Source organism: Delphinus delphis, chromosome X, assembly GCF_949987515.2.
Source record: "Delphinus delphis chromosome X, mDelDel1.2, whole genome shotgun sequence".
NCBI lineage: Eukaryota > Metazoa > Chordata > Mammalia > Artiodactyla > Delphinidae > Delphinus > Delphinus delphis.
In genome coordinates, this window is record NC_082704.1 from 77,379,491 (window position 1) to 77,523,669 (window position 144,179).

The following is a 144,179-nucleotide window of genomic DNA, read 5'->3' on the forward strand; positions in this document are numbered from 1 at the left end:
AAATGCACGTGTTACTTCATACCACATTATAATATTGATACTTCCATGTTAGCAAAGCCCCTTTCAAAGCCTTTTCATGTGTCCTTCATTAAGAAGCCAGTGTTACAGTGCTACATTGTTCAGAGCTGAAGGCCAACCCATAGACTTAGAGAAGGTACACTCTACACCCTGCCTCTTCCCGGCAACCTGAGGGAGGCAGTTGGGGCAAAAGGGGTGGGACCAGACGTTTCGGTCGTGTCACACTGAAGCAGACTGGGTAAGAAAGGCCAGTTGTTGTTTTTCAACTTCAAAGTGATGGAAAATTGAGGCAAAAACAATAACCATGACATAATATTCAAACAGAATTATATCAAAACCTAGTAGTTACTAATGGGTTACAGGATGATGGGTAAATTATTTTTACTTTTCTGTCTTTTCAAATTGTCCTCAAAGTGCTTTGTTTGTTGGTTTTTAATCAGAAAAATGCCTCTCACTTGCCAGTTGTTAGAAAGAGAAAAGCAAAAGAAGAGCAGAGTGAGTACATGGGCAGGCAGATCTGGGAGGTTGGAGACAAAATGGAATCAAGGCTTGTTATGCAAGATAAAGAAGGAAAACTAGGTCAGGTTTTAAGATCAGGCCTCCCTGCAGATAGCCCGGTGTGAAGGATGCTTCAGCGCCTCTGGTTCTTCCTTAGTGCACTAACTCGTAGGCCAGGTAAGGATAAGAATGCCCTGTTGTTTTTACTCAATCTTAATCCTCATGAGGTAGCTGTTGTGGCATTGATGCTTTTCACCACGACTTCTTCATACTGTTTTTGTGTCAGTAACCCTTCTGTTATGCTTTTACTTTCCTCAAACTTGGGCAACACAACTGCAGTGTAGCCTTCGGTGGATGGCTAGAAGGGAAATAGAATACTTAATACGGTCAAACGGTAAAAAAAACCAGATAAAAAGTATGTGGATGGGATCTTACTTCCCCAGACCCTTTTACCTTCTCTTGAAGAATAGATGGCTTATGGAGAATGCTTTCATTCACTTCCATCAACCATCCTCTAACACAGCTATTTAAAGAAAAAATTGCTTTGAAGAAAAATATTATCTTCTTTGTTTCCCCAAAATTGTGGTTAAAAAGTAACTCACCTAGACATGGTGTATTCTTCTCCATCAGAGCAGTAAATCTTACACAGAGGTGCAAGTTCTGTTAGAAACTGTGCCCCCTGATAATAAAAGGGAAGAAAAAGTTAATTGATGTACATTTTCACTTTCCTTTGTGAGGCAGCCCTCAGAGTCACAATAGGATATATTCCTGGAATTAGCATTTTAAATAAAAATGACTTAAGTACAGAAAAACCATTGATTTATTCAAATACTTATATACTAAATGCCTCTATGGGCTAGGCACCACCCTAGGCTCTAGAGGAAAAAGCAGGCTAAGACAAATGTGATAATAGGTAGTTTAGTACATATTAAGAATATATTTTATCTTAACTTATTATACTTTATATTTAACTGTACATGAGAAAGCTGCACATAGCCCAGTGTAAAGATTTCAAAAGGGTAGGAAAATCTTACCAATAAGCAGTAATATAAAATTCAACATTATAGAGAATGACAGCAATATTGTACAAAGTTAGTTTCATTAAGATTCCTACCTTATTTTTATATTAGAACTTAACAGAGAAAGGAACTTCTTTATTAGGTCAATCACTAAGACTTTCTGAAGAAGGGATATTTTTCTAATTTAAAAAAATGCAATTTGAGGAATATTTGGAAAACAGAAAAGTTTTAAGTAGCAGATAAGAGTAACTTACCCATTATCCTATAACCCGCTAGCAAATACTACATTTTGACATATGTCTGTTTAAATGTTGTGGCACGGTTATACTTTCATGTACTCCACTGTATGGATACATCTGGGGAGGTTCTGACAAATATCTATTGAGTCGGCCAAAAAGTTCATTCAGGTTTTTCCCTAATGTGAAAAACCCGAGCGAACTTTTTGGCCAACCCAATACAAGGAGGCTCATGGGAAATGGATGCAAGCATGTCTGATGTGTTGCCCTTTTTTTCCCAGGAATTTTTACTGCAGTGAACATCTGAGGTCAAGATGCTGTTCTTTATGGCCTCTTTCCCACTCACAACATTATTAGACAGCATTCAGGTGTTACCGCATGCACTTCACTCCTCTGCCTGTGGGTACTTCGTTTCAAAATACTAGTCAGTGTGACTCCCCACTTTTAGGAGGAGGGGCTGGGGACTTGTCCCAGATGTTTTGTCTACCACTGGCTCTGTGTCAGAAAGAAGTGTTTTAACCCCTTTTTGTCACCTCCCATGGGAGAATAAATGATGGGCAGTGCTGAGATGTAATCAAAGCTTATCTACAGTGGGTTCCATATGCAGGTCTCTCTCTGTTCCTCAGAAGTAACAACAGTGTTACTATTTTGGACAAAGATTTATCACAGGAACATCACAAGCACTAACTGTTTTACTTGCAATTTGTAGACTTTTAAGAATGGTCTATGCTTTTTAAAGTCCACTTGCTTCTTGAGTGAGGAAAAATCAATAATTATAAGGCAGGTTATTAGGGGCCTTCAGGACTACAAAGGGGAGTATAAACAAGGGTCTTCCAGAACACTGAGGGTAATTAGCAGAAACTCTTAGTATGTACTCAGTAAATGAGGGACCTAAATCACCAACTGAAACTTTCCTATCCAGGGGGGTTTGTCAGGATAGTTTAGTATGGTAATGAGTTGTCCTTGGTGTGATACCCTCCTTTAACAATAAAATGTCCATCCTGCCTAAAGGTGTAGAGGGCAGAGGTAACATTTTCTATAACTAAATACTACGTGGAGGAGGAGGGTGTAGCTAGATGTGTATTAAATTGGCAGTGATTTAGGAATGGGAAATGATACGAAGCAAATACTGTATATTTTCTCAGATTGATTTTTTTTTCACTACCTCAGGACTTTTTTTACTTTTAAGTTCACATGTGAAAATATACGATAAAGAAGTATTGATCACCTAAATTTTATAGAATTCGAAATACTGGCTTAACAAAGCTAGAAAGGACAAAATATCTTGTTATATTGGTATTAGAGTTGTTCTTTCAAAGGCCCAGCTTCTCCATCCTTCATCCTGGAGATGATAGGGATGGTGGCCCAGAAGCTAATATGACAGATAATATACCTTCTGAAATACTTCATTTTGGGGGCCTGAGAATTTCTTTAGAGTTTACATAGTCTTAAAGTCATCTCTAACTGCCAGGGAAGTATGCTGAGCATACATTACTGGGTTCTAAGACTGGCTGGCTCTATCATTATTATGATAATAGAGGATTTAAATAGAGAAATACAGGAACATACCCGCTTAAATTTCCCAGAGACTTTGTTCTGAAGTCTGCTACAGTTGGTACTGATTTGATAGAAAATGCTTTTAATTGCTTTTCCACTTTGAAGAACTAGATGGGATCCTGCCAGTGTGATGACACATATTCTAAGAGGAGCAAAAATTGATCCTGTATTATTGCTTGGTATGATTCTTCCTCCTATAACACCGTATTCCTACTGGCACAAGAATAGCTGAGCTGACATTTGTTTAGTCAGCCTATCATTTCCCCCCATTTTCCTCTGGCTACTATTGTAGCTTAACTGAAGAAAAGAATGCAGTAATAAAAATGGAGAAAATGGGACTGAATTTCCTTCCCCCAAAGGGAAGAGTACCAGAGGTGTTTAGACAGCACTGAGGAGGAAGAGAGAAAAGTAAGGCATGCTGGTATGTACAGGATACCATCTGTGCTTCTACCCTAGCCCTCTCCATGGGCTTAGGCAATTCAGTGGTTAGGCACAGGCTGCTTACTTGAGGTAGTAGCCGACTGAGGGTGTGGTCCTCCATTTGGATGTTTGGGTAACCAAGTTTATTTGTTTAGCGTAGGCACTGCAAGACTCATTCTTGTCAACCAAACTCCTAGTATAAATAATACCATCTCAGTACAGTGGAAGATAATCATTTAATGAATATTTATTCAATACAAGACCGTACCAGGCTACAATGCCAGAAAAAATTTTTTTTGATAATTTAAAATTCCCAATTTTCTTACCGGTTAGAGTGTTGTAGTATACAGTGGTCCTCACAGGGTTTTCCTTTGACATCTAGAAGAAATGAATGAGTCTGATGGCTGTTGAATCAATATTTACTACCACTGCCTAGTACTTTCTTTGGTTCATAGAGGTAGTTAATTATGAAGGTTTGACACATACAACACTGGTATCCCTTCATTACTCAAAACGATATACCTAAAGGCTTACCATAAAGTATTTAAAGATATCTGGTCCAGATGGAATCCTTCATTCGATGTTAAAATGATGATTAACTCTTTGCTCCACCTTTTTTTATCCTCACTTTAAAATGAGTACAATCATTATTTCTATTAGAAAAAAAGTGATTAGTAATGTATTCTTTATTTAAGTTAGTAGCATGTTTTGTTGGTCGATTTTAGAGAGACGAACTTATCCTGGTTCGCCCAGGACTGTCCTGATCTTAGCGCTGAAAGTAATGGATTCCGGAAAACACCTCAATCCAGGGTAAACCAGACGGTCGGTTACACTAAGTCTGGCTAATAAAACGTATGCTATTGTAAAATATTTCAATATTGTAAAAGATGAGTACACCTCATATTATTCCTAAATGAATGGGAGGAATTTGGGTTACAGGAGGGTCCCCAACGATGCTCTCATCACTGATATTTGCTGGGTTCACAAAGCTATACAACAGGATACCTACTTCTAAGTGGCAAATGTGTAATACCAGCGACTTCCTTTAAGTAAAACTGTTAGATTCTGCTTTCTAAATGACTCTACTCTAACCCACCCTCTTCTCTCCATCCCTATGCCTCTACCTTAGTTTAGACCGCTACCATTTAAATCAGTTTATGTATCGCCTCTTCTCGGAGGACTGAGCCCCTCAAATCCCTTTAGGCACTCATGGAGATTGCAACCCAGCTCCTGCCTCCCTCGGGGATCTCACCTTAGTCTACCATCTTCCCGCAAGCAACCCAACCTCATGAACTCGCACTGCGCTCGCCCTACCCAGCATGCACCCTGCTGTTTTCCACGTCTTTGCAAATGCCATTCCCTTGGCCTACAGGGGAACAGAGAGATCCAGTTCCTTCTGACGTAGGGAGGAAGCGCTGGGGAGGGCGCGTGTGGCTTATGATCTGTCATCATAGTCCCTATACTGTCAGACAAATTGGGCCCAGAGGAGACTATTATTCTCCACTTACCCGCTTTGTACCAGCGAGTGAAGTAACGATCCACAAGCGATGGCACCGCGGGCTCCGCAGCCAAGGCGGCCTCAGGGGTCTCGGGCTCGGTAGCCATGGCGACCTCAGGTGCTGCAAACCCCGCCCCCTGGGGGCCTTTACTCTTCCTCCCGCTTGCCACGGAGGAAGGTGTCTTTCCGGCGTGTAGCCCGGGACACGCGCTGTGCGCACGCCTGCTGCTCCCCTGGCTCTGCAGGCTCCACCTACCGGTGCCACTTACTGAGCTTTGGGGTCTGACGTCAAAGCGGGGTTCAAACACAATAGGCTAGTCAGTAGGACGTAGGGATAGGGGGCAGCGGCCAGCGCCGCTCCTCACAAATCTTTGCGGGGCGACGAAGAAGGCAGGCTACAGCCCCCCTGCCTCGCGGCGTCACTCCCGCGCCGCTCGGCGCGTGTCGGAGTATCTTCGCTTGCGAGTAAGTGTTTCGCCGGTCGCCCCTTCGCCCGGCTTCAGCCACTACCTGAGGGGGTCGAGCGGCCCGGCGGCTCGGAGACCCAGTGCGCGTCGCGAGAGCTCAGAAGCAGCGGACAGGGAGAGGCCCGTGCGCAGCCCTGGGCGGACGCACCGCTGTTTGGGGGTCCTCAGAGCGCGGCGTAGGTGAGCGTTCGAGCGACCTAGCTGGGGTGGGGGCACGGAAACGGGCCCTGTCCGCCAGAGGGTGTCCTGATGAAGGGGACCCTTTAGCGCCCAACCGCTGCCTGCTGCTGGTCTGGGAGTGAAGTGCGGCTTGACCACCTCTGCCCTCTTTGAGTCCTCTTTCTGCAGACTTGGCGCCTGCTGCACCCGCGGCCATCAGTGCGCTCTGCGCGGCGCGGCAGGAGGGGGAATGACATGCTGCTCCCCCAGCTGCACACTTACCCAGTCTCCGGATTCCTTGCAGTTGCAGACCATACCGCCGAACCAAGATATGCACCAATTAAAGCGCAACAATGCATGATAGAAGGTGACGGTAGTAGAGAGAAGTTTAGGTACTGTGCTGCGAGTCCCTTCTCGCATCTGCAACTTTTCCTTGGAGATGCTGTCCCCGTGCATTTCCATGTAACGTGGTATCTTATGTGGCCCTCTCCCCCGTTAAGCTGTGACCTCTGAGGAGGCAGTGACTGTCAGTCATCTCTTGTCCAGACTAGCACTTAGCAAGTGCTCAGTCGGTATTTGATGTAGGCCACAAACCGGATCGTAGGATTACGTACTATGTAAAGGATTCAAACTGTACACTGACAGGCAGGGCAGTAACCAGTGAATAGTTTACTGTGAAAGTGTGGGCAAAAGGGAAGCAGACACACAGTTTCAGCTTGGAGGACAGAGAAAGTAGGAATGCCATGTCCCCAGAGGGGAAATTAGTTTGGTGGAGAATAGCAGGTACTTCATTTAACAGGTTGCATTTGATGTGCTTTTGAGAAATCCCTGTGGTAACAGCAGGAGGTTGAGAATGTGAGCTTAGTGTTCAGTTTAGGGAGGGTCAGGGCTAGACATTTAGATCTACTAAGCATATTAGTGATCTGTTTGGTACTTGTGGTCATGGGCATGATAATTAGCCAAGAGGTGGATGGATGAAGGAGCAAGGGAAGAAAATAGAGGCGTTGTCAGAAATTTCAGAGAGGATCCAGAATTGATCTATGGAGTGGAGAGATCTTTAGCGCATTTAAGGGCTGAGAAAGGATGATTCATTTGAGGGCAGGGGAGTTTGGAGATTGCAGATGTAAAAGAAAGGGTACTGATAAGCCAAGGTCCTGGGGGAGTTTGGAGGGTTCTCCTTTGCTGGTCTTGAAAAAGAGTAGGACACTTCTGAGAAGGTAAGGGAATAAGGATGATAGGTGTGAAATTTTAGAGAAGTTCATTTTGAGGCTGGAAGGGTTGGGGAGGAAGGAGATGAATGATGAGTTGCCCTTGTGTCACCAAGTCTAAGCTTGTACTGCTCACCACACGAGAGGCCAATAATCGAGAGACGAGTTGCTGGGGCAAGGAATAACGACTTTATTCGGAAAACCAGCAAACCAAGACGGTGGGCTCGTGCCCCCAAAGAACCATCTTGCCTGAGTTAGGATTCAGGCTTCTTTTATACTAAAAGTGGAGTGAGTAAAGTCAAACATTTCCTGGTTCCCATCAGCCTCCAGAGGGTTATGTGTTAATTTCTTCCTCCCTGCAGTCATTCACAGGTGGGCCTGGTCAGGATGTTTCTTGTGAGCTAAACAAAAGTATTTTAGCTTAATGCTCATTACCTGGGAGTCAGGGTTCTGAGAGTTGGGTGATTATGTATAATTTAAGCTTATAGGCTGCATCCCTTTAGTGATTAACTTGTAATGGAATACAAAAGGTTCTTCCCTATTACACTTGGCCGGGGATTTTGAAAGCTCAGTGATTTGAAAACTCAGGTTGTTTGATATGTTTGTCAGTCAGGGTCCAGTCAGGAAAGCAGAAACCACACAATATTTCAACAGAATTTAAAACGAAGAATTGGTTAAATAGCTGCTGGAGGAACAAAGAGCAAAAGGGAGCAGTGAAGTAACTAAAAAAGTAAACTGATGGAAGAAGTTACAACACTTAGCTAGGTCTGAGGATCAAAACAAGGGAAGCCATTGGGGCTATCATGACCTAACCTTGGAGGAGAGGCATTATAAAGCTGATGTTGATAACTCTGGAATTCAGAGGAGTAGCTCCATGTTACTAGATTTCAGGCACCTGGAGGGGAGCACCTGCCTGGTTAGTGCTGGTACCTCTGGGGTGCTTGTTATCATGCTGGTCATGGGAGTGCTAGAGGCTGGGACCAAGGGCCCCTGGAAGGATGAAGGCCCATTGCTGGGGCGATATTGACTGAAACAGCAAGGTAACAGGAAAAAGGGAGTCCTCCTCAGCTCCTTCTGCCTTTGCCTTCCAAATTCTTATGCTGGGGTCCACGGACCCCAGAGCTCCACAGATTGTTGGTGAATAGAATCCAAGTTCACAGGGAGACATTTTGATGCTCTGATCATGGCAACAATAACAGCATAATTATTATTAGTTAAACCAGGATGAAATACACCTGGTCTTCTCTCGCCTGTTTTCATCTCTTGCTACTCTGTCCCGTGTTTACTCCCCTCTAGTCAGACATCCTCTCATCTCAAATCTACCCATCCTCTCAGATCTATGTCAGTGGTCATCTTTATGCTATTTCAAGATGAAAGATAATGTAATTTTTATATGCTTTCAAAAACCCAAGCTTTCTATATAGAATTAGATCTAAATAAAAAGTCTTCATGGTGTAATACAGGTTCGAATAATTTCTAGAAGTTCTTGAATATAAATGTCATGAAAGCTTACAAGACCATTGTTTGCCTTGATTCTCTTCCTCGCTTCCACCATGTGTGGGCTTGCCTTCCTCTTAACCCACATTTATGTTGTCTCACTCATACTACACTTAACATTTTATCTGCTATGTAGTATAAGGGTTAACTCATGTTTATACTTTCATTGTCATAAGTATGAAATGCAAGATGAGAGAATTCACCTTGGATTAAGGTGACAAGAAGGCCAGTGTGGACGGTGTAATTGTCACCCCTACCATAAGTTAGGGACTTCCAATTATAGTATAAACCTTAAAGGGGTCTGGATATAAATATACAGCACGTTAACTTTTCTCTTTCCCTCTTAGATAATTTATATGTTAAAACAAGTCTGATTTTGCCAGACCAAAGTAGATTTCCTATTGATCGTTCTTTTCTCAGCTTTTCTACTGCCCTGGTGAAAATCAGGCCGGGAAAGTGGAGTAATGTGAAGTAGTTATATCTGGTTATCAAGCTCCTCGACTTGTTGGTCATCATTTTGAAGTATACTGTTGTAATTTCATAGTGTCTTCTTTTCTCCCTGAGAGCAATAAAAGCTTTCCTTTTCTTTTTTTAAAAACAAATATTTATTTATTTATTTGGTTGTGCTGGGTCTTAGTTGTGGCACTCAGGCTACTTAGTTGCAGCAGGTGGGCTCCTTAGTTGCAGCATGCAAACTCTTACTTGCGGCATGCATGTGGGATCTAGTTCCCTGACCAGGGATCGAACCCGGGCTCCCTGCATTGGGAGTGCAGAGTCTTAACCACTACGCCACCGGGGAGGTCCCATAAATGCTTTTCTTTATTTCTATGTTTGATTTCAATTTTAATTTTTTAATGAAGATATAGAGCCAGATTATAAATAAATGTAGTTGGTGGTATTAAAGTAATTTTATTTTCTTCAACTGCCAGGATATATATGTGGATTTTTATATTATTTTGTAAATCTGTCAAGTTATGAAAACATCCTCATGTGCAAAAATAAAGTGTTTTCTCATTCATTGCATTCTTCTCAACTTTCCTGCAGAATAACTGATCTTAAATCTTTTTTGAAGAGAAAACTCTGAAGTTGAGAATCTTGCCTCTTTCAAAGAGTGAGACCGTAAAATAGATTTCACAGCCTCAATTTGTAGACCATAGATTTACACAATTGACTATGTTGCTACCACTCATCTCTGTGTGGGTTCAGATTAGATCATTTATTTTTCCTTTTTTTCTTGGTTATTCTAATTTCTCTGCTCCCTGAATCATTTTGCTTATATTGGAGTGTCATTTATTGCTACTAAGCTGTTTCTATTTCTCAGAGAAATAAAAGCTTCATCCAGAGATATTTGTATATATTTGCCACATATATACAATGGAATGTTACTCAGCCATAAAAAGAAACAAAATTGAGATATCTGTAGTGAGGTGGATGGACGTAGAGTCTGTCATACAGAGTGAAGTAAGTCAGAAAGAGAAAAACAAATACCATATGTTAACACATATATATGGAATCTAAGGGGAAAAAAAGGTCATGAAGAACCTAGGGGTAAGATGGGAATAAAGACACAGACCTACTAGAGAATGGACTTGAGGATATGGGGAGGGAGAAGGGTAAGCTGTGAAAAAGTGAGAGAGTGGCATGGACATATATACACTACCAAACGTAAAATAGCTAGTGGGAAGCAGCCACATAAGACAGGAAGATCAACTCGGTGTTTTGTGACCACCTAGAGGGGTGGGATAGGGAGGGTGGGAGGGAGGGAGATGCAAGAGGGAAGAGATATGGGAACATATGTATATTTATAACTGATTTACTTTGTTATAAAGCAGAAAATGACACACCATTGTAAAGCAATTATACTCCAATAAAGATGTTTAGAAAGAGAGATATTTGTACTTTTCTTTCAGGAGTCGCTTCATCATGAGAAATCTAAAGTTATTTCGGAGCTTGGAGTTCAGGGATATTCAGGCTCCAAGGAAACCTCAGTGCTTCTCTCTCCGAACTGAACAAGACACAGTGCTCCTTGGCTCAGAACATGGACTGATAGAAGTGGACACTGTCACAAGAGAGGTAAGTTACTGATGGAGGATGCTAGCACTTGGCATGACTCTTGACTTGTCTTTTTCCAAACTTGCTTCCCCAAATACTATGTCCTTTAAATCTTTCTGAATTTATGTCCCGCCAAATGAATACTCCCTTCGCTTTATACTGATGTCATATTAGGCATAACTTAACTAGTACCCTATCTTTTAGTCTGCTTCTGTTTTAATCTACGTTGACAAAACTCTGACATTGTATTTTGTGGGGGTGCCCTACTTTTTACCCTTTCTACCATGTAAATACTATCTATTAACAGTTCTTAAGTGGGAATGCAGATGAAAATTTCCTGTAGGGCTTTTTAAACTGTTTCAGTCACCATCTCATGCCAACTAAATCAGAATCTTCACTTCTGGAGCTTGAGCTTATGTATATTTAAAAGCTCTTTAGGTTGATTCTGATATCTTCCCTTAATTATAGTTTGCTACTAATGTATTTTAGGTGATTACATTATTAGTCCCCTTTCCCCATACCGTGTCCATTTTAGGAAATCATAGTTATCAGCTTCATGTTTTATTGGATATTTTCAAAGATACCAGGCTTTTATGTTTGCGTGCCACAAAGGTCATATTAACTGTGTTTTGTGTTAAAGGTGGTAGTGTTGTGATATTTCTCAAATGAAAGTTTGGGTTTTAATCTAGGAAAAAACATTTTAGAAAGCTTTTATATTATAAAAGAAACATTAAAAGTATTTCTGGAAGTGTTGTGAATTGTTTTTGAAAGTAGATTGACTTAATTTGCATATTTGTTTGTTTTGGTGAAAGGTGAAAAATGAAAAATGACACTCCTTTGGTGGCAGAAGTCTTTCTCCCAGAGGATGGAAGTGGCTGCACTGTTGGTATTCAGGAGTTGCTGGATCACGAGTCTGTGTGTGTGGCCACAGCCTCTGGAGATGTCCTACTTTGCAATCTCAACACACACCAGGTAAGTGGAAGAGACCAGTGAGGAGGAAATCTTAGGCATCCTCAAATGCCTTTTTTTGTTTCATGTCACTAGTTTTTCGTAGAAGTTTAAAATGTCAGGAGCCATAATATTTAAGCATTTTGCAAGTTAAAGTCTTTGCATTATATAAGTCTTTACAGAAAATTGTTGGCATGGCTTTAGCTATATTTCAGGATTCTTCTAAAAGTCAGTTTTGTCTAGTGCATTTATTAATTAGAACAATCAGAACATTCCAAATAAGAACTTAACAAAAACTCAAACCTGGCCATTCTTGTATGGTATAGCTCACCTCTTACTAGAATCTGATCCTGAGTTGTAACCTTTATTTCTCGATTTATGAAGTCTTTGAAGTGTTTATATGGCTTATGTTTTCTTTTATGAATGCCGAGTAAGCCTCTCCTTGATGGCTAACTTTTAAGAGTCCCTGAACTACAGGTGCTAAGGTGATAATGCTATCATTATGTGCACATCTTGTGACTACCAGAGAAGATAGATTTCAACCATTTGCCTCCTTCTCTACTTAGCATAAGGCTGAGTTTCTGGATTTCTATCCTCACCTTCTTGACAGCTTTTTAAACTTTGTTGATTACTCCCTTAGTTGTGATCTCTTTAACATGGATGTATCACAAGTCATATTACTAATCATAGGACAATAATAGCAGCTGACATTTATTAAATGTTTACAATGTGCCAGGCACTTTTTCAAGTGTTTTTCACGCAAAATTGTATTTAATCTTCACTACAACCTTATGAGGTAGATTGTTGTTTTTCCATTCTTCAGAAGAGGAAATTGAGGCACAGAGGGCTTAAATGACTAGGCCAAGGTCAAACAGTTATCAGGTGGGATTTAAACCCTGGCAGTCTAACTCTGGCACCTTTGCTTTTAACGGTTCCATTTAGTCAAACAATAAATCTTGTTCTCAGTTCATGGTGATAAATATCAAAGCCATCAAGTATAACTTAATTAGTATATCTCACATTTAAAAGGTATGCTTTTACTTTCAAAACATTTTGTAGAACTTTTTCCTAATTACTGAGCTCCTCCAATCCATTGGTCTCCACCAGATAGTGCTGATCCTCCATGCTTGTGGCATCACAGTGTCTGCAAGACAGAATCCATGTTCCTTATTGTGCCTTATAAGACCTTTCACTATCTGTTCCCCAAATTCCTTTTTAGCCTCACCTCCCACCCCCATCATTCCTGTGTGTATATATACCTTATGCTCTAGTTGCAGCTGATTTTTAACAGCTCTTTTTAACTGCACATTTCCCCCCCCCCCAGTCTCTTCCTCCTAGCCCTATTCCTACCCTTCAAAGCACCTCCTCAGAGAAGCTTTCCTGGACTCTCCGGGGCCGTTTGTCAGTCTCTGCTCTGGGCCCCCACTTAATTCCCAGAGACCTCGGTTACATCCCTAACCCTGCTGTAGAGGCATCTTTTATCTCTCTTTTATCTCCTTAACGGGAGGAATGGAGTGGCCGTAGTCACCTCCAGTCCCTATGGTCTGTATCATGCCTGGTCTTTTAATACCTGTTACTGAATAAGTGTTCACTGAATAATTTCACCTTTGTGTGTTTTGTTAATTGTTTTGATTAAGGTCATAGTAAATATTTACTGAGATGCTTATATTTTCATATCTCCCTTAACATTTTGAAATGTCTCTCTCAGCTGGAATGTGTCGGGAGTGTAGCCAGTGGTATCTCTGTCATGAGTTGGAGTCCTGACCAAGAACTGGTGCTTCTTGCCACAGGTAAGCATGTCACTGGTCCCTAATTGTTGACTTTTATAAAACATGACTCCTAATATCTCACAGGCTTAAGTTTTAGGGTGCTTAGGTTTCAAAAAAAAAACATTTCTTGGAACAAGGATACCAGCATGATAATCTATAGGGAATGTGGTGGTTTTGAGTTTAGTTTTACTTCTTAATATATTGTTTTTAAAAGTTGCTGCTAAGGTCCATAGTTATGGTTTAAAAGTCAGCAATATTTAATCTACTCTAAGAGGAAGAGTTGCTACATAAAATAAACTGATTCTAAGAACTGCTCTCCCAGTCCTATTTTTTTCCCTTAAGTCTTTTCATTCCAGATGAGTTTCTGCAAACTAGCACCCTGATGAGGTATACATTTGAAGAGATATCTTGCTGACTAAATCGTTGAAGTTAGTGGAGGAGGGCTATGTGGACTTTAATGTTAGCTTGACATACATAAATAGCTGAGAATAAGCACTAGGTGACGTACCCAGTCAAAACTTCTTTATAAAAATGAGAGTCAGAACATTTTGAATAAATTCTGTCTTCCCTGTTTTGACTATAAGCTCCTCCACTCCAGCTCAGTAGCTTCCAGTGCTATAGATACTTACGGAATGGCAGATTTGCTAAATGAGAACAAAATCATTCTTGTTTGTGCTCCTCCAAGGTCAACAGACCCTAATTATGGTGACAAAAGAGTTTGAACCAATCATGGAACAGCAAATCCACCAGGATGATTTTGGTGAAAGTAAGTGTAGCTTTGTTTGAAACATTTTGTGACTTGTCTTGCACACTAATAGGCACGTCATAAGCCCAAAGAACTTAAACCCTTACTTAATTCACTGTCTGATAGCCCAATTCCTTTAGTTCATTCCAGATTTTAAAAGGCATACCTCTGGTGCCTCTCCAAGTCTCAGAGTTGGCTTGGTCAATAACTTGGGGAATAGGGATCTGTGCTTAGAATCATCTGGGTAGTTGTTGCCCAAATCCCAGGACAGGCTTAGCCGGGGTGTTTAATGGAAAGGACTGTACTAGCTAGAATAAGGAGAGCATTTCTGAGGTACAGTTTTGGGGAGAAGACAAGAGAGGCAGGATAGAGAGCTGATTTTTGTTCCTGCTGATTAGACCTGAATTTTCATGGGAACCATCATATTGTTTTCTTGCTAAGATCTAGCTGAGGTGATATGGGCATTAGGCTGTGGAACTATTGAAGGGGAGATGCTTATTGAGTATAAGAAGCTCTGGCCAACTTGAGGGCACCAGGAAGCTGGCCTGATTGAGGAGAAGGATAGGGGAGATGGTATTTTAACTTTTGCTGAGGTCTAACCTCATGACTTCTCGTTCTACTAAGTAAGAAATCATTTAGAAAGGTGCTACTCATTTATTCATTCAAAAATAATTTGTTTGTTCAGAAATAATATTTGAGTAGGTAGTATGAACCCAGCAGTGTGTTTGGTGCTGTGGCTAATTCATCTTTTCCCTTAAGGAGTCAATAATAACAGGATGTGCAGGAATTAGGGTAGCATAAGGAGAGAAAGGGAGTAATGGGGACGGAAGACTTCCCAGAAGAGGCCGACTTGAGCTGAGTTTTGGCTGATTTGGTGTTGGGTAAATCAGGGTTGAGGGTGGGGGAGTGGTCCAAGCAAGTGAATTAGTTCATTCCAAGGCAGGGATGTTTCATAGAAGCCTTTGACACAGCATGGCCTATTCAGGCAACTATGAGTACTTCAGCATTACCTAGTGACAGGACATGGATGTGGAATGAAATAAAGGGGAGGGATTTTGATTAAGTTTGATAGGGAATTTGGACATTAAGTTATAGGAGATCAGTCATTAAAGGTTCTGATGATGCAAGATTGATTGATTGGTGGAGAGGGAAGAGACGAGACAGGGTTATCTGGTAGGAGGTTGCTACAGGAATCCAGGTGAGAGATAAAGAAGGTGGGTGTGGGACTAGAAAAGGGAAAAATGCAGGAAAATTTTGATTCTCAATGAGGATAGGAGTACATTTTTTGGAATTATGGGAAACTTTTTTTGAATATATGTGCATGGTTCCCCTCCTGCCCTAGCTAGTTTGAGAAGTACCAGTTTAGAAAGTGAAATAAATAGGTTTTGGGTATGTAAGGTGAAGAAGAAAGTTTAGTAGGACTCTAGCCAGAAGCTCAGGTGGTGGAAATAAAGATGTAAATATCTGAGAGGGAAGGTGGGGGAAGTGCTGGTCTGTAAAGGGTGGGTGATGAGTTCCTTTTTGGATTTGTTTAAGGGCCGTATGGGATCACCAAGTAAAGCAGGTGAGTAGAAGGGGCTGAAGCTCAGAAGAGGCCAGAGCTGTGGACTGGGTGTCATTGGCATGTGGGGAATCTTTATAGTCTTGGGATTAGATGTGCCTGCTCAGGGAGCAGGTATGGTGCTGGATCTAGGGCCCAGGGTGGGACTCTGGGGCATCCAGCTTTGAGGGTAGTCATAGAGGTAGTAACCAACACATCTTTGCATGGGAAAGTGCTCTGGACCTGGCTCATTCCACCGACTTTTCCATAAGAAGTCTAATAGAGTAAATCAAAGGAGAGGGAGTCCAAGTCAGGGTCTTAGGTCTCAGAAATGTATTTGTCAGTACAAAAAGTCACTCTGTGGAGTGGTGAATAGATATTTTTCTTCTAACCAGGGTGTCGACAAACTTGTTCTGTAAAGAACTGGATAGTAACTGTTTTCCGCTTTCAGGCCATATGGTCTGTGTTGCAGCTACTCAACTTTTTTTTTTTTTTTTTTTTTTTTTTTTTTTTTTTTTTGCCGCACGCGGGCCTCTCACTCCTGTGGCCTCTCCCGTTGCGGAGCATAGGCTCCGGATGCGCAGGCTCAGCGGCCATGGCTCATGGGCCTAGCCACTCCGCGGCATGTGGGATCTTCCCGGACCGGGGCACAAACTCGTGTCCCCTGCATCAGCAGGCGGACTCTCAACCACTGCGCCACCAGGGAAGCCGCAGCTACTCAACTTTGCTGATGTAGTATGAAAACACTCAAAAGACAGTACCTAAAGAAGTGTGTTCCAATACAAGTTTATTTGTAAAAGCAGATGCAGGCTGTAGTTTACTGATTCCTGCTGTAACTCCACCACTTATTATCTGATCCCACTGGAAAAGTTGTCTTGCTTTGCTCCTTGACCCTTTATCTCTCTGTGGAAACTTTCGGATAGAAGCCCAGGGGTCTGCACCAGGATAGGCACTACTGTTTGTATACAGCAGCAAGGTATGCTTTGGGGTACTACAATACTTGGATGTGCCCAAGCAGAGCAGACAGGAAATGGTCATGCTGACCCATAATTTATAGGAATTATAAACAGCCCTGCATCGTCAGAATCAGCATCAGTTATAGGAGGGAAATATTGGGTCCTGGATCTGGCCAATGCTTTCAGGGGCATCTCTGTAGTACGTCTTATAGGTGGATGTTAAGTTCTACCTTCAGCAACAGAAGGCTGCATTATTTCAAGCAACTCTGACTTTATATTTCAGGTAAGATCAGCATTATAATTTAGAAAGAAGCCCAGCCTGGAAGGCAGAAGCCCTGTGTTCTAATTTTGGCCTCTGTCACTAGGGGGTCTCGGTCTCTGTCTCTGTGAGTGGTTGAATTCCATAATCATGGTCTCTTCCAACACTAGCAGGGAGATTGGATACATTTAGTGGATTGAACACTTACAATCGGAATTTTGTTCCCAGCTCTTGTCTTCTTGAGTTTTATGTTTTGTTATCTGTGGACGTATTGCATAGATTCTTCATGTTTCATTCTCCTTGTAAAGTGGGGATGAATTGCTGACTGTCATCAAGGGAATTTATATACGATGGCAGTAGAGCTCTTTCCAAACTAAGGGCATTTCAACGTCTTCAAAATCACTTCAGCATATAATATGGAACATAGGTTTTTAAAATATTGACTGCTGGTCAATTTATTGAGAGGTCTCAGAGGACCCAACTTCATGAAGAATAGCTATGAAACTGCTTTTATTTTATTTAGCTTATTGGTTATCTTGCATATTCTCACTCAATTGTTCTCTAGGCAAGTTCATCACTGTTGGCTGGGGCAGGAAGGAGACGCAGTTCCATGGATCAGAAGGCAGGCAAGCCGCCTTTCAGCTGCAAATGGTAAGCTTGGTATGATGGATAAAGAACTTTCTTTGGAACAAATGGAAGTTCTGCTTACACACCAGGAGCTCTTAGGTGTCCAGGTGTTACCAAAAGTGGGGTCCAGCTGCTCGCCACTCTAAAGCCAATAAAGAGGCAAGGTTGGTGGAAAGGAAAGTTTGCTTTATTCCGCTGGATGCCAGCAACCGGGGGGTGGGAGTGTTGGGGGCGGATTTTTGTGCAAAGGCCGATTTCCCTCCCTGACAACCAGTGGGCAAGAGCTTTTATAGGCCGAGGGAGGGGGCTATATGCAGAAACAGTACAGGCAGCTCTGAGAGTCATCTTGAAATTGGTGATGTGGGGGGTCTGACCAGCATCATCTTGATTATTAAGTACAGTTAGTCTTTACTTCCAGGGTCGGCTTGTTCCCATTTCTTTGAGGCCAATTCTTGGATTTGTGGCAGCTTATGTCATGGCCACAGTCTGGTCATCATGTAGTTAACTTCTTCCACCCAGTGGGGGTTTCAGTATCTATAAGACAGTTCAAAGGATATGGCTCAGAATATTATCTATACCCCTTGAGGAGAAACTAAAAAAGTCCTTGACTGTGCTTAATGACTAAACTATTATTATGTAGTCATGTTGGACTGTTTTCCTTTGTTTCTGCATTTTCTCACTTCTCTGATTAAACTTATTGTTTGGCTAAAGGTTTTCTGCAGACAAAAGGCAGGCTGAGGGCTTCCCTGGTGGCGCAGTGGTTGGGAGTCCGCCTGCCGATGCAGGGGACACGGGTTCGTGCCCCAGTCCGGGAGGATCCCACATGCCGTGGAGCTGCTAGGTCCGTGGGCCATGGCCGCTGGTCCTGCGCGTCTGGAGCCTGTGCTCCGCAACGGGAGAGGCCACAACGGTGAGAGGCCCTCGTACAGCAAAAAAAAAAAAAAAAAAAAAAAAAGGCAGGCTGAGGACATGGGGTGGAGAGGGACCATAGGGTCCTGCTCTGTTTCACAGGTAAAGCGTGTTAATGGACAGATCTCTTCTGCTATAGTAAAACTGAAGTTGTTTAGAGACCTTAGGGAATGAGTCATCCTAGAAAGATCCTTTTTTCCTTTCTATTGCCAAGTTGTTTTGTTATTCTTTTTTTTCACATAGAGAATAATTATCACCAATATTCATTTTAAAAAATAAGTCATCACAGACAGAAATGAAACACTCTGTATCCCTTCCTGATACCCTTCCCCTTCCTCCCCAGAAGGAGCTGCTGCCCTGCATTCACTGTTGATCATTCACATGCATGTTTTTATACTTTTCCTACATATGTATATATTAGTCTTTCTTTTTCTGATTTCCCTTCCTGGATGAAACTATGTTTTCCTTCTTTCTGGATACATTTTGAAGATAGAGCTACAGGATTTATTGATAATAGATCAGATGTAGGGTAAGAGAGAGAGAGAGGAATTGAGGATAATCCCCAGATGCAGGCCAGAACAAATGGAAGCATTTTGTCTATATTATATGTGGAAATTTCCCTGAGCTGACCTTCTAGGATAGATGAAATCATATACTGCCTGCCGTTACATTTTCCATCCTTACTTTATTTCTGGCTACATTCCGTGTAACTCATATTGTCTCCTAACCCTTCACTGGAGGAAGCTTGTGTATACCACAGGGCGATTTCATTGAGAATAAATCTTGTTAGGCTGCTGTGTATTCCCTACTGTGCAGCTTGTGGCACTAGCACCATTCCGACTTAGCCTATCACTGTAATGTGATGATGGATGTTCAGGTGGTCATTTGTCCCCAACCCCACAGAATTGGCTTCTGTCTTCAAGGCTTTCGGGACAGAGGTGCAAGTGGCACTGGAAACCTTTCTTCTTTCTGTGCTGCAGAATGCGGAGCTTGTCCGTGTTTTCATCACTGCTGCTGGCTTTATCTCCTCTGGCTCTTCCCTGCCCACCTTCCTCTCATCTTCTTAACTCCTCTGTGCAGCGTTGCGAAGTTTACTCAGTGAATGAAACTCTACCCGCTTAAATTTAGACAAACATAAATTTCCTTGTATAGTTACCTGATAGATTCCTCAGCTCGTCATTTTATTTATTTATTTTTTGCGGTACGTGGACCTTTCACTGTTGTGGCTTCTCCCGTTTGCGGAGCACAGGCTCCGGACGCGCAGGCTCAGCGGCCATGGCTTACGGGCCTAGCTGCTCCGCAGCACGTGGGATCTTCCCTGACCGGGGCACGAACCCGTGTCCCCTGCATCGGCAGGCGGACTTGCAACTGCTGCGCCACCAGGGAAGCCCTCAGCTCGTTATTTTTAATATCTAGATCTGTAGCTCTTTTTCCCTGTTGCTATGCTTGGAGGCCACTTTTTAATGCCCAGAGAAAGATTTTGTTTTGCTTTGTTAAGTTCTTTTCTCTCGACTTCTGGGTCTAAGGGCCCTTCTGGAAGGGTACCTGAGGATTCTGTGAAACTCGATTTCTAGATAGCTTAAACCTTATATAAAAGGTTTAACTTTAATAGCCTGAGGCTTGTTTGGTTCTGGGCCATTTAAGGCCCCCAGTAACATTTGTGTTTTTTCCTCTCTTTAGCACGAGTCTGCTTTGCCCTGGGATGACCATAGACCACAAGTTACCTGGCGTGGTGATGGAGAGTTTTTTGCTATGAGTCGTTTGCCCAGAGACAGGTATGGAAATAAATTTTTCTTCCTTTTGCTTTGAGAGTTTTCTTTCATTACACCCATGAGGTAACGATGTGCTGGTTTAGGTGTTAAATGAATATAGAGCTAAGAATCAGAAGAGTTCTTTGAGGCTATTTGGCCCAGCCTCCTACCTGTTGGATACGAATTTTTAACAAGATTCATCTAATTGGCTTTGTGAAACCATGACAGTTTTTATTAATAAGGAAGGTGTTTGGAAGTTCGGACTTGACAACATTTATCACAATGCTTTAAGTTTTGCCATTGTTGTTTTTCTCCCTCTATCTACTACACAGGGGCTCGAAAGTTCAGAGTGTGAGGCCGGGAGTTTGCTTTACAGTCAGCCAGTGAGCCTGTGGCAGGAGTGGGACCTGCTCTGGCTCGGAAGTGAGTGGGAGAAGAAACCTTGTAACTTCTTCCCAGAGAATTTCTTGGTACTAGGGTGGGAGTGGTGGTACCTATTGAATGTAGGTGTTTATAAAACACAAAGAGATAATTACTTTTTCTCATTTGGCTGTAAGCCTGTATCTTTCTTTTTTAGTTCCATGAAGTCTGAATGTGGTTTGAATAGTAGATTCTGAGCTTCACAGACCTCATCATTCCAAGGCCCACACGTTTTGTAGGTTATCGGCAGGGCCTACATGAAGCCACTGTGTAAAACAGAAAGTGGTGCTTAGAAGGAAAGTTGCAGTCTGTGAATTTCTGTGGGGCAGCAGAGCTTTGGTGAAAATTAGGAAACGGCTTCCTTTCTCTGCACAAACTCCCACACTAAGGGGACCTGTTTGCTGAGGAACACGCGGGCTGGATTTGGGCCCGATTCACCTGTTGGCCTAGTACCATTGTGCAGGTCACAACCTGCTTGTGATATATGGCTGTCCTGATTATAGATAGAAGAAATATTTCCTGCCTCAGTAGCATCTGTTACAGGCAAAACCTAGGTCTCTAGGTTTTAGACATCTGTTTCCCACCAATATTTGAGTGGCAATTGGATGACAGAGCAAAGAGAGAAATGTATTTGAATTAAAACTAGAGACAAATGTAAACAATATGGGGCGATCAAGGTGTTTTCAGTAGATTGAGAAGTCTTTAAAAATACCTACCTGAGTTGCTGAAGTCATATAATTGAAGAAATAGTTCATGGTTTTATAGGACATTATACTGGGAATGGTTTAAATAATTTATTGGTTCTTTTAAAAAGTCACCCAAGTGCAGTCTAAATCTGTGAGTCTTTGTGGGCAGATAGAACCCTTGTGCAAATCAGGAAAAGGCACTACGTCCTCTGGGCAGATACAGTCCCACACTAGGGTGACTGCTTGCCAGGAAACATGGGATTTAAAACTTCCTTGGATGGAGGCTTTTTGTTTTTGCTGAAAGAATTGTTTCTCTGAATTTCATCTTGTGCTTAGCCAGCTGGATGAGCTTTTGGATGCTCTCACACTCTGGGTTTGCTTTAAGGCCCTCAGGCAGTTTGATTGCATCTATGCAAGATAAACCCAATCAGCAGGATGTTGTGTTTTTTGAGAAAAATGGACTTCTCCATGGACATTTTACACTTCCTTTCCTCAAAGATGAGGTTAAGGTAGGTGCCTGAGTTGTTTTACCATCACATTTAGAGGACTTTCCACAGCTATAGAGAAGATTTGTATTTGATATGGCTATGTAAATAGAAGCCCCAGAGTAGACAGTAATAAAAATAGTGGCTTCCTATGACTGAATTTTTTTTACACACCAAATTGTTTTTATTAAGGAGATTTTGCAGGGAAGAAATAGCATTCCTTCCTCACCCTAGATAAAACACAGAAAGGAAATAAAAATGTCAGTTTTTATTGTTCATTTTGAGAAAAGCATAATTCTTCCAGTGATAAAGATACTTGTCATTTTTAACATTTAAACCTTAAGGAGGTTGTGTACCATTTGGATCTTTGCTGGAGCAGAAACAAATCATGGTAATTTTTAATTGTGTGAAAATTTAAATATATTAAAAGTTGAGAGAAGAGCTTAATGAACTCCCATGTACCTATTACTTACTTTCAACAGATACATACCAGCATTTTGCAAAATTATTTTCATCTATTCTTCACTCTCTGGCGCACCCACACACGCACACACACACACACACACACACACACACACACACACACTCTTTGTAAAAATTTCCTAGGGTTTCAATTTTAAAAATCATATTTTCAATATTCATTTCTCTAACAGTTGAGAACATTTTTCTTTATATAAGCACAATTCCATTATCACACCTTATAAAATTAGTAATAATTCCTTAATATTACCTAATACCTCGTCCATATTCAAATTTCCCTGATTGTCTAAAAATGTCACCTTCATTTGGTTAAGTATTTAAGCATAATGCATTTTTTTTGAAGTCCTCTACATATGATGACAGAGATTTGTTTAATAACTCCATAGGTTAGTAATTTACAGCTAGGAATCAACTCAAGTGTGGGATTATTTGACTTATGAGAGCAGGGAATTTAGCTATCATAAAGATTTTGAGGTAAATACGTAAAGGCCAGTGACAGGTCTTTTTTCCCTACTAGGTTAATGACCTTCTCTGGAATGCAGATTCCACCGTGCTTGCAGTATGGCTGGAAGACCTTCAGAGGGAAGAAAATTCCACTCTAAAAACCTATGGTAAGACAGCTCTAGTATCTCAGCCTTCTGCCCCATAAAATGTAATTGAAAGTAGTAGGCCGTGGAGTTTCCTTTATCCCTTTCACTTAGTCCTATAATGGAATCAAAGATAACTGAGGGGGGTAGGTAGAGATGAGGGAGTGGTTAGCTTTTGATGGGAGGGATTTCAGTTATGTATCAGGCAGGGTATCTAGAGAAATAGAATCAGGGTAAGCTGGCTGGTTGGAAATTCAGTGAAGAGTTGATGTTGCAATCTTGAGTCCAAAATCTGTGGGACAGGCCCACAGTCTGGAAACTTGGACAAGATTCTGTGTTACAGTCTTGAGACAAAATTCCTTTTTCTCTGGGAAGCCTTAGTTTTTGCTCTTAAGACTCTATAAACTCTTTGGATGAGATCTATCCACATTATGGAGGATAGTCTGCTGTACTTAAAGTCACCTGATTATAAAGGTTAATCACATCTGCAGAATTCCTTCCCAGCAACATCTAGACTGGTGTTTGACCAAACAACTAGACACCATAGCCTAGCCAAGTTGACATGTAAATTAACCATCACAAGTCATCAGTGCTTTCTCTTCATGGATGGTACCAGTGTAGCAAATCAAAATGCTAGCCAAAGGAATACTGTGGAAGTGAAAGAGAAATGAGATTAGATATAAGTAAGAATCTTCTGTAGCTTTTAAATGGTAAATCAAATTGTAAATAAGTATTTTTCAGTGTATATGTAATATGTGAAAGCATTAGAAAATAAAGATGGGAAGAAAAAAAGTTCTTCCGTAATTCTGTCACTCAGTAATAATCACTATTTAAATTTTCTTGTCTTCCTGATTTTATGTATACATCTCAGTATAGCTGTGATCTCATTTTTGTTAAATATGTAGGTATGATACCTGCAGTTTTGTAACTTGTTTTTACAGTGTGTCACAAACTATTTCCATTTCAGATATCTATCTGTATCATTTTAACTTGCTGTATATTCATTTATGCTACAGTTTATTAAATCTTATGTTGTTAGACGTTTAAAGTTTTGTAATTTTTCACTGTCATCAATAGTGCACTGAACATTTTTTTCATAAATCTTTTCATTTACTTGATTATTTTCTGAGTGGCTTTCAAACGTTTTAATCAATAGAACTAACTGAAATGTTATTAAGAAGCTCATTCATTCATTTATTCATTCAACACAATAGTTCTCAACCCTGGCTGCAACTTTAGAAAAAAAAATGCTATCCATGTCTTATCTCAGAGTTGCTCTCAGTGCGTTATAATGGGGACTATACATCAGTATTAATTTAAAAAAAAAAGCTTCCAGGTGATTTTTTTTTTGTAAACACTGACATTTATTTATTTATTTATAATTTTATTTATTTATTTATTTATGGCTGCATTGGGTCTTCGTTGCTGTGTGCGGACTGTCTCTAGTTGCGGCGAGCGAGGGCTACTCTTCGTTGCGGTGCACGGGCTTCTCATTGGGTTGGCTTCTCTTGTGGAGCACGGGCTTTAACTGCACAGGCTTCAGTAGTTGTGGCTCGCAGGCTCTAGAGCACAGGCTCAGTAGTTGTGGCGTACAGGCTTAGTTGCTCCACGATGTGTGGGATCTTCCCAGACCAGGGCTCGAACCCATGTCCCCTGAATTGGCAGGCAGATTCTTAACCACTGCGCCACCAGGAAAGTCCCCAGGTGATTTTTTAAATGTGTAGCCAGAGTTGAGAACCACTGACTAACCAGGTGTTAATGGCTGGCCCTGTGATGTGCTCAGGATAAAAGTGTTGCTGCAAGAACAGCCACAACATCTGTCTTCACAGAGCATGAGCATGTAGTCTAACTTAACCCAAAGCTAGGTCAAAGTATTGTAGTAGCCTTGTTCTAGAACTAGGTTGGATTTGCTGTGACTGCTGAGTTAAGAATTAGTGATCAGGGAGATGTTTAAAGAAAAGAAATTCCTTAATATAATTAAAATCTTCATTTATGTGTGTCACCTGTTTAACAAAGGTTGGCTTTGACATGATTAGGTCTTTTTTTCCCAGGTTTATTGAGATATAATTGACATGCAACGTGTACATTCAGGAGGTACAATGTGATGATTTGATACATGCATATACTGTGAAATGTTTGCCACAGTAAGGTTGATTAACTCATCCTTCACTTCACATAATTACCATTTTTGTTGTTATGGTGAGAACTTTATTTTGGCTGCGTTGGGTCTTCGTTGTTGCGTGTGGGCTTTCTCTAGTTGCGGCGAGCGGGGGCTATTCTTCCTTGCCGTGCGCGGGCTTCTCATTGCAGTGGCTTCTCTTGTTGTGGAGCATGGGCTCTAGGCACGCGGGCTTTGGTAGTTGTGGCACACGGGCTCAGTAGTTGTGGCTTTTGGGCTCTAGAGCACAGGCTCAGTAGTTGTGGCACACGGGCTTAGTTGCTCCGTGGCATGTGGGATCTTCCCGGACCAGGGCTCGAACCCATGTCCCCTGCATTGGCAGGCGGATTCTTAACCATTGCACCACCAGGGAAGCCCGGTGAGAACATTTTAAATCTACTCTCGTAGCAACTTTCAAGTATACAATACAGTATTGTTAACTGTAGTCACCACGCTATACATTAGATCTCTGGAACTTGTAACTGAAGGTTTGTACTCTTTGACCAACTTCTTTCTGTTTCCTGCACTCTACAGGTCTTGGTCTTGTTCTTTTAAGGGTAATTGCATGCTGATCTCCCTTGGACATAACTGCATGCAAAACACCTGGAAGAAAATAATAAGTATCTTAAGCATAATACAACATAGTGATGCTAGTCTAGTGCTCTTGGATTGGGTGTTTTAATACTTTTAATCTAATTGCCAAGTTTTCTTCTTTCTAAGTCTTTATGGGAAAAAAAACAACTCACTAAAGCACTGTCCTATGGTAGGAGCCTTCCATCATCATGATCATGAAGGTTTGAAGGTAGAGGCAGAAATGAACACGTGTGCTTCTGACCTTGTTGATGCTTAATATTTTGTCCTCATGAAAAGCTATACTTTAACAATTATTGTTAATATTATTATCTTAATGAGGAGGCTGAGCAGAAAGGGTCATTTGAAAAAGAAAAAGGTGTCCTCATCCCTCTCTAGCAAGTGGTACGAAGTCTGGTCCTCTGGCCCCTGCCTCTGATGGCCTCCTTTTCATTTTCCCCTGCAGTTCAGCTCTGGACTGTTGGAAACTATCACTGGTATCTCAAGCAAAGCCTGCCCTTCGGCACCTGTGGGAAGAGCGAGATTGTGTCCCTGATGTGGGGCCCAGTGACCCCATACCGGCTGTATGTTCTCTGTCAAGGCTGGCATTACCTCTGCTATGACTGGCACTGGACGACTGACCGGAGCTCAGGAGATAATTTAAGTGACATGGCAAATGTGGCTGTTGTTGATGGAAGTAAGGAGCTGAAAAGTGTGTCCATGGGCCTGCAAGGGGCCTGAGCCAGGAGCCTGCAGATGTGGTAGTTTGACTTAAACAGTGCAGGATTTTTATTTGATTGATTATTCTGGTTGTTTGGTTTGTTTTTACTTGCTTTGGTTTCGATTGGATGGGAACACCCTTAGGTGAGGCGTGTACTCCCCTGAGGACCATAGTCTCTCCTCTCCCCCCCACCACATCCCTCAACTCCCTTTTCTACTACAACCATGGCCTTTACATATTTACTTGTCTGGGCTTTGAAGACATTGACATTTCTGACCCTGGGTGGAGAGGAAGACAACAGTAGGCTTGTGGCATTGGTGTGTCAGCCTTGTCTTTGTGCCCTGACAAAGCATTCCGTTGACTCTCACACCACTCCATTGTGTTGCTTTGTTTTTTGATATAATGCTTGCTAATTATGTACCTTTCCAGTATCTTCAGTTCAAGTCACAGACATCTGCCTAGTACTCGGATTGGATTGGTGTTTTTTAATTAGGTTGAGGGCTTTTGTTTAGTGAGGGGAAAGAAACTAGGGAAAGTCAGTCTTTCCTGAATAGACAGTTTATTTATTGCTGATGACATAAAGGAAAACTTGCTTCTAAGATTGTAATGTGAGTTGGTGTACTAATTTATGTTCTATGTAGTGACCATAATACTGATTTTACAATCATATGTTCTGTATAGAGGACTTAAGCACATATGCCTTATTACCAGATCCATGTACAGGGAAGTGCTTTAAGGATTTTGGTTTATTCTGGCTTGGTTGCAGGCCCAGGTTTAAAGCTAGAACTCTGAACTTTTGGCCTGCTTGCCGTAGTCCCTGGCACCTGAAACTCCAAGCCCCGTGATGGACTGCTATAGGCCTGGAGGTGACAGTAGCCAGATATAGACAGATCTCTGACACTAACTTTCCTCCTCTACACTGTATTTAAGCTTATTCATGATAAAAACACCAACAATTACTTTTAAGAATCGCTGTATATTTTCTCCCACCATTATTAGTTAGTGGTACTGTGCTGTTCAGTTGCCTTGTTTTACAAATTGAACATCCATGTGTCTAATCCTCTTTCTCTCTCGCATGCAGACAGGATATTGGTGACAGTCTTCTGGCAGAGTGTGGTTCCACCTCCCATGTGCACCTACCGACTGCTGCTCCCACACCCTGTAGCTCAAATCATGTTCTCCACACACCCTAAAAAGAGTAACGACCTCGCTGTCCTAAATGCCAGTAACCAGATTTTTGTTTATAAATGTGGTATGTTCAAAAACTGTTATCAGGATGTTCTGAATCAAATCTCTCCTACGCAAAAGCAAACTATAGTTTGGTGTTGCGTTGGCTCTAGGGCTTCGAAAAATTTTGAAGTTTATAATTAATATCATTATTACTGTGATGTTTAATTGACTTGTAGGGTTTTTTGTGTGTTTGTGTGGGGGGCTTCAATCCTACTCTGGCTAATAAGAACAATTCTTTTTGCTTTGTTGAACTTGAAGGGTTAGTTATTTAAGAATAATTCTCAATCCTAGAAAGAACGTAGTATCTCATTACATCCTTAACATGTTTTACAGTTTTCATTGCCATTGCACATATTTTCAGTTGATCTCACAGCTTTCCTAGGAGCTATGTCAGAGGTGGAGTTTTTCTGTTTTATAGATGAGGAAACAGAATGCCAGAGGGTTTGCAGTCTGCTTGAGCAAGAAAGGACAAGGACCTCTACTTAGGTGTTTTAGCGTCTAATCTAGTTGTCCTTCCACAGTCCTGTTGCTCGCAGTTTCTAGTTGCTTTCCTGATGTACTTGGAGAACCTGTAATTTGTGAATTCTATGGTTGTATCGTAAGTTATACTGGCACATGGCAGTGGTAGCCTTGTTTTCAAATAAGTTTTGAATTCTCAGCCTGAAAGGTAGGCAGAAATTTAAGAAAGAGGTTGAGATGTGGTTATTTTCTAGATTGCTTTATTTGTAAAGTGGATTACCTTCTAGAACCCATTAAATGCAGGACCCCATATCCGTGGTATCAGGAAAAATGTTTGTAGCTTACTATGATAGTATTTGCATTTTTTCCCCCTAGGTGATAGTCCAAGTGTAGACTCTACGGTGAAACTGGGAGCTGTGGGTGGAAATGGATTTAACATTTCTCTTAGAACACTTCATCAGGACAAGAGATACACGTAGGTTGTTCTTAGTTGCCTTGGAACTCTGGGCACAGAAGCAGCCAGCATTTAGTCCTAAATTCAGCCAACTGTTATTATCTTATCCTGTGCCTGTTGCTCAGTGGAACAAGAAGTAGATACAACACCTGGGCCCTGGTTTTTCAGCCTGGTTGGGGAAGTCAGTTACCTATATATCTGAATGTCATATATGCTGATGGGTGGCAATGGAGCATAAGTCTTAAGCTGACTTAGAACCCATTCCCCCACCATCCCTGGGGGGTTTTCAACAGGGAATATCCCGTGGGAAAGATGGAGATGCAGATGATAGAGCACAGTGCATTTGCCTACACAGATGAGGATACGTACATTGTTAATGTGCGGCTGACCTAATGCAGTCTCTAGTTTGTCTCATCCTACAGTGCAGAACTTTTGGCTGCTGTGTTTCGAGGCTCTCAGGATGGAAATCAGAATTCATTTTCCTATGGAAACGATAGTATGAACAGTTGGATATAATTGAATACCTCAGGTACATTATAGGCATTGTAAAATGACCCAGAAGCCAAATTATTAATTATAAGTCCATTTCTGTGAGAATCCAGAATTTGATTCTGTTCTGTTTAATGAGCCCATGTTCTTTTTTTTTTTTTACTTTCCACTTTATAACAAAGTGAACCAGCTATACATATACATATATCCCCATATCTCTTCCCTCTTGTGTCTCCGTCCCTCCCACCCTCCCTATCCCACCCATCTAGGTGGTCACAAAGCACCGAGCTGATCTCCCTGTTCTGTGCGACTGCTTCCCACTAGCTACTGATTTTACATTTGGTACTGTATATATGTACATGCAACTCTCTCACTTTGTCCCAGCTTATCATTCCGCCTCCCTGTGTCCTCAAGTCCATTTGCTAGTAGGTCTGCATCTTTATTCCCGTCCTGCCCCTAGGTTCTTCATGATCATTTTTTTTAGATTCCATATATATGTGTTAGCATTTGGTACTTGCTTTTCTCTTTATGACTTACTTCACTCTGTATGACAGACTCTAGGTCCATCCACCTCACTACGTATAACACAATTTCGTTCCTTTTTATGGCTGAGTAATATTCCATTGTATATATGTGCCACATCTTCTCTATCCATTCATCTGTCGATGGACACTTAGATTGCTTCCATTTCTGTCCTGGCTATTGTAAATACAGCTGCAATGAACATTATGGTACATGACTCTTCTTGAATTATGGTTTTCTCAGGGTATATGCCCAGTAGTGGCATTGCTGGGTCGTATGGCAGTTCTATTTTTAGTTTTTGAAAGGACCTCCATACTGTTGTCCATAGTGGCTGTATCAATTTATATTCCCACCAACAGTGCAAGAGGGTTCCATTTTCTCCACACCCTCTCCAGCATTTATTGTTCGTAGATTTTTTGATGATGGCCATTCTGACTGGTGTGAGGCGATACCTCATTGTGGTTTTGATTTGCATTTCTCTAATGATTAATGATGTTGAGCATTCTTTCATGTATTTGTTGGCAATCTGTGTATCTTCTTTGGAGAAATGTCTATGTAGGTCTTCTGCCCATTTTTGGATTGGGTTGTTTTTTTCTTGTTATTGAGCTGCATGAGCTGCTTGTAAATTTTGGAGATTAATCCTATGTCAGTTGCTTCATTTGCAAATACTTTCTCCCATTCTGAGGGTTGTCTTTTGCTCTTGTTTATGGTTTCCTTTGCTGTGCAAAAGTTTTTAAGTTCCATTAGGTCCCATTTATTTATTTTTGTTTTTATTTCCACTCCTCTACGAGGTGGGTCAAAAAGGATCTTGCTGTGATTTAGGTCATAGTGTGTTCTGCCTATGTTTTCCTCTAAGAGTTTGTTAGTGTCTGGCCTTCCATTTAGGTCTTTAATCCATTTTGAGTTTTTTTCTACGTATGGTGTTAGGGAGTGTTCTAATTTCATTCTTTTACATGTAGCTGTCCAGTTTTCCCAGCAGCACTTATTGAAGAGGCTGTCTTTTCTCCACTATATATTGTTGCCTCCTTTATCAAACATAAGGTGACCATATGTGCGTGGGTTTATCTCTGGACTTTCTATCCTGTTCCATTGTCTATATTTCTGTTTTTGTGCCAGTACCATACTCTCTTGATTACTGTAGCTTTGTAGTATAGTCTGAAAACTGGGAGCCTGATTCCTCCAGCTCCATTTATCGTTCTCAAGATTGCTTTCGCTGTTCGGGGTTTCTTGTGTTTCCATACAAATTGTGAAATTTTTTGTTCTAGTGCTGTGAAAAATGCCATTGGTAGTTTGATGGGGATTACATTGAATCTGTAGATTGCTTTGAGTAGTATAGTCATTTCACAATGTTGGTTCTTCCAATCCAAGAACATGGTATATCTCTCCATCTATTTGTACCATCTTTAATTTTTTTCATCAGTGTCTTATAATTTTCTACATACAGGTCTTTTGTCTCCTTAGGTAGGTTTATTCCTGGATATTTTATTGTTTTTGTTGCAATGGTAAATGGGAGTGTTTTCTTAATTTCACTTTCAGATTATTCATCCTCAGTGTATAGGAATGCAAGAGATATCTGTGCATTAATTTTGTATCTTTCTCATTTACCAAATTCATTGATTAGCTCTAGTAGTTTTCTGGTAGCATCTTTAGGATTCTCTCTGTATAGTATCATGTCATCTGCAAACAGAGACAGCTTTACTTCTTCTTTCCCAACTTGAATTCCTTTTATTTCTTTTTCTTCTCCAATTGCTGTGGCTAAAACTTCCAAAACTATTTTGAATAATCCTGGTGAGTGTGGGCAACATTATCTTGTTGTTGATCTTAGCGGAAAAGGTTTCAGTTTTTCACCATTGAGGACGATGTTGGCTGTGGGCTTGTCATATATGGCCTTTATTATCTTGAGGTGAGTTCCCTCTGTGCCTGATTTCTGGAGGTTTTGTATCATAAGTGGGTGTTGAATTTTGTCAAAAGCTTTCTCTGCATCTATGAGATGATCATATGGTGTTTCTCCTTCAGTTTGTTAATATGGTGTATCCCACTGATTCATTTGCGTATATTGAAGAATCCTTGCATTCCTGGAGTAAACCCCACTTGATCATATTGCATGATCATTTTAATGTGCTGTTGGATTCTGTTTGTTACTATTTTGTTGAGGATTTTTGAATCTATGTTCATCAGGGTTATTGGCCTGTAGTTTTCTTTCTTTGTGACATATTTGTCTGGTTTTGATATAAGAGTGATGGTGGCCGCGTAGAAAGAGTTTCAGAGTGTTCCTCCCTCTGCTATATTTTGGAAGAGTTTGAGAAGGATAGGTGTTAGCTCTTCTCTAAACGGTTGATAGGATTTGCCTGTGAAGCCATATGGTCCTGGACTTTTGTTTCTTGGAAGATTTTTAATCACAGTTTTAATTTGAGTGCTTATGATGGGACTGTTCATATAATCTATTTCTTCCTGGTTCAGTTTTGGAAGGTTGTGCATTTCTACGAATTTGTCCATTTCTTCCAGGTTGTCCATTTTATTGGCATAGAGTTGCTTGTAGTAATCTCTCATGATCCTTTGTATACCTGCAGTGTCAGTTGTTACTTCTCCTTTTCCATTTCTTTTTTTTTTAACATCTTTATTGGGGTATAATTGCTTTACAATGGTGTGTTAGTTTCTGCTTATTAACAAGGTGAATCAGTTATACATATACATATGTTCCCATAGGTCTTCCCTCTTGCTTCTCCCTCCCTCCCACCCTCCCTATCCCACCCCTCCAGGCTGTCACAAAGCACCGAGCCAATATCCCTGTGCCATGCGGCTGCTTCCCACTAACTATCTACCTTAATACGTTTGTTAGTGTGTATATGTCCATGACTCTCTCTCGCCCTGTTGCAGCTCACCCTTCGCCCTCCCCACATCCTCAAGTCCGTTCTCCAGTAGGTCTACGTCTTTATTCCTGTCTTACCGCTAGGTTCTTCATGACATTTTTCTTTCTTAAATTCCATATATATGTGTTAGCATACGGTATTTGTCTTTCTCTTTCTGACTTACTTCACTCTGTATCACAGACTCTAGGTCTATCCACCTCATTACAAATAGCTCAATTTCGTTTCTTATTATGGCTGAGTAATATTCCATTGTATATATGTGCCACATCTTCTTTATGCATCCATCCGATGATGGGCACTTTAGGTTGTTTCCATCTCCGGGCTATTGTAAATAGAGCTGCAATGAACATTTTGGTACATGACTCTCTTTGAATTTTGGTTTTCTCAGGGTATATGCCCAGTAGTGGGATTGCTCGGTCATATGGTAGTTCTATTTGTAGTTTTTTAAGGAACCTCCATACTGTTCTCCATAGTGGCTGAACCAATTCACATTCCCACCAGCAGTGCAAGAGGGTTCCCTTTTCTCCACACCCTCTCCAGCATTTATTGTTTCTAGATTTTTTGATGATGGCCATTCTGACTGGTGTGAGATGATATCTCATTGTAGTTTTGATTTGCATTTCTCTAATGATTAATGATGTTGAGCATTCTTTCATGTGTTTGTTGGCAGTCTGTATATCTTCTTTGGAGAAATGTCTATTTAGGTCTTCTGCCCATTTTTGGATTGGGTTGTTTGTTTTTTTGTTATTGAGCTGCATGAGCTGCTTGTAAATTTTGGAGATTAATCCTTGGTCAGTTGCTTCATTTGCAAATGTTTTCTCCCATTCTGAGGCTTGTCTTTTGGTCTTGTTTATGGTTTCCTTTGCTGTACAAAAGCTTTGAAGTTTCATTAGGTCCCATTTGTTTATTTTTGTTTTTATTTCCATTTCTCTAGGAGGTGGGTCAGAAAGGATCTTGCTGTGATTTATGTCATAGAGTGTTCTGCCTATGTTTTCCTCTAAGAGTTTGATAGTTTCTGGCCTTACATTTAGGTTTTAATCCATTTTGAGCTTATATTTGTGTATGGTGTTAGGGAGTGATCTAATCTCATAGTTTTACATGTACCTGTCCAGTTTTCCCAGCACCACTTATTGAAGAGGCTGTCCTTTCTCCACGGTACATTCCTGCCACCTCTATCAAAGATAAGGTGTCCATATGTGCGTGGGTTTATATCTGGGCTTTCTATCCTGTTCCATTGATCTATCTTTCTGTTTTTGTGCCAGTACCATACTGTCTTGATTACTGTAGCTTTGTAGTATAGTCTGTAGTCAGGGAGCCTGATTCCTCCAGCTCCTTTTTTCGTTCTCAAGATTGCTTTGGCTATTCGGGGTCTTTTGTGTTTCCATACAAATTGCGAAATTTTTTGTTCTGGTTCTGTGAAAAATGCCAGTGGTAGTTTGATAGGGATTGCATTGAATCTATAGATTGCTTTGGGTAGTAGAGTCATTTTAACAATGTTGATTCTTCCAATCCAAGAACAGGGTATATCTCTCCATCTATTTGTATCATCTTTAATTTCTTTCATCAGCGTCTTATAATTTTCTGCATACAGGTCTTTTGTCTCCTTAGGTAGGTTTATTTCTAGATATTTTTTCTTTTTGTTGCAATGGTAAATGGGAGTGTTTTCTTGATTTCACTTTCAGATTTTTCATCATTAGTATATAGGAATGCCAGAGATTTCTGTGCATTAATTTTGTATCCTGCCACTTTACCAAATTCATTGATTAGCTCTACTCGTGTTCTGGTAGCATCTTTAGGATTCTCTATGTATAGGATCATGTCATCTGCAAACAGTGACAGCTTTACTTCTTCTTTTCCGATTTGGATTCCTTTTATTTCCTTTTCTTCTCTGATTGCTGTGGCTAAAACTTCCAAAACTATGTTGAATAAGAGTGATGAGAGTGGGCAACCTTGTCTTGTTCCTGATTTTAGTGGAAATGCTTTCAGTTTTTCACCATTGAGGATGATGTTTGCTGTGGGCTTGTCATATATGGCCTTTATTATGTTGAGGAAAGTTCCCTCTATGCCTACTTTCTGCAGGGTTTTTTATCATAAATGGGTGTTGAATTTTGTCAAAAGCTTTCTCTGCATCTATTGAGATGATCATATGGTTTTTTTCCTTCAATTTGTTAATATGGTTTATCACATTGATAGATTTGCATATATTGAAGAATCCTTGCATTCCTTGAATAAACCCCACTTGATCATGGTGTATGAGCCTTTTAATGTGTTGTTGGATTCTGTTTGCTAGCATTTTGTTGAGGATTTTTGCATCTATGTTCATCAGTGATATTGGCATGTAGTTTTCTTTCTTTGTGACATCCTTGTCTGGTTTTGGTATCAAGGTGATGGTGGCCTCGTAGAAGGAATTTGGGAGTGTTCCTCCCTCTGCTATATTTTGGAAGAGTTTGAGAAGGATAGGTGTTACCTCTTCTCTAAATGTTTGATAGAATTTGCCTGCGAAGCCATCTGGTCCTGGGCTTTTGTTTGTTGGAAGATTTTAAATCACAGTTTCAATTTCAGTGCTTGTGATTGGTCTGTTCATATTTTCTAATTCTTCCTGATTCAGTCTTGGCCGGTTGTGCATTTCTAAGAATTTGTCCATTTCTTCCAGGTTGTCCATTTTATTGGCATAGAGTTGCTTGTAGTAATCTCTCATGATCTTTTGTGTTTCTGCAGTGTCAGTTGTTACTTCTCCTTTTTCATTTCTAATTCTATTGATTTGAGTCTTCTCCCTTTTTTTCGTGATGAGTCTGGCTAACGTTTTATCAATTTTGTTTATCTTCTCAAAGAATCAGCTTTTAGTTTCATTGATCTTTGCTATCGTTTTCTTCATTTTTTTCCATTTATTTCTGATCTGATCTTTATGATTTCTTTCCTTCTGCTAACTTTGGGATTTTTTATTCTTCTTTCTCTAATTGCTTTAGGTGTAAGGTTAGGTTGTTTGTTTGAGATGTTTCTTGTTTCTTAAGGTAGGATTGTAGTGCTATAATCTTCCCTCTTAGAACTGCTTTTGCTGCATCCCATAGGTTTTGGGTCGTTTTGCTTTCGTTGTCATTTGTTTCTAGGTAGTTTTTGATTTCCACTTTGATTTCTTCAGTGATCTCTTGGTTATTAAGTAGTGTGTTGTTTCGCCTCCCTGTGTTTGCATTTCTTACAGATTTTCTCCTGTAATTGATATCCAGTCTCATGGCATTGTGGTCGGATAAGATACTTGATACAATTTCAGTTTTCTTAAATTTACCAAGGCTTGTTTTGTGACACAACATATGATCTGTCTGGGAGAATGTTCCATGAGGAGTTGACAAGGAAGTGTAATCTGTTGTTTTTAGATGCAATGTCCAATAAATATCAATTAAGTCCATCTTGTTTAATGCGTCATTTAAAGCTTGTGTTTCCTTATTTATTTTCATTTTGGATGTTCTTTCCATTGGTGAAAGTGGGTTGTTAACGTCCCCTACTATGATCGTGTTACTGTCGATTTCCCCTTTTATGGCTGTTAGTATTTGCCTTATGTATTGAGGTTCTCCTATGTTGGGTGCATGAATATTTACAATTGTTATATCTTCTTCTTGGATCGATCCCTTGATCATTAGGTAGTGTCCTTCTTTGTCCCTTGTAATAGTCTTTGTTTTAAAGTCTATTTTGTCTGATATGAGAATTGCTACTCCAGCTTTCTTTTGGTTTCCATTTGCATGGAATATCTTTTTCCATCCCCTCGCTTTCAGTCTGTATATGTCCCTAGGTCTGAAGTGGTCTCTTGTAGACAGCATATATACTGGTCTTGTTTTTGTATCCATTCAGCCAGTCTATGTCTTTTGGTGAGAGCGTTTAGTCCATTTACATTTAAGGTAATTATCGATATGTATGTTCCTATTCCCATTTTCTTGATTGTTTTGGGTTTGTCATTGTAGGTCTTTTCCTTCTCTTGTGTTTCCTGCCCAGAGAAGTTCCTTTAGCATTTGTTGTAAAGCTGGTTTGGTGGTGCTGAACTCTCTCAGCTTTTGCTTGTCTGTACAGGTTTTAATTTCTCCATCAAATATGAATGAAATCCTTGCTGGGTAGAGTAATCTTGGTTGTAGGATTTTCCCTTTCATCACTTTAAATATGTCCTGCCACTCCCTTCTGGCTTGCCGAGTTTCTGCTGAAAGATCAGCTGTTAACCTTATAGGGATTCCTTTGTGTGCTATTTGTTGTTTTTCCCTTGCTGCCTTCAATATTTTTTCTTTCTATTTAATTGTTGATTGTTTGATTAATATGTGTTGTGGCGTGTTTCTCCTTGGATTTATCCTTTATGGGAATCTCTGTGCTTCCTGGACTTGATTTACTATTTCCTTTCCCATATTAGGGAAATTTTCAACTGTAATCTCTTCAAGTATTTTCTCAGTCCCTTTCTTTCTCTCTTCTTCTTCTGGGACCCCTATAATTCGAATGTTGGTGTGTTTAATGTTGTCCCAGAGGTCTCTGAGACTGTCCTCAATTCTTTTCATTCTTTTTTCTTTATTCTGTTCTGCAGTCTTATTTCCACCATTTTGTCTTCCATGTCACTTATCTGTTCTTCTGCCTCATTTATTCTGCTATTGATCCCTTATAGAGAATTTTTAATTTCATTTATTGTGTTTTCATCATTGCTTGTTTGCTCTTTAGTTCTTCTAGTTCCTTGTCAAACGTTTCTTCTGTTTTCTCCTTTCTATTTCCAAGATTTTTGATCATCTTTACTATCATTACTCTGAATTCTTTTTCAGGTAGACTTCCTATTTCCTCTTCATTTGTTTGGTCTGATGAGTTTTTATCTTGCTCCTTCATCTGCTGTGTGGTTCTTTGTCTTCTCATTTTGTTTAAATTACTGTGTTCGGGGTCTCCTTTTCACAGGCTACCGGTTCGTAGTTCCCATTGTCCGTGGTGTCTGCCCCCAGTGGTTAAGATTGGTTCAGTGGGTTGTGTAGGCATCCTGGTGGAGGGGACTAGTACCTGTGTTCTGGTGGATGAGGCTGGATCTTGTCTTTCTGGTGGGCAGTTCCGCCTCTGGTGGTGTTTTTTGGGGGGTCTGTGATCTGATTATGACTTTAGGCAGCCTCTCTGCTTTTGGGTGGTATTTTGTTCCTGTCTTGCTAGTTGTTTGTCATGGGGTGTCCAGCACTGTAGGTTGCTGGTCATTGAGTGGAGCTGGGTCTTGGCCTTGAGATGGAGATCTCTGGGAGATTTTCACCGTTTGATATTACGTGGATCTGGGAGGTCTCTGGTGGACCAATGTCCTGAACTCAGATTTCCCACATCAGAGCCACAGGCCTGCCACCTGGCCGGAGCACCTAGACCCTGTCATCCACACGGCTAAGAAGAAAAGGGAGAAGAAAAGAAAGAAAGAAAGAGAGAGGGGGGGAGGGAGGGAGGGAGAGAGAGAGAGAAGCAAAGACAGAAACAAAGAAAGAAAGAAAAGAAAGAAAGAAAGAAAAAATATAATAAAGTTGTTAAGATAAAAACAAAAAATAATTATTAAAAATTAATTTAAAAAAAGGAAAGAAAGAAAGAAGAGCGCAACCAAAGCATAAAACAAATCCACCAATGGTAACAAGTGCTAAAAACTATACTAAAAAAAATGGACAGACAGAACCCTAGGACAGATGGTAAAAGCAAAGCTATACAGACAAAATCACACACAGAAGCATACACATGCACACTCACAAAATGAGAATAAGGCAAAAAATATATATATATCCTTGCTCCGAAAGTCCACCACCGCAATTTGGGATGATTCATTGTCTATTCAGGTATTCCACAGATGCAGGGTACATCGATTTGAGTGTGGAGATTTAATCTGCTACTCCTGAGGCTGCTGGGAGAGGTTTCCCTTTCTCTTCTTTATTCGCACAGCCCATGGGGTTCAGCTTTGGATTTGGCCCCACCTCTGCATGTAGGTCGCCTGAGGTCATCTGTTCCCGCTCAGACCAGATGGGGTTAAAGGAGTAGCTTATTAGGGGGCTATGGCTCACTCAAGCTGGGGAGTGGGGGCTGGTGGGCAGGGAGGGAGGGCGGGGTGCGGAATGCAGTCCGAGCCTGTGGCGGCAGAGGCCGTCATGACATTGCACCAGCCTGAGACATGCTGTGTGTTCTTCCGGGAAGTTGTTCCTGGATCACGGGACCCTGACAGTGGTGGGCTACACAGGCTCCTGGGAGGGGAGGTGTGGATAGTGACCTGTGCTTGCACACAGGCTTCTTGGTGGCTGCAGGAGCAGCCTTAGCATTTCATGCGCATCTCTGGGTTCCTCGCTGATAGCTGTGGCTTGTGCCCATCTCTGGAGCTCCTTTAGGTGGCGCTCATAATCCCCTCTCCTCGTGCACCGTGAAATAAAGAGGCAAGAAAAAGTCTCTTGCCTCTTCGGCAGCTCCAGACCTTGTCCCCGGACACACTCCCGCCTAGCTGTGGTGCACTAGCCCCCTTCAGGCTGTGTTCATGCAGCCAACCCCAGTCCTCTCCCTGAGATCCGACCTCCGAAGCTGGAGCCTCAGCTCCCAGCTCCCACCTACCCTGGTGGGTGAGCAGACAAGCCTCGCAGGCTGGTGAGTGCTGGCCGGCACCCATCCTCCGTGAGGGAATCTCTCCACTTTGCCCTCCGCACCCCTGTTGCTGTGCTGTCCTCCGTGGCTCTGAAGCTTCCCCCCTCCAAGCCCATGTTCTTAATTACTGCACTACTTTGTCTCCTGGGAACATTTATTTCTAAATTAATGGGAATAATGAGCCAATAACTGAATATAACAAATAATATGTTTCTTAAATGTCATTATATGCAATATATTTAATAAATGAATATATTTCCTACCTGTGTATGATTTGGGAGCTGTCTGTATAATGCTTAGTAATTTTTCAAAGAGCATGTACATGGATTATTTCACTTCACAGACTTGAAAGTTTAGAGGACAGATTTAAGGCAAACTAGAAAGCGTGAGGCAACTGAGAATGTAGTTTCATGTTTTAAAAGATTGTGAGAAGGATAGCTCTAAGTCATTTAGAGAAGATTTCATGAAGGGCATAAATAAATTACCTTGAACTTTGAAAAAGAGAGAGGTTTAGGATTGCCAGAGAAGGATTGAGAATGTTGGGTGTGGTGGGCAGAAGAGTGTCAGTGAGAACCCGAGGCAGGAGTGCTCCTGTGTGGGGCTGAATGCAGTGGAGAGACTGAGTCCAGGGAGAGCTGGTTGAATAGGAAGATCAGACTAGTGCCTCAGCTTCTTCAGTGCCCGCTGAGGATCTGCTGCTTGAGCTGAAAGGCAGGAAGTAGCCATTGTGAGTTGCCGCGTGAAGTAGCCCTCCTCCAGTGTCTGAATGCTACAGGAGGAAGGCATTAGCAGCAAAGAAATCATCTTCCAAACTAATTACTCATTTTGATATGAGATGCTTAGGAAAGGATCCATTCAACTGAGGCCTAAATATCTGCTGGAGCCTGGTTTGAATGCTGGTAAGTGGTAACAATGAAACACTCCTGGGGTTTATTAGTGTAGGACCTGGGGCAGTCAGTTTTTCTTCTGTAGTCAGTTTCTTGAAATGTTCTCTTCAAATCTAAAGATCTCAGAGTATAAGGTACTTAATTTTAAATACTAGAAAAACATATTCTTAAGCAAGGCAAACATTATTTTTGGATTTTCTAGTATTGGGCATTACCTCAGGTTTTGTCCCTCCAAATAAGGAGTTGACTGTATATAAAGTGGTTCATTCTTCATTCAGGAAAATCTCGGTGATGTTGAAGTCTTAGTCATGTTTTGAAAATTCTTCAATATTTAAAACAGAATTCAGTTTGAGAAGAGTGAAGATGAAGAAGTAAACCAACTGAAGCTCAGCCTTCTCACCTGGGTTCAGGAAGACGTTTTCCTGGCTGTGAGCCACAGTCAGTCCACCCCAAGCTCTGTCATTCACCATCTGACTGTGGCCCCTTCTGAGATGGATAACAAGCAGGGACAGCTCAATATTAGGCATTCCAACAATTCCCTGTATTCCATGTGTTAATATATGGATAGAGTTAGGCTTCTGTCTTTTATGAGCCTAGGACTTTATTTATTTATTTTTTTTACTTCCACTGAGCAGAGTTGAGGGGCAGTGGCTTCCTTTTTAGACATACTTAGCAAGAGAGTTAAGTCTAGTTTTTAGTCATGTCAAAATATAGATTAAAATGCATCAAGAATTGGTGAAAAATAGCACAAATACCAATAGATGAGGCAAAACATTTTTAAGGTGTGTTAAGAATTTTAATTCAGCTTATACTTACATTCCAGCAGAGTAATTATTAGCCTATGAGAATTAGCCACTCTAATTACCCTTGTTAGTTATTAAAATCAATTATGAGATCTATATATATGCACTTCATTTTGATTTAGTGACTTCAAAATACTTCTTCTGGCCTCCTATACATTTTGTTTGGCACTTGATTGCATTTATTACTAGAAAGCCTCTTCTATTTTTCTTTGCTAAAATTTCATAGCTCCCTGGCCCTGAGTTTCATTTTGATTCCTGACTGCATCTTTGTCACGTAACAGGTTTCATTAATGGATGCTGTTTTCTGTATTGCAAGCCCTGTTGTGCAGCAGATAGCATTGTCTGGACAGCTCCGAGAAATCATCAGGTTTCTAGTGTCAAAACTCGGCACCTTAGGCATACATTGATAGTAATCCCCAGATTCACATGTAATTAAAGGTCTACTGGTTAGCTTGAAGTTTTGAAAACCGTTGTTGCAAAATTAGGAACCTGTCTTTATTGTATACATAAAGCATATTCCAAATGCAGTCATTAACTTCTAATCTTTGAATGATAATGCTTCATGTTTTTAAAAAGTATTTATTTATTTTTGATTTATTTTGGCTGCGCCAGGTCTTAGTTGCGGCACACAGGATCTTTTCTAGTTGTGGCATGCGGTATCTAGTTCCCCAACCAGGGATTGAACCCGGGCTCCCTGCATTGGGAGTGTGGAGTCTTAACCACTGGACCACGAGGGAAATCCCAATAATGCTTCATATTTTTAAGAAGGTTTTGTGAATATGTCTGGATGCAGAATATGTGCTAGCTGCATGCAGACTTAACAGGGCTTCCTTTGGAAAACAGAGCAATTTACATTAGAAATGCCTAAATTATGCATGTTTCTACTACTCCAAATTTGAAGTTTTTTTTATCATTATCTTGTAAAAGGTAGATGCCGTCATCTCATTTGCTGTAAAGGAAGTGAGAAGTCATTTAAAATATATTTCTGCTGCTTTGACTTTTGTTTCTCAAAGAAGACTGTTTTGTTCATGCAAAATGTTAATGTCTTTGATGAATATGTAGTCCCCCAATCAGCTTATAGCTTACATTTACTATAGCTTGTGCTTTGTAAAAGGTACTCTTTTAAGTGCATTTCCTATATTAACTCACTTATTTCTCACAATACCTCTCTGAAGTATGTACTGTTTGGCGCCCTCATTGTACAGCTGAGGCAGCTGAGGCACAGAGCAGTTTAAGTAACTTGCCTGAGATAACGCAGGTGGAGCCAGAATCCAACTCTAGCCATTGCACCTCCAGAGTCTATTCCCTTAACTTGTCAGATAATTTATCCTCCCCAAATTTGTGGCATTTTGGGGTTTTTTGTAGATTTGTTAAGAACTCTTTGAATAAATGTTAGCATTGGCACCATTTGCTTTTATCGTACCTCTTCCACTTCCTTTAAGACATGTCTACTCTTGGTTCGTTGACTCAGGAAAAACTAAAATGGCAATAACAGATTCCCCTCTTCCCATTAAGGGAGACCCACAGATTTCTATGAATGAATATAATAGCAATAGAGGTATTAAGTGTGCTCACTTTCCTACAGATTCACTGCTTTATTTAATGCAGTAAATTGAAATAAGTTGCAATAAGTTATATAAAGTTTCTGCCAGAATAGGAGTGATGACCTCACAATGTAGACACCTAGTTTATTGACATTGTGGAAAATAATGTCATGTGACAGGTAATTGCTTTACTTGGGCTTGCACGTGCAATAGTTTATCTATTAGTGTGTATATACTTATGGGTGTGCATTTATTATATTTATGTTATATTGAAATAGGCAGTGCAGCACCAAAGGAAAATTATATCTTTTTCTGTTTTGCAAAATCAATGAAATGTCAGTACTTTTGAGAAAAATGGTCTGTTCAAGCCTTCCTCATTTCCCTTTTTTTTTTTTTTTACTCTTGTCAGTTCATCTGTGACAGTGGATGGGGTCATAATCCGTCTGTGCTGCAACTCCAAGACCAAGTCAGTAGCACTGCAGGTGGCTGGTGGTCAGATAATTAAGTACCTTTGGGATGAGTATCAAAATGTTAGGAAAGCATGTTTATGGCTTACGTAGATATTTAATTCTTGAGCACATATACTTGTATCTTATCAGTGCTGCGGTGGTTATTAGGTCTTTTAACTACCCTGAAAAACTATCCCTAATCTATAGAGTGGAATTAGCAGGTGTGTTCTCCCTGTATTTTCTCTTGTAATGAACTGGAGTACTTTAATGAGTTTCTGAAACACATTTGGAAAATGATTTAAATTGCATGTTAAGCATTTTAGCAAGTATTAGTGTAACAGTTTTTGGGGTTTTTTTTGTTTTTTACAAAGAGAAGATCAGCTCTTGGTAAACCTCATCTGCCAATCCTGCAGAATCACCCTCTCTGGCTGTTGAACCATGGAAGAACCCTGGTGAATTTCTTGTTCGATTTCCTTATCTGTGCGCACAGACCGAATTGGCCATGATTGGAGGAGAGGTAAGTAAACACAAGGCAGAAAAACTTACCACTTAGAGCAGTGACCCAGAAAGTGATAGCATTAAGTAGAAAGAGTGTGTGCTTTGGAGGTGGACCTGAGTGTCCACTAAATCTCAAGGCAACAATGAGAAGTTACTCACTGTCAACAATGAGAAGTTTCCTGAGTCTCAGCCTCTCAATCTCTGAAATGGGATTAAGAGATTGCCTGGCATGTAGTAGTTAGTTGATTCCTTTCCTTGGAAGTATAAATTCAAAAATAGAAAAATGCAACTGGCAGACATTTATCTCCAGTTGTACACAACATTCAAAGTTAGTTTTATAAGTAACTTTTGGGGACAACAGAAATGTAATCTTGAAACTAGTATTCAGTAGGTTATCATTCATCAAATATTAGAATGCCTATAATTGTGGCAGGTGGTAGGACACAGTGGTTACAAAACCAAACAGCTGACTAATTCCTGCCCTTCTGGAATTTTTAATCTATCAATATGGGTATGGCTGTCCCTTCTGATAGGAGAATGAAGTAAATGAGCAGGGTGTAATGGTAGAGAATAGAGAAGTGTTTGAGGCTAGTTAGAGGATGGTAGCTGTGAGGATGGGGAGACCAACTTTTGGTGGTCTGGGAAAGCCTCTAGGAGGTGGTGGTGTATGTGCTGAGTGTGAAGAAAAAGAAAGCTCTATCTCTGAGAAAGGGAGAGTGTTCCAGGGAGGAGGAACTGTACCTACTGTGAGCTTAGAAAGAGCTCAGCTTATTCCAGGAACCTAATGGAAGCCATGGCTAGACCTTAGTGATAGGCCATGGGAAGGAGTGTGGCTTTGCTCATTTAACATAGATTGGGAAACTGATGATTTTAATCAGGGAGTAGTGTGATGTGCTTCATGGTTTGAAAGGTTATTCTGGCTGCCCAGTAGAGAGTAGGTTGAAAGGGACGAGAGTTGAAGTGGCTGTGAGTGGAGGCAGTGAGGGCCGAAAGGTGATATGTTTGAGACATGCGTAGGAGATAGAAATGGCAGGGCTTGCTGATGCACTGGATGCGCCATAGTCCACTTTGCACTAGACCAACCACATCTTAGGCATCTTAAGTCCCCATTGCAAGGACCTAGATGTGAAATCATAGGGCAATGGAGCCATGTAATAGAAGAGTTTGGTTTAACTAGTTTGGTTAGAATTGTTTGTAATTTCATATTTTATTTCTTTTGAAGGAATGTGTCCTTGGCCTGACTGACAGATGTCGCTTTTTCATCAGTGACACTGAGGTATCAAGGCTTGTTCTGACACTGGATCTTTCTCAGTCTTGGCTCCAGGTAATATAGCTAACTCTCCCCTTTGCCTCCCCGACCTTTTGTAGGTTGCTTCAAATATCACATCATTTGCAGTATATGGTGAGTTTTTATTGTTAACGACTCATTCCCATACTTAACACTGTTTTTGCCTGAGAGATGCTTCATTGAAAAGTAAGTTTTCAGTGTATGAAATAGAAAATAGTCCCTGCTGTAATATCATTTGTCCTTTGAAGTCTTGATGACTTAAGATTGTTGCATACAATTTGTTGCTGTTTATCATGGAGTCCTAGACTGGAGAAAACTTTTCAAGTTCATTTACTTAGCCCCTAATCTCAACATAATATCTCAGTTGAATCACTCCACACCAGTTAGCACAGAGAAGGAGGTCCTTCCTTAAGCAGCACATCCTAAGGTAAACAAAAATTTTCAGGAAATTTTTTAATATAACTAATATTTTACTTTGAATTACCATGTAGGCACCAAACTGGCAATATGCTCAATCTTCTTTGTAATCTTTCTTTTCTCACTGTGGCAACCCTCTATTGTATATCTGAAGGACTCCATCTCATGGTTTGTAGGAAATCGGCCGCACTTTTTTCTGTGTTCCATGCCCACCCCACCAAGTGTGTATGTGTGTGCATGCACACAATTTTCTTATGAAAATAAAAATAGCCCACTTATTTGCTTTGCTTCTATTGATAACTTGGAAACAGGGAATCTTTCACTGATACGATCATAGCTTTATCCGTACAAGAAGACAGAGAGAAGCTACCCAATCCTCCCTGTGTTTTCCATATCAGTGGAGAAGTTGTGTATGGGCATGTGCATGAGGGCTCTGTGAGAGAGCACAAGATTCTGGGATAAGGTTGTTTATCAGAGGGGCTAATGGTCTTGAGGCTGAGTGAGAGAGCAGTGTGGCTTAGTTGTTAATTGCTTCCTTCTACTTTGGATAATGTGCAGTTTCAGCTGCAGTTAATGGAGAGTGGCTTGTCCTGTGTCTAATGGGGAATCTCTGCGGAAGGTGGAGAGGGGTTCATGCATTGTCACTGTTGTGCCCCAGGACACAAAGCTTATATTACAGGTAAGCTGATTTTTCAGGCTATATTTCTGATAGTCATTTGGCAGTAAATACCAAACAGAATTCTTGTGGATTATATTTTAGGCTCTCTTACCATTTGTATTAATTTATTATAAGCCTTTCCTTGCTAAGTTCTCTGTTAGCTTTATACAAAGGAATGTTAATACAGGCTCTGCCCAGTAAGGCTAAGAGGGAAACTTCTCTTAAAAGTCAAAATAAATTTTGAACACAACTAAATTTTGCCAAAAGTATGCTCATTTGACAGTGTTGTATTAGTTCTCTAAGAAGAGTTAGGTAAAGTTGTATATCCTGGGTATTTAATTTTTTTCTATTTAATTAAAAATGTTATTGATTTGATTTATTTATTTTAAGATGCCAAGGGGAAACTTAGAAGTTATTCATCATCGAGCCCTGATTTTAGCTCAAATTCAGAAGTGGTTGGGCAAGTAAGTACCATGTATATGATTAGTTAGCTTATTGTTATGACTTATGTGTGAAGACAGCAAGTATTCCATTAAGATTTTTAAAACTTAAAAGTCTTTAAATCTTTTATTACATATGTCTTCAATCAGATTCTCAGAGGTTCACTTTTTGTCACACTTTGCTTCTTATATCGTATGGTGTAATAGACATTCCTAGCAGAAGGAATCATGAGGCTCATTGTATGAAACAGGGCTTCCTAGGCTAAGGGGAACCATATGGGCTTTAGATGGCCTGTGAACCCAGGGAAATTTTACACCATCCTGTGTCTCTGTGTATTTGTCCGGGCAGAAGACACAAGGCTTTCAGCAGACTTATAAAAAGGCCTGTGACTCAAAAATGCCTGAGCCACTGTTGTGAAGGAAATGATCCATTGTTTGAATCTCTGAATTTGGGGGAAACTTTATACTGGAAAGATGTTTACTAATATTTTGTTAAAAAAGAAACTAGACATCTACACATGGAACAACTCCTACAGAACACCTACTGAACGCTGGCAGAACACCTCAGACCTCCCAAAAGGCAAGAAACCCCCCACGTACCTGGGTAGGGCAAAAGAAAAAAGAATAAACAGAGACAAAAGGATAGGGATGGGACCTGCACCAGCGGTAGGGAGCTGTGAAGGAGGAAAGGTTTCCACACACTAGGAAGCCCCTTCGCGGGCAGAGACTGTGGGTGGCGGCGGGGGGAAGCTTCAGAGCCGTGGAGGAGAGCACAGCAAGGGGGGGGGGGGGCAAAGCGGAGAGATTCCCGCACAGAGGATCGGTGCCCACAGGCACTCACCAGCCTGAGAGGCTTGTCAGCTCCCCCGCCGGGGCGGGCGGGGCTGGGAGCTGAGGCTCGGGCTTCGGTCGGAGCACAGGGAGAGGACTGGGGTTGGTGGCATGAACACAGCCTGCAGGGGGTTAGTGCACCACGGCTGTTTGGGAGGGCGTCCGGGGAAAAGTCTGGACCTGCCAAAGAGGCAAGAGACTGTTTCTTCCCTCTTTGTTTCCTGGTGCGCGAGGAGAGGGGATTAAGAACGCTGCTTAAAGGAGCTCCAGAGACGGGCGCGAGCTGAAGCCAAAAGCGTGGACACCAGAGACAGGCATGAGACGCTAAGGCTGCTGCTGCCGCAACTAAGAAGCCTGTGTGCGAGCACAGGTCACTATCCACACCCTTCTTCCGGGGAGCCTGTGCAGCCGGCCACTGCCAGGGTCCCGGGATCCAGGGACAACTCCCCCGGGAAACTCACAGAGTGCCTCAGGCTGGTGCAATGTCACGTCAGCCTCTGCCGCCGCAGGCTCACCCTGCATCTGTACCCCTCCCTCCCCCAGGCCTGAGTGAGCCAGAGCCCCCGAATCAGCAGCTCCTTTAACCCCATCCTGTCTGAGTGAAGAACAGATGCCCTCCGGTGACCAACAAGCAGAGGCGGGGCCAAATCCAAAGCTGAGCCTCTGTGAGCTGTGAGAACAAAGAAGAGAAAGGGAAATCTCTCCCAGCAGCCTCACAAGTAGCGGATTAAAGCTCCACAATCAACTTGATGTACCCTGCATCTGTGGAATACATGAATAGAAAATGAATCATCCCAAATTGAGGAGGTGGACGTTGAGAGCAAGATTTATGATTTTTTCCCCTTTTCCTCTTTTTTGTGAGTGTGTATGTGTATGCTTCTGTGTGAGATTTTGTCTGCATAGCTTTGCTTCCACCATTTGTCCGAGGGTTCTTTCCATCCGGTTTTTTTTTTTTTGAATTTTTTTCTTAATAATTACTTTTTATTTTATTAACTTTATTTTATTTTACTTTATCTTCGTTCTTTCTTTCCTTCCTTCCCTCCTAGAATCATCCCACATTGACGAGGTGGACTTTGAGAGCAAGATTTATGATTTTTTCCCTTTTCCTCTTTTTGTGAGTGTGTATTTGTATGCTTCTGTGTGAGATTTTGTCTGTATAGCTTTGCTTCCACCATTTGTCCTAGGGTTCTATCCGTCCATTTTTTTTTCTCTTAGTCATTATTTTTTTATTTTAATAACTTTATTATATTTTATCTTTCTTTATTTTATTTTACTTTATCTTCTTTCTTTCTTTTTTCCCTTCCTTCCTCCCTCCCTCCCTCTCTCCTTTCTTTCTTTCTTTCTTCTTCTACTAATGCTTTCTTTCTACATTTTCTGCCTTTTATTACAAGCTGTGTGGATGAAAGGATCTTGGTGCTGAAACCAGGAGTCAGTGCTGTGCCTCTGAGGTGGGGGAGCCAACTTCAGGACACTGGTCCACAAGAGACCTCCCAGCTCCACATAATATCAAATGGCAAAAATCTCCCAGAGATCTACATCTAAACACCAGCACCCAGCTTCACTCAATGACCAGCAAGCTACAGTGCTGGACATCCTACGCCAAACAACTAGCAAGACAGGAACACAACCCCACCCATTACCAGAGAGGCTGCCTAAAATCATCATAATTCCACAGACACCCTAAAACACACCACCAGACGTGGAACTGCCCGCCAGAAAGACAAGATCCAGCCTCATCCGCCAGCACACAGTCACTAATCCCCTCCATCAGGAAGCCTACACAGCCCACTGAACCAACCTTACCCACTGGAGACAGACACCAAAAGCAAAGGGAACTACGAACCTGCAGCCTGCAAAAAGGAGACCCCAAACACAGTAAGATAAGAAAAATGAGAAGGCAGAAAAACACACAGCAGATGAAGGAGCAAGATAAAAGCCCATCAGACCTAACAAATGAAGAGGAAATAGGCAGTCTACCTGAAAAAGAATTCAGAATAATCATAGTAAAGATGACACAAAACCTTGGAATAGAATAGACAATGCAAGAAACATTTAACAAGGACGTAGAAGAACTAAAGATGAAGCAAACAACAATGAGCAACACAATAAATGAAATTAAAAGTACTCTAGATGGGATCAATAGCAGAATAACTGAGACAGAAGAATGGATAAGTGACCTGGAATATAAAATAGTGGAAATAACTACTGCACAGCAGAAAAAAAAAAAGAATGAAAAGAATGGAGGACAGTCTCAGAGACCTCTGGGACAACATTAAACGCACCAACATTCGAATTATAGGGGTTCAAGAAGAAGAAGAGGAAAAGAAAGGTACTGAGAAAATATTTTAAGAGATTATAGTTGAAAACTTCCCTAATATGGGAAAGGAAATAGTTAATCAAGTCCAGGAAGCACAGAGAGTCCCATACAGGATAAATCCAAGGAAAAATACGCCAAGACACATACTAATCAAACTGTCAAAAATTAAATACAAATAAAACATATTAAAAGCAGCAAGGGAAAAACAACGAATAACACACAAGGAAATCGCCGTAAGGTTAACAGCTGATCTTTCAGCAGAAACTCTGCAAGCCAGAAGGGACTGGCAGGACATATTTAACGCGATGAAGGAGAAAAACCTGCAACCAAGAATACTCTAGCCAGCAAGGATCTCATTCAGATTTGATAGAGAAATTAAAATCTTTACAGACAAGCAAATGCTGAGAGAGTTCAGCACCACAAAATCAGCTCTGCAACAACTGCTAAAGGAACTACTCTAGGCAAGAAACACAAGACAAGGAAAATACCTACAATAACGAACCCAAAACAATTAAGACAATAGGAATAGGAACATACATATCGATAATTACCTTAAATGTAAATGGACTAAATGCCCCCACCAAAAGACACAGATTGGCTGGATGGATACAAAAACAAGACCATGTATTTGCTGTCTACAAGAGACCCACTTCAGACCTAGAGACACATGCAGACTGAAATTAAGGGGATGGAAAAAGATATTTCATGCAAATGCAAACCAAAAGTAGTAGCAAATCTCATATCAGACAAAATAGACTTAAAAATAGAGACTATTAGAAGAGACAAAGAAGGACACTACATAATGATCAAGGGATCGATCCAAGAAGAAGATATAACAATTGTAAATATTTATGCACCAAACATAGGAGCACCTCCATACATAAGGCAGATACAAACAGCCATAAAAGGGTAAATTGACAGTAACACATTCATAGTAGGGGACTTTAACACCCCATTTTCACCCATGGACAGACCATCCAAAATGAAAATAAATAAGGAAACACAAACTTTAAATGATACATTAAACAAGATGGACTTAATTGATATTTATAGGACATTCCATCCAAAAACAACAGATACACATTTTTCTCAAGTGCTCATGGAACATTCTCCAGGATAGATCATATCTTGGGTCACAAATCAAGCCTTGGTAAATTTAAGAAAATTGAAATTATATCAAGTATCTATTCCGACAACAACACTATGAGACTAGATATCAATTACAGGAAAAGATCTGTAAAAAAAAAATACATGCACATGGAGGCTAAACAATACACTACTTAATAATGAAGTGATCACTGAAGAAATCAAAGAGGAAATCAAAAAATACATAGAAGCACATGACAATGGAGACATGACGACCCAAAATCTATGTGATGCAGCCAAAGCAGTTCTAAGAGGGAAGTTTATAGCAATACAATCCTACCTTAAGAAACAGGAAACATCTCGAATAAACAGCCTAACATTGCACCTAAAGCAATTAGAGAAAGAAGAACAAGAAAACCCCAAGTTAGCAGCAGGAAAGAAATCATAAAAATCAGATCAGAAATAAATGAAAAAGAAATGAAGCAAACGATAGCAAAGATCAATAAAACTAAAAGCTGGTTCTCTGAGAAGATAAACAAACTTGATAAACCATTAGCCAGACTCAACAAGAGAAAAAGGTAGAAGACTCAAATCAATAGAATTAGAAATGAAAAAGGAGAAGTAACAACAGACACTGCAGAAATACAAAGAATCATGAGAGATTACTACAAGCAAATCTATGCCAATAAAATGGACAACCTGGAAGAAATGGACAAATTCCTAGAAATGCACAACCTGCCAAGACTGAATCAGGAAGAAATAGAAAATATGAACAGACCAATCAAAAGCACTGAAATTGAAATTGTGATTAAAAATCTTCCAACAAACAAAAGCCCAGGACCAGATGTCTTCACAGGTGAATTCTATCAAACATTTAGAGGAGAGGTAACACCTATCCTTCTCAAACTCTTCCAAATATAGCAGAGGGAGGAACACTCTCAAACTCATTCTACGAGGCCAACATAACCCTGATACCAAAACCAGACAAGGATGTCACAAAGAAAGAAAGCTACAGAACAATATCACTGATGAACATAGATGCAAAAATTCTCAACAAAATACTAGCAAACAGAATCCAACAACACATTAAATGGATCATACACCATGATCAAGTGGGGTTTATTCCAGGAATGCAAGGATTCTTCAGTATATGCAAATCAATCAACGTGATACACCATATTAACAAATTGAAGGAGGAAAACCGTATGATCATCTCAATAGATGCAGAGAAAGCTTTCGACAACATTCAACACCCATTCTTGATAAAAACCCTCCAGAAAGTAGGCATAGAGGGAACTTTCCTCAACATAATAAAGCCCATATATGACAAACCCACAGCCAACATCATCCTCAATGGGGAAAAACTGAAACCATTTCCACTAAGACCAGGAACAAGACAAGGTTGCCCACTCTAACCACTATTATTCAACATAGTTTTGGAAGTTTTAGCCACAGCAATCAGAGAAGAAAAGGAAATAAAAGGAAATCAAATCGGAAAAGGAGAAGTAAAACTGTCACTGTTTGCAGGTGACATGATACTATACATAGAGAATCCTAAAGATGCTACCAGAAAACTACTAGAGCTAATCAATGAATTTGGTAAAGTAGCAGGATACAAAACTAATGCACAGAAATCTCTGGCATTCCTATACAGAAATGATGAAGAATCTGAAAGTGGAATCAAGAAAACACTCTCATTTATCATTGCAACAAAAAGAAAAAAATATCTAGGAATAAACCTACCTAAGAGACAAATGACCTGTATGCAGAAAATTATAAGACACTGATGATAGAAATTAAAGATGATACAAATAGATGGAGAGATATACCATGTTCTTGGATTGGAAGAATCAACATTGTGAAAATGACTCTACTACCCAAAGCAATCTACAGATTCAATGCAATCCCTATCAAAATACCACTGGCATTTTTCACAGAACTAGAACAAACAGTTTCACAATTTGTATGGAAACACAAAAGACCCCGAATAGCCAAAGCAATGTTGAGAACGATAAACGGAGCTGGAGGAATCAGGCTCCCTGACTTCAGACTATACTACAAAGCTACAGTAATCAAGACAGTATGGTACTAGCACAAAAACAGAAAGATAGATCAATGGAACAGGATAGAAAGCCCAGAGATAAACCCACGCAAATATGGTCACCTTATCTTTGATAAAGGAGGCAGGAATGTACAGTGGAGAAAGGACAGCCTCTTCAATAAATGGTGCTGGGAAAACTGGACAGGTACATGTGGAAGTTCGAGATTACATCACCCCCTAACACCATACACAAAAATAAGCTCAAAATGGATTAAAGACGTAAATTTAAGGCCAGAACCTATCAAACTCTTAGAGGAAAACATAGGCAGAACACTCTATGACATAAATCACAGCAAATCCTTTTTGACCCACCTCCTAGAGTAACGGAAATAAAAACAAAAATAAACAAATGGGACCTAATGAAACTTCAAAGCTTTTGCACAGCAAAAGAAACCATAAACAAGACCAAAAGACAACCCTCAGAATGGGAGAAAATATTTGCAAATGAAGCAACTGACAAAGGATTAATTTCCAAAATTTACAAGCAGCTTATGCAGCTCAATAAGAAAAAAACAAACAACCCTATCCAAAAATGGACAGGAGACCTAAATAGACATTTCTCCAAAGAAGATATACAGACTGCCAACGAACACATGAAAGAATGCTCAACGTCATTAATCATTAGAGAAATGCAAATAAAATCTACAATGGGATATCATCTCACACCAGTCAGAATGGCCATCATCAAAAAGTCTAGAAACAAGAAATGCTGGAGGTTGTGTGGAGAAAAGGGAACACTCTTGCACTGCTGCTGGGAATGTGAATTGCTACAGCCACTATGGAGAAGAGTATGGAGGTTACTTAAAAAATGACAAATAGAACTACCATATGACCCAGCAATCCCACTACTGGGCATATACCCTGAGAAAACCATATTTCAAAAATACTCATGTCCCAAAATGTTCATTGCAGCTCTATTTACAATAGCCCGGAGATGGAAACAACCAAAGTGCCCATCATCGGACGAATGGATAAAGAAGATGTGGCACATATATATGTGGCACATATATCCTCAGCCATAAAAAGAAATGAAATTGAGCTATTTTTAATGAGGTGGATAGACGTAGAGTCTGTCATACAGAGTGAAGTAAGTCATAAATAGAAAGACAAATACCGTATGCTAACACATATATATGGAATTTAAGAAAGAAAAATGTCATGAAGAACCTAGGGGTAAGACAGGAATAAAGACACAGACCTACTAGAGAACAGACTTGAGGATATGGGGAGGGGGAATGGTGAGCTGTGACAGGGCGAGAGAGAGGCATGGACATATATACACTACCAGACGTAAGGTAGATAGCTAGTGGGAAGCAGCTGCATAGCACAGGGAAATCAGCTCAGTGCTTTGTGACTGCCTGGAGTGGTGGGATAGGGAGGGTGGGAGGGAGGGAGATGCAAGAGGGAAGAGATATGGGAACATAAAAAAAAATGTAGCTCTAAGTTCCATAATGATTTTCTTGTGTGCGTGTGTGGGGATATAGCCTGCAGCCAGCCATGATGACTAAATCACACCTTTTAGGAAGGTAAATGAATCTGGTACCTGATTTTTTTCATTCTTTGATTTCAAAGTAGAAATCCAGTAGTAGTTGGGCTATAGTCTTAATTTTAACTGGTATATATTATTATTAAAATGTGCTGAGTGCGGGGAGCTTAGTTTTTATGTTTTTTTTAAACATCTTTATTGGAGTATAATTGCTTTACAATGGTGTGTTAGTTTCTGCTTTACAACAAAGTGAATCAGTTATACATATGTCCCCATATCTCTTCCCTCTTGCATCTCCCTCCATCCCACCATCACTACCCACACCACCCTACGTGGTCACAAAGCACCGAGCTGATCTCCCTGTGCTATGCGGCTGCTTCCCACTAACTGTTTTACGTTTGGTAGTGTATATATGTCTATGCCACTCTCTCTCTTTATCCCAGCTTACCCTTCACCCTCCTCGTATCCTCAAGTCCATTCTCTAGTACGGCTGTGTCTTTATTCCCGTCTTGCTCTTAGGTTCTTCATGACCTTTTTTTTTTTTTTTAGATTCCATATATATGTGTTAGCATACCATATTTGTTTTTCTCTTTCTGACCTACTTCACTCTGTATAACAGACTCTAGGTCCATCCACCTCACTACAAATAATTCAATTTCGTTTCTTTTTATGGCTGAGTAATATTCCATTGTATACATGTATATATATATATATATATATATATATATATATATATATATATATATATATATATGTATATCTTCTTTATCCATTCATCTGTTGATGGACGCATAGGTTGTTTCCATGTCCTGGCTATTGTAAATAGAGCTCCAATGAACATTTTGGTACATGACTCTTTTTGAATTATGGTTTGCACAAGGGAAATGACCAGTAGAGGGATTGCTGGGTCGTATGTTAGTTCTATTTGTAGATTTTTAAGGAACCTCCATACTGTTCTCTATAGTGGCTGTATCAGTTTACATTCCCTCCAAAACTGCAAGAGTGTACCCTTTTCTCCACACCCTCTCCAGCATTTATTGTTTGTAGATATTTTAATATCTTTATTGGAGTATAATTGCTTTACAATGGTGTGTTAGTTTCTGCTTTATAACAAAGGGAACGAGTTATACACATACATATGTTCCCATATCTCTTCCCTCTTGCATCTCCGTCCCTCCCACCCTCACTATCCCACCCCCTCCAGGTGGTCACAAAGCACTGAGCTGATCTCCCTGTGCTTTGTGGCTGCTTCCCACTAGCTATCTACCTTATGTTTGATAGTGTATATATGTCCACGCTTTGTCACAGTTTACCTTTCCCCCTCCCCATATCCTCAAGTCCGTTCTCTAGTAGGTCTGTGTCTTTATTCCTGTCTTACCCCTATGTTCTTCATGACATTATTTTTTCTTAAATTCCATATATATGTGTGAGCATACGGTATTTTTCTTTCTCTTTCTGACTTACTTCACTTTGTATGACAGACTCTAGGTCTATCCAGCTAGCTCAATTTCATTTCTTTTTATGGCTGAGTAATATTCCACTGTATATATGTGCCACATCTTCTTTATCCATTCATCCGATGATGGACAAATAGGTATATGCCCTGAGTAGTGGGATTGCTGGGTCATATGGCAATTCTATTTGTTGTTTTTTAAGGAACCTACATTCTGTTCTCCATAGTGGCTGTACCAATTCACATTCCCACCAGCAGTGCAAGAGTGTTCCCTTTTCTCCACACCCTCTCCAGCATTTACTGTTTCTAGGTTTTTTGATGATGGCCATTCTGACTGGTGTGAGATGATATCTCATTGTAGTTTTGATTTGCATTTCTCTAATGATTAATGATGTTGAGCATTCTTTCATGTGTTTGTTGGCAGTCTGTATATCTTCTTTGGAGAAATGTCTATGTAGGTCTTCTGCCCATTTTTAGATTGGGTTGTTTGTTTTTTTGTTATTGAGCTGAATGAGCTGCTTATAAATTTTGGAGATTAATCCTTGGTCAGTTGCTTCATTTGCAAGTATTTTCTCCCATTCTGAGGGTTGTCTTTTGGTCTTGTGTATGGTTTCCTTTGCTGTGCAAAAGCTTTGAAGTTTCATTAGGTCCCATTTGTTTATTTTCGTTTTTATTTCCATTTCTCTAGGTGATGGGTCAAAAAGGATTTGCTGTGATTTATGTGATAGAGTGTTCTGCCTGTGTTTTCCTCTAACAGTTTGGTAGTTTCTGGCCTTATATTTAGGTCTTTAATCCGTTTTGAGATTTTTTTTTGTATGGTGTTAGGGAATGATCTAATCTCACACTTTTACATGTACATTTCCAGTTTCCCAGCAACAATTATTGAAGAGGCTGTTCTTTCTGCATTGTACATTCCTGCTTCCTTTTTCAAAGATAAGGTGACCATATGTGCGTGGGTTTATTTCTGGGCTTTCTATCCTGTTCCATTGATCTATCTTTCTGTTTTTGTGCCAGTACCATACTGTCTTGATTACTGTAGCTTTGTATTATAGTCTGAAGTCAGGGAGCCTGATTCCTCCAACTCCGTTTTTCATTCTCAACATTGCTTTGACTATTCGGGGTCTTTTGTGTTTCCATACAAATTGTGAAATTGTTCGTTCTAGTTCTGTGAAAAATGCCAGTGGTATTTTGTTAGGGATTGCATTGAATCTTTAGATTGCTTTGGGTAGCACAATCATTTTCACAATGTTGATTCTTCCAATCCAAGAACATGGTATATCTCTCCATCTATTTGTATCATCTTTAATTTCTTTCATCAGTGTCTTATAATTTTCTGCATACAGGTCTTTTGTCTCCTTAGGTAGGTTTATTCCTAGATAATTTGTTCTTTTTTTTGCAATGGTAAATGTGAGTGTTTTCTTGATTTCACTTTCAGATTTTTTGTCATTTCTGTATAGGAATGCCAGAGATTTGTGTGCATTAATTTTTTAACCTACTACTTTACCAAGTTCATTGATTAGATCTAGTAGTTTTCTGGTAGCAACTTTAGGATTCTCTCTGTACAGTATTATGTCATCTGCAAACAGTTACAGCATTACTTCTTTTTTTCTGATTTGGATTCCTTTTATTTCCTTTTCTTCTCTGATTGCTGTGGCTAAAACTTCCAAAACTATGTTGAATAATAGTGGTTAGAGTGGGCAACCTTGTCTTGTTCCTGATTTTATTGGACATGCTTTCAGTTTTTCACCATTGAGGACAATGTTGGCTGTGGGTTTGTCATATATGGCCTTTATTATGTTGAGGAATGTTCCCTCTTTGCCTACTTTCTGCAGGGTTTTTATCATAAATGCGTGTTGAATTTTGTCAAAAGATTTCTCTGCATCTGTTGAGATGACCATATGGTTTTTCTCCTTCAGATTGTTAATATGGTGTATCATGTTGATAGATTTGCGTATATTGAAGAATCCTTGCATTCCTGGAATAAACCCCACTTGATCATGATGTATGATCCTTTTAATGTGCTGTTGCATTCTGTTTGCTAGTATTTTGTTGAGGATTTTTGCATCTGTGTTCATCAGTAATATTGGCCTGTTGTTTTGTTTTTTGGGGCATCCTTGTCTGGTTTTGGTATGAAGGTCATGGTGGCCTCAAAGAATGAGTTGGGAGTGTTCCTCCCTCTGCTATATTTGGAAGAATTTGAGAAGGATAGGTGTTAGCTCTTCTCTAAATGCTTGATAGAATTCGCCTGTGAAGACATCTGGTCCTGGCCTTTTTGGTTGTCGGAAGATTTGTAATCACAGTTTCAATTTCAGTGCTTGTGATTGCTCTGTTCATATTTTCTATTTCTTCCTGATTCAGTCTTGGCAGGTTGTGCATTTCTAGGAATTTGTCCATTTCTTCCAGGTTTTCCATTTCATTGGCATAGAGTTGCTTGTCGTAATCTCTCATGATCTTTTGTATTTCTGAAGTGTCAGTTGTTACTTCTCCTTTTTCATTTCTAATTCTATTGATTTGAGTCTTCTCCCTATTTTTCCTGATGAGTCTGGCTAATGGTTTATCAGGTTTGTTTATCTTCTTAAAGAACCAAGCTCTAGTTTTATTGATCTTTGCTGTTGTTTCCTTCACTTCTTTTTCATTTATTTCTGATCTTATTTTTATGATTTCTTTCCTTCTGCTAACTTTGGGGGTTTTTTGTTCTTCTTTCTGTAATTGCTTGTGGTGCAAGGTTAGGTTGTTTCTTCGAGATGTTTGTTGTTTCTTAAGGTAGGATTGTATTGCTATAAACTTCCCTCTTAGAACTTCTTTTGCTGGGTCCCATAGGTTTTGGGTCGTCGTGTCTCCATTGTCATTTGTTTCTAGGTATTTTTTGATTTCCTCTTTGATTTCTTCAGTGATCACTTCATTATTAAGTAGTGTATTGTTTAGCCTCCATGTGTTTGTATTTTTTACAGATCTTTTCCTGTAATTGATATCTAGTCTCATAGCGTTGTGTTCGGAAAAGATACTTGATACAATTTCAGTTTTCTTAAATTTACCGAGGTTTGATTTGTGACTCAAGATATGATCTATCCTGGAGAATGTTCCATGAGCACTTGAGAAAAATTTGTAATCTGTTGTTTTTTGATGGAATGTCCTATACATATTAAGTCCATCTTGTTTAATGTATCATTTAAAGCTTGTGTTTTCTTATTTATTCTTATTTTGGATGATCTGTCCATTGGTGAAAGTAGGGTGTTAAAGTCCCCTACTATGTATGTGTTACTGTCAATTTCCCCTTTTATGGCTATTAGTATCTGCCTTATGTATTGAGGTGCTCCTATGTTGGGTGCATAAATATTTACAATTGTTATATCTTCTTCTTGGATCGACCCCTTGATCATTATGTAGAGTCCTTCTTTGTCTCTTCTAATAGTCTTTATTTTAAAGTCTATTTTGTCTGATATGAGAATTGCTATTCCAGCTTTCTTTTGGTTTCCATTTGCATGAAATATCTTTTTGCATCCCCTTACTTTCAGTCTGTATGTGTCTCTAGGACTGAAGTGGGTGTCTTGTAGACAGCATATATATAGGCCTTGTTTTTCTATCCATTTAGCCAATGTGTGTCTTTTGTTGGTAGCATTTAGTCCATTTATATTTATGGTAATTATCAATATGTATGTTCCTATTCCCATTTTCTTAATTATTTTGGGCTCGTTATTGTAGGTCTTTTCCTTGTCTTGTGTTTCTTGCCTAGAGAAGTTCCTTTAGCATTTGTTGTAAAGCTGGTTTGGTGGTGCTGCACTGTCTCAGCTTTTGCTTGTCTGTAAAGGTTTTAATTTCTCCATCAAATCTGAATGAGATCCTTGCTGGGTAGAGTAATCTTGGTTGCAGGTTTTTCTCCTTCATCACGTTAAATATGTCCTGCCACTCCCTTCTGGCTTGCAGAATTTCTGCTAAAAGATCAGCTGTTAACCTTATGGGGATTCCCTTGTGTATTATTTGTTGTGTTTCCCTTGCTGCTTTTAATATGTTTTCTTTGTATTTAATTTTTGACAGTTTGATTAATATGTGTCTTGAGTGTTTCTCCTTGCATTTTTCCTTTATGGGACTCTCTGTGCTTCCTGGACTTGATTAACTATTTCCTTTAAGTTTTCAACTATAATCTCTTCAAATATTTTCTCAGTCCCTTTCTTTTTGTCTTCTACTTCTGGGACCCCTGTAATTCGAATGGCGGTGCTTTTAATGTTGTCCCAGAGGTCTCTCAGACTGTCCTCATTTCTTTTCATTCTTTTTTCTTTATTCTGCTCTGCAGTAGTTATTTCAACTATTTTATCTTCCGGATCACTTATCTGTTCTTCTCCCTCTGTTATTCTGCTATTGATCCCATCTAGAGTATTTTTCATTTCATTTATTGTGTTGTTCATCATTGCTTGTTTCATCTTTAGTTCTTCTAGGTCCTTGTTAAAAGTTTCTTGCATTTTGTCTATTTTATTTCCAAGATTTTGGATAATCTTGACTATCATTATTCTGAATTCTTTTTCAGTTAGACTGCCTATTTCCTCTTCATTTGTTAGGTCTCGTGGTTTTTTATCTTGCTCCTTCATCTGCTGTGTGTTTTTCTGTCCTCTCATTTTGCTTATCTTACTGTGTTAGGGGTCTCCTTTTTGCAGGATGCAGGTTCCTTGTTCCCGTTGTTTTTGGTGTCTGTCCCCAGTGGCTAACGTTCATTTAGTGAGTTGTGTAGGCTTCCTGGTGGAGGGTACTGTGCCTGTGTTCTGTTGGGTGAGGCTGGATCTTGTCTTTCTGGTGGGCAGGTCCACATCTGGTGGTGTGTTTTGGTGTGTCTGTGGACTTTTTATGATTTTAGGCAGCCTCTCTGGTAATGGTTGGTTTTGTGTTCCTGTCTTGCTAGTTTTCTGTCATAGGGTGTCCATCACTCTAGCTTGCTGGTCGTTGAGTGAAGCTGGGTGCTGCTGTTGAGATTGAGATCTCTGGGAGACTTTTGCCATTTGATATTATGTGGAGCTGGGAGGTCTCTTGTGGACTAGTGTCCTGAAGTTGGCTCTCCCACCTCAGAGGCACAGCAGTGACTCCTGGCTGCAGTGTCAAGAGGCTTTCATCCAAACAGCTCAGAATAAAAGGGAGAAAAAGTAGAAAGAATTAGTAGAAGTAGAAAGGAAGAAAGAAAGAAAGAAAGAAAGGAGAGAGGGAGGGAGGAAGGAAGGAAGGAAGGAAGGAAGGAAGGAAGGAAGGAAGGAAAAAAAAAGAAAGAAGATAAAGTAAAATAAAGTAAGGTAAAATACAATTATTTAAATAAAAAATAATTATTAAGAAAAAAAAATTTTTTTAATGTATGGATATAACCCTAGGATAAATGGTGGAAGCCAAGCTATAAAGACAAATTCTCACACAGCAGCATATGCATACACACTCACAAAAAGAGGAAAAGGGGGAAATATCATAAATCTTGCTCTCAAAGTCCACCTCCTCAATTTCGGATGATTCGTTGTCTAAAGGAGGGAAGGAAAGAAAGAAAGAAAGTAGGTAAAGTAAAATAAAATAATGTAAGATAAAATAATGTTGTTAAAATGAGAAGTAATTATTAAGAAAAAAATTTTAAAACACTAAAACAAACAGAAAAAACGGATGGATAGAACCCTAGGACAAATGGTGAAAGCAAAGCTATACAGACAAAATCTCGCACAGAAGCATACACATACACACTCACAAAAAGAGGAAAAGGGGAAAAATATTAAATCTTGCTCTCAAAGTCCACCACCTCAATTTGGGATGATTTCTTGTCTATTCATGTATTCCACAGATGCAGGGGTACATCAAGTTGATTGTGGAGCTTTAATCCACTGCATCTTAGACTGCTGGGAGAGATTTCCCTTTCTCTTTGTCTCTCAGTTCCCAGGTCTCAGCTTTGGAGTTGGCTCCGCCTCTGCGTGTAGGTCGCCAGAGGACGTCTGTTCTTCGCTCAGATAGGACGGGGTTAAAGGAGCAGCTGCTTCGGGGACTCTGGCTCACTCAGGCAGGGGGGAGGGAGGGCTATGGAGTGCTGGGCGAGTCTGCAGCGGCAGAGGCCGGCGTGACGCTGCACCAGCCTGAGGCACTCTGTGAGTTCTCCCGGGGAAATTGTCCCTGGATCCCGAGACCCTGGCAGTGGCAGGCTGAACAGGGTCCCTGGAAGGGGGCTGTGGATAGTGACCTGTGCTCGCACACAGGCTTCTTAGTTGCGGCAGCAGCAGCCTTAGCATCTTATGCCTGTCTCCGGGGTCCGCGCTTTTAGCCGCAGCTCACACCCGTCTCTAGAGCTCCTTTAAGCAGTGCTCTTAATCCCCTCTCCTCGCGCACCAGGAGCAAAGAGGGAAGAAAAAGTCTCTTGCCTCTTCGGCAGGTCCAGACTTTTCCCTGGACTCCACCCCGGCTAACCGTGGTGCACTAACCCCCTGCAGGCTGTGTTCACGCCGCCAACCCGAGTCCTCTCCCTGTGCTCTGACCGGAAGCCCAAGCCTCAGCTCCCAGCCCCGCCCGCCCCGGCGGGGGAGCAGACAAGCCTCTCCAGCTGGTGAGTGCCGGTCGGCACCGATCCTCTGTGCGGGAATCTCTCCACTTTGCCCTCCGCATCCCTGTTGATGTGCTCTCCTCCGCTGCTCCGAATCTTTCCCCCTCTGCCACCTGCAGTCTCCGCCCGTGAAGGGCTTCCTAGTGTGTGGAAACCTTTCCTCCTTCACAGCTCCCTCCCACTGGTGCAGGTCCCGTCCCTATCCTTTTGTCTCTGTTTATTCTTTTTTCTTTTGTCCTACCCTGGTACGTGGGGAGTTTCTTGCCTTTTGGGAGGTCTGAGGTGTTCTGCCAGCGTTCAGTAGGTGTTCTGTAGGAGTTGTTCCACGTGTAGATGTATTTCTGGTGTATCTGTGGGGAGGAAGGTGATCTCCACGTCTTACTCTTCTGCCATCTTCCCCTTGTCCCCTCACCTACTAATTTATTATCAATTGATTTCTTAATTCTATTTTCTTTCCTTCTTTCTCCTTTCCTTCCTTCCTTCTTTCCCTCCTTCATTCCCTCCTTCCTTCCTTCCTTCCTTTTTCTTTCTCTCTCTCCCTCTCTCTCTCTCTCTTTCTCACCTACCCCTTTTCTTTGCATATTATGGTTAAAAAGGCCTTTCTTTTCCTCCCCTTTTATTTATCTGTTCACTGGTTTATTTATGTCAGTATGGCCTCATACGTACTTTTATTATTCAATGCGATATGATATATTGTTTAGTTATAAACACTGACTGTAACTATAATATCTGAAGTTATTTTCACATTCAAATTGTTCCAGGTTTGTCTAGCCTGAGCCCCTTCATCATAACTCCTGTGTAATTTGGCCTGACCCAGTCACTCCCTGAGCACTTGCTTGCCTAGCTGATTGAATCAGATGTTCCAGGTTCCCCCTGTACTTTTCCTGTCCCAGCCCTGCAATCTTTCATTTCTCCAAGGGGTCTTAGTTCCTTTTAGTGGAAAACACATGTGTGCTTGTATATCTCTATTTCTATCTCTGTTAAAACATAGACACGGATATTTATTTTTGTCAGTGTTAAAAACCATGTTTTAAAACTGATACATGCACTTCCAGTCAAAAACTACAGGCTGTATGTAATGCATGCTTCTCACTTTCTGTATTTGTTGCTCCTTCTTCCCATTATTCTCAATGTATTTATTCTTTTCTTCAAGTCTTCAATACAAAAAATGGTTTTGGAACTGCTAACCTGTGCCACAATGAAAAGCAAACCAACAAACTAGAGTTAAATACTTATTTACAGTTCTTTTTTTTATTTTAGAAATAAAGTAGCGTGCACATCCTTGTGTGTTCCCAGTGTTGGGGGAAAGCAACAACTATGTCATCATTGAGTATGATGTTAACATTAGGATTTTTATAGATGCCTTTATCATGTTGAGGGGTTTTCCCTCTACTTCTGGTTTGCTGAGAGTTCATATATATATGGATGTTGAATTTTGTAAGATGTTCTTTCTGCACCTATTGAGATGATTCCTTTTCTCCTTTATTCTGTTGATATGACGTGTTACATTGATTGATAATTGAATGCTAAAAGTTACATTTCTGAGATAATCCTCATTTGGTCAAAATGCATTGTCCTTTTCATATATTGTTGGATTTGGATTACAGATATTTTGTGAAAAAACTTACATCTATGTTAATGAGGGTTATTGGTTACTGATTTTGTTTTGGGGGGTGGGATGGGTACGTCTCTGTCAGGTTTTGGTTTCAGGATTCTCCTGACCTCATAAAAACAAGATGGGAGTTGTCTGTTCATCTGTTTTCTTGAGGAGGTTTGGTAGGGTTGGTATTGTTTATTTAATAAACGTTTGATAGAATTCACCAGCTAATTATTTGTTTCTGGAGTTCTATTTGAGGAAAAGATTATGATATCAAACTCAATGTCTTCAAAAGATATAGAACTACTCTTATTTTTTATTTCATCTTATGCCAGTTTGGGTAAGTTTCGTTTTTCAAGAATTTGTTCTATTTCATTTAAGTTATTGGATATATTGTCATAAATTAGTTCATAATATTCTGTCATTATTCATGTAACATCCATAAGGTCATTTATTGTAGATACTGGCAATTTTCTTAGTCAGTCTTGCTAGGGATTTATCAATATTTTTAATTTTTTTCAGAAAACCAAATTTTTGCCTTGTTAATTTAAGCTATTGTCTGTTTTCTGTTTCATTTATATCTGTTCTTACCTTTATAATTACCTACCATCTATTTACTTTGGGTTTAATTTGCTCATCTTCTTCTAGATTCTTAAAGTAGAACCTTAGATTGATTGTAAACGTTTTTTCTTTTCTAATCTGAATATTTAAAACCATAAATTTCCCTCCAAGAACCTCCTTAGCTACATCCCACAAAATTTGATATATCATTATGAGCATAAGTCAATGTATCTTCTAATCGTCCTTGTGATTTCTTCTTTTATCCATGGTTTCTTTAGAACTGAGTAGTTAAATTTCTAAATATCTTAGAGTTACTGACTCCTAATTTAATAATTTTGTGATCAGAGAATGGACTCTGTAAGATGTCAATCCTTTTAAATTTATTGAAACATTTTTTATTTTCAAGCATATGGTTGGCCTGTTAGGCTTCCAGGTACACTTGGAAAGAATGTGTTTCTGCCATTCTTATGTGTGGTGTTCTTTATTTTTATCATTATTATTTTTTTCCCCAAGTACAAGTAATTTTATTTTATTTTTTATTTTTTTAACATCTTTATACAATGGTGTGTTAGTTTCTGCTTTATAACAAAGTGAATCAGCTATACATATACTGTGTGGTGTTCTTTAAATGTCAACTGGTTCAAGGTGGTTGATAATTCTATCAGGTCTTTTATACCCTTACTATCTTCTCTGGTTGTTCTATCACTTACTGAGAGATAGGTGTTAAAATCTCCAGCTATGATTATGGATTTGTCTGTTTTCACTGTAGTTCTGTCACTGTAGTTCACTGTCAGTTTTTGCTTCATGTTTTCGAAACCTTGTTATTAGGAGCATATACATTTATAATGTTTTAATTATTATATATTCCCAAATGAACTGGCCATTTTTTTGTTATGTGCTCTTCTTTTCTCTGGTTATAATCCTTGTCATGAAGTCAATTTTTTACAGTATGAATTTGCTGGCTCAGTTTTCTTATGTGTACCGTTTGCATGGTACATATTTTTCCATTACATATTTGACTTTCAACCCCTCTGAAACTTTACACAAAGGTAATTATTTTGTTTTAAATTTTCTTATCACCTTTATTAGAGTATAATTGCTTTACAATGGTGTGTTGGTTTCTGCTGTATCACAAAGTGAATCAGCTATATGTATACATATATCCCCATATCTCCTCCCTCTTGTATCTCCCTCCCACCCTCCCTATCCCACCCCTCTAGGTGGTCATAAAGCACCAAGCTGACCTCTCTGTGCTATGCAGCTGCTTCCCACTAGCTATCTGCTTTACATTTGATAGTGTATACATGTCAATCCTACTCTCTCACTTCGTCCCAGCTTACTCTTCCCCCTCCCTGTGTCCTCAAGTCCATTCTCTGCGTCTGTGTCTTTATTCCTGTCCTGCCCCTAGGTTCATCAGAACCATTTTTTTTAGATTCCATATATATGTGTTAGCATACGGTATTTGTTTTTCTCTTTCTGACTTACTTCACTCTGTATGTATGTACGTCCATCCACCTCACTACAAATAACTCAGTTTCATTTCTTTTTATGGCTGAGTAATATTCCATTGTATATATGTGCCACATCTTCCTTATCCACTCATCTGTCAATGGACACTTAGGTTGCTTCCATGTCCTGGCTATTGTAAATAGATCTCATTTGCTAAGGAATTTTTCCCACTTTCATTTAGTTATATAGCAGATGTTTTTTTCTGCTTCTATATACTTATTTCAAACAGACTGTCTTAGTCTGTTTGGGCTGCTATAACAAAAATGCCTTAGCCCGGGTGGCTTAAACAACAAACATTTATTTCATAGGCTGTGAAGTCCAAGATCAAGGTGCCAGCAGATTTGGTGTCTGGTGAGAACCTGTTTCCTGGTTCATAGATAGCCATCTTCTTGCTGTGTCTTCACATGACAGAAAAGAGAGACAGAAAGCAATCTTTCTAGGGACTCTTATGAGGGCCCTAATGCCATTCACAAGGGTGCCACCCTTATAACCTCATCTAATCCTAATCACCTCCTAAAGGTTCCACCTCCTAACACTATCACATTGTGGGCTAGAGTTTCAACACAGGAATTTTGGGGGAACACAAACATTCAGTCCATAACATAGTCTCTTTTGAGCTTCCTTCCTTTTCATATCTTTCTTGGTAGTCTACCTCACTACTGCCAACCAAACAAATCTGGTATTTTGGGTTCTACTAAATGACACAGTTACTTTTATATCTCTTCAGATATAGGTTTTTGTTTATATCTTCGGAGTTCTGTCCGAAAGTATTATCATATATTATTATTATTTCTACATTATGTAAAAGGATTTTTAAAAGGGTATCAAAATTGGGTGACAAGGTGGTCTAAGATTTCTAAGTTACTTTAAGCTCTTCAGATAGAATATACTAAATAGCTGTTATATTTTGAGTACTTATTATGGACCGGGCAATTCACATATGTTATCTAATTTAATCTGTAGGATATTTCTAGGAGATGGGTATTATTACTCTCATTTTCACCTGAAGAAATCAAGTCTCAACAAGTAGGAAATGCCCAAATTCAAACAGTAAATGGATTTAAACCATAGTCTCTTTCTACAAAGTTCCTATTCTTCCTTTCTCCTCACATTCCTTCTACATCTTGAGAGAATAAGTAAAAGCTAGTTATGAATCAAATGAAAGAGTTGGGAGTGAGACTTCTCTGAGTATAATTTACTTATTTTCAACTTTGACCCATGTAAATGTTTTACAGTTTTTGTAAAACAATACAGGGAAAATAAAGCTAATCCTAAAATTGAGAATGAATTCAAACAACCTTAAGTCTTTATAAAATGGGTTCTATAATGACACAGAGAAAAGAATTATTTCAAGTGATTTTGGAACATGCTCTTCTGATATATCTTCTTGGTGGGGTATATTCTAAGGAAAAAAGAATTGCAAACAACTTGAAACTTCACTCAGTAGTTTTATTATTAGGAATACTATTTGTATTATAATTTTAAGATTACATCATATATATATATGTGTGTGTGTGTGTGTGTGTGTGTGTGTGTGTGTGTGTGTGTGGATAGAATGGATAAGAGCAATAATGTTACTAAGATCCAAAATTTTCATTGCTAGATAAATGAGATATAAAGTAAAAACCCAGTGTTATATGGAATATTACTCGGCCATGAAAAGAAGTCTGGCATACAGAGTGAAGTAAGTCAGAAAGAGAAGAACAAATACTGTATGCTAACACATATAAATGGAATCTAAAAAAAGAAAAAAAAGGTTCTGAAGAACCTAGGGGCAGGACAGGAATAAAGACGCAGATGTAGAGAATGGACTTGAGGACACGGGGAGGGCAAAAGGTAAGCTGGGACGAAGTGAGAGAGTGGCATGGACATATATACACTACCAAATGTAAAATAGATAGCTAGTGGGAAGCAGCCACATAACACAGGGAGATCAGTTCAGTGTTTTGTGTCCACCTAGAGAGGTGGGATAGGGAGGGTGGGAGGGAAACGCAAGACGGAGGGGATATGGGGATATATGTAAACGTATAGCTGATTCACTTTGCTATACAGCAGCAACTAACACAACAATGTAAAGCAATTATACTCCAATAAACAGGTTTAAACAAAAACAACAAAAAAACTGGTGTTAAATTTGAATTGTACATACCAATATGAACTCATGGTTAATTTTTTTTAACTTTTTCTGTTCACTGAGAGAACCTAAAAGCAATGATATCCCAGTAGCAATGTTAACTGAGAATCTATCCCTCATTCTTGGAAGATACTTGTGCTGCCAGTTCCAGCAAAGCCTCATCATCTGGGTGGGAAAGGACTGAGTGCCCTGGCCTAGGACTGTTTCAGGGAAGGAAATAGTTCGGTGCTTAGTTCACAGAACTCATGTGATCCTCACAGCAATGCTCTGAGGTATGGAGGCCAGGTATTACCTCTGAGGAGGAACTTGAAACTTGGGGAAGTGAAATAGCTTGTCCAAAATCAGGATCCAGGAGTTCTGTCTCCAAAACCAACCAGTGGTTCCAATATATCTCACACCACCACCAGTGGCCAAGACCCATGGCCCAGCTCCATCATTCTTTCATTTGGGTGGGTGGGCAGAACAGGGAATATGAATCCTTCTTGTGAGCCTCCTCTCTGAGAGCTCTGTTTCCTAGTAGAGACGTGCTCTGAAGTGCAACTCAGGCTCAAACAACTGAGCACATCCTCAGAGATTGTGAACTGGGCCCTCATGGAAAGGTGAGATTAAGGTTAAACTTTGAGTAGCCCAGGGTTGACTAGACAAAGGCTTACCTTTTAATTCTATACCTTTGTTCCTCTTTTTGACTCTGCACTGATCTTGAAAGACTAGAGTGAGAGGCTAGGATTGAAGTTTCACTTTTTTCTCTCTGGGCAAGCCATAGACATTCATTTATTCATAGAATAATCTGATTTTCCATATTAAATTAATAGAGCTCTGTGATCCATCCCTGTTAGTCACTTTAAAGTGGATAAAAATATGTTCTATTTTTCCTTCTTTGAAAATTTCAAGAAGGATTTTCCGTATGTCATGCTCAATTGATTTTTTTCAGTCCTTATCCTCTGCAGATAAAGGGCACTAATTTCCAGAACTTCAGGCGCATGTGTATGCCTTCACATAGGACTTTCCCCTGCTAACAGAGCTCGGGCTCAGCATCTGATTCACGGCTTTCAAAGGCTCGGAGCATTGTTCCCCACATCAGCCCTAACACAAAGGGAAGCCATGGCCCAGAGATACCTGAGGTGGAACCATGACTGGTGAATAAGAGTTGAGGGACTCGGTCCTCCTATAAGAATCCTGAACGCTATTAATAATCCAATCCCTGGCCAGTGACTCACTGTGTTCAGGGTTTTACCATGGAGCCCTCTATCACACACAGATAGATGGTCTGTGAGCTTCAAGCCCTCCCCTGTTCCCCACATTCTAACCCTCCCTGAGAGTTTCCGTCTTAGGTGGCTCTCTAAGCCAACATAATTGATTTAGAAAAGTAGGAAGAGGAGGAGGAAAAGGTTATTCTCTACTGGTGGCTGACCTTAGGGTTCCTTTGCCAAATTGATGTGTCTATTTTTCCTAAATGTTAGTAAGTTTTTGTTTTCTCTGTAAATAGTACAGGAATGGAAAAATGAACCCCGTACTATACAGAAAGTATGAAATGCAACTAGTGCCCCAAGACACACTGAGATGCATCTGAAAGCAGAGTTTATCTGAAGTGTACCTCAGGCTCAAACAACTGAGCACTGAGAATATGACCCCTTCATGGAGCTATGGAACAGTGACAGTGTTCTTGAGGGTGGGAGAGGGCCCTTAAAGAGGAAGATGAACTCACAATTCCTCTTCACAGCATCCAGCCTGGTAGATCCCTCCAGTCTTTCCTGGGTCTTCTAGATCCCTCCATCCTTCTCTGAACCATAGTATTTTTCCAATTCCATCATTTTATCATATCATAGATACACTGTGGTGTTATTTTCTATTATTCCTCCTATAACACAGATAGTAGCTGGGTTGTCCATTACCCCCTTGGTCACCTGCGCTTCAATCCTACCAATTATATAGGCTTTGAAAATCTGGAGTTCTTCCAGAAATTTTTGCTAACTCCTAGATATTTGCATTCTCAGGGTTTCCTGTGCTCTCATCTCCAGCTTCCCACCTCACATCAACCTAGACACAGGACATGACTACACCTTCACGTTCACGCAGGAGAGTTCACTTTCACATAAAAGCGTTAGTGAGCAATGTAGTTTTATTTTTTTTTTTTTGACCCTGGGCTACACTCCTTCCCCCTTTATGTTTTTTTAAATACTTTATTTTTTTACATCTTTATTGGAGTATAATTACTTTATAATGGTGTGTTAATTTCTGCTTTATAACAAAGTGAATCAGTTATACATATACATATGTTCCCATATCTCTTCCCTCTTGCATCTCCCGCCCTCCCACCCTCCCCATCCCACCCCTCTAGGTGTCACAAAGTACCGAGCTGATCTCCCTATGCTATGCGGCTGCTATCCACTAGCGATCTATTTTACGATTGGTAGTGTATATATGTTCATGCCACTCTCTTGCTTTGTCACAGCTTACCCTTCACCCTCCCCATATCCTCAAGTCCATTCTCTTGTAGGTCTGTTCCTTTATTCCTGACTTACCCCTAGGTTCTTCATGACATTTTTTTTTATTTCTTAAATTCCATATATATGTGTTAGCATACGGTATTTGTTTTTCTCTTTCTGACTTACTTCACTCTGTATTAGAGACTCTAGGTCTATCCACCTCATTAAAAATAGCTCAATTTCGTTTATTTTTTGTTTGTTTGTTTGTTTGTTTTTGTTTTGTTTTGATTTTTTGTGGTACGCGGGCCTCTCACTGCTGTGCCCTCTCCCGTTGCGGAGCACAGGCTCCGGATGCGCAGGGGCGGCCATGGCTCACGGGCCCAGCCGCTCTGCGGTATGTGGGATCTTCCCAGACTGGGGCATGAACCCGTGTCCCCTGCATTGGCAGGTGGACCCTCAACCACTGCGCCACCAGGGAAGCCCTCGTTTATTTTTATGCCTGAGTAATATTCCATTGTATATATGTGCCACATCTTCTTTATCCATTCATCTGATGATGGACACTTAGGTTGTTTCCATCTCTGGGCTATTGTAAATAGAGCTGCAATGAACATTTTCGTACATGACTCTTTTTGAATTTTGATAATCTCAGGGTATATGCCCAGTAGTGGGACTGCTGGGTCATATGGTAGTTCTATTTGTAGTTTTTAAAGGAACCTCCATACTGTTCTCCATAGTGGCTGTGACAACTCACATTCCAACCAGCAATGCAAGAGTGTTCCCTTTTCTCCACACCCTCTCCAGCATTTATTCTTTCTAGACTTTTTGATGATGGCCATTCTGACTGGTGTGAGATGATTTCTCATTGTAGTTTTGATTTGCATTTCTCTAATGATTAATGATGTTGAGCATTCTTTCATGTGTTTGTTGGCAGTCTGTATATCTTCTTTGGAGAAATGTCTATTTAGGTCTTCTGCCCATTTTTGGATTGGGTTTTTTGCTTTTTTGTTCTTGAGCTGCATGAGCTGCTGAAAAATTTTGGAGATTAACCTTTTGTCAGTTGCTTCATTTACAAATATGTTCTCCCATTCTGAGGGTTGTCTTTTGGTCTTGTTTATGGTTTCCTTTGCTGTGCAAAAGCTTTGAAGTTTCATTAGGTCCCATTTGCTTATTTTTGTTTTTATTTCCATTTCTCTAGGAGGTGGGTCAAAAAGGATCTTGCTGTGATTTATGTCATAGAGTGTTCTGCCTATGTTTTACTCTAAGAGTTTGATAGTTTCTGGCCTTATATTTAGGTCTTTAATCGGTTTTGAGCTTATTTTTGTGTATGGTGTTAGGGAGTGATCTAATCTCATACTTTTACATGTACCTGTCCAGTTTCCCAGCACCACTTATTGAAGAGGCTGTCCTTTCTCCTCTGTACTTTCCAGCCTCCTTTATCAAAGATAAGATGACCGGGGGGACCTTGAAGATGGTGGAAGAGTAAGACGCGGAGATCACCTTCCTCCCCACAGATACACCAGAAATACATCTACACGTGGAACAACTCCTACAGAACATCTACTGAAGGCTGGCAGAAGACCTCAGACCTCGCAAAAGGAAAGAAAGTCCGCATGTACCTGGGTAGGGCAAAAGAAAAGAAAAAACAGAGACAAAAGAATAGGGACAGCACCTGCACCAGTGGGAGGGAGCTGTGAAGGAGGAAAAGTTTCCACACACTAGGAAGACCCTTCGCAGGCGGAGACTGCGGGAGGCGGAGGGGGGAGCTTCGAAGCCGTGGAGGAGTGCACAGCAACGGGTGCGGAGGACAAAGCGTGGAGATTCCCGCACAGAGGATCGGTGTCGACCGACACACACCAGCCCGAGAGGCTTGTCTGCTCACCCGCCGGGGCGGGCAGGGCTGGGAGCTGAGGCTCTGAGGCTCGGGTTTCGGTTTCGGACGGAGCTCAGGGAGAGGACTGGGGTTGGCAGCTTGAACATAGCCTGAAGGAGTTAGTGTACCACGGCTAGCCGGGAGGGAATCCGGGGAAAAGTCTGCACCTGCTGAAGAGGCAAGAGACTTTTTCTTCCCTCTTTGTTTCCTGGTGCGTGAGGAGAGGGGTTTAAGAACGCTGCTTAAAGAAATCCAGAGACAGGCGCGAGCCGCGGCTAAAAACACGGACCCGCAGAGCCTGTGCAGCCCGCCACTGCCAGGTTCCCGGGATCCAGGGACAACTTCCCCGGGAGAACGCACAGCGGGCCTCAGGCTGGTGCAAAGTCACGCAGGACTTTGCCGCCGCAGGCCCGCCCCGCACTCCATGCCCCTCCCTCCCAGCCGGCCTAGTGCGCCAGAGCCCCCGAATCAGCGGCTCCTTTAACCCCGTCCTGTCTGAGCAAAAAACAGACACCCTCCAGCGACCTACACACAGAGGCAGGGCCAAATCCAAAGCTGAGCCCCTGTGAGCTGTCAGAACAAAGAAGAGAAAGGGAAATCTCTCCCAGCAGCCTCAGAAGCAGCGGATTAAAGCTCCACAATCAACTTGATATACCCTGCATCTGTGGAATACCTGAATAGACAACCAATCATCCCAAATTAAGGAAGTGGACTTTAGGAGCAAGATCTATGATTTTTTTTCCCTATTCCTCTTTTTGTGAATGTGTATGTGTATGCTTCTGTGTGAGATCTTGTCTGTATAGTCTTGCTTCCACCATTTGTCCTAGGGTTCTATCCGTCCATGGTTTTTTTTAAAAATTTTTTTTCTTAATAATCAATTTTAATTTTAATAATGTTATTATACTTTACCTTCGTTCTTTCTTTCTTCCTTTGTTTCCTTCCTTCCTTCCCTCCTTTAGACAACAAATCATCCGAAATTGAGGAGGTGGTAACTGACAGCAAGATTTATGATGTTTCCCCCTTTACCTCTTTTAGTGAGGGTGTATGTGTATGCTTCTGTGTAAGATTTTGTCTGTATAGCTTTGCTTCCAACATTTGTCCTAAGGTTCTATCTGTCCCTTTTTTTTTCTAAATAAGAATTTTTTTAATTCAATAACTTTATTATACTTTATTTTCTTTTTACTGTATCTTCTTTCTTTCTGTCTTTTTTCCATCTTTCCCTCCTTCCTTCCTCCCTCCCTCCCTCCCTCCCTCCTTTCTTTCCTTCTTGCCTTCTTTCCTTCTTTGCTTCTTTCTTTCTACCTTCCTTCCTTCCTTCCTTCCCTCCTTTCCTTCTTTCTTTCCTCATACTTCTACTAATTCCCTCTACTTTTTCTCCCTTTTATTCTGAGCCGTGTGGATGAAAGGCTCTTGGTGCTCCAGCCAGGAGTCAGGGCTCTGCCTCTGAGGTAGGAGAGCCAACTTCAGGACACTGGTCAACAAGAGACCTCCCAGCTCCACATAATATCAAACGGCAAAAATCTCCCAGAGACCTCCATGTTAACACCAGAACCCAGCTTCACTCAACGACCAGCAAGCCACAGTGCTGGACAACCTATGCCAAACAACTATCAAAACAGGAACACAACCCCACCCATTAGCAGAGAGGCTGCCTAAAATCATAATAAGGCCACAGACACCGCAAAACACACCACCAGACGTGAACCTGCCCACTAGAGAGACAAGATCCAGCCTCTTCTACCACAACAAAGGCACTAGTCCCCTCCACCAGGAAACCTACACAACCCACTGAACCAACCTTAGCCACTGGAGACAGACATCAAAAACAGCAGGAACTACGAACCTGCAGTCTGCAAAAAGGAGACCCCAAGCACAGTAAGATAAGTAAAATGAGAAGACAGAAAAACACACAGCAGATAAAGGAGCAAGATAAAAATGCACCAGACCTAACAAATGAAGAGGAAATAGGCAGTCTACCTGAAAAAGAATTCAGAATAATGATAGTAAGGATGATCTGAAATCTTGGAAATAGAATGGACAAAATGCAAGAAACAGTTAACAAGGACCTCGAAGAAATAAAGATGAAACAGGCAACGATGAACAACACAGTAAAGGAAATTAAAAGTACTCTAGATGGGATCAATAGCAGAATAACTGAGGCAGAAGAACGGATAAGTGACCTGGAAGATAAAATAGTGGAAATAACTACTGCAGAGCAGAATAAAGAAAAAAGAATGAAAAGAACTGAGGACAGTCTGAGAGACCTCTGGGACAACATTAAACACACCAACATTCGAATTATAGGGGTTCCAGAAGAAGAAGAGAAAAAGAAAGGGACTGAGAAAATATTTGAAGAGTTTATAGTTGAAAACTTCCCTAATATGGGAAAGGAAATAGTTAATCAAGTCCAGGAAGCACAGAGAGTCCCATACAGGATAAATCCAAGGAGAAATACGCCAAGACACATATTAATCAAACTGTCAAAAATTAAATACAAAGAAAGCATATTAAAAGCAGCAAGGGAAAACCAACAAATAACACACAAGGGAATCCCCATAAGGTTAACAGCTGATCTCTCAGCAGAAACCCTACAAGCCAGAAGGGAGTGGCAGGACATACTGAAAGTGATGAAGGAGAAAAACCTGCAGCCAAGACTACTCTACCCAGCAAGGATCTCATTCAGATTTGATGGAGAAATTAAAACCTTTACAGACAAGCAAAAGCTGAGAGAGTTCAGCACCACCAAACGAGCTTTACAACAAATGCTAAAGGATCTTCTCTAGGCAAGAAACACAAGAGAAGGAAAAGACCTATAATAACGAACCCAAAACAATTTACAAAATGGGAATAGGAACATACATATCGATAATTACCTTAAATGTAAATGGACTAAATGCTCCCACCAAAAGACACAGATTAGCTGAATGGATACAAAAACAAGACCCTTACATATGCTGTCCACAAGAGACCCACTTCAGACCTAGAGACACATACAGACTGAAAGTAAGGGGATGGAAAAAGATATTCCATGCAAATGGAAACCAAAAGAAAGCTGGAGTAGCAATTCTCATATCAGACAAAATAGATTTTAAAATAAGGACTATTAAAAGAGACAAGGACGCTACATAATGATCAAGGGATCGATCCAAGAAGAAGATATAACAATTGTAAATATGCACCCCAAATAGGAGCACCTCAATACATAAGGAAAATACTAACAGCCATAAAAGGGGAAATCGACAGTAACACATTCATAGTAGGGGCTTAAACACCCCACTTTCACCCATGGACAGATCATCCAAAATGAAAATAAATAAGGAAACCCAAGCTTTATATGATACATTAAACAAGATGGACTTAATTGATATTTATAGGACACTCCATCCAAAAACAACAGAATAGACATTTTTCTCAAGTGCTCATGGAACATTCTCCAGGATAGATCATATCTTGGGTCACAAATCAACCCTTGGTAAATTTAAGAAAATTGAAATTGTATCAAGTATCTTTTCTGACCACAACGCCATGAGACTAGATATCAATTACAGGAAAAGATCTGTAAAAAATACAAACACATGGAGGCTAAACAATACACTACTTAATAATGAAGTGATCACTGAAGAAATCAAAGAGGAAATCAAAAAATACCTAGAAACAAATGACAATGGAGACACAACGACCCAAAACCTATGGGATGCGGCAAAAGCAGTTTTAAGGGGGAAGTTTATAGCAATACAAGCCCACCTTAAGAAGCAGGAAACATCTTGAATAAACAACCTAACCTTGCACCTCAAGCAATTAGAGAAAGAAGAATAAAAAAACCCCAAAGCTGGCAGAAGGAAAGAAATCATAAAAATCAGATCAGAAATAAATGAAATAGAAATGAAGGAAACAATAACAAAGATCAATAAAACTAAAAGTTGGTTCTTTGAGAAGATAAGCAAAATAGATAAACCACTAGCCAGACTCATCAAGAAAAAAAGGGAGAAGACTCAAATCAATAGAATTAGAAATGAAAAAGGAGAAGTAACAACTGACACTGCAGAAATAAAAGAGATCATGAGAGATTACTACAAGCAACTCTATGCCAATAAAATGGACAATCTGGAAGAAATGGACAAATTCTTAGAAATGCACAACCTGCCAAGACTGAATCAGGAAGAAATAGAAAATATGAACAGACCAATCACAAGCACTGAAATTGAAACTGTGATTAAAAATCTTCCAACAAACAAAAGCCCAGGACCAGATGGCTTCACAGGCGAATTCTATCAAACATTTAGAGAAGAGCTAACACCTATCCTTCTCAAACTCTTCCAAAATATAGTAGAGGGAGGAACACTCCCAAATTCCTTCTACGAGGCCACTATCACCTTGATACCAAAACCAGAGAAGGATGTCACAAAGAAAGAAAACTACAGGCCAATATCACTGATGAACATAGATGCAAAAATCCTCAACAAAATAGTAGCAAACAGAATCCAACAACACACTAAAAGGATCATACACCATGATCAAGTGGGGTTTATTCCAGGAATGCAAGGATTCTTCAATATACACAAATCTATCAATGTGATAAACCATATTAACAAATTGAAGGAGAAAAACCATATGATCATCTCAATAGATGCAGAGAAAGCTTTTGAAAAAATTCAACACCCATTTATGATAAAAACCCTGCAGAAAGTAGGCATAGAGGGAACTTTCCTCAACATAATAAAGGCCATATATGACAAGCCCACAGCAAACATCATCCTCAATGGTGAAAAACTGAAAGCATTTCCACTAAGATCAGGAACAAGACAAGGTTGCCCACTCTCACCACTCTTATTCAACATAGTTTTGGAAGTTTTAGCCACAGCAATCAGAGAAGAAAAGGAAATAAAAGAAATCCAAATCGGAAAAGAAGAAGTAAAGCTGTCACTGTTTGCAGATGACATGATCCTATACATAGAGAATTCTAAAGATGCTACCAGAAAACTAGTAGAGCTAATCAATGAATTTGGCAAAGTGGCAGGATACAAAATTAATGCACAGAAAACTCTGGCATTCCTATATACTAATGATGAAAAATCTGAAAGTGAAATCAAGAAAACACTCCCATTTACCATTGCAACAAAAAGAATAAAATATCTAGGAATAAACCTACCTAAGGAGACGAAAGGCCTGTTTCCAGAAAATTATAAGACACTGATGAAAGAAATTAAAGATGATACAAATAGATGGAGAGATATACCATGTTCTTGGATTGGAAGAATCAACATTGTGAAAATGACTCTACTACCCAAAGCAATCTATAGATTCAATGCAATCCCTATCAAACTACCACTGGCATTTTTCACAGAACTAGAACAAAAAATTTTGCAATTTGTATGGAAACACAAAAGACCCCGAACAGCCAAAGCAATCTTGAGAACGATAAAGGGAACTGGAGGAATCAGGCTCCCTGACTTCAGACTATACTACAAAGCTACAGTTATCAAGACAGTATGGTACTGGCACAAAAACGGAAAGATAGATCAATGGAACAGGATAGAAAGCCCAGAGATAAACTCACACACATATGGACACCTTATCTTTGATAAAGGTGGCAGGAATGTACAGTGGAGAAAGGACAACCTCTTCAGTAAGTGGTGCGGAGAAAACTGGACAGGTACATGTAAAAGTATGAGATTAGATCACTCCCTAACACCATACACAAATATAAGCTCAAAATGGATTAAAACCTAAATGTAAGGCCAGAAACTATCAAACTCTTAGAGGAAAACATAGGCAGAACACTCTATGACATAAATCACAGCAAGATCCTTTCTGACCCACCTCCTAGAGAAATGGAAATAAAAACAAAAATAAACAAATGGGACCTAATGAAACTTCAAAGCTTTTGTACAGCAAAGGAAACCATAAACAAGACCAAAAGACAACCCTCAGAATGGGAGAAAATATTTGCAAATGAAGCAACCGACAAAGGATTAATCTCCAAAATTTATAAGCAGCTCATGCAGCTCAATAACAAAAAAACAAACAACCCAATCCAAAAATGGGCAGAAGACCTACATAGACATTTCTCCAAAGAAGATATACAGACTGCCAACAAACACATGAAAGAATGCTCAACATCATTAATCATTAGAGAAATGCAAATCAAAACTACAATGAGATATCATCTCACACCAGTCAGAATGGCCATCATCAAAAAATCTAGAAACAATGAATGCTGGAGAGGGTGTGGAGAAAAGGGAACACTCTTGCACTGCTGGTGGGAATGTGAATTGGTTCAGCCACTATGGAGAACAGTATGGAGGTTCCTTAAAAAACTACAAATAGAACTACCATATGACCCAGCAATCCCACTACTGGGCATATACCCTGAGAAAACCAAAATTCAAAAAGATTCATGTACCAAAATGTTCATTGCAGCTCTATTTACAATAGCCCGGAGATGGAAACAACCTAAGTGCCCATCATCGGATGAATGGGTAAAGAAGATGTGGCACATATGTACAATGGAATATTACTCAGCCATAAAAGGAAACAAAATTGAGCTATTTGTAATGAGGTGGATAGACCTAGAGTCTATCATACAGAGTGAAGTAAGTCAGAAAGAAAAAGACAAATACCATATGCTAACACATATATATGGAATTTAAGAAAAAAAAATGTCATGAAGAACCAAGGGGTAAGGCAGGAATAAAGACACAGACCTCCTAGAGAACGTACTTGAGGTTATGGGGAGGGGGAATGGTGAGCTGTGACAGGGCGAGAGAGAGTCATGGACATATATACACTAACAAACGTAGTAAGGTAGATAGCTAGTGGGAAGCAGCCGCATGGCACAGGGATATTGGCTCGGTGCTTTGTGACAGCCTGGAGGGGTGGGATAGGGAGGGTGGGAGGGAGGGAGACGCAAGAGGGAAGACATATGGGAACATATGTTTATGTATGACTGATTCACTTTGTTGTAAAGCAGAAACTAACACACCATTGTAAAGCAATTATACCCCAATAAAGATGTTAAAAAAAAAAAGATAAGGTGACCATATGTGCATGGGTTTATTTCTGGGCTTTCTATCCTGTTCCATTGATCTATCTTTCTGTTTTCGTGATAGTACCATACTGTCTACATTACTGTAGCTTTGAAGTATAGTCTGAAGTCAGGGAGCCTGATTCCTCCAGCTCTGTTTTTCGTTATCAAGATTGCTTTGGCTATTCAGGGTCTTTTGTGTTTCCATACAAATTGTGAAATTTTTGGCTCTAGTTCTGTGAAAAATGCCAGTGGTAGTTTGATAGGGATTGCATTGAATCTGTTGATTGCTTGGGGTAGTAGAGTCATTTTCACAATGTTGATTCTTCCAATCCAATAACATGGTATATCTCTCCATCTATTTGTATCATCTTTAATTTCTTTCATCAGTGTCTTATAATTTTCTGGAAACAGGTCTTTTGTCTCCTTAGGTAGGTTTATTCCTAGATATTTTCATCTTTTTGTTGCAGTGGTAAATGTGAGTGTTTTCTTGATATCACTTTTAGATTTTTCATTAGTGTATAGGTATGCCAGAGATTTCTGTGCATTAATGTTGTATCCTGCTACTTTACCGAATTCATTGATTAGCTCTAGTAGTTTTCTGGTAGCATCTTTAGGATCCTCTATGTATAGTATCATGACATCTGCAAACAGTGACAGCTTTACTTTCTCTTTTGCAGTTTGGATTCCTTTTATTTCCATTTCTTCTCTGATTGCTGTGGCTAAAACTTCCAATACTGTGTTGAATAAGAGTGGTGAGAGTGTCTTCTTCCTGATCTTAGTGGAAATGGTTTCAGTTTTTCACCATTGAGGACGATGTTGGCTGTGGGTTTGTCATATATGGCCTTTATTATGTTAAGGAAAGTTCCCTCTATGCCTGCTTTCTGCAGGGACTTTATCATAAATGGGTGTTGAGTTTTGTCGGAAGGTTTCTCTGCATCTATTGAGATGATCATATGGTTTTTCTCCTTCAATTTGTTATTATTGTGTATCACGTTGATTGATTTGCATATACTGAAGAATCCTTGCACTCCTGGAGTAAACCCCACTTGATCATGATGCATCATCCTTTTAATGTGCTGTTGGATTCTGTTTGCTAGTATTTTGTTTAAGATATTTGCATCTATGTTCATCAGTGATATTGGCATGTAGTTTTCTTTTTTATGACATCCTTGTCTGGTTTTGGTATCAAGGTGATGCTGGCCTCGTAGAATGAGTTTGGGAGTGTTCCTCCCTCTGCTATATCTTGGAAGAGTTTGAGAAGGATAGGTGTTAGCTCTTCCCTAATGTTTGATAGAATTCGCCTGGAAGGCATGTGGTCCTGGGCTTTTGTGTGTTGGAAGCATTTTAATCACAGTTTCAATTTCAGTGCTTGTGATTGGTCTGTTCATATTTTCTATTTCTTCCTGATTCAGTCTTGGCAGGTTGTGCATTTCTAAGAATTTGTCCATGTCTTCCATATTGTCCATTTTATTGGCATACAGTTGCTTGTAGTAATCTCTCATGATCTTTTGTGTTTCTGCAGTGTCAGTTGTTACTTCTCCTTTTTCATTTCTAATTCTATTGATTTGATTCTTCTCTCTTTTTTTCTGGATGAATCTGGCTAATGGTTTATCAATATTGTTTATCTTCTCAAAGAACCCAGCTTTTAATTTTATTGATCTTTGCTATCATTTCCTTCATTTCTTTTTCATTTATTTCTAATCTGATTTTTATGATTTCTTTCCTTCTGCTAACTCTGGGTTTTTTTTTGTTCTTCTTTCTCTAATTGCTTTAGGTTCAAGGTTAGGTTGTTTATTCTAGATGTTTCTTGTTTCTTAAGGTTGGATTTTATTGCTATAAACTTCCGTCTTAGAACTGCTTTTACTGCATCCTATAGATTTATGGCTGTTAGTATTTGCCTTATGTATTGAGGTGCTCCTATGTTGGGTGCATAAATATTTACAATTGTTATATCTTCTTCTTGGATCGATCCCTTGATCATTATGTAGTGTCCTTGTTTGTGTCCTCTAATAGTCTTTATTTTAAAGTCTATGTTGTCTGATATGAGCTTTGCTACTCCAGCTTTCCTTTGGTTTCCATTTGCATGGAATATCTTTTTCCATCCCCTTACTTTCAGTCTGTATGTTTCTCTAGGTCTGAAGTGGGTCTCTTGTAGACAGCATATATAAAGGTCTTGTTTTTGTATCCATTCAGCCAATCTGTGTCTTTTGGTGGGAGTATTTAGTATATTTTCATTTAAGGTAATTATCGATATGTATGTTCCTATTCCCATTTTCTTAATTGTTTAGGGTTTGTTATTGTACGTGTTTTCCTTCTCTTGTGTCTCTTGCCTACGGAAGTTCCTTTATCATTTGTTGCAAAGCTTGTTTAGTGGTGCTGAACTCTCTCAGCTTTTGCTTGTCTGTAAAGGTTTTAATTTCTCTATCAAATCTGAATGAGATCCTTGCTGGGTAGAGTAATCTTGCTTGCAGGTTTTTCTTGTTCATCACTTTAAATATGTCCTGCCAGTACCTACTGCCTTGCAGAGTTTCTGCTGAAAGATTAGCTGTTAACCTTATGGGAATTCCCTTGTGTGTTATTCGTTGTTTTTCCCTTGCTGCTTTTAATATGTTTTCTTTGTATTTAATTTTGGACAGTTTGATTAATATGTGTCTTGGCGTATTTCTCCTTGGATTTATCCTGTATGGGACTCTCTGTGTTTCTTGGACATGATTAACTATTTCCTTTCCCATATTAGGGAAGTTTTCAACTATACTCTGTTTAAATATTTTCTCAGTCCCTTTCTTTTTCTCTTCTTCTTCTGGAACCCCTATAATTCGATTATTGGTTCATTTAATACTGTCCCGGAAGTCTGAGACTGTCCTCAATTCTTTTCATTCTTTTTCTTCATTCTGCTCTGCAGTAGTTATTTCCACTATTTTATCTTCCAGGTCACTTACCCATTCTTCTGCCTCTGTTATTCTGCTATTGATCCCATCTAGAGTATTTTTCATTTCATTAATTGTGTTGTTCATCACTGTTTGTTTCATCTTTAGTTCTTCTAGGTCCTTGTTAACTGTTTCTTTCATTTTCTGTATTCTCTTTCCAAGATTTTGGATCATCTTTACTATCATTATTCTGAATTCTTTTTCAGGTAGACTGCCTATTTCCTCTTCATTTTTTAGGTCTGGTGGCTTTTTATCTTGCTCCTTCATCTTCTGTGTGTTTTTCTGTCTTCTCATTTTGCTTATCTTACTGTGTTTGGGGTCTCCTTTTTGTAGGCTGCAGGTTCGTAGTTCCCGTTGTTTTTAGTGTCTGTCCCCAGTGGCTAAGGTTGGTTCAGTGGGTTGTGTAGGCTTCCTGGTGGAGGGGATTAGTGCCTGTGTTCTGGTGGATGAGGCTGTATCTTGTCTTTCTGGTGGGCAGATCCACGTCTGGTGGTGTGTTTTGGGGTTTCAGTGCACTTATTATGATTTTAGGCAGCCTCTCTGCTAATGGGTGGGATTGTGTTCCTGTCTTGCTAGTTGTTTGGCATAGGGTGTCCAGCACTGTAGCTTGCTGGTCGTTGAGTGAAACTGGGTGCTGCTCTTGAGTTGGAGGTCTCTGGGAATTTTTCGCAGTTTGATATTATGTGGAGCTGTGAGGTCTCTTGTGGACCAGTGTCCTGACGTTGGCTCTCCCACCGTAGAGGCACAGCACTGACTCCTGGCTGCAGCACCAAGAGCCTTTCATCCACAGGGCTCAGAATAAAAGGGAGAAAAGGTAGAAAGAAAGAAAGAAAGAAAGAAAGAAAGAAAGAAAGAAAGAAAGAAAGAAAGAAAGAAAGAAAGAAAGAAAGAAAGAAAGAAAGAAAGAAAGAAGGAAGGAAGGAAGGGAGAAGGGAGGGAGGGAAGGATGGAGGGAAGCAGGGAGGAAGGAAGGAGGGAAGGAAGGAAAGAAAGAAAGATAAAGTAAAATAATAGAAAGTAAGACAAACTAAAATAAAGTTATTAAAATTAAAAATAATTTTTATGAAAAAAATATTTTTTTTCAAAAAAGAAGAAAAAGACAAAAAATGGATGGATAGAACCCTAGGACAAATGGTGGAAGCAAAGCTAATCAGACAAAATCTCACACAGAAGCATACACATACACACTCAGAAAAAGAGGAAAAGGGGAAAAAATATTATATCTTGCTCTCAAAGGCCACCTCCTCAATTTGGGATGATTTGTTGTCTATCCATGCATTCCACAGATGCAGGGTACATTAAGTGGATTGTGGAGCTTTAATCCGCTACTTCTGAGGCTGCTGGGAGAGATTTCCCTTTTTCTTTTTTGTTCTCACAGCTCCTGGGACTCAGCTTTGGATTTGACCCCGCCTTTGTGTGTAGGTCGCTGGAGGGCGTCTGTTCTTCGCTCAGACAGGTCTGGGTTAAAGGAGCAGCTGCTTTGGGGACTCTGGCTCACTCAGACCGGGGGGAGAGAGGGGTACGGAGTTCAGGGCGAGCCTGCGGTGGCAGAGGCTGGCGTGATGTTGTACCAGCCTGAGGCGCGCCGTGCGTTCTCCCGGGGAAGTTGTCCCTGGATCCTGGGACCCTGGCAGTGGCGGGCTGCACGGGCACCCCGGAAGGGTGGTGTGGATAGTGACCTGTGCTCGCACACAGGCTTTTTGGTGGTGGCAGCAGCAGCCTTAGCATCTCATGCCTGTCCCCGTGGTCCACAATTATAGCCGCAGCTTGCGCCCGTCTCTGGAGCTCCTTTAAGCAGCGCTCTTTATCCCCTCTCCTCGCGCACCAGGAAAATAAGAGGGAAGAATAAGTCTCTTGCCTCTTCGGCAGGTCCAGACTTTTCCCCCGACTCCCTGCCGCCTAGCCGTGGTGCAGTAACCCCCTTCAGGCTGTGTTCACGCTGCCAACCCGAATCCTCTCCCTGTGCTCCGACTAAAGCCCGAGCCTCAGCTCCCAGCCCCGCCCGCCCCGGCGGGTGAGCAGACAAGCCTCTTGGGCTGGTGAATGCCGGTCGGCACCCGTCCTCTGCGCGGGAATCTCTCTGCTTTGCCCTCCGCACCCCTGTTGCTGTGCTCTCCTCCGTGGCTGCAAAGCTTTCCCCCTCCGCCACCCGCAGTCTCCGCCCACGAAGGGGCTTCCTAGTGTGTGGAAACCATTCCTCCTTCACAGCTCCTTCCCACTGGTGCAGGTCTCGTCCCTATCCTCTTGTCTCTGTTTATTCTTAATTCTTTTGCTCTACCCAGGTACGTGGGGACTTTCTTTCCTTTTGGGAGGTCTGAGGTCTTCTGCCAGCATTCAGTAGGAGTTGTTCCACGTGTAGATGTATTTCTGGTGTATCTGTGGGGAGGAAGGTGATCTCCGAGTCTTACTCTTCCGCCATCTTCCCCTCGTCCCCCAGCAATGTAGTCTTTACAAAAGATACTGTGAGGATGATTAAGAGTGCTACAGGCACACCTCACTCCTGGCAAACAACTTTAAAGTTTCTAACTGCTGAATTAAGCACTGAACTATTTCCTTCCCTGAAACAGTCCTAGCCCAGGGCACTCAGTCCTTTCCCATCCAGATGATGAGGCTTTGCTGGAACTGGCAGCACAACTATTTTCCAAGAATGAGGGATGGATTCTCAGTTAACAGTGCTACTGGGATATCATTGCTTTTAGGTCCTCTCAGTGAACAGAAAAAGTTAAAAAAAAAAGTAACCATGAGTACATATTAGTAGGTACACATGAGGATCACATGAGTTAATGTCTGTGAAAGTTTTTACTATTATTGTCATGGACAATTCTGTATACCAAATTTGGTGCTTTCAGACTCCTCGTCTCCCAAATGTCTCCCCCAAAGGATCATTCCACTCAGCCTCCTAAAATAACACTTTGCTCCTCTCTTCACCACAAGTAACCCAGATTTTTGGATTCTCACAGTGGAGAGGCTGACTGAAAAGAATCCACTGTAGCACAGAACAAGCTTTCCTAATGAACAGGAGATTAATCTCTCCCCCTCTCTCCTGTATCCCTCTTCCTAGGATGACTTATGCAGTTCCAGGGCCCAGTGCAGCCTAGGGTTGACGTTGGAGGGAAAACCTGTAGGGAAGGGAATGTGAAAGAAAGCCTTGGCATGAGGAATAAGAGAAGCATTGTGAAGTCTGGGATGTGGGGGGATGTAATGTGTTTCTAGCTCTGTGAGGCCCCCATCCCAGCCCTCTTGATTTTAGCTTATTCCACTTGTCTTCTGCAGACACATGGCCAAGCTCCCTGTTGCAGGAAGTCTGTGGCCACTGTTTCATCAAGATCCCCACTGTGAGTGGGGAGGAGTGGTCATGGAAGCTGACATTCTGCTGTTTGGGGAGTCTATGGAAGATGCTGCCACCTCATAGTCCCATCCCTCCCTCCCACCATTCCTCTGAGGGGTTCAGTTCAGTCTCTGCCTTCAACCTCTCAGTGACCCTCAGAGGACCTATAACCAGGCCCTCTCTCAGCCCTTGTACCTGTGGCTTCTACCTTCTTACTGGATTCCACAGAGGCCCATGTTCCAGACCATTTACAGACTCCATAGCACTGGCTTCCATCTTCTCTGGGGACTCTGCAGAGGCATATTTACTTCTGTTGTCTTTTTACCTGAGTATCCTTTGGGGCCCATCTACCTTCCCTGAACTCTTAACTCTCTCCTTTCCTCTCATTGTGTTCTCTTTTCTTTTCTTTTTTTTCTTTTTTTCTTTTTCTTTTTGGCTGCACTGCACAGGTCTTCTGGGTCTTAATTCCCCGACAAGGGATTGAATCTGGGCCCCTGGCAGTGAAGGCATGGAGTCCTAACCACTGAACTGCCAGGGAATTCCCTGTGTTCTGTTTTCTCAAAGCACCCCCTTGTCACTCCTTTCATCTCCATCACTGGCTTTAGTGAAAATTTGTTTGGAATAGCTGAATTTTCACAAAAGGTTTCTGAGCATTATTTTGTTTAGGACTGAAACCTTCCTTTCTATGTATGACGTGATAGGGGGTTTTAGAATTCTGGTTGTTTGGCCTACTATAACACTATTTTTATCCCCAGATCAATTTTGGTTGAGTCTTACCAACCAAAGAATGAAATCGGCTGATTAATTCCATGAAATTGATAGCAAAGGAAGTTGGGTGGCACCCAAAGGAAAGTACATACACACCCAACAGACGGGGTAATTGCATGCTGCCTCGTATTGGACTCACACCGAGGAGTGACTAAGGTGAAAAATAAAATAGTATTAAGGATAAAGACCTTTGAGTTATCATAGTTCATAGATAAGAAGTGTCAATAATTTAAACCTTAACTTGGCAGAGAGGAAAGAGTAAAGAAAAAGAGTAAAAACACATGCAGATTAAAGCATAGCAATTTGTGGCTCTGGTGGTCTTGTCTGGTGGGTTTTGGGGGAGGGTGACCCTTCCTGCAGTTTTCTACTTTGGAATGATTCCTCCGATTCCTCTGTTTGAGGTCCCAGGACAGCCTTCCAGTGTCTGTTGACTTTGGAGGCCTGGAATTACCGCTGTGTTACTTGTTTACAGTACCTGGTAAGGTCCTTTTCATTGAAGTTTGACCACAGTCTTCCTCTGATATCTTACCTAGTAACTTAAAAAAAGAAGAAATTTGTGTTATTCAAGAGAAGGACAGAAAGTTAACAGGATATTTTGGTAATTCAAACGAAAACTCTTGGGACTTCCCTGGTGGTCCAGTGGTAAAGAATCCGCCTTAAAATGCAGGGGACGTGGGTTCGATCCCTGGGCAGGGAACTAAGATCCCAAATGCCACGGGGCAACTAAGCCCGCGTGCTACAGCTACTGAGCTTGCGCACCTCAACTAGAGAGACTGCATGCCGCAAACTACAGAGCCCACATGCTCTGGAGCCCACGCACCACAAGTAGAGAAGAGAAAACGCACACGCCACAACTAGAGAGAAGCCCGTGTGCCACAACAAAAGATCTGGCATGCTGCAACTAAAAGATCCCGCGTGCCTCAACGAAGATCCCGAGGGCAGCAACTAAGACCTGATGCAGCCAAAAATAAATTAAATAAATAATAATAAAAAAAAGAAAACTCTTATCTAGGCACAAAATAACTTGGTCATTTTATCGAAAGAAAACCCTAATATTACTCTTTTTGTGCGTATTACAATTTGCAGTAAAAGATTTATAAGCCTTTTTCTGTGAATAAATCTATTAATATAGAATATATCTTTGAATTTTCCTTTTTGTCATTTATAGAATTAAATTAATATGCCTTTGTATGTATATGTAGACATACATAAATACATAATGCATATATAATGAAATTTTAGTTTTTAATATATACTTTATCTCTGCATATTAAAACAAGTGTATATATTACACTGAATTATCATTTAATAAACGAATAATTCCTTAACAAACTATATTCATTATCTTACATACATATTCACATTTTCTGTAATTATTATATAAGTATAGTCTTTATAATTTTTATTGATTACCACATTTAGCCAAGGTAACCAATTTTTGTTTTCTCCAGACGCAGGGAAAACTAAAAGGCAAGAAACCAAGAACTGCTTAACTAAATTTTTATGGGTACACGTTTTAGATTACCTTTTACATTTTCAGGAAACAGAATAAACACATCAGCCAAAGGTGCTTACATACTCTATTAATTTATGGCCCTTATATACTGTATATGAATATGGGTAAATTAAAACTATATGTATGTGTGTGTGTGTATATATATATGTATATATATACACACACACAAACACACACACACACACACACACATATATATATATATATATATTTTAGCTTAGAAACTGTTCAGGTATCGACATATTATATAGCAAGTAATTCAACATTTTCTAGTCTTAACATTTTAACTAAGTATTTAGAAATTACAATTTTAGCTAAAACATTAAGTCCTCATGATTTGTAGTATTTAAGAATTTTATAAAATCAAAACCCTTTAAAAGACATCTATCCAGGAATTCCCTGGTGGTGCAGTGTTAAGAATTTGCCTGCCAATGCAGGGGACATGGGTTCGAGTCCTGGTGTGGGAAGATCCCACATGCCGTGGAGCAACTAGGCCAAAAATTAATTAATTAATTAAAAAAAAGATTAATTGCTCAGAAAGAAAACTGTCACTGTTTTGCATACTAAATAGTAAAAATATCTAAGAGACAAGAAAAATGCCAATAAACTGTTTATTTTGCATTATAAAATGTACACAAATGTATTTAAAGAATAGCCTTCATTACTATAGCTATGAGAGATCTTACTTTCAATATAAGAGCTTTTTACATTTTAACATTTTTTAAATTTTGTCTCATGAATACAAGTTTATAAGGTATATATTTTAAAGTATCCTGTAATATTTCTGTTAAATTTGGACAAATTGGAATGAGTTAATCATATTGATGAAAGACAACCCTATGTCTATACTGCCCTGGTTTTACTATATAAAATTAATGCTAAGACAATATTCTAGTGCACATGACTAGTATTAAAACTTCAAGACTTAAAATTTCTAAATTTTGTATATTGATTTTATGGGGCAAGAAAAGGATCATTGTTGAAACAAATATTTTAAGATTACAAAATATAAAATTGTTTTTAAGTGAAATCATAGGATAGATGTCTTTTTGTAATTTTATTTATTTTTTGGCTGCGTTCGGTCTTGATTGCTGCGTGTGGGCTTTCTCTAGTTGCGGCATGAGGGGGCTCCTCTTCGTTGTGGTGAGCAGGCTTCTCACTGTGGTGGCTTCTCTTGTTGCAGAGCACGGGCTTTAGGCATGTGGGCTTCAGTAGTTGTGTCACACAAGCTCAGTAGTTGTGGCTCGAGGGCTTTAGAGTGCAGGCTCAGTAACTGTGGCACACGGGCTCAGTAGCTGTGGCTCGAGTCTTCTAGAGCACAGGCTCAGCTGTGGTGCATGGGCTTAGTTGCTCTGTGGCATGTGGGTGGGATCTTCCTGGACCAGGGCTCGAACCCACGTTCCCTGCATTGGCAGGTGAATTCTTAACCATTGCGCCACCAGGGAAGTCCTCTGAGTAATTAATCTTTAAAAAATGTCCCAAGTGAGGGGAAAAGAGAAGGATAGAACAATAACAAAACAAAACAAAACAAATAGTGAGAGAGAGATAGCTTTAGACAAATATGAAATCATCACTGTCAGAGTTTGTCTTTTTTCTGTAAGGAGAAGGGAGAAAGTTTAGATGCAGGAAAACCTTTTTCACATATACAGAGACACAAAAGAGAAAGTCATTACAGCTGCTTTAAACAGTAACTCAAGTCCCTGACAATATTATGAAGCCATACAATTAAAAGCCAATCCTTATTAATTCCTAAAGAATGGGAATAGAGGGAAATCTCCTACATTAATCACAGTGTTCTCTCTTTTTTAGGCAGACCAGTTATACAATCTCCTCTTGAGAGTTTCTTTTCCCTTTATGCCTCAGGCATTTCTCGAATGAACATCCTTGTTCATGTCAAAGCTCCCCAAGTGGCCACTATAATTTTAATTTATCCTCAGTGAAGTTATGCCAGGAGGTAGCACAAGCTTGTTAGCAGACAAGCCCATGAGAGATTGCTTGACTGTTGATCAAAGGTAAAACATCACTTGTGTTGTGAGTCCTCAACCCCAAGGTTAAGCTGCCTCTACTTACTGACCTGAGAAATCAGCAGCCACCTGGCTCTCAGAAAGTGTGGCGAGCTCTTTGCCAAAGCCAAGTTCTCATACCCAGAAAACACTGGGGAAAGTTCTCATAGACAAATAGAAGACAATAGATAAACAGAAGGCAGGACAGGGTGTTAAAAGCCAAATTTCACCAGGGAAGACGAGTCTGATGGGAAACCAAAAATTCCAGGAGACAAATAAACTGATATTGAAGGACCAAAGAAGACAACCAGAATCTAAATTCAATGTAAAACCATGCAATCAAAGACAAATCTTGAACGTCTTGAGACTCAAGGAATCTCAGATATGCACATTATTACTATCTTGGAGGCCAATCCTTCGTAGCGGGGGGATTTGACCGACTATCAAGAGAATCTCCAAATGTGCTAATCAGGACACCCAGAGCAAATCTGTAGTCTGACAAAGTCAGGGTTATTGGCTCATTTCAACAAAGGAGGTCACACATTGGAGGAACCATGGGGTGTGTCACCAAGAAAGAGAAAAGTTATGATACGATTTTGGAGAAGGGTGGCATTAGGTGAAATTTATATGAAATAGTATTTTGATATGTTAAAGCAAAGCAGGGCTGTGCATAAAGGGCCAACATCATGTCTGGATGGCAAAGCGGACACTAGGTTTCCTTTCCTTAGAAACTACAAATTAAGATAGATGTGAAATGTTAATATCCCAAACCCCCTTATCTGAATCTGCACCAGGGTTGAAAATTAAGGCAGGTGCTCTGTGTCAGTGTGAATTAGATCCTTCAGGCAAGAGTGGGATGTTTTGTTCTTACTTCAAAAGCAAAGTTTCTGATAAACTGTGATTTTAGAAAACAGGATTTCTCAGTAACGAAGTAATAGTTATGCTACTGAGTGTCATTCAGACACTTTACAAGCTGTAGTGTTTCCTTGGGAGAACTATAATTTTCTGCTAACTTTGCACCTGGCTTTATCTGTGATCTGTGTCTGTTTTCCCATTTTGATGAATGGCGTGGCAGATTTTCATTTTTTCAGGTCAAATTAACTTTCACTTTTTCTCTTGTTTTAGTGGCTTGTTGAACTTGCCGGAAAGAAGCTGTGGTGGCATGGGACCTTTTCTGGAAGTCATTAATCTCTTTCCTTTTTTCCTTTTCCCACTTCCTAGCATGGGCTATATAATTTTAGGGCCCCAGTGCAGCCTGGCATTTCCCCTGAAGGAGGAACCCGCAGAAACCAGAATGAGAAAGCAAGCCTTGGGGTGAGGTATAAAGGAGTATAATGAAGTCTCAGATGTGGGGCATGGGAAGGGGCAGCATGCTTCAGGTGCCCTTACTCTTGCCAGACCCTCTTGTTTCTACTCTGTTCCTGGCAGCAGCTTGCAGCCTCTTGTGGTTTTGGTAACTGCTGGGTCAAGATCTGTGCAGGGAGGGTTGGGAAAGCATCACTGTGGTGGCTGACCTTCTGCTTTGGGGAATCCTGTGAAAGATGCTGCTTCCTCTGTGTCCCCTTCTGTTCTGTTGAGCCTTCTTTAACTCTGGCCTCCACCCTTTCACCAGACCTTCCAGCAGATCAATTATCAGCCCCTCTGTCTGAGCCCTTTCACTTCTGGCCTATTTATCAGCCTTTCCTTCCAGGACCCTACAGAGTCTCATCTTCCCCTGCTGCTCCCAATTTTGTATCTGACTCTGCTCCTGCATAATCTGTTTTCTTCTCGTGCCTTGCTCTGTTTTCTTCTCTGCCCTGTTCTTCATAATTGGTCCCCCTCCCTCATCACTCCTTTCATCTCTATACTGGCCTCTCTGCCACCAGAGGCTCTGTCATTGGCTCCCACATTCTCGCTCATCTTTTTTTCCACTCCCATGATGGCCTTCTCCCCTCTCCCTGGGAGTCCTCCTTGCCTTGATCTCTCCTAACATTTCATTTATCCTTATTTCGCCCCATTACCAGCTTTCTCATCTTTTCCACGAAGGTCCTCTCTGCCTCCACTCTGCCCCCCAGGTCCCCTTATTCAATCTCAACACTGCAGATCCCTTTCTGCCTCCGGAGCTACAATCTTAAGGGACCATCTTCTGCCCCCATCATCTACCCTTCCTCCTTTCCCCTAGAACACACTCAGATACTAGACTCTCTTCCCCAACCAGATCCCTCCTCTTGCATGATCCTACCCTTGTTGTCAGGAACTCAACCTCTTATCACTCACAACATCCCATTCACTCCATGAATCCCACTGATTCATTTGCCTGTCACCCCATCATCACCAACAGTCTCTACCCCACCACTGCCAGACTCTCCTTTAATACTGACTCAATTTGGCTTGATTTAAATCCTACTGAACACTGTTCCAGAGACCTCATCTTCAGAAAACCCCCTTTGACTGACTTCTATTGCAAAAAACGTAGGCGTTGACTGCTCAAAAACCTTGTCCATTTCAACTTCCTCCTGGGGGCAGCTGTCTGTTAAGGACTTGCTTTTCCCTACCTTCTCATACTGTGATTTCCAGCAGGAGGAGCTTTCTCCTTTCATCCAGCGAGTTCTGTCTCTGGGGAGACCCTGCAATCAGGCATGTGGAAGCAAGTAGACACTTTCCTTAGCTCTGCTGTCCAGAAGCTCCTGAAGATATGTCACAAAGAGTGTGGATTTCCAGATTTGGGAGGACAAAGAAGAAGGGATCATTCTAAAACAACGGAGGGCATACTACCAACTCAGTTCTTCTGCACCTTCTTTAGCATCACTTGCTGTTGAGCACTACTCCACAGCCCTCCAACCCTTCTAGAGATGTGAAGGCCAACCATGGTAACTGCATAGCCCATAGGAGTCTCCGAATTCCAAAATCTTGGGAGACTCTGCAGCATAAATGTAGCTAGCTCTTCAGAGGTCCCCCTCTTCGCACAGTGAGTCCCTGCTGGCTACCCTTATGTTCTTTGATAGCAGTCCCACACTAGTCTCCCTTTCTCTTATTCAATCTCTAGCGTCCCCCTCCCCCAGTCCAAATACACTTAACCAATCCCCCATTGCTTCCTCAGCCCCAGACCCTGCCCCCACCTTAAAGCCTAGCCCCAGTCCTTCGGGAAAAATTCTAGAGGGAAGGAGCTCACCAGAGGACAGTATCTTCTCTAAGTTGAGTTTCCACTTTAGGAATATGATGATGGAGGTGAATTTAGGTATTCTTTCAAAGATTAAACAGTCCAGGGAGATAGTCAAGGCCAAGGAATTCCCCAGCTCTGAAGCAGCCTAGGTCAGCAGAAGCCCTGTGTTCCTAAGCTTCAGGCCCCAAGGAAAAGCCAGAAAAAGAATTTAGCCCCAAAGGATGAGAGGACCTTAAGGAGATCCAAAGTTTAAATACATCAAGGAGGGGAGGTAGGATTAAGGATCTTCGAAGCCAGTCACCCCCTTCCAGATTCAGCTGACACTCTAGTGAACAAGACCCCTCCCTAGTTTTTGCCCCAGATGTAAAATAGACTTCGACAAATAGTCACCTGGAGAAAAAGGATGAGTTGCTTGTTCAGTGGCTTTGTCCCAGGACACGAGGCTAAGGGCAAGGAGGTCACTTACAAGAAACTACATCAACTGTGCACGGTCCACATCCAGCTGAAACCAGAGGAGTCTTTGGCTGAAGTATCCTAGTCATTGTTTCAAGCATTTGGGACACATGAGCAAGAAAAACAAAGCTCCCTCCCCTTGTGGAGCTTACAGTGTTGGTCCTTGAGTCAGCTCCTTCTCATCATACTCAAAATGATATCAAACCTCCTTCACTTTCCTCAAGCTCCTGCCCCTCCCTCCCCCTCAACAGATTTGCTGTTTGGCCCACTTTTGAAGGAACCATAAGCCTTCAGATGGGAACTTTTCATCATCAGATCTTCAAAAACGGTTGCATAGCACCCTCCTTTCCCTCTTCCTTACTGCTATGTAAAGCGGGGGTCTTTCTGGGAGGCCTTCCTTGACCCTCCCAAGACACGAATGGTGACCTCACTTTCACCATCACAGCTCTATTTGTAATTTTGGGCTACTCTCTAGGTCCCCAAAGTACCAGGACCTTTTCTATCACCCTCACTAGTGGCCTGGTGTATCGCATCTAGTTAACGGTAAGTCAATAACCCTTTAGACGAACTAACTAGCGAGCCTTGCGCAGAACCTCCGCAGGGAGAGCCCCACCCAGCGTGCTTTGCGGGCCCGGCCGAGGCCTGGAGGGGGACTACATCCGGCGGGACTACCCCTGGGGGTGGGGCCATATCTGGGGCGGGGCCACATCCGGGACAGGGGCCAAGACCTGGGCGCATGGCCGGCTTTTAGAGGCGGCAACAGTTTCTCCTCGGAATCCTGAATCCAGAAGTCACAGCTCAGGATTCCCCTCACGGATGAGGTTGTGACGGGGCTTACTGGCTGACTGAGGGGCCCTTCCACCACTTCTGCCTGCGGCGTTCCACTCGCTATCGCTTCACCTCAGCCCACTGGGGCCACACCATCCAGGCTGCGGCCTCCCAAAACCCTGAAAGGCCCCGGAGGCCCTGAGCACGGGACCTGCCCTCTCTGCCTGAACTTAAAGAGAACATCTTCGTCACCATCGCTGTAACGCCGACTGCTGTCTGGTGGGCTCTGGGCAAGTCCTTGGGCTCCCAGCCCAGATGTCACCCTGCCACAGGCCAGGAACAGGACGGTACACCGACCTAGTGAGGTGGCCGAGAGGAGTGGAAGGAACCGTGAGCCTTTGTTCAGCACCAGGGCCCAAGGCTGGCCCAGAGGCTCTGCTGCGGTTGCCACCTGGGCTGGCAAGGTCGCAGCTGGCACGCTCCCGGCAGGACCAGTATCCACACCGTGCAGGGTGCTTGCCTCCCACTGGGAGTTGTTTTCTGAGGAGCTGCCGGGAAGGCCCTGCCAGCCAGGCCAGGAGGCAGGGCTGGTGAGGCCCCGAGGGAAAGGCCCGTGACAGAAAAGGGCAGCGTGACTGCGGAGATGAGACCACGCCGGAGGGGCACACGCAGGACCCTGTACAGACGGATGCAGGGATCTCACCTCCCTGGGCTGGGCTGAGGCCTCCAGGTGACGTGGTGGGGCCGAGGGCACAGAGGCTCCCAGCTGCCTTCACAACAGGTACTGACACAGCCATTGCGGGCCCTCAGCGCCAGGTCCTATGTTACACAAGAACTCTGGCGTGGCGTGGGGGTGGTCACTAGAGATGGAAGGAAATATCATGGTTCTTCTTTCTGGGGGGACAGGTTGTCTTACTCGTGCATAAGTGTTTTATAGCGAATTTGCAAGATACAGAATAGTAGATGGCAGTACCCCATGGACCCCTAAACTCAAAACATATAATACTAATATTTTGATGTATTTTTGTAACATCTATACTGGAGTATGATTGCTTTACAATGGAGTTTTAGTTTCTGCTTTACAACAAAGTGAATCAGTTATACATATACATACGTACCCATATCTCTTTCCTCTTGCGTCTCCCTCCCTCCCACCCTCCCTATCCCACCCCTCTAGGTGGTCACAAACCACCGAGCTGATCTGCCTGTGCTATGCGGCTGCGTCCCACCAGCTATCTAAGTTTTGTAGTGTATATATGTCCATGCCACTCTCTCACTTTGTCCCAGCTTACCCTTGCTCCTCTCTGTATCCTCAAGTCCATTCTCTAGTTGGTCTGCGTCTTTATTCCCGTCTTGCCCCTAGGTTCTTCATGACCATTTTTTTGTTTGTTTTTTAGATTCCATATATATGTGTTAGCATGCGGTATTGGTTTTTCTCTTTCTGACGTACTTCACTCTGTATGACAGACTCTAGGTCCATCCACCTCACTACAAATAACTCAATTTCGTTTCTTTTTATGGCTGAGTAATATTCCATTGTATATATGAGCCATATCTTCTTTATCCATTCATCTGTTGATGGACACTTAGGTTGCTTCCATGTATTGGCTATTGTAAATAGAGCTGCAGTGAACATTGTGGAACATGACTCTTTTTGAATTATGGTTTTCTCAGGGTATATGCCCAGTAGTGGGATGGCTGGGTCGTATGGTAGTTCTATTTTTAGTGTTTAAGGAACCTCCATACTGTTCTCCATAGTGGCTGTATCAATTTACATTCCCACCAAGCATGCAAGATTGTTCCCTTTTCTCCAAACTGTCTCCAGCATTTATTGTTTGTAGATTTTGTTGATGATGGCCATTCTGACCGGTGTGAGATGATATCTCATTGTAGTTTTTTTTTTTTTTTTTTTGCGGTACGCGGGCCTCTCACTGTTGTGTCCTCTCCCGTTGCGGAGCACAGGCTCTGGACGCGCATTCTCAGCAGCCATGGCTCACGGGCCCAGCCGCTCCGCGGCATGTGGGATCCTCCCGGACCGGGGCACGAACCCGTGTCCCCTGCATCCGCAGGCGGACTCTCAACCACTGCGCCACCAGGGAAGCCCCTCATTGTAGTTTTGATTTGCATTTCTCTAGTGATCAGTGATGTTGAGCGTTCTTTCATGTGTTTGTTGGTGATCTGTATATCTTCCTCGGAGAAATGTCTATTTATGTCTTCTGCCCATTTTTGGATTGGATTGTTTGTTTTTTTGATATTGAGCTGCATGAGCTGCTTGTAAATTTTGCAGATTAATCCTTTGTCAGTTGCTTCACTTGCAAATATTTTCTCCCATTCAGAGGGTTGTCTTTTCGTCTTGTTTATGGTTTCCTTTGCTGTGCAAAAGATTTGAAGTTCCCTGAGGTCCCATTTGTTAATTTTTCTTTTTATTTCCACTTCTCTAGGAGGTGGGTCAAAAAGGATCTTGCTGTGATTTATGTCATAGAGATTTCTGCCTATCTTTTACTCTAAGCGTTTGATAGTGTCTCACCTTACATTTAGTTCTTTCAGCAATTTTGAGTTTATTTTTTTGTAATGGTGTTAGGGAGTGTTCTAATTTCATGCTTTTACATGTAGCTATCCAGTTTTTCCAGCACCACTTATTGAAGAGGCTGTCTCTTCTCCACTGTATATTCTTGCCTCCTTTATCAAAGATAAAGTGACCATATGTGTGTGAGTTTATCTCTGGGCTTTCTATCCTGTTCCATTGATCGACATTTCTGTTTTTGTGCTAGAACCATACTGTCTTGATTACTGTAGCTTTGTAGTATAGTCTGAAGTCTGGGGGCCTGATTTCTCCAGCTCCATTTTTCTTTCTCAAGATTGCTTTGGCTTATCGGGGTCTTTTGTGTTTCCATACAAATTGCAAAATTTTTTGTTCTAGTTCTGTGAAAAATGCCAGTGGTAGTTTGATAGGGATTGCATTGAATCTGTAGATTGCTTTGGGTAATGTAGACATTTTCACAATGTTGATTCTTCCAATCCAAGAGCAGGGTATATCTCTCCATCTCTTTGTATCATCTTCAATTTCTTTCATCAGTGTCTTATAACTCTCTGCATACAGGTATTTTGTCTCCTTAAGTAGGTTCATTCCTATATATTTTATTCTTTTTGTTGCAATGGTAAATGGGAGTGTTTTCTTAATTTCACATTCAGATTTTTCATCATTAGTGTATAGGAATGCAAGAGATTTCTGTGCATTAATTTTGTATCCTGCTACTTTACCAAATTCATTGATTAGCTCTAGTAGTTTTCTGGTAGCATCTTTAGGATTCTCCATGTATAGTATCATGTCATCTGCAAACAGTGACAGCTTTACTTCTCCTTTTCCGATTTGGATTCCTTTTATTTCCTTTTCTTCTCTGATTGCTGTGGCTAAAACTTCCAAAACTATGTTGAATAAGAGTGGTGAGAGTGGGCAACCTTGTCTTGTTCCTGATCTTAGAGGAAATGGTTTCAGTTTTTCACCATTGAGGACGATGTTGGCTGTGGGTTTGTCGTATATGGCCTTTATTTTGTTAAGGAAGGTTCTCTCTATGCCTACTTTCTGGAGGGTTTCTATCATAAATGGGTGTTGAATTTTGTCGAAAGCTTTCTCTGCATCTATTGAGATGATCATATGGTTTTTCTCTTTCAATTTGTTAATATGGAGTATCACATTGATTGATTTGCCTATATTGAAGAATCCTTGCATTCCTTGGATAAAACCTGCTTGATCATGGTGTATGATCCTTTTAATGTGCTGTTGGATTCTGTTTACCAGCATTTTGTTGAGGATTTTTACATCTATGTTCATCAGTGATATTGTCCTGTAGTTTTCTTTCTTTGTGACATCTTTGTCTGGTTTTGGTATCAGGGTGATGGTGGCCTCATAGAATGGGTTTGTGAGTGTTCCTCCCTCTGCTATATTTTGGAAGAGTTTGAGAAAGATAGGTGTTAGCTCTTCTCTAAATGTTGGGTAGAATTCGCCTGTGAAGCCATCTGGTCCTGGGCTTTTGTGTGTTGGAAGATTTTCAATCACTGTTTCAATCTCAGTGCTTTTGATTGGTCTGTTAATATTTTCTGTTCCTTCCTGGTTCAGTCTTGGACGGTTGTGCATTTCTAAGAATTTGTCCATTTTTTCCAGGTTGTCCATTTTATTGGCATAGAGTTGCTTGTAGTAATCTCTCATGATCCTTTGTATTTCTGCAGTGTCAGTTGTTACTTCTCCTTTTTCATTTCTAATTCTATTGATTTGAGCCTTGCCCCTTTTGTTCTCGTTGAGTCTGGCTAACCGTTCATCAATTTTATTTATCTTCTCAAAGAACCAGCTTTTAGTTTTATTGGTCTTTGCTATCATTTCCTTCATTTCTTTTTCATTTATTTCTGTTCTGATCTCTATGATTTCTTTCCTTCTGCTGACTTTGGGGTTTTTTTGTTCTTCTTTCTCTAATTGCTTTATCTGTAAGCTTAGGTTGTTTATTTGAGATGTTTCTTAAGGTAGGATTTTATTGCTATAAAGTTCCCTCTTAGAACTGCTTTTGCTGAATCCCATGGGTTTTGGGTCATCGTGTTTTCATTGTCATTTTTTTCTAGGTATATTTTATTTCCTCTTTGATTTCTTCAGTGATTTCTTGGTAATTACGTAGGGTATTGTTTAGCCTCCATGTATTTGTAATTTTTACAGATTTTTTCTAGTAATTGATATCTTGTCTCATTGTGGTTGGAAAAGGTACCTGATATGATTTCAATTTTCGTAATGATGTATTTTTCCCCAGCTTTGCTGTGCATGTTTTCAGTGTTTAAATAATATAAATACATAAAATATTGTTTAGCCTCCATGTATTTGTATTTTTTAGATTTTTTCCAGTAATTGATATCTTGTCTCATTGTGGTTGGAAAAGATACCTGATATGATTTCCGTTTTCGTAATGATGTATTTTTTCCCAGCTTTGCTGTGCATGTTTTCAGTGTTTAAATAATATAAATACATAATATATATATGTGTATATATATATATATATGCAAATATATACATATATATATATATTTTTTTTTTTTGGCGGTACGCGGGCCTCTCACTGTTGTGGCCTCTCCCGTTGTGGAGCCCAGGCTCCGGATGCACAGGCTCAGCGGCCATGGCTCACGCGCCCAGCCACTCCACGGCATGTGGGATCTTCCTGGACCGGGTCAGGAATCCATGTCCCCTGCATCGGCAGGCAGACTCTCAACCACTGCACCACCAGGAAAACCCCGTAATAGTTTTTAAAAGGTAGGAAAACACGTATGCAATGTCTGAATTATTGTATGCTCTTCTTAAATATCATTTTTAGTGTCTTCCTTTTTAACCATTCTGTTTTTCTATGATATGTAGGTTTGTTGCAACTTTTTGATATTGTAAGACGTTACTTAACATGTTTGTGCATGATTGCACTTGCTTAGAACTGCCTTATTCCCAATCATAAAGCTTTTCTTGAACTTTATTTTCTCATCATGGTTCTACCCTTGATTCACATCTCTTCTCTTTCTGTAAGTCTCTTAGGCAAGAGACTTACACCCATGCAGTAAGTTATTTCCCTGCTGACTTCTCCCGTTTGCGTCACATTTATAAATCCGGATGCTTGGTAAACATTCCCAACCTTGATTTCCATAAATGTAGACCATGATCTTCCTCTGCCATCAACCACCATTGCTTGCCTAGTCCCAGTATGAATTAGTAGCACCTGGTCCCCAAGCCCAATGCATAAGAGCCCTTCTGTGCTCCTCCTCCTCCTTCATCCTTCCCATAGTCAGTCAGTCACCAATTCTGCTTATTTTATTGGTTACCTATTTCTCAAATTTTAATCTTCTCTTCATTCTTACTACTACCTTGGTAGTTCAGACCCTCATCATCATTCACCGAATTATGCCATGGCTTCTTAACTAATCTCTGATCTTAACCAATCCTCTACTTGCTGATTTCTACTTCTTTAGCTTCTGCTATTCTAAACTCTGTTTTTCTACTCCAGTAGAAACACTTGTTTTGTTCAGTGCTTCCACGTCCCTACTCATTGTTTTTTTAATTGAAGTATAGTTGATTTACATTGTTGTGTTAGTTTCAGGTATACAGCAAAGTGATTCAGATTTTGTGTGTGTGTATATATATGTATATATATGTATTATGCCCACACATTCTTTTTCAGATTCTTTTGCACTATAGGTTATCACAAGATATTGAATGTCATTCCCCGTGCTGTACAGTAGGTCCTTGTTGTTTATATATCAGTATTTTATATATAGTAGTGTGTATCTGTTAATACCAAAGTCCTAATTTATCCTTCCCCGCCTTTCCCCTTTGTTAACCATAAGTTTGTTTTCTACATGAGTCTATTTCTGTTTTGTAAGTTCATTTGTATCATTTTTTTAGATTCCACATATAAGTGATATCATATAATATTTGTCTTCCTCTGTCTGACTTCACTTAGTATGATAATCTCTAGGTCCATCCATGTTGCTTCAAGTGGCATTATTTCATTCTTTTTTTATGGCTAATATTGCATTATATATATATATATACATATATATATATATTAAATACATACACACACACACACACACACACACACACACACACACACACACACCTCTTCTTTATCCATTCATCTGTCAGTGGACATTTAGGCTGCTTCCAGGTCTTGGCTATTGTAAATAGTGCTGTTATGAAAATTTGGGTGCATGCATCATTTCCAATTAGAGTTTTCTCTGGATATATGCCCAGGATTTGGATTGCTGGATCACATGGCGACTCTATTTTTAGTTTTTAAAGGAACCTCAGTACTGTTTTCCATAGTGCCCGCACCAATTTACATTCCTGACAACAGTGTAGGAGGGTTCTTTTTTCTCCTTACTCATTTTGATTTCTCTACCTGGAGTTCCTTAGGCAGATAAATACTAGAGTTCTCCCAGTCTACTACAGTAGGTCAGGGCTGTGTTTTTTTTTCAGGGAATTTGTCCATTTCATCCAAGTTGGTGAATTTAGTGGCTTAGTTCATAATATTTTCTTATTCTTCTAATGTTAGTAGATCTGGTGATTTCCCCTTTTTCATTTTTGGTGTTGGTAATTTGTACCTTCACTTTCTTGATCAGTCTGAGTAGAGGTTTATCAATTGCCTATTTTTTTTCCAAAGAAACAACTTTTGGTTTCATTGATTTTCTTTCTTTGTTTTTCTGGCTTTATTTCATAGATTTCTGCTCAGGTTTTTATGTCCTTCTCTTTGCTCTGAGTTTATATTGCCTTTCTTTTTCTAGTTTCTTAAGGTGAATTCTCATTAGAGCATTGATTTGAGACCATTCTTTTCTTCTTAATGTAAACTTATTTTTTTGAAGCTAACATAACCTCAAGATTTTATTTCCCTTATAATAAAACAAAAGGTGAAGCCCAGAATGGGATGATTTGGCCTCTTCTCTTGTTGTCTCTTCCCAGTTCATAATGCATGCATCTATCAATAGCTGGCATTCTTTTAGATGTATAATAGGGCTTAAGCATTCAAGCCTTAGCACAATTTTCTTTGTAGTTTTAGCCTTTGCCGGAAAATCCACTTAGCCTGCTCACCATAGCCACTCTACTTCCTGTGGTAACACTGCTTTCCTGGGACAGGCCAGAATCCTTGCCCTTCTTGTACCATGTCATTTTGTTGGGTTGTGCTAGTCACACTTCTTATAGAAAGTCTAGTGGGTCTTAGGAATGTTTACCATGTTTACCAGGGTACTATCCCTATAAATTTTTAATGCTTTGAATTTCCGTGTAAACACTGATTTATTTATATCCCACAACTTTTCATGTGTTTTCATTTTCAATTCAAGTTTTTATAATTTATCATTTGACTTTGAGTGATTTAGAAGTGTGGGAAATTTTCCAAATATCTTTCTATTCTTGATTTCTAATTTAATTATGTTGTGAATTCAAAGTATTAATTCAAAGTATTGAGAACATACTTTGTACAATTTCAGTTTTTTAAACTTTGTCGAGATTTGACTTATGACCCAGTATACTCTTGGTGACTATTTCATATTTACATATGACTCACTTATAGCCAGCCCTTCGTATCCAAGGTTCTTCTGTATCCAAGGTTCCACATCCATGGATTCAACCAATCAGGGATTGTGTAGTACTCTAGTATTTACTTTTGAAAAAAAATCTGCCTATGAGTGGATCTGTGCAGTTCAAACCCGTGCTTTTCAGTGGTCAGCTGTACTTGAAAAGAATGTGTATTCTGCTGTTTGTTGACTAGAATTCTCTATAAATATCAATTAGGTCAAGTTGGTTTACAGTGTTGTTCAGGTCTTCTGTGTCCTTACTAATTTCTTTTGTGTTCTTTTATTACTAAGAGGGTTGTTGATGTGTCTGACTATAATCATGGAATTGTCTGTTTCTCTTCTGAGTTCTAGCAGTTTTTGCTTCATGCCATTTTGAAGCTCCAATCTTAGGTGTATATACATTTAGGATTCTTATGTCTTGGTGGTGAATTGTCCCCTTTATCATTATGTAACGACTCTCTTTATCTCTGGTAATATTCCTGTCCTGAAGTCTACTTTGTCTAGTATTCATAAGGGCACTCAGCTCTCTGATTAGTGTGTGCATGGTCTGTCTTTTTGCATCATTTTAACCTTTTACTTTTTTATGTCTTTATATTGAAGGTGAGTTTCCTGTAGACAGCATAATGTGTTGTCTTGTTTTTTATCCAGTCTGACAGTCTCTGCCTTTTAATTGGGGTGTGTAGATTACTTACATTTCTACTATTGATATGGTTATATTTAAATCTACCATCTGGCTAGTCATTTTATATTTGTTCCATCAGTTCTTTCTTCCTTTCCCTTCTCTTTGCTAACCTGCATGTGCATTATTTTTTTATGGTTCTGTTTTCTCTTCACTCTTGTCTTATTTGTTAAATTTCTTTTTTCTAATAAAATTTTATCTTTATGTTATTTAATATTCATCTTTATCACATTTTTGAACAGTCATCTTCAAATTATGTTATACCAGTTCATGTATAGAGTAAGAACTTTTCCTTCCCCCCATTTCTTGTGCTATTGTTATATACTTAGGGGCTGTATTATTTCAAATTAATTTAAATTTCTTAAGTAATTTATGATTATAACCTTTGAGTAAAAATATTAAAATATTTCACACAAAGTCCCCTTGACCATCCCTTCCTTGGAGGTAAACAATGTTACCAGTTTGTTACACATCCTTCCAGATGTCTGCTATGTATATGTGTGTGTATGTATGTGTATGTGTAGGTACATATATACACACACACACACACACACACACACACACACACACACACTTAGAATATGTACAGTTTATTTGTTTTCCATAAAAGTTATACTATGCATACCATTCTTTGGCATGCTTCTTTTACTCAACAATATGTCTTATCAGTCTACCCATATTAGTACTTTTGGATCTGCCTCATTCTTTTGAAGTGCTGCACAGTATTCTGTTAAATGGATTTCTCAGAGTTTTATTATTATTTTAGTTGATGGACATTTTTTTCCTGATTATTCATTATGGTAAATAAGGCCCCAGTGAATATCCTTCTGTATGTCTTATTGTGGACATTTGGAAATGCTTTTCTAGAGTACATACCTAGAAGTGGAATTACATTTCTCATAGAAACCTCCAGCAAGAAATAAAGGGGAGAGGAGAGGCAGAAATTAACCCAAGAAGGTTTTAAGGTTGCATTGGGGCTAGTGGGTGTGGTAATGGGTGTGGTGGGTGTGTCAGGGATGTGATAGATGATTTAAAGCCTTGGAAACTCTTTGGAGAATTTAATACAGTAATGGTCTCATCTTTGGAACTCAGGGACTTCTGAGGGAACATGGATTGGTTACTATTTTCATGCCTTGGGTATAAAGAAGCAACTTATTTTTATTCATCAGAGATAGAAAAGAGAAGGCTGTGACTCATCTTGACGGTCTATCAGATGGGTCAAATAAGTTGACCCAAGTCACATGGCTGTCACAGAGGAATGAGCGACAGTCCAGTGGGCTAAAGAAAGTTACTAAATTTAGAGATTGTCTGGTTGTATACCTTCACTGTTTACATAGGAAGCAAGGCCTGGAGAGGGAAAGAGACCCGCTCAAGGTTTCATAGTAAGTCAGTGATACTGCTGACATATTTCAGCCCAGCTGTAAGAGGCAGAAAAGCAGAAATAGGAAGGAGATAGCTTAGTCCAGCTAGGGGAAGTGGTGGTGGGGGGCCGAGGAGACAGAGAAGCAAACAACATTTCCACCTACTCTGCCCCCTGCAGCCCACTCTCTTCCTTTCTCCAGATTTTTGTGGACTTCTTTCTTCAGCAGCATCAAAGAAGTCCAAAAAGGAAAACTAAACAATCCAAATTATAGGATAGAGGAAAAACCCATGTCCTTGTAAATGTTACCATTCTGCAGCAAAACAAACATGGTAGAAATAATTAGGCTTTGGTCTGGGTCTGCGATGTGGAAGATGGGCATAAATAGTCGCTAAACCATCTAGTGGAGCCACAGTAATTCTTTCCTGGAGGGTAGAGCAATGGGTACATTACCCAAATGCAGCTATTCAAAAAGTGGTCTAGATTCCCTTGCAATAATCATTAATTTCAGGCAACAAAACAAAATAAAATAAAGAAAACAACAAAAGGAGGGGTGGGTCATTAAAACAAAAAAGCTGGGCACTCAAAAGAGACTTCTCACAGCTAGAAAGTTGTGGAGGATGGATTTGAAACTGTCACCAGGTGCTTGCCTACTTTTACAGTAGAGGTCCTCAAACTGACCTGCCCTTAAGCTGACAAAGGATGCCCTTTGAGAAGTGCAGCATCTTGAGATGCTGTCTTTAGAGTTATTGGGAACAGAATATTCTTCCGGTTTGGAGATGCTCGAGGGGAAGTCCCCTAGAGCAGTCTTTCTGTCTTGGGGTACTTGGGATGCCTTTTAAAAAGCCAGATTCCTGAAGTACCTCACCCCAACTCCAGTACTGGATCTGTGGGTGGGCCCATAATCTGCATATTAAACAGTCACCCAGATGATTCTTATGCCTGCCTGCTGACATTTGGCCCAGGATGGGCTTGCCCAATCATTCTGCAGTGATAATGGTACTGTCTTTTTGAAGACCTGCATTAATTATGTCGAAGACCTGCATTATGTCGAACCCCTTTGGTAATGGTAATTTCACATGGTTCAATCTAGTATCTTTGTTTCCTTTACATTTCAACTGAGCTCTAGACAATGAGTTTTCTAGATCTTTCTTTGGGCACACAGGGTGAAGAGAATTTTTCAGGATGTGAATGTTAACTGACACGTGACCTTAGGACAGTGGTTTCCATATCAATAAGTTTGGAAACATTTCGGGGGGGCAACTTAGAATTCCCCTTTCTATTTGGAGTCATGAAGTTCAAAGATACATTTTATGAGGTAGCAGGTCTTCAGGTTTTAAAGATAGTTATGTTGTTATTGGTGTTCCAGACCTAATCCCTTTTTCCGAATCTCTACAAACACACTGGGAGGGGTTTCTCCCCGTATTGCAGGTAAGGATTTAAGATGTAACCCTCTTCTGGAATGAGGCAGGAAAATCAACTCTTCAATCAGTCAACACAAAACTCCCAGTAATGAATTGAGAGGGCCAGGATCACAGACATAATAATTGGGAGAATTAAGCCTTGAATGTATGTCTTTTGGAAGAGTCCTGGTGCTGTAAAAAAAAGAGTATGAATTAAATTCAACTTTGATCCTAAATTAGGATTGCTAGCTACTAGTTAGTTATGCGACCCTGGTCCAATCAAGTAATCTCCTAGAGCTATCTGCATCTCTAAAACAAAGAGAATTACATTTTGCTGAGCTGGTGGGGTTGGGGCTCCTGCTGTTTCCGGAGAAGGTGTGTGACACCCTCAGTGCAGTGCAGTGCATGCCCATAGGTGGTGCTAAGTAATGGTTATGATTAGTGAATTCCAGGCTGAAGTTTTATTTTTCCACAGATGCACGGCAGCCTCTCAGGTCTCCCAGCCTGTTAGACCAGTTGCAACTCTTCCCCTCCTCCCCCCACCATCCCCTTCACATGTACAACTGCCCTGGGGCATTTATCCTCCAGGGGATAATTCTCCATGAAGCTGGCACATCTGTCATGGGCACTAGTAGGTGCCAGCAAAGGCTAAGCTTTCAGAAGGGCTCCTTCATTTGATTTTTATCATTCTTCCATCCCCCCAGTGTGACTCATGAAAGCCCAGACTTCCTTTCCTTTCATCCGGAGTGATCTCTGACTCTCACAGCCTTTCTTGCTTGCCATTCTGAGCCTGGGAGAAAATGCTCAGGGTTACACTGTCAAATATCAATGAAGAAAGACCTCCTATGTTGGGCATCCTTGTAACAAAACTAATAAACACCAGTGTAGGGACTTCCCTCGTGGCTCAGTGGTTAAGAATCTGCCTGCCAATGCAGGGGTCACGGGTTTGAGCCCTGGTCCGGGAAGATCCCACATGCCGCGGAGCAACTAAGCCCATGCACCGCAACTACTGAGCCTGTGCTCTAGAGCCCGTGAGCCACAACTACTGAGCCCACGTGCCACAATTACTGAAGACCACGCACCTAGGGCCCGTGCTCCACAACAAGAGAAGGCACCGCAATGAGAAGTCCGCACACCACAACGAAGAGTAGCCCCCGCTCGCCGCAGCTAGAGAAATCCTGCGTGCAGCAGCAAAGACCCAACACAGCCAAAAATAAATAAATAAATTTATTAAAAAAACAAACCCCCAAAACACCAGTGCTACATTTGGACAGAACTTTACAGTGTGCCATGTACTTTCATATCCATTAGCTCATTTAATAGTTGCAAACTTCTGGCAAGGTAGTGTGATGGTTAAGGGTTAGGCTCTGGAATCTGCAGATTGCTTTTAAATTCCGATCTTCACCTTTTCTCAGCCGAATCATCTTGGGCAAGTAACTTAGCATCTCTGAACGCTGTAGGTTTAAGTGGAAAGTACTCAGAACATGGTCATAAGTGCCCAATAATTGTTAACTATTACTTCTATCATGCGCATTTTACCACATGACCTCAAGTTTTTCTGTAACCTCACCATTGGTCCTTAACCTAAAGGGTCAAACCTCACTTTCTTTGCTTTTCCTCTTATCCCCCTGCCTCCACACTCTCCTCAGCTTTGCTCCCCCCTCACACATAGCCTACAGTGAACTTTCCTTTTTCTTTTTGATAAACTTAATTAATTAATTAATTTATTTATTTATTTTTGGCTGCGTTGGGTCTTCGTTGCTGTGTGCGGGCTTTCTCTAGTTGTGTCGAGTGGGGGCTGCTCTTCTTTCTGGTGTGCGGGTTTCTCACTGCGGTGGCTTCTCTTGTTGCGGAGCACGGGCTCTAGGCACATAGGCTTCAGTAGTTGTGGCTCGTGGGCTCTACAGCGCAGGCTCAATGGTTGTGGTGCACGGGCTTTGTTGCTCCGTGGCATGTGGGATCTTCCCGGACCAGGGCTGGAACCCACGTCTCCTGCATTGGCAGGCGGATTCTAAACTACTGTGCCACCAGGGAAGCCCAGTTTTCCTTTTTCTGTTCAGCACAGGCTATCTCAGGCCATTGCATGGGCTGTCATGTCTGTCCTGAGCCCACATACTGAATCCTGGTAAATACCTACTCATCCTTCAAGTAGACTGACTCCCTTTTATCACCAGGCTCCCAGGTTGCTTTCTGCACACCTTGATTATAACAAGACTGAGATTGTCTCTTTTCCTAATTTATCTATTCATTAGACTGAGTGCTCCCTGGGGAAAGGGATCATATCTTCTCACTTGTATAACTCCTGTCCCTGATATCTGTGATGTGCCAAATAAATGTTGGTTTGAATGAACAAGTGTTATAGAATTCATCAATCCACCTAAAACTATGTTAGATAAGCATTCAAGTTACTGAACCCAGAGGCTGTGGAGACAGTCCTGAAACCTAGGCTCCAGCTCCTAGTCCCCAAGCTCTCTGGGCATCCCCCAGGCTGCCTCTCATTGTGGTCTCCTGACATTGCTGTGTAATTTTTCCAACCAAGCTGGACACGGAAAGAAAGAAAAAAAACAACTAATCATATGAAAGCACTAGACTTCATAGTTACAGGCCCAGTAGAGGTTTCCAGATGACAGCAAGCAGGCAGTATGCAAAGGCCTGCTTTTAATGTATCAGAAAAGACAAAATTATAGTGTGCCTGCCTTTCATGTGCTGTCTGTTTCATCTTGCTGAATAAAAGGGAAACTCTGGCTCCAGGCTGATTTTCATTTACAAAAACAGACTAAATTCTAACCCTTAAATTATCAAAAGTGCCATATACTTGACAAGCAGCTAAGCAGAGAGAGCAGAAACTGCCAAGTTAGTAATTAAACAGAGGTTAAGTCAAATTAAAAGAGACAGACATTCTTGTCTGGCGGTCAGAACAGAGGCCTGGAGAACCCCAGATCTGGCCCTGGTACCTGCATGTGTCAGAGTGAAGACTTGATGTGCAACCATGGTTGCCAAGGAGAGACCCCATGGGCTCCGTCCACCCCTGTCTGACTTCCTGGAAGGTCTTCTAATGTGAGAACCGGGGATGTGTTCTTGTTGAGAGATGGGATCAGGGGAGGGTAGGCCTGAAAGGAGTCAGGAGGAGGCTGAGGGGACCCAGCTCTCCTCCATTTTCAGAATTTGTTTCCAAATATTATAAGGGACCATGGAAGAGTTTTTTAAATATAAAATGATTATAACTTAGGATCTCTTATAAGTACTTCAATATAAATTATTCATTTACTCAAAATATATTGAGTGCTCACAACTGTGGACCAAGCTAAGTCCTAGCCTTGGGTTGTTGACATGCTGGTAGAGGAAGGCAGACAATAAACAAGCAAATAAATGCATAGTATTTCAGGTGGCTCTAAGTGACATGGGCATAACTATAGTAAAGGAGGAGGATAGGGAGATCAGGAGTAGGAGAGAAGGGAGTGGGGGAGAAGGGGAAGATGGAGTTGCTATTTATATTAGGCAATCAAGAGAGGCCTTTCTGATAAGGTGATATTTGAGCAGAAATCTACAAGGGGAAGAGAATTTCTGGCAGAAAGAACAGCAAGTGTAAAGGTCTTGAGGTGGAGGAGTGTTTAGCAAGTTTGAGGAAAAGCAAGGATCTCAGTGTGGTCAGATCGTGGCAAGCAAAGAGGGCGTGGTAGGAGATGAGGTTTGAAAAAGATTAAGGGCTAGATCATGTAGGCATTCTAAGAACACTGGCTTTTATTCTAAGTTAAAAATGAAGGCTTTGAAGGCTTTTGAGAAGATCTTACATGATTTACAAGGGTCACTTTGGGCTGCTGTGTTGAGAGTAGAATGTAGGGAGATGAGAATAAACAGCAAAGGGAGACACAATTGTGGTTTAGGTCAGGTGGTGGTAAAAAGTGGTTGGATTCAGAATAACTTCTGAAAGTAGATCTTGTAGGATTTGCCGATAGTTCGGATCTAGGATGTTAAAGAAAGAAAGGATTCAAGGATGACTTCAAGGATTTTGGCCTGATCAAGAGGAATGATGGAGTTCTGTTTTAACGAGATGGAAAGACTGTAGGAAGAATAGGTCTGGGAGATGGAATACAAATCAAGAATTTGTATTTGGATATGATAATTCTGAGATGCATATTATACTGCTATAACAAGTATTGCGAAGAAGCACAGCTCTGGGAATCAATTGGAATGCAATTTTAATTTTGTTTCCTAATGTCCCTTTAACATTGATTCAGTGGAGGAACAGTTTTCCCTGCCATTGGGTGAAAACTCTGGCAGGCATCATGATTTTTCTGGTCACTCTTAGGTATCAGAAAGTCCCATGGTTCTCCTTAAGTAGGAACCCAGACACTTGATTCAGAAACAAGAATGTCCAGTTCAGTTTGTTACTTAATACTTACATCTTCATTAAAAGGTCATGTTTCTTCTGCTTCCAACTTCCTCTACCTTAGCAGGTTAGTTACCCCCACTGGGGAAGAAGTTATGGCTGGCTTTTTTCCCTTTCTTGCTCATCATCTCATTAGCTATGGTTTCAGCTGCTCCAGAGTTGGTGTCAACACTCCACTAGGAGGGTAGAGGGGAAAGAGATCAGAAAGTTCTTACTTGACTGGGACTGTCCTAACATGATTTTAACTTTCTCTGGGGCTGACTAATATTTAATGCTGTGTCTTCCTTGGTTCTTTTGTAGATTCTGTGGAGGCTCCACTGCTGTGGCTTCTCTTTTGGCAACTCCACTGGTGTGGGTGATGCATCCTATTCCTCCAGCTGCCGTGGGTTTTCCCGCAGCTCATTCCACGCAAGCTTTCTCATTTACAGTCCCATCACCCCACCAGGCAAAACACTTGAGCTAGGATGATAAGGCTCTTGCTGACTCTCCTGTGTGGCTCACCTCCTGTCCACAGGAAGTATATACCCTGTGCCTTGGCTATTCCCAGGGGAATCTCTTCTCTGCTGCAACCCACTGCTTTAGCAACCTCTCACCTTTAGATTCCCCAGTTGGGGTGGGGGGTCAGACTCCAGTTAATTAAGCAGCTCTCCCCACGCCCTTTCTTCAAACTACAGGGAACGCATATCAGCTCTCTGAGTTATCTCCTATCACTAGGTCTGAGCTGAGGGGTCTTCCCCCGTCCTTTCCATTCTCCAGGGAGAGGAGCTATTCACAGCACAGCTTTCTTCAAAGAAAACCTTTTACAAATTCTCCCTCCCTTCAATCTCCGGTAATGGGACCATTTTATGGCATTGATTACAGTGAGGGGTCCAAGTTAAACTGTTCTTAGATAACCACTTTGAAAATATTGATTTGCATCAGCCCCTTACTTTAGTATTTGATATCTATTGTGTTGAAACCGTGGTCTAAACTCCCCCCCGCTTTTTTTGTTTTGCGATACATGGGCCTCTCACTGTTGCGGCCTCTCCCGTCGCGGAACACAGGCTCCAGACACGCAAGCTCAGTGGCCATGGCTCACGGGCCTAGCCGCTCCGCGGCATGTGGGATCTTCCCGGACCGGGGCACGAACCTGTGTCCCCTGCATCGGCAGGCGAACTCTCAACCACTGCGCCACCAGGGAAGCCCTAAACTCCCTTTTTAACATCTTGGTACACTTTTAAAATTTGAGAGTCAACGGCATATGAATTGTGCTTAAAAGTCATGAGATTAGAGGACGTCACCTATGGTGCGAACGGCAAAAAATATCTGACGACTGAGCCCTTTCATAAGTTAGAAATGAAGAACCAGCAAAGGATACTGAGAAGGAGCACTCAGAATTTGCCCTGTTTCTGGATTGGCTTAAAAAAAAGAAAAGAAACACTTTAGGCCCTTAGAACTCATCCTCCATTCTGAATTACAATCAATACTCCAGCAATGGCTTTTCCAATAGTGAATTTTCCATTTTTCCTGATGCCACTCTTCATATGTAAATGTCTTTGGCATTTACAAAGTGTCCGTTATTTCATTTCAACTACCTTATACCCCTGTGAGGAAGGTTTCATTACAGATGGGGAAACTGAGGGCCAAAGAACTTTAATAGATTTTCCCAAGGTTCAAGGAGTAAGAGGCAGAAGATGGATTTGAGTTCAGGTCTTTGGCTCCAGGTTTTGAGCTCTTTCTTTCGTAGCCACCTCAGAGACACTCAGGACAATCATAGCTTTTTAAGGTTTTGCTAAAGTAGACTATTTAATAAATGTGTGGCAAAGGTTTAATCTCACATGCCAGCTCCCATGCATTAATCAAAGTTACCTGGAGAGCTGTGTTTAGCAGGATTCTGATGTATAATGAGGTTTGGCAGGAAAGAGTACGTTGATCAGTTAGTGATGACTGCCATTGCTTGGTAGGGATTCTGGTGGCATATGTGCCATGCATTTGACATCACTGATTTAATTATTTCGTGTGTGTGTGTGTGTGTGTGTGTGTGAGAGAGAGAGAGAGAGAGAGAGAGAGGGAGAGGGAGAGGGAGAGGGAGAGGGAGAGGGAGAGGGAGAGGGAGAGGGAGGGGAGAGGGAGAGGGAGGGAGGGGGAGAGAGAGAAAGAGAGATACAGATGTTCTCTGGAACAGTTGTAGTTTCTCAAAACACATTAAAAGAATGGGAAAATAAAGAAAGAGCAGCCTAAAGCCATATTGGGTTACTGGAGATGACAACATTGTATACATGCATTCTGAGAGCACACATTTTTAAAGATGTGGTGCTGGCAAAGGAAATAGCCTGAACTCTGAACAGCCTTGCAAATAAATAAAACTAGCCACTGTTCCCCAGCATTTTTCTCTCCCAGTTCTTATTTTGAGTAATTTTTAGCTAGCAGAAAAGTTAAAAGAGTAGTACAATGAATGCCCATATATCATTTTCCTAGATTTCCATCATGCATCATTTCCTAGTTAACATTCTCTCTCTGCTTTTATTCTGAATTATTTGAAAGTAATTTAAAAAATTCACAACACTAAAGCATTCATTTCTTAAGAACAAAGACATTCTCCGACATAATCACAGTACCATTATCATACCTGCAAAAATAATACATAGGTCATATTTAAATTTCCCTAGTTGTCCCTAAAAGTGGGATCAGATTGAATGTACTGCTCTTTGTTCAGACTTTATTTTGGTAAGTGACATATTGTAAGATTTTTCACTTCATTGATAAAATGTCCTTCAAAAATGACCATGTGGGACTTCCCTCGTGGCGCAATGGTTAAGCCTCTGCGCTCCCAATGCAGGGGGCATGGGTTCGATCCCTGGTCAAGGACCTAGATCCCACATGCATGCCACAACTAAGGAGCCCGCCTGCCGCAACTAAGACCTGGCACAACCAAATAAATAAATAAAATAAATATTTAAAACAAACCCCAAAATGACCATGTTATTTCATTACCTGGATAGAGTACGCTTTATTTTACTAGCCCTTTACTTTTGTGCATTTAGTCTATTTTCTATTTAGTGATTGCTGTCGTAAATGCTGTTGCAATGAACATCATGGGCACATGGTGCATTGGCCTCAATATATATTCCAACCTCTTTTTTAGGGTCTTCCTATACCGAGAAGACTAAAACTTCCCCAGCCTGCCTTGCAGTTCAAGTTCTAGATGTAATTTAGATTCCACCAATCACTTGCACCTACATAAGATCTGGAAGGCAAAAGCATGAGGTAGAGGTCATGCATTTGTTGCCCCTGTGCTTTTTCTGGAAAGTAAGGCCATTTATTGTTGGTTTTTTTCCTGCAGTGCTAGGAACTAATACTCAGTTCATTTACTGGGAAACTTTTAAGTATATTAGAAACAATTTGTGTATGTGAATCAGTTTTTTAAGCTATAAATTGTATGATCTAAATACAGTTAAGTATTTGCAATGAAAATTTCACATTCATATTCAGATGTGCTGTAAGTGTAAAAAGTACGCTGGAGTTTGAAGACTTCGTATGACAAATGTAATATAAACTATGTCACTAATAATTTTTATATTGATTACATTTTGAAATGATAATACTTCAGATATCTTGGGTTAGGAGAAATTTATTATTAAAATTAATTTCATTTGGTTTTACATGTGGCTTGCATGATATTTCTCTTGGACAACACTGCTCTAGAATTAGCTATGAAGAAAATTTGTGTTTTCTTAACTAGGGATTTCCAGATCAGACCAGTCTAAATCGTAGTTCAAATTTCTCAATTTTTTCAAATAAGGAATTTCTGGAGCAACCTATTCTGTACATTAGGCACTGACTTATTTCTGCTTCTTTAAATTAGTGGAGACTCTTGTGTTTGCTCATGGCGGTTTGTTCAGATCTATTGTGAGGAGGCGTCCTCCCTCTGTTCTCAGTCCCAGCAGCCAGTCTGGCAGGAGTGACTTCCTAACTCTTCTTGCCACCCTCAAGGCTTCCTGGGCTTGTGGACTTGGGCCCCATTTTGACCTGACTTCCGGGCTGATTCTATTTGACTCCACGCATGCTTGGTTTTGGCACTTGCTGGTGAGACTCCACCTGGATCTGTGCTGCCTTGGCTAAATCCCACCGTGTAGGACACGATTGGACGTGGCTATGGAAGAAGCTGGATTGCAGGTAATCCACACAGACATTCCTTAAAGCTTGTGTGAAAGTTTAGCACACCCCCAAATAGACATATCTGCTATAAGGTGAGGACTATAAACCCAACAGCTGAAATATATTATAGTCTCAAATAATACCTTGTCATTTATCCACAATCTCTGATGTTATCTTCCCAACATTTCATATATGCTCTTTAATTTTGTAGTTGTATTCACAGTTGGAAATACAGTTAACGAGCTAAACATACCACTAAGACTAAAGATCTGCCACTTTTAACACCCCTAATAAGTGCCTTTGTTTTTCTCAAATATATTAAATTTATAAATTTAATTTAAATATTTAATATAAATATATTAAATTTATAAATCCCACACCTCTTGTCAATAGAATTAATATTTTCACTTTTTTGCACTGTCTAGGTGGTACCATGATGTTTTTTTTAAATTTACTTATTTAATTTATTTATTTGGCTGCGTTGGGTCTTTGTTGCTATGTGCGGGCTTTCTCTAGTTGGCGGCGAGTGGGGGCTACTATTCGTTGCGGTACGCAGGCTTCTCGTTTTGGTAGCTTCTCTTGTTGCGGAGCACAGGCTCTAGGCGCGTGGGCTTCAGTAGTTGTGGCTTGTGGGCTCTAGAGCACAGGCTCAGTAGTTGTGCTGCACGGGCTTAGTTGCTCCATGGCATGTGGGATCTTCCCGGACCAGGGATCAAACCCGTGTCCCCTGCATCGGCAGGCAGATTCTTAACCACTGTGCCACCAGGGAAGTCCCCATGATAATGTTTTTGATCTGATATATAAGAGCCTGAAATTGGCAGTTGAAAGTTGGTTTAGGATGGTTACAGTGTTATGTATAAAAATGGGTTGTTGTTCACTTGAGGCCTGATTGGTCCCTGCTGGATTCTTCAATCTCATACTGGGCAGTCCTGGAGGAAGGTCCTGTGTATTTTTTTTCTAGGAGAACATGCCTATAATTTGTTGGTGGAGGAGGAGAACTACAGATAAAGAGACCTTACTCCATGCTGAACAATCTGTTTTTATTCCCTTATCATCCAGTTTCCTGAAGGTCATGGGTTATCTTCCTGGCCAAGTTTGCCTCATAAACCAAGACAATAAAGTGTGTGGGACACTTGCCAAACACATAAAAACAGACTAAGAGCTCTTAAATGCCCTTCTTCCTAGCTCCCCACTCCCTGGTCCCCACTGGGTGTGGTTGGCATGGTGGTGGGGAGGGAACATCTCCAGTATCTCAGTGGGCATGAGCAACATCATATTAATAAATGACTATTCTATTCATGGTTAAGAAATTCCCACTTTTCCAAATAAGATCTGCTTTCAGTCAGAGGGCAGAAACTAAGATCCCTGTGCAAGCGAATGGTTTATCAAATTGTTCTGGGAGTGAAAGCACTTAAACAGGTTATCAGACCCCATCCTTCTCAGCAGCAATCTCTTTGGCTCTGCACCACAGGCTTTAGTTCTCTAAGAGAAACAACTGGAAAGGGGGATGCCAGATTTGGATTATTTGCCATATGATTGGCTCCCTACTGTTTGCTTTAAACAGGTAACCTCACTGAATCCCCACAGTAGTTCTGCAAGGTGGGATTTATTTTTCCATTAAAACATGAGAAAACTCAGGCTCAGAGAGGTGGTGTATTTGCTGAAAGTCACACAGCTGGTCACTAGGCATTGCTCTGAAATCCATTTGCTTATGTAACATTAGGAAAACACCTTCAACATTAGAGTGAATAATTCCCACTTTGTATCCCTATAGCGTTTTGTACACAATAGAATATAACACACACCATGACTTGTGTTATGCACCCATCTCTCACTGTGTGTGGGTTTCCTTGAGGCTAGTGAAGGGGGCAGATACTTTTGGTTCTCCCATCAGCCACTCTTTTCCTCTTCTCTGCCAGTAAGTCTTATTGCCCAGAATGTAGTCAGATGACCATAGTTAGTTGCAAGGAAGCCTGGGAAGTAGTCTTCCAGCCTAAGTGGGCCATTTCTGCCCTTAATAAAAATTGGGTTCTATTGCTAAGGAAGGGAGTTTGGATATGGGGTAGAAAACTAGCAGTTTCTGCATAGTGTATGTCAACTGAAAAAAAACTGCACAACCTAAAAGTTGAGAAAAGTATGTTTTATTTGGTGGTCTTTCTGAGGACTTCAAGCCCGGAAGACAACCTCTCAGATAGCTCTGAGGGACTGTTCTGAAGAGGTAAGGGAGGAGCCAGGATATATATGGAGTTTTGCAACAAATACCGGATAATCAAAAGATTACCATTAATTGAAGAAAACCAGATATCTCAAGTTAATGAATTTAGCGCTTTTCTATGTATGGGAAGATGCAACAGTCTGGGCTCACTGAAACCATTCCTTTGATATGCACCTTAGCTATTTAGGGCCAGTATCCAGTTCTTTCACATCCAGAGTTCCCTAACCATTGGGTGCACCGTTGAAGGTGGCTGCAGCGACTGAGGGCTTGGCAGTGGGCAGCCCAGTTTTTCTCCATCCTGAGTTCCCTCAGGGCTCACCATTAGGGGCAGTGGCTGTAGTGGCTTGATGGCTGCAACATCCTTTGTTTACTGTTATGGCAGGCAAAGTTTTCATTCACAGGTACTTTTAAAAATACATATTTTTAAGTACCGTTAAAAAGGGTACATTTTCCACACCCCTTTCTACTCCTTTTTCCCTTTAACCTGGCCCAATTCACACATTTGTGTTACTTCTAGGCACTGAATTTAGAACCTGGCAGAAACCTCTGTGTAGGCAGCGCCCTCCTTTCTTCGCTGGACATTTCTTCTCTGAGGTCATTCTGCATCTGAAGGGGACTCCCAACCACTGCCTAAGTTCTGGAGATTAAGCTGTAACTTCCTGGGAAGTGGTCCCCTTGAATCTGTGCTTGCCCCGTTCTTGCTTTCTAAAGCATTTCTCCTGTCTTATCAAGTTCCTCTAACGTGTTTAAAACACAGTTCAATGTGATTTTCACCTAATTTGCAGGAAAATGTCCATTGAGGAAGGTGGGGGTGGAGGTACTTGCCACAGCTGTCGCATTTGCCTGGAAACTATAAGTGACATAATGTTATAGTTCTTCAAGTAGAAATGCATAGAACCACTATGACTGTGGTGCCTGCTCTCTTATCTAGCTGCTAGTTCTAGAGCAAATACAGATGCAAGCAAACTGTTGTCTCCACTCCCTTAGGAATGAACTATCTTGGGTCTTTGTTTTAGGTGTTGTGGTTATTGGTATTTGTGTTATGATTAGCCCATTTAGAGAAGAGACCTATGGAATCTGAGTGAGTGGTTAGAATGAAACTATTTGCCACTTAAAAAAATTATTTGTTTGTTTGTGTTTATTTTTCCCTGCAGTTTCTTTGATCCTTGGGAAGGCTTTTAGGGAATTGGTGAAATCTGGGCTATTTCCAAAGACTTCTCCACTTGATTTCCACAGGAAATGTAAAAGCACACATTTAATTTTAGTTCATTTGGAAGTATTTCAGGAGACAGATCTACTGTGGATATAGAGAAGAATGTATAAACAGACAAACAAACAAACACTTGAAAAAAAAACCAAGGAATGATCCATGTGCATTTGAAAGGAATGTGTATTCTACTGCTTTCGGATGGAATGCTCTATAAATATCAATTTAGTCCATTTGGTTTAATGTGTTATTTAAGGCTTGTGTTTCCTTATTGATTTTCTGCCTGGATGATCTGTCCATTGATGTAAGTGGGGTGTTAAAGTCCCCTACTATTATTGTGTTACTGTCGATTTTTCCTTTTATGTCTTTTAATATTTGCCTTATATATTGAGGTGCTCCTATGTTGGATGCACATATATTTATAATTTTTATACCTTCTTCTTGGATTGATCCCTTGATCATTATGTAGAGTCCTACTTCGTCTCTTGTAACAGTCTTTATTTTAAAGTCTATTTTGTTGGATATGAGTATTCCTATTCCAGCTTTCTTTTGATTTCCATTTGCGTGGAAAACCTTTTTTCCATCCACTCACTTTCAGTCTGTATGTGTCTATAGATCTGAAGTGAGCCTCTTGTAGGCAGCAGATATACAGGTCTTCTTTCTATGATTTTATATCCATTCAGCCAGTCTGCGTCTTTTGGCTGGAGCATTTAGTTCATTTACATTTAATGTAATTATTGATATTTATGTTCTTATTGACATTTTGTTAATTGTTGTGGATTTGTTTTCGTAGGTCTTTTGTTCCCCTTTCTTCTTTTGTTCTCTTCTCTTGTGATTTGATGACTATCTTTAGTGTTATGCTTGGATTCCTTTTTCTTTTTTGTGTGTATGTCTATTATAGATTTTTGGTTTATGGTTACTATGAAGTTTTAGTACAGCAGTCTATATATATATATGGGACTTTATTTAACATCTTGTTGTTAAACATCTTTATTGGAGTATAATTGCTTTACAATGGTGTTTTAGTTTCTGCTGTATAACAAAGTGAATCAGCTATGTGTATACATATATCCCCATTTCCCGTCCCTCCTGAGTCTCCCTCCCACCCTCCCTATCCCACCACTCTAGCACCGAGCTGATCTCCCTGTGCCATGTGGCTGCCTCCCACTAGCTATCTGTTTTACATTTGGTAGTATATATATGTCCATGCCACTCTCTCACTTCGTCCCAGCTTACCCTTCCCCCTCCCCATGTCCTCAAGTCCATTCTCTACGTCTGCACAAGGACACATCAAAGACTCCAGCTTTCCTGCTTAGCTTTTGGGCCCGTGGTTCTCGTTTTTATAGTCCTGTGACATCGGGACAGCATTAGCATTTACTCACATTTGCTAAGCAGCATGCCACAAGAAGGCAATGGCTATGAATATTCTCATGGAAAAAAGTGGCCAACGTAGGAGAAGAACTCAGTTTTCTGACATTTGTCAAGCATTTGCTGTTGACCTTAGCAAGAGTACAAAGGAAAGAGCCCACCACTCAGAGCCTGCCTGGGTTTCACTTCTGCCTGCCATCTCCTGGCTGAGATTCCAGGCAGATAGTTTAACCTCTCTGAGGTTCAATTCCCTACCTGTGAAATGGGATAACAGCACACCCACTGCTCAGGGTGGTGTTTAAGGGTTGAGAAGAAGGTATTACTGTAAGGCGTTCATGACATATGAGATTAAAAAAATTTTTTTTCATTTTGACACAGGAGCAATATGATATGCTTTTTTGTGTTCTGAAATGGGAGTTCAGGTAGGGTTAAAAAATGGGTCAAAATAACATGAGAACTTGAAGAGCTTTAGTGAGCAGCAGCAGGGTCTGAATTAAGGATAACTGAAAATAAAAACAAAAGAGTGATTAGGATTATGTGGGAAAAATATACAACAGTTGCTAATGTCTGTCACGTTCTGCAAGAAGGGATATCAGGAATCTTGAATTCATCAGGGATTCCTGAAGGGCCAGACTGCCAAGGATAACATCAAGCTGGTGACCATGACTTCTAATTGATTATCAATCTTCCAGAGTATTTATCCACTTTCTGACTCTTCTGCCTTATTGGACCATGCAGGTATCTGTTGAGCATCTATCATGAGCCAGGCATGTGTCACTGCTGGGGACAGTAGGAAGTCAAGGGCAGGTCCTGGCCTCCACGATCTGAGAGGGAAAGTCTAGATGAAGAGGCAAGTTCACCATTCCTAGAGCAAAGGGCCTAAGGTGAGGCCTGCCCCAGCAAGGAGGGAGGTGGGGGAAGTTCTATCTTCTAGGCAGGAGTAAGGGAAGACCTGGCTAAGGAGGAAGTGTCTGGGCTGGGAGTGGGGGCTACTGAGGGCATGGAGAAGGCTGTGGAGGGACCAGTGAGGGAGAGGAGAGAGCCAGCTCCTGAGGAGAAGTGTGCTGCCTCTCAGAGTTAGGGAGGAGGAGATAGTAAGGATTGGTAAAATAACCTGTTCACCCCTTCTCCTTCCTTCTCATAGAACATAAGAGCCAGGTTATCCCACAGAGAAAACTTAAACCTCAGTGGAAAAGCCTTCTCCTGCCTTTAGCTCTAGGAGGACTATTCAAACATATACGTGTCCCATTTTAACTCTGACCTTCAGGATCTGATAGCATCATCTTAGATACTAAAGGAAGTACCTGGAGGAAGAAAAAGATCCCCAGGGAGCATGTGTATTTAAATCCATAGCTTCTCTTCAGGGACTATTGTGAGCTAACTCAATTGGCATTTGTTTTTTTAAAAAAATGTTAACATTGCTGATGAGTTTCTGTTGAAAATGACACACTTGCTGTCTCTAGTGGCAGAGAAGTTTGGTATAATGCCTTAGGAGAACCGTTTGGTAATTTGTAGCGATAGCCACGAACATATTATGTCCCAGTAAACCCAGTGTAAGTTGAAAATATCGTTACTTTGAAAATGAATTTAATATACCCAACTTACTGAACATTATAGCTTAACCTAGCTTACCTTAAATGTGATCAGAACAGTTACTTTAGAATACAGATGGGTAAAATCATCTAACACAAAGCCTATTTTATAATAAAGTGTTGAATATCTCATGTACTTTATTGAATACTGTACTGAAAGTGAAAAACAGAATGGTTATAGAATGGGAGGAGCTTCAAGGTGGAGGAAAAGTAAGACACGGAGATCACCTTCCTCGCCACAAATACATCAGAAATACATCTACATGGGGAATAACTCCTACAGAATACCTACTGAACGGTGGCAGAAGACCACAGACCTTCCAAAAGGCAAGAAAATCCCCACGTACTTGGATAAGATTTCCACACACTAGGAAGATACTTTGTGGGCGGAGACTGCGGGTGGCGGAGGGGGGAAGCTTCTGAGCCACGGAGGAGAGCGCAGCAACAGGGGTGTGGAGGGCAAAGCAGAGAGATTCCCGCAAAGAGGATCGGTGCCAAACAGCACTCACCAGCCCGAGAGGCTTGTCTGCTCACCCGCCAGGGCGGGTGGGGGCTGGAGCTGAGGCTCGGTCTTTGGAGGTCGGATAACAGGGAGAGGACTAGGGTTGGCTGCATGAACACAGCCTGAAGGGGCTAGTGTGCCACAGCTAGCCAGGAAGGAATCCGGGAAAAAGTCTGGAGCTGCCGAAGAGACAAGAGACTTTTTCTTGCCTCTGATTCCTGCTGCGAGAGAAGAGGGGATTAAGAGCGCCTCTTAAAGGAGCTCCAGAGAAGGGCGTGAGCCACGGCCATCTGTGCGGGCCCCAGAGGCGGGCATGAGATGCTAAGGCTGCTGCTGCAGCCACCAAGAAGCCTATGTGCAAGCACAGGTCACTATCCACACCTCCCCTCCTGGGAGCCTGTGCAGCCCACCACTGACAGGGTCCTGTGATCCAGGGACAACTTCCCAGTGAGAAAACACAGTGCGCCTCAGGCTGGTGCAAAGTCACGCCGACCTCTGCCGCCGGAGGTGCACCCCGCACTCCGTACCCCTCCCTCCCCCTGACCTGAGTGAGCCAGAGCCACCGAATCAGCTGCCCCTTTAACCCCGTCCTGTCTCAGTGAAGAACAGACGCCCTCAGGTGACCTACACTCACAGGCGGGTCCAAATCCAAAGCTGAACCCCTGGAGATGTGCGAACAAAGAAGAGAAAGGGAAACCTCTCCCAGCAGCCTCAGGAGCAGCGGATAAAATCTCCAAAATCAACTTGATGTAACTTGAATTGGTGGAATACCTGAATAGACAATGAAACATCCCAAATTGAGGAGGTGGATTTTGGGGGCAATGATATATATTTTTTTTTCCCTTTTTCTCTTTTACTGAGTGTGCATGTGTATGCTTCTGTGTGTGATTTTATCTGTATAGCTTTGCTTTTACCATTTGTCCTAGGGTTGTGTCTCTCAGTTTTTCTTTTTTATTACTTTTTAAAATTTTTTCTTAATTATTTTTTATTTTAATAACTTTATTTTATTTTCTTCTTTCTTTCTTTCATTCTTTCTTTCTTTTTTTTCTCCATTTTATTCTGAGCCATGTGGATGACGGCTCCTGGTGCTCCAGCCAGGCATCAGGGCTGTGCCTCTGAGGTGCGAGAGCCAAGTTCAGGACACTGGTCCACAAGAGACCTCCCAGCTCCACATAATATCAAATGGCGAAAATCTCCCAGAGATCTCCATATCAACGCCAAGACCCAGCTCCACTCAACGACCAGCAAGCTACAGTGCTGGACACCATATGACAAAGAACTAGCAAGACAGGAACACAAACCAATCCATTAGCAGAGAGGCTGCCTAAAATCATAATAAGGGCACAGACAGTGCAAAACACACCACCGGACGTGGACCTGCCCACCAGAAAGACAAGATCCAGCCTCATCCAGCAGAACACAGGCACTAGTCCCCTCCACCAAGAAGCCGACACAACCCACTGAACCAATCTTAGCCACTGGGGACAGACACCAAAAACAACAGGAACTACGAACCTGCAGTCTGCAAAAAGGAGACCCCAAACACAGTAAGTTAAGGGAAATGAGAAGACAGAGAAACACATAGCAGATGAAGGCGCAAGGCAAAAACCAACCAGAACTAACAAATGAAGAGGAAATAGGCAATCTACCTGAAAAAGTATTCAGAATAATGATAGTAAAGATGATCCAAAATCTTGGACGTAGAATGGAGAAAATACAAGAAACGTTTAACCAGGACCTAGAAGAACTAAAGAGAAAACAAACAATGATGAAAAACACAGTAAATGAAACTAAAAATTCTCTAGAAGGGATCAATAGCAGAATGACTGATGCAAAAGAATGGATAAGTGACCTGGAAGATAAAATAATGGAAATAACTACTGCAGAGCAGAATAAGGAAAAAAGAATGAAAAGAACTGAGGACACACTCAGAGACACCTGGGACAACATTAAATGCACCAACATTCGAATTATAGGGGTCCCAGAAGAAGAAGAGAAAAAGAAAGGGACTGAGAAAATATTAGAAGAGATTATAGTTGAAAACTTCACTAATATGGTAAAGGAAATAGTTAAGTCTAGGAAGCACAGAGAGTCCCATACAGGATAAATCCATGGATAAACACGCCAAGACACATATTAATCAAACTATCAAATATTAAATACAAAGAAAAAATATTAAAAACAGCAAGGGAAAAACAACAAATCACACACAAGGGAATCCACATAAGGTTAACGGCTGATCTTTCAGCAGAAATTCTGCAAGCCAGAAGGTAGTGGCAGGACATATTTAAAGTGATGTAGGAGAAAAATCTACAACCAAGATTACCCTACCCATCAAGGATCTCATTGAGATTTGTCAGAGAAATTAAAACCTTTACAGACAAGCAAAAGCTAAGAGAATTCAGCACCACCAGACCAACTTTACAACAAATGCTAAAGGAACTTCTCTAGGCAGGAAACAAAAGCGAAGGAAAAGACCCACAATCACAAACCCAAAACAGTTAAGAGAATTGTAATAGGAACATACATATTGATAATTACCTTAAATGTAAATGGATTAAACGCTCCAACCAAAAGTCATAGATTGGCTGAATGGATACAAAAATAAGGCTCGTATATATGTTGTCTACAAGGGACCCACTTCAGACCTAGGGACACATACAGACTGAAAGTGAGAGGATGCAAAAAAGATATTCCATGCAAATGGAAACCAAAAGAAAGCTGGAGTAGTCATTTTCATATCAGACAAAATAGACTTTCAAACAAAGACTATTACAAGAGACAAAGAAGGCTCTACATAATGATCAAGGGATCAATCCAAGAAGAAGATATAACAATTGTAAATATTTATGGACCCAACATAGGAGCACCTCAATACATAAGGCAAATACTAACAGCCATAAAAGGGGAAATTGACCGTAACACAATCATAGTAGGGGACTTTAACACCCCACTTTCACCAATGGACAGATCATCCAAAATGAAAATAAATAAGGAAACACAGCTTTAAATGATACATTAAACAAGATGGACTTAATTGATATTTATAGACAAAGACAACAGAATACACATTTTTCTCAAGTGCTCATGGAACATTCTCCAGGATAGATCACATCTTGGGTCACAAATCAAGCCTTTGCAAATATAAGAAAATTGAAATCATATCTAGTACCTTTTCTGACCACAATGCTGTGAGATTAGATATCAATTACAGGAAAAAATCTGTAAAAATTACAAACACATGGAGGCTAAACAATACACTACTTAATAACCAAGAGATCACTGAAGAAAACAAAGAGGAAATAAAAAAATACCTAGAAACAAATGACAATGAAAACACGACGACCCAAAACCTATGGGATGCAGCAAAAACAGTTCTCAGATGGAAGTTTATAGCAGTACAATCTTACCTTAAGCAACAAGAAACACTGCAAATACACAAGCTAACCTGACACCTAAAGCAATTAGAGAAGGTAGAACAAAGAAAACCCCAAAGTTAGCAGAAGGGAAGAAATTATGAAGATAAGATCAGAAGAAAATGAAAAAGAAAAGAAGGAAACAATAACAATGATCAATAAAACTAAAAGCGGTTTCTTTGAGAAGATAAACAAAATTGATAAACCATTAGCCAGACTCACCAGGAATAAAAGGGAGAATACTGAAATCAATAGAATTAGAAATGAAAAAGAAGTAACAACTGACATGGCAGATATACAAAGGATCATGAGAGATTACTACAAGCAACTATATGCCAATAAAATGGACAACCTAAAAGAAAAGGACAAATTCTTAGAAATGCACAACCTTCTGAGACTGAACCAGGAAGAATTAGAAAATATGAACAGATCAATCACAAGCACTAAAATTGAAACTGTGATTAAAAATATTCTAACAAACAAAAGCCAAGGACCAGATGGCTTCACAGGTGAATTCTATCAAACATTTAGAGAAGAGGTAACACCTATCCTTCTCAAACTCTTCCAAAATATAGTAGAGGGAGGAACACTCCCAAACTCATTCTACGAGGCCACCAACACCCCAATACCAAAACCAGACAAAGTTGTCACAAAGAAAGAAAATTACAGGCCAATATCACTGATGAGCATAGTTTCAAAAATCCTCAACAAAATACTAGCAAACAGAATCCAACAGCACATTAAATGGATCATACACCATGATCATGTGGGGTTTATCCCAGGGATTCAAGGATTGTTCAATTTACACAAATCAATCAATGTGATATACCAAATTGAAGGAGAAGCACCGTATGATCATCTCACTAGATGCAGAGAAAGCTCTCAACAAAATTCAACACCCATTTATGATAAAAACCCTCCAGAAAGTAGGCATAGAGGGAAATTTCCTCAACATAATAAAGGCCATATATGACCAACCCACACCCAACATCATCCTCAACGGTGAAAAACTGAAACCATTTCCACTAAGATCAGGAAGAAGACAAGGTTTACCACTGTCACCACCAGTATTCAACATAGTTTTGGAAGGTTTAGCCCCAGCAATCAGAGAAGAAAAAGAAATGAAAGGAATCCAAATCAGAAAAGAAGAAGTAAAGCTGTCACTGTTTGCAGATGACATGATCCTATACATAGAGAATCCTAAAGATGCTACCAGAAAACTACTAGTGCTATTCAATGCATTTGGTAAAGTAGCAGGATACAAAATTAATGCACAGAAATCTCTTGCATTCCTATACACTAATGATGAAAAATCTGAAAGTGAAATTAAGAAAACACTCCCCTTTACCACTGCAACAAAAAGAATAGAATATGCAGGAATAAACCTACCTAACGAGACAAAAGACATGTATGCAGAAAATTATAAGACACTGATGAAAGAAATTAAAGATGATACACATAGATGGAGAGATATACCATGTTATTGGATTGGAAGAATCAACATTGTGAAACTGACTCTACTACCCAAAGCAATCTACAGATTCAATGCAGTCCCTATCAAACTACCACTGGCATTTTTCACAGAACTAGAACAAAACATTTCACAATTTGTGTGGAAAAACAAAACACCCTGAATAGCCAAAGCAATCTTGCTAAAGAAAAACGGAGCTGGAGGAATCAGGCTCCCTGAGTTCACACTATACTACAAAGCTACCGTAAACAAGCCAGTGTGGTACTGGCACAAAAACAGAAATATAGGTCAATGGAACAGGATAGAAAGCCCTGAGGTAAACCCATGCACATATGGTCACCTTATCTTTGATAAAGGAGACAAGAATATACAGTGGAGAAAAGACAGCCTCTTCAATAAGTGGTGCTGGGAAAACTGGACAGCTACATGTAAAAGAATGAAATTAGAACACTCCCTAACACTGTACACAAAAATAAAGTGAAAATGGATTAAAGACCTAAATATAAGGCCAGACACTATCATACTCTTAGAGGAAAACCTAGGCCAAGCACTCTATGACATAAATCACAGCAAGATCCTTTTTGACCCACCTCCTAGAGAAATGGAAATAAAAACAAAAATATACAAATGGGACCTAATGAAGCTTAAAAGCTTTTGCACAGCAAAGGAAACCATAAACAAGCCGAAAAGACAACCCTCAGAATGGGAGAAAATATTAGCAAATGAAGCAACTGACAAAGGATTAATCTCCAAAATTTACAAGCAGCTCAATATCAAAAAAACAGCAACCCAATCCGGAAATGGGCAGAAGACCTAAATAGGCATTTCTCCAAAGAAGATATACAGATTGCCAACAAGCACATGAAAGAATGCTCAACATCATTAATCATTAGAGAAATGCAAATCAAAACTACAGTGAGATATCTTCTCACACCATTCAGAATGGCCATCATCAAAAAATCTAGAAACAATAAATGCTGGAGAGGGTGTGGAGAAAAGGGAACCCTCTTGCACTGCTGGTGGGAATGTGAATTGGTACAGCCACTATGGAGAACAGTATGGAGGTTCCTTAGAAAACTACAAATAGAACTACCATATTACCCAGCAAACCCACTACTGGGCGTATACCCTGAGAAAACCATAATTCAAAAAGAGTCATGTACCAAAATGTTCATTGCAGCTCCGTTTACAATAGCCAGGACATTGAAGCAACCTAAGTGTCCATCAACAGATGAATGGATAAAGAAGATGTGGCACATATATACAATGGAACATTACTCAGCCATAAAAAGTAACGAAATTGAGTTATTTGTAGCGAGGTGGATGGACCTAGAGTCTGTCATACAGAGTGAAGTATGTCAGAGAGAGAAAAGCAAGTACCTTATGGTAACACATATATATGGAATCTAAAAAAAACAAAAAAACAAAAAGATCATGAAGAACCTATGGGTAAGATGGGAATAAAGATGCAGATCTACTAGAGATTGGACTTGAGGATACAGTGGGGGGGAGTGGTAAGCTGGGACAGGCTGAGGGGGTGGCATGGACACATATACACTACCAGGTGTGAAGTGGATAGCTAGTGGGAAGGAGCCGCGTGGCACAGGGCGATCAGCTCAGTGCTTTGTGGCCGCCTGCAGGGGTGGGATGGGGAGTTTGGGAGGGAGGGAGACGCAGAAGGGAAGGGATATGGTGACATATGTATATGTATGACTGATTTACTTTGTTATACAGCAGAAAGTAACACACCATTGTAAAGGAATTGTACTCCAATAAAGATGTTTAAAAAAAAAAGAATGGTTGTATGAGTACAGAATGCTTTAAGCGTATCAGTTGTTCACCCTCGTGACTTTGTGGCTGATTGGGAGCTGCAGCTTGCTGCCACCCTCGTGACCTTGTGGCTGATTGGGAGCTGCAGCTTGCTGCCACCGCCCAGCATCATGAGGGATTATGGTACCTCATATCACTAGTGCAGGAAAAGATCAAAATTCAAAGTATGGTTTCTACTGAATGCAAATCACTTCCACATCATTGTAAAGTTGAAAAATCATTAAGTTGAGCCTTCATAAGTCAGGGACTGTCTGTATATCAGTAGGCCTGCACCTGGCCCTTATTTCCATTCACCTACCCGTAAAGGAACTAAAGGAATCTGCCCCAAGTAAGCATCTTCTCTGTGGGATCCACACAGACTGTGCACTGTGCTCCAGGGGTGTTATTCATTGTAGACAAGGGGAAAAGTATCACCCCCTGGAGCGGTCCACTGCTGCATTCTTGAGAGCAGAGACTTTGTCTTATTGATTGCTAGATTCCTGGTGGCCTGGATTTGCATCTGGCACACAGTAGTAGCTCAGTAAATACTTCCTGACCCATTGTCGTGTGCTTAAGTGAAATGCCAAAACATGAGTCCATTGTCTAGAAATTTAAAATGATTGGGCACAGTGGTCTGCCAGTGCAGGGGACACGGGTTCAAACCCTGGTCTGGGAAGATCTCACATGCTGCAGAACAACTAAGCCCATGCACCACAACTACTGAGCCTGCGCTCTAGAGTCCATGAGCCACAACTACTGAGCCTGTGTGCCACAACTACTGAAGCCTGTGCGCCTAGAGCCCGTGCTCTGCAAGAAGAGAAGCCACTGCAATGAGAAGCCCATGCACCTCAACTAGAGAAGGCCCGCATGTAGCAAAAAAGACCCAATGCATCCAAAAAATAAATAAATAAAATAAAAATCTTTTTTTAAAGATTTAAAAATTAAAAAAAAAATGACCATCATGAAGATAATGTGTAAACTCACTTAATGTTGAAACTTTAACCAGGAAAAAAGCAAGACTTAAATTTCACTTCTACTGTGTAATTACCACCAGGCACAATTATATACGAATATGAAAACAAAGCCTGAAATGGAAATGAAATGAACAAAATGAAAATAATTATGTTAGTATGCTGAGATTATGGGCCATTGCTTTGCAACGTTAAGAAGTTTCCAAAATAAACTGAAGTCAGATATTTTTTTGACCACACATTTAAGGTTGATTTAAGAAAAACAAGGCAAGACAGTAAGTAGAATTGGATTTAAATAGCTGCTTTATTTCATAACTTTTTTTCCTCCCTTGGAGTTAATAAATATTCTTCAGGCATCTGTAATCCGTACTTTGTAGTATCAACCTATTCAAAAGCAAAAGGACTGCCAAGATGGAAACCTAGGAGAGTACTCTTGTTCTCAATATCTACTGTGAGAATGCATATAAACGAGCAATAAAGAACCACAAAGAGAAAAGCAAGCCCTGATTTGTTGGGAGGTTTACATTCACTAGTTGACCAGAGATAGAGTTCCTCTGATGAGCTGAGTGTACAGTGAAGGTGAGCGAAATAGGGCCCAAAGTTTCCTAGGGCAGAGTTGGCTTTGCCATAGGACATTCTGATTTGCCTCTTTCATTTTCAGACTTTATTCTCACTGAAAAGGATGGATTAGTTCCTAATTGTGGGAATGGGACCTGAAGTGAATCTTCCGGGGTTCAGTTCTCCATTCCACAAGAGAATCTGCATCCTTGGAGGAAGATGCATTCCTTTTCCATGTCTGATTTTCCCAATCTCTGGTTGGCTAATAGTTCAAGTTGCCACTGATTGCACAGAGATGCCTGTACAGCAGAAACTCTCAGTGTTTGGTGGGCACCAGAATCACCTGGAGAGATTCCCAACACAAATTCTCAGGTCCTGTCCCTAGAGATTCTATTCAGTAGGTCTGGGTGGGGCCTGAGAATGTGATTTCTAACCAGCCCCCATGTTATGGTAATGCTGATGCTGCCGATTGGGTTATCATCACTTTGAGTAGCACTGGTTTACAGCTTTCTCAGGTGGTCACCAGATGATGTTCTAGTGGTTATCTGGGTAAGGATTCACCTTTACTATGACCAGGTTACAGTTACTCCCTAACTATGAAGTGAAACCCATTTATTTCTTGAGAGGCAGCCTCACAGTACAAAGAGCAAGAGCTTTAGAATGAGGTCTAGGGTCAAATCTCTGCTCTGTCTTTTCCTCTGTGACTGTGGGAACCCAACCTCTCTGGGCCTCAGTTTCCTTACCCACAGTGGAGATGATGTTGCCCACCTGGTAGAGGTCTTTTAGAGATTAAATGAGACAGTGTTGGGAAAATACCTAGCACAGTGCCTGGCTTATAGTCGGTACTTAATAAATAGTGGTTCCTTTTTTTTTTTTTTTTTTTGCCCCTTTATTGGAGTATAATTGCTTTACAATGTTGTGTTAGTTTCTGCTGTACAACAAAGTGAATCAGCTATGTGTATACATATATCCGCATATTCCCTCCCTCTTGAGCCTCCCTCCCACCCTTCCTATCCCACCCCTCTAGGTCATCAGGAAGCATTGAGCTGATCTCCTTGTGCTATGCAGCAGCTTCCCACTAGCCATCCATTTTACATTTGGTAGTGTATATATGTCAATGCTACTCTCTCACTTCATCCCAGCTTCCCCTTCCCCCTGTGTGTCCTCAATTCCATTCTCTACGTCTGCGTCTTTATTGCTGCCCTGCCACTAGGTTCATCAGTACCATTTTTTTTAGATTCCATGTATATGCATTGGCCTACTGTATTTGTTTTTCTCTTTCTGACTTACTTCACTCTGTATAACAGACTCTAGGGCCATCCACCTCATTACAAATAGCTCAATTTCATTCCTTTTTATGGCTGAGTAATATTCCACTGTATATATGTGCCACATCTTCTTTATCCATTCATCTGTTGATGGACATTTAGGTTGCTTCCATGTCCTGGCTATTGTAAATAGAGCGGCAATGAACATTGTGGTACATGTATCTTTTTGAATTATGGTTTTCTCAGGGTATATGCCTAGTAGCGGGATTGCTGGGTCATATCTTAGTTCTGAAATAGTGGTTCTCAATGGAATTTATTTTGAGATGCTACAGATACTAAGATGCTATTCAGTTAATTCTTTAAGCATCTTTAGGGAGGTTTACAAGTGCACCTTTATGGAGTGGGTAGGTGGAACTAAAAGAAAGGGAAATGGAAAGGGGGAAAAACTGATCTAATTCATTAAACTACAGCTTCTCTATGATCCTAATTTTTGTGTTGTCTAGGGGAGAATGCTTTCTATTCTGTTCTGTCTGTCCTATCCTATCCTATCCTACTCTATCCTATCCTATTCATTAAAATTTCAAGTCCCTAAGACGCTATGTACTATACCAAGTGTTTTCTATCCTTAAGGAGAGGCAGCCTGATGAGATGCCAAAATTGTGGATTTTGAATCAGGCTGATTTGTGTTTGACTTTGGACTCTGTTACCACACCAGCTGTTTGACCTCCAAGCTGGTTATTTCAGCTCTCGTTTGTAGAATGGGGAGAATAAGACTGAAACCACTGGGCGGGAAGGTGCTTGGCTTACCTGACTGAGACTGGGAAGAACATTAATATAAAGTAATGAATCCCACCTCACAGAGGATGAAATCAAATAACAGATATGAAAGTGTTTTGTTATAAACTATGTAATGCTGTGCACATGTGAGGTGAAGAGGAAATAGTTTCCTTTTCACTGTGGGACTTTGATGAATATTCAGATCTGCTTTCCTGCTCTCATTCAGCCTTCTTGAGTTTTTCTCTTACAATCTGATACATTTCTTGGCAACGGGGAACATTTAATGCCACCTTCATCACGGAACCTAATGACTCGCTGCTAAAGTAACTTTAAAGTAATCATGCTTGAAATGGTAACAGAAATTCTTCCTATTCTCTATGACAGCACTTGATGCTTTATTATGTAGCTACAAGTTTTTTGATTGATTAGATAGTCTGCTATGGAGGAATGATCCTGGACATAAAATTCAGAGACCCGGGTTTTAATCCTCTTTCAAATGACAGACCTTGGCAACTTCCTTCCCTTCTAGATAAAAACAATATCAGGGCCAGAAGTTAGAGATCCTTGAGTCTAGGAAAGGAAAACTATAGGCCAGAGGGCCAAATATGGCCCACCATCTGTTTCTGTAAATAAAGTTTTATTGGGACACAGCCATGCTCATTTGTTTACATGTTGCCTGTGGCTATTTTCTTGCTACAAAGACTAAATGAGTAGTTGCAACAGAGACCATATGGTGTACAAAGCTGAAAATCTTTACTCTCTGGCCGTTTACATGTAAAGTTTGGTGACTTCTGCTCTAGTCCAACATCCCGTCTTCCTTTTTAAATATGGGAAATTAATTCCAGAAAGAGGAAGGAACTTGTCCAGATCACATAAAGCATTAGCAAAAGCAAAAAGGCAAAAATTTAGGAAAGAAAAAAAATTAAGGTTAATGAATATTCTGTCATAGTCCAGAGCCTAGACATATTAATTATTCTAAGATCTTTCAGGGATATTTGAGAGGCATTGCCTTCCCTCATTTTATATCTGTCTAAGTAAGACAAATATTATCACATTTAAATGGTTCCGAGGAAGGGAGTGCCTTGGAGAGTCCTATAATGAAGGCTTTGCTGTATGAATCCAACACATTCACCATAATGAACATACAGCCAAAATATCCATTGGCATTTTGTTTTCGTAATACTCTCTTTGATGTCATGATTAATCTGAACTTCACTAATTTGGAAGTTGTGTTAATTTGATAACATAAATTCTGGTTAAATTTATCTTTGCATACTGCCTGACAAAATGCTTCATTAAGCAAGTTGATAGCATAAACAAGATTTTGGGGGAGTGGTGTTTAAGTTACTCAGGAGGGTGAATGATTTTTTAGGCACTGCCGAATCATTTAGAAGTGTTTATTTGAAAATAGATGATGATAAGGCAAATCACAAATCATTTCTGTTTGTAAATGCATGTTCGAGGTCCTTCAACTGGAAAACATTCTGACAATGTTTCTATTTGGATATTGAAAGTCATTTCTCTCAGGATAGTCTGTAACTCAGATTTTCCACTAATTATGATTATCCTTTCTCTACAGTAGGGCCCAAATGGCATATATATATATGGGAGAAGACCTTAGAAATTATCAGTTGTTTCCTAAACCATAGGGACATTGAGATAATTTAGGTGATAAAGCTACAGTCTTGTAGAGAGAAGCTTTTTAGTTTTAAGTCTCTATCAGTCTTTTTTCTCTTTTCCATTTTTTTTTTTTTGATTAGGAAAAAGTCTCAAATAGGTGTTGGAATATCCTTAACACCTCTTTACCATTTACTAATTTCTTTGCTTCAAAAACAGAGAGTAGACATCAGGGAGCCCATCCTTGAAAGGCTGCACTTTTCGGAGATAATTAAAAGCATTGTTTTGTTTTCATTGTATTTATTTTTATGGCTGCCTTCTGTTCTGGCAAGTGATAATGGTTTCCACTCATGGTAATTCTATCAAGTTTCCTTTTAAAATCAATTTCAAGGAAGAAAAAAAGTGAGGAAACGTGGCAATTTTAACCAAATATAATATGAAAATGTAATAGTACAGGTGATGTGTGGATATGACAAAAATCACAATGTGGTGTATATTGATATAGAAAACATAGTAAAGGTGGGCTCACATGATGGACATTTGGCTTAAAGTAATCTAGTCCAATTACCTTATTTTATGGCATAGGGAACTGATGCCCAGAGAGGGCTAGAGACAGTCTAAAGTCATACCACCCTGGTGTCAGAGCCAAGAACAAGAAAAGGACCCTGACTCTCAGTTTACACTTTCTGGCACCTGATATCACCTTGCGCCCATTTGGGTGTTACTGCACAGGTATAAGCGAAAACATCTGGGAATGTGAGCTTGTTCTCTGAATGTTTTTTTTCACTAACCTGCCCTTCATCAAAATGTTTGCCTTAAACCAGCCTGCCCGGTGGCACTGAAGAAAAGTTTGCTGGAATGACGGTCAGTGAAACATAGGATCCGGCCTTCACCCTATTGTCATTCTAATTCCTTCTGTAGCTTTCCATGAGGCTATAAAATATCAGCTCTTTGAGAATAAGGAGATTCTTTCTCAGAATGTGGTCCTCTTCTCAATAATATCCCAGGAAGAATTTGTATTCCCCCCTCAGTGGAGCTTACTACTTCATAATGCGGCCTAGGGCTTCCCTGGTGGTGCAGTGGTTAAGAATCCGCCTGCCAGTGCAGGTGACACGGGTTCGAGCCCTGGTCTGGGAAGATCCCACATGCTGTGGAGCAACTAAGCCTGTGCGCCACAACTACTGAGCCTGCGCTCTAGAGCCCACGAGCCACAACTACTGAAGCCTGTGCATAGCAATGAAGACCCAACGCAGCCAAAAAGAAAGAAAGAAAGAAAATTAAAAGGCAAGTTAGAAATTAGAAAGAAACAAAAACATTATGTGGCCTATTCAATTAATGGTGGTGAATGCAATCTGTGGTTCTTCTGAGGATGAGAGGAATGGCCCATAGCTCTGAAATTTCATATGCCTACTTCCTTAGACCTAAAATAGCAGAGATGTCGAGGCCTCTGATATTAGAATCTTGTTGGGAGTCGGGAGTTGCAGTAATGGCCTCCTCAGTCTCTGTCTCTCCTTGCAGCAGGCCTGGAGGCAGCCTTGCGGGCAACTGGGGAGCTGATCGCCCCCATTTCCCCCAAGCTCCTGGCCTCTGGGTGCAGCTGAGATACTGGGTTCTTCCACCGTGGGGCCCCACCTATTGGCCATGTCTCTCTGGCATCCCAGGCCTGTGGAACATGGACAGATGTAACCTTGCTTTGAAAGTAAAGCAGTGGAGGGAACAAAGGCTCAGTTCTTAGAGTATTGTGCCAGGATACATATTTCCTATGCATTTTTTAGATGCCACTCAACCCGCGCGAGCCAATAATTGTGCAGAAACCACATACCAGCTCTTATGGAACATGATGACATTTATTTTTAACAGTAGCCCTTCAAGTGACACAGTGATTGGCAAATCAGGAGATGAAAGGTCAGATGAGGAAGCTGGCTAGAGATCAATATCTCCCCTCGCTCCACGTTTGGAAATGACTGAAGAAAGATTTAAACAATGGTAATAAAATCGCTTCCACTTATTGAGCATCTACTTTGATTCAGGCAGTATCCTAAGCACTTTATTTTTCTTGTCCTATTGAATTCTCTCAAACACTTTTAATGGTAGATACTATAGCCCTCGATTTTTAGATGAGGAAATGAGGCTCAAAGAGGTATTTGCTGAGGGCAAATAGCCAGCATAAGGCAGAGCTGGGATTTGATCCCAGGTCCTTCTGGTGTTGGAACTTATGGTCTTTTCAAGCTGCAGCAGCCTTTGTAGAAACACTGGATTATCAGGACTCTCTGGTCTTGCCCAAATTACACTATTCATCAATAACACATTGGGTTAGAATCCATTAAATGAGAAATATTACAAATGGGGCGAGGGGAAGATTAAAAAGAAAAGATTATTGCTGGCTTGTTTTTGAATCCTCGGGGCAGCTGTCCCATGGTCTCACATCCACCAGATTGTGGGTGCTTCGAGGGCAGGGACCAGCACCCGGCACAGGGCCTGGTACCAGGGGCACTCCCAGGTGAATTGGATTTAGAATTATTTAGATCTCTGAGCCCTGGAATAAATACTCATTGGAGAGAGGGAAAGTCATCAGGAACAGATTGTGTTAAAGTTCCAAATAGTGTTACTAATAAGTGTTTCACATTTTTAGTTACTTGTTTTTTCTCTAATGCTATGCTCTATTCCCTTCCAACATACATCCTAACTGTAATTAAGTCATTTTGATAACGCCATCTTACATCCATTTTTTCTGCCTCTGGTCTCTCTCTATTCCAGTCCGCTTAATCTCCCAACGTCCTGCCAGGACAAGGAGCACCTTTCTAAAATGCAACCCTGATTATACTTCTCCTCGCAAAACTGCTCTGTTCTGACGGAACTCTGTGAGCTCCTCTTCTCCCTTGAAGCTGGGAGCATTTTTGATTGCTTTTTCTCTCTCCCTCTCTCGCAAAGCATAGTGCTGTACCTGACACAAAGCCGGGGCTTAATAGTGTTTTTTTGTTTGTTTGTTTGCTTTTTTTTATTGAAGACATTCCCTCTTAGTGAAATGTCCTTCCCTTTTTTCTTAATTAAAATACATTCCCCCTCATTCCTAAGACTGTCTCGGGTCAGGTTCCTCAAAGCAGAGCCTGAGATGGGGATACTTTTGCATATGGTTTATTGAGGGAGTGCTCTCAGAAGGAAAACCTGTAAGGAAGTGAGGGCAACAGGGTAAGGGGGGATGAAGCCAATCAAAGAGGAACTTTCAGCTGAAATCTTGCCTCAGCCTTATCCCACAGGGAGCCCTGGAGCATGAAGAGCACCCCTGTGGCAGGGTCAGGCCCTTTTTACTCTGAACCAGTCAGGTACTGACTGAGGGTTGCTCCTGTTTTGGTTTTGTTTTTGTTTTTGTTTGGTGGGGGATGTGTGCATAACCTCTCAGGCACTGGCAGGCCAGGTGGCTTCTATCTGCTGCAGGCAGGTCTCTGGAAAGGGGTGCAGCTGTGATCCCTTAGCAGCCAACAGAACTTCTGGGTGATAGGCATGTGAACCAAGTAAAGAGTTGCTGGGTCAGGGACACCACAGCATCGACCTCAAAAACCAAATCATCTCCCCTGTGACTCACTGGGGCAGGGCTTAAAAAATTAATGGTTTTTATTGTTACGAACATAGAATCTGCTGCCTTGTTCCACATGTGAGTTACTTGCTTAGTCATGGAGTAAACTGAGGCTTTGGAGCCAGTCACATCTGGGATTCAAATCTGGCTCTGCCCTTCATTGCCTTTGGTGCCTTAAACATCGCTTTACCTCACTGAGCTCAGTGTCTGCCTCACAGAACTGTTGCAGCACCCCGTGAGCTATGGACACATAGCACCTGGCCCACAGGAGACTTAAAAGAGTGGATCCAACCAATACATGAATGAACAACTTGCAATGGATTTTATGCTTTTCAAAGAGCTGTCAGTCCCCACCACTCTTATTACCCCCACTACATGGATGAAGAAACACTGGCTAGATGTGGTCACTTGAAGCAGGTAGCAATACCTGCTTCAGTAAATGGCAGGGCTTGGTCTTATCCTGGGACTCCACTAAGGAAAAACACAAGTGGATTTTGCTAGATTTTCCATGTAGCCATCACTTTCAGCTCTGGGGAAGCCCCAGTGATAATTAGATTGGAGCCATATTTTCTTTACCTGGTGGATAAGGCAGACCAAGAATAGAACTAATATGCATTGGGCACCTACCATGTGCCAAGCACGGGGGAAGGCATTTTTATATCTGAACTCTTTTAATCCTCATAACCAGGTGGGAAGTTTCATCCCGATTTAGTAAATGAGAAAAGTGAGCTAGTTGTTCAAGTCCCACATTTTGTTACGTGGAGCATCAGACTCTCTCCAGAGATGGGCTGCCTTCTTGAAGGAAGGAGTGGTGGCTCTTGCATTTGTCCTCTGCTGGAGTCTGACCTGACGGCAGCTTATTCAGCCCTCATCACATGCTGCCTCCTTCCTTGGTGTGTGTCTCCAGCCCTGCCCAGTGTGTCTGCGGATGGGATTGCTGTGGACACAGAACTAGGCTCTTCCTGGCCAGTGCCATCTGCCTGCCCAGTGGACACTGGAGGCTCTTCACATCACATACCATCCAGAGGCACATTCCATGCACTGCTCAAAGGTAGCGTTGTATGGGCCCACGTGTGTGCACTTGCCCAGGCATCCTAGCACCCAGGCGAGGCCCCTGGGATGAGACAGTCTGTCAGAATGCCTCTCAGGAAAGAAATTGGTGTGGTTGTCCCTGTTGTCTGTCCACAGATGTCTCTGTGCAGTGCCCTGGTGCTGGAGGCTGGCTGCTCCTTCAGTGTACACTGAATGGGGAGGCTACAATATTACAGCCAGTGCCTTCATTAATTGGTCCACTCACACATTCCACTCCCCCCCCCCCACTTACTGAGCATGTGCTGTGTGTCACTCAGCCTTGTCCCTAAGGAGCTCAGAATCTAATGGGAAACATGCAGAAGGTAAAAGACTGTTACCACTTAATTTGTAAAGAGATGAAGAATTGTCAAAATTTACTGTAGCTGCTGCTGCCTTCTAAGGAGAGTGAGATAATCCATACGAAGGAAACCCTTTAAGCCTTCCTTCTTTTGTAGATTCTTCCCTAATGGGCTCAGGCAAGGTTCGCTACTCACTCTTCTATAGTCACACCCATGGTGGCAGATGTCACTTCTGTTGTAACTGTCCACCTATTTGTCACTATCTGGCATCAGATTATGAACTCTTTGAGAGTTTGAATATTGCCTGATCTTTTTGACTTGTGGAAGTAGTATGGTTTTGGAATCAGAGACACCCAGATTTGAATCCCAGAGCTGCTAGTTACTAATTCGGGGTTAGAACAAGGGTGAGGAGAGTGAGGCACTCACCTTGGGTGCCAATTTAAAGGAACATCAACAAACTCAGTAATCAAGGTAAATAATATTTTAGTGCAATATTTAAAATAAAATCAACATTAATGTAAAAAATCCACCATGAGCAAAATTTTAGATAAAGACAGGATCTGACCCAGAACTTGCATGACTTACCTCAATTGCCTCTTTGTAATATTGAGTTTTCATTAATTTGGATTAATGTCTGCGTTAATATTGACTTTAAAAAATGTCTCCCTCAAGGAGCTCATGTTCTAGTGGGGTAGGTAGATATGTGCACAAATAAACTTAACACATACTGTAAAGGAATGTACAACATACATGTGCAAAAGGCACAACTCACCTCCCAAGGTTGCTGTGGCTGATTGTGGCGTGAATGTTGGGAAACACCATTGAGAAGTGGTGACATTTGACCTAGGTTTTGAAAGATAAGTAAGAGTTCAGCAGCTGCTTGAGAGGTGGATAGTGGAAGGGAAGCAGAGGGAATTGCCCAAGAAGAAGCAGAAAAGCATGGGAGTGCTGGTATATCTAGGGAATGTCTAACGGGTTGGCTGTTAGGTTTGGTGAGAACTGTTCAGTTGATAAGAGAAATCATTATTTCCATTCTTGATGTATTGTGTTTCAAAGAACATTCAAGGGAAGTTTTCCTGCAGGCAGTTAAGATCCTGGGAGTGAGAATAGTAGAGAGGTTTTGGAGTCAGAGGTAGTAAAAGGTAGGAGGTAAAGGCATGAAAGAATGCTTCTCAAGGGAATGGTGTAGGCTATCTGGCCCTTTACAGAAAAATTTAGCTGACCCCTGGTCTATTATTTAGCAGGTATGCATTAAGTTCCTTATATGATTATGTCATTCAACCCTCACAGCAATCCTGTGTGACAGATTTTATCAGTTTATTATCTCTCATTTTAGAGATGAAGACCTTAGTGAGGTTAAGTAATTTGTCCAAGATTACATAGTATGAGAGTCACTGGAATCTAGGAAAGAGTTGAAGTCATAGGAAATTGCCAAGGGAGAGAGTAGAGAGGCTAGAATATTTGTTTTAAACCTCTTTCAAAAAGGTCACAAACTTCTTGGGAAATCTGATGAAAGCTAAGGACACCCCTTCTCCTCCCCTGTCCCAAGCACATATATACGTAATATTCTTCATACATTTTCAGGGAGTTCATGAAACTCCCGAAGTCACCTGCGATATTGTGACTTACGATAAGCAATATATATTTGGTCTTTGTCCCCAGTTCTGGCACAGAACTCCTAAGTGATAGGGGCAATAAAGGTGTCTTGATATTCTTAACAAACCCCTTTCCACCACACCTGAGTTTATGTTAATGAGGTGATTTGGGGAAAGCACCTAAGGATGGGGACTGGTTGCCAGGAAAACCAACCATGTGATTATAGGATTGGAACTTTCAGTCGTACCCGCCCTGACCTCCAGGGAGGGGAGAGGGGCTGGAGGTTGAATCTGTTGCTAATAGCTAATGATTTAATCAATCATTGTAATGGAGCCTCCATAAAAATTAGTAAGGACAGAATGGTACAGTTTTTACTAAGGATGCACCTACATCGACACATCATACTCCATGGTTTATCTTAGGATTCATTCTTGGTGTCGTGCATTCTACGGGTTTGGATAAATGTACAGTGACATATATCAACCATTATAATGTCATGCAGAGTGTTTTCACTGCCCTAAAAGTCCTCTGTGCTCTGCCTATTTAACTCTCTTCCACCCCATCCCTGGCAACAGCTAATCTTTCTATTGTCTCCATAGTTTTGCCTTTTCCAGAGGGTCATATAGTTGGAATCATATAGTATGTAGGCTTTTCAGATTGGCTTCTTTCTCTTAGTAATATGCATTTAAATTCTCTTCGTGTCTTTTCGTGGCTTGATAGTTCATTACTTTTTAGCACTAAATAGTATTCTATAGTCTGGATGTACCACAGTTTGTTTATTCATTCACCTATTGGAGGACATTTGGTTGCTTCCAAGTTTTGGCAATTATGAATAAAGCTGCTGTAAACATCTGTGTGCTGGTTTTTGTGTGGATGTAAATTTTCAACTCCTTACATAAATATTAAAGAGCACAGTTGCTGGATTGTATGTAAGAGTATGTAAAAAGCAACCAAACTGTCTTCCAAAGTGGATGTACCATTTTGCATCCATACCAGCAATGTGCTGCACATCGTTGTCAGCATTTGGTATTGCCAGCCATTCTAACAGATGTGTAGTAGTACCTCATTGTTTTAATTTTCATTTCCCTGATGACATATGATGTGGAGCATCTTTTCAAGGTAATCAAGGTAAATAATATTTTAGTGCAATATTTAAGATAAAATCAACATTAATGTAAAAAATCCACCATGAGCAAAATTTTAGGTAAAGACAGTATCTGACCCAGAACTAACCCAGAAGCAATTTCATATGCTTATTTGCCATCCGTATATCTTTTTTGGTGAAGTGTCTGTTAAGATCTTGGCCCATTTTTAAAGTCATTTGTGTTTTAAGGGTTCTTTATAATTTTCTGGTTAGCAGTCTTTTATCAGATGTGTCTTACGAAAATATTTTCTCTCAGTCTGTGGCTTGTCTTCTCATTCTCTTGATGTTGTCTTCAAAAATTAAAGTTTTAAATTTTAATGAAATCCAGCTTATCAATAATTTCTTTCAAGGACTGCGTTTTTGCTGTTATAGTTAAAAAGGTATCACCGTACCCAAGGTCATCTAGGTTTTCTCTTATGTTATCTTCTAGGAGTTTTATAGTTCTGTGCTTTACATTTAGGTCCATGATTCATTTTGAGTTGATTTTTGTGAAGGGTGTCTGGGTCTCACTGTGGCTTTAACTTTGTAGTTCTCTTATAACAAATGATGTTAAGCTCTTTTTGCATTTATTGGCCATTTGTATATTTACTTTTGTGAAATATTTATTCAAGTCTTTTGCCCATCTTATTTGGGTTGTTTGTGTTTTTTAACTGTGAATTTGTAAGGGTTCTTTATATACTCATTTTTTTCCCACATGGATATACAGTGTGTCAGCACCATTTGTTGAGAAAACTTTTCTCATTGAATTGACTTGGTTGGTACTTTGGTAAAAAAATGAATTGGTACTATATATATGGGTCTATTTCTGAAGCCTCTATTTTGTTTCATTGATCTATTTGTCTATCTTATGTCAATACTACATTGTTTTGATTATGGTGGCTTTTTAGTGAGTCTTGAAGTCAGGTAGTGTAAATATTTCAACTTTGCTTTTTTTTTTTGAGGCTGTTTGTTTTGGTCATTCTAGGACTTTTGCCTTTCATATACATTTTAGAATCAACTTGTTAGCTAAGATGTTGATTGGGATATCTTTTTATTTATAGATCAGTTTGGAGGTATGGATACCTAATACTATTGCCTTTTTGAATCCATGAACCTGATGTTTATTTCTACATATTTAAGTCATTAATTATTCTAAGCAGTGCCTTGTAGTTTTCAGTGTGGTGGTCTTGCACATTTTTCATTAGATTTACTCCTAGATACTTGATTTTAAAATTGTTATTATAAATGGAATTGGTTTTTAAATTTTCATTTTCAATTAGTTGTTGCTAGTATATGGAACGTCAACTAATTTTTGTATGGTGACACTGTATTCTGAATAACAAACAATTTTACTTAATAACCTTTGTTTTTAGAGTCCATAGGGTTTTTCTCCACACATACTGATTCTTCTGTGTATGACTACTCTTTGACTACTTTCTTTCCAATCTGTATGCCTTTTATTTCTTTCTTGCCTTATTGCAAGTCAGTAGTCTTTTAAAGAAACATATATATGTATTATATGTAACTATTTTATTTTACTTTATTTTATTTTAGTATTTGCTACCTTTCGTGTGTATGCCCTTGTCTCTTCTGCTGTTGGCCTCTGCTCTTTGAGGGATCTGTCTCCATCCTTCTGCCCTGTTCTTGGTGTTCAAACATTCACTGCAATGCTCTTGGTGAAGGCCTGGAAGATCTGGGAAGGAGTTCTCTCAGTTTATTTGCCTCATTTTTCTTTTAATCTCATTTTTATTTATCTCATTTTTTGGACACCACTGCTGAGCACTCTGTGAAGTCCCAGAGTGGCTCAGAGGGATTTTCCTCAGTTCTCCTGGTCCTACCTCAGCGTGGGTCCCTGCCTTGTACTAGGTAAGTCTCCATGCATTTCACAGGGATCTCTCACAGACTCCTGACCTATTATAAGCCTTTGGAATGCCATCCCCATGCACTTGGTGAAGGCCTGCTGCAAAGAATTTGTTGGTGGGGTTAGATTTATCCTGTGACTGAGACCCCAAGTATTCTGATCCACTACGTCAGCCTACACCCAGGTGTTAACAGTTCATTGAAAGTTCAGCTGGTTTCTCTTTTCCCTATCTATGGTGGATCTTTGTCTTCTCCCCCAGGAAGAGTTTGCCACTTTCTGGAATTTAGTTCATTTGGGTTTCTTTATGTTGTCACCTCTCTGATGTGCTTCCAAAACACTATGATTTTGTAGCATACTTGGCTTGGTCTTGTTGTTATAATGGAAACAGTAGTCTCTTCTGACTCTCTACATCCTAACTGGAACTGCATCAAACTTTTTTGTGTTTTGTTTTGTTTTGTTTTGTTTTTGTGGTACGCGGGCCTCTCACTGTTGTGGCCTCTCCCGTTGGGTATCACAGGCTCCGGACGCGCAGGCTCAGCGGCCACGGCTTACAGGCCCAGCCGCTCCGCGGCATGTGGGATCTTCGCGGACCGGGGCACAAACCCGTGTCCCCTGCATCGGCAGGCGGACTCTCAACCACTGCGCCACCAGGGAAGCCCTGCATCAAACTTTTAAACAAATACCCTGCACCATGAGTATTATTATTTTGGTTGAGTTCTTGTGGCAAAGCCCTGCTAAACTTTCAACACCAGTGAGTTCTCACTTATCATCCTCCACACCCCTTCCCCACTCCATCAGTCACTTGACTGCTGAGTCTTAAATACCTATAGAATGTACCAGACTCAGCTTTTGTGTAGGATTCAAAGAGTTCTTAGGAAAAATGGTTTTGGTTATTAAAGAAAAGAGTCCAGGGAAGCAGATGCTGGTGTGAATGGTCAGGACCGGGTGTCCTCTAATTTGTGGGCTTTGTGTTGTGAGAGAGAATGAAAACTTCTAGCCTGTGATACACCCTGGCCAGGACTTGTTACAGCAGCTAATGTTTATCGGCCATAATATTTTTCATGTCCTGTTTCAGGCTGCCTGCAGTCTTATCCCCAACAAGAAGATGTGTCACGGCAGAAGTGGGTAAAATAGGAATAATAAAACCTATCCTGCAGGGCTCGTAATGATGAAATGAGGGAATGTCTATGACACAGATGGCGTGTAATAGGTGCTTAATAAATACAACCTCTTATTATCTTTAGTTAGAAGAAAAGGGCTCTCAGAATTGAGGACATTTCTTATCTTCACATAGAGACTGTATGGGACTGTTCAGAACTTGCGTAGCTGAAGTAACTCAATTTAAACCTCACCCCACTGGATTCAAACCTAGTTATAGAACTGGTGGGGTGTTCCCAACAGTAACTTATATTCATCATCAATCATGGAGCCTCCTGCAAAAATTTCATCCAAGGGAAGAAGGAGTCAGGAGCATGAGCTTGGTCCAGGCCTTAGGGGCAATTCTAATACTGTTCTCACTTAGATTTCTTTTCTGCTTCAGCCCTTGTGGATTCCTGTCTTTGTTCTTAGAAGAGAGGGTGCTGTGTGTAAAAACAGTTCTTTTTATTTTGGTCTAAAATCATTTTGTGTTGAAATCAGGATCTCAAAGAGATCTGCACTCTCATGTTCATTGCAGCATTATTCACGACAGCAATATATGGAAACAACCTAAATATCCATCAGAAGATGAATGAATAAAGAAAATGATATAGAATATCATTCAGATATTCTATATTCAATAGAATATTATTGAATAATATTCTATTATTATTCTAAATAAGAATAATATTATCTATATTCAATAGAATAATATTCAATAGAATATTATTCAGCCTTAAAAAGAAGGAAATCCTGCCATTTGTGACAACATGGATGAACCCAGAGGACATTATGCTAGGTGAAATAAGCCAGTCACAGAAGGACAAGGACAGCATGAGTCCTCTTATATTAGGCATCTAAATTAGTCAAAGTCATAGAAGCAGAGAGTAGAATGGTGGTTGCCAGGGACTGGGGGGAAGAATAAATGGTGAGTTGTTGCTCAATGGGTATAAAGTTTTAGTTACGTAAGATGACTAGGTTCTAGAGATCTG

The 144,179-nt window shown here is 40.7% G+C and overlaps 2 protein-coding genes and 1 pseudogene across 3 annotated transcripts in view; 1 reads left to right on the forward strand and 2 right to left on the reverse strand.

Annotated features, from left to right (window-relative positions):
• The window catches only part of LOC132417850 (protein Abitram-like), a 9,020-nt gene extending 3,505 nt beyond the window's left edge, over window positions 1-5,515 (reverse strand). Inside the window, exons 1-7 of one of the 2 annotated variants that reach the window (XM_069540311.1) lie at window positions 5,257-5,515; window positions 4,075-4,126; window positions 3,834-3,941; window positions 3,341-3,470; window positions 1,119-1,195; window positions 970-1,039; window positions 1-874 (exon numbers count right to left, since the gene is read on the reverse strand). The exon at window positions 1-874 is cut by the window's left edge and continues 217 nt beyond it. In XM_069540311.1, the coding sequence (XP_069396412.1) occupies window positions 737-874; window positions 970-1,039; window positions 1,119-1,195; window positions 3,341-3,470; window positions 3,834-3,941; window positions 4,075-4,126; window positions 5,257-5,353 (672 nt within the window). In that variant the 5' untranslated portion in view covers window positions 5,354-5,515 and the 3' untranslated portion in view covers window positions 1-736. The remainder of the gene's footprint in view (window positions 875-969; window positions 1,040-1,118; window positions 1,196-3,340; window positions 3,471-3,833; window positions 3,942-4,074; window positions 4,127-5,256) is intronic. The other variant, XR_009517942.1, reaches the window with a different exon arrangement.
• A 4,985-nt stretch (window positions 5,516-10,500) lies between these two features.
• Window positions 10,501-93,897, forward strand: LOC132418188 (elongator complex protein 1-like). The gene is given in 23 exon segments (XM_069540344.1): window positions 10,501-10,651; window positions 11,450-11,601; window positions 13,286-13,367; window positions 14,032-14,112; window positions 17,412-17,497; window positions 20,063-20,136; window positions 20,138-20,157; window positions 20,466-20,556; window positions 21,625-21,748; window positions 22,722-22,815; window positions 25,986-26,216; window positions 27,322-27,492; window positions 28,305-28,404; window positions 40,086-40,268; window positions 42,502-42,607; window positions 42,954-43,058; window positions 44,262-44,315; window positions 44,408-44,513; window positions 45,111-45,126; window positions 45,324-45,423; window positions 45,793-45,866; window positions 61,006-61,214; window positions 93,749-93,897. Coding segments are annotated over 23 exon segments (2,559 nt in total).
• A 7,206-nt stretch (window positions 93,898-101,103) lies between these two features.
• LOC132418189 (large ribosomal subunit protein eL42-like) lies at window positions 101,104-101,444 on the reverse strand (annotated as a pseudogene).
• Window positions 101,445-144,179: the final 42,735 nt, after the last annotated feature.